Source organism: Hemicordylus capensis, chromosome 2, assembly GCF_027244095.1.
Source record: "Hemicordylus capensis ecotype Gifberg chromosome 2, rHemCap1.1.pri, whole genome shotgun sequence".
Classification (NCBI taxonomy): domain Eukaryota; kingdom Metazoa; phylum Chordata; class Lepidosauria; order Squamata; family Cordylidae; genus Hemicordylus; species Hemicordylus capensis.
The window spans coordinates 155,389,674-155,512,562 of NC_069658.1; the positions used below are offsets into that span (position 1 = coordinate 155,389,674).

Here is a 122,889-nt window from a genome sequence, read left to right on the forward strand (position 1 = left end):
TCTACCTTTCAACATGCAAGCTCCTCTCCTGTGCACCATGTGTGCAGAGATGCAGAATCCATCTTCATCCAGCTAGATAGATAGATCAGAGATCCTAACTCCTCACTTTCCTATCTAGAATGGAGTTCCTTAATAAATGCCTTATATATTGATTTGAAACTATGAACTGGCTCCAAGTTACTTTACTCTCAGCATACACGCATGCCTAACTAAATTCCACTGTGTTGTGCATCTGTGCACTCTGCTATAATGAAAAAGGGTTTCTCTTACCAGAGAGAATTCCCAACAAGGAGAGGTCCATCTACATTTACCACCGGCTAGTCTGGTGGCATACACAGGGACGGGCCTTCTCTGTTGCCACCCCAAGACTCTGGAATGCGCTCCCTAATGAAATAAGAGCCTCCACATCTCTGACAATTTTTTTAAAGTGTTTAAAGACACATCTGTTCACCCAGGCTTTTAACTAATATTGTTTTGATTCTTTTAATGTTGTTTTTAGAATATTGTTTTAAAAAAAATTAAATTGTGTTTTAAATTTCTTGTTTTGTTATTAACTAATGTTTTACCTTTGTTTTTATCTTGTAAACCACCCAGAGACGTAAGTTTTGGGCGGTACAAAAATATGTCAAATAAATAAATAAATAAATAAATAAACACCACATAGCTCTGTAGTCGCCAGGAGTCAACACTGACTCGATGGCACTCCTTTCTTTTCAATTGCATTGGTTGCCTGTTTGTTTGCAAGCCAATTCAAGGTGCCAGTCATTACTTTCAAAGCCTTAAACATCTGAGGACCAATATACTTAGAGGATCATCCATATGTCCATGTATCTCAGCGCCTAGAGATACAAATACTCCGCATTCAGATACCTCTATCAGGCAGTATATATAAATAGGATAGTTAGGATAAAAGTCTCCCTGCCCCTTAGATCTTCTAGAGATACCCCTCCTGTGTGGCCCTTGCTTCCTGAGGCTCATTCAGTGGAGACGCATGAGAGGGCTCACTCTGTTGCAACATCCACCAGCAGGCTTTACCACAGGGCTTTATTGCGAGTTCGAAGTCCCCCCCCCCCCGCCCAAAACAAAACAGATGCAAAAAGTGGATTTTTTTTAACCCCAGATATAAATCGGGCTACACTCCAACGAGCGATGAAAAACCCAAATTGTGTGTGAAGTGCTCCCTGATAGCTCTCAGAGACTTCGGAGTAAATTTGGCTGGTATGTGAACGCAGACCTCCATTCTGGAGGAGATGTGAACTAAAAGCCCTGTGTGAAAGATGACCATGGGAGGTGAGATTGGCTGTTTCCCTGTTGATATTTTGGTTTGGCTGAAAACCCTTCCTCCTCACACAAATGTGCTTCCTCCTACAAGCCCCTCTATCATCATAAGGGCCTCTGGCAAGAAGCCTATCGGCCAGTGGGGAGAGGAAAGGTGGCAGAAGCACATGAGCCTCTCAGCTGAGAGATCCATACCACCACCACCTTCTCCTGGCACCCACCCACCCAATCCCCTGCAAAATGGGAACATCCCGCCAGAGGCCTTTGGGGGACATTCCCATTTGCATTTGGGGTGGGGGGTGGACAGAAGGCAGAAACAGCAGTATAGATTTCTCTGCTGCCTTCTCTTCGCATGTCCCTTAGGCGGTGATGGGATGATGGAAGGAAAATATACCGTATTTACCTGAACTAGCTTTTTTTCCAGGTTGCTTGATGTTAGAAACCAGGGGGATCATCATAAATTCAGAGTCCTCTTCTTGTCAGGTAAGTACAGGCATAACCTGTATTTCATCTGCATTTTTAAGAGGGTTGTCTTCAACTTCAGACTGAGTCATCTTCTGTTTGTGTAAATACCGTAAACTGAGGGTGGTTACAGGGGACCCAAAAGCCACAGGGATAGGTGGAGGGGCACACAGGCTGCGACAACCAGGACTACAAGATTCAGCATGCAAGGAAAGCATCATGAGAAAAGTTGCCCCTCCTTAGATAAAGTGCTATGTAATTGGCTGCTACTGTTCTATGATGAAAACTGTGAGTCAGCTGGTTTTAATGCCACTTCCCCTCCAACTGGCTTCGGAATCTGATTTTTCTAACTGCCTGTATTCTGTCCCACTGTTATCTTCCTTACCAATGAGACTGGGAATTAATGTTTTCTGAGAACTAAACTTGCTAGATCAAAAGGCATCTCTGCAAGCTAATTAAAACAAAGCCTTGCAAACTGGCATGGACAGAATGGCTTGCAAAACATTAACTATTTTGCCGACAAGCCAGGCAAGACAAAGTCGATCAGACTGTATAAACCAAGGAGAACAGTAAAGTCTGTATATTTCAGGGACTGCCATTCAGATTTTAAAAATGACTGTTTCCTTGGTTGCAATTTGGCCTATTCATATGCAGAAGCTGAAGTCTAAAGTCTCAATGGTTTACTTAGCATAGAATGGAAAAGCAAAGTCCCCAAAATGGAGTTACCCTGAACATCTCCTTAACCTTCTCCATCGCACTGCTGTCCAGACCAGGGGCAGCTCAAGATTTCTGTGTGCCTGAGGCAGGATGCCAAATGGCACCCTCTTGCATGCACCCCCTTAAGTGGGGGGAGGGGCATCTTGCCACCTCACTGGCACCTCAGTAAGCTGCTGCCTGAGGTGACTGCCTCACTTGGCCTCATAGAAGGGTTGCCTAAACATCCCTGGCAAGCAGCCCTTCCTCTGGGCAGTGCTGAAAGATCCCACCTGTGACGTGGAGATGCTGGTCACTTGGATGATACTGCCGTCACCTCCATAGCCCTTCAGTTGCTCCCCAGCGATTGCTGTGCTGTGCAGTTATGGAGTAAGCCTTACAAGGTCTGCTCAGTTAAACTGACAACCATCCTTGTTGTGTTGAATATTGTTGGTAAGCCTCAGATGGGGTGTGTGCTTCAACCACATTGGAATTGTCTCTCCTGATATTAATGCGTCGTTTCGTATGATGCATTCTTTCCTCTGACTAGGTTAATTAGAATAATAGAATCTCAGAGTTGGAAGGCACCTTGGAGGGTTTCTAGTCCAACTCCCTGTCAGTGCAGATATCTAACCATCTAGCTTGTTTGAAAACCTTTAGAGAAGAAGAGTCCACCACTGTGTGAGGCGGACTGGTGCACTGTCAAACAGACTTTTCAATTAGGAAATTCCCCCTAATGTCCAGCCAGCATCTGCTTCCTTGTTATTTCAAATAAAGACTTGACTCCTTGTAATTTCAACCCACAGGTTCTAATCCTGCCCGCAGGAGCAACAGAGAACAAGTCCGCTCCTCCTCAGCTCTTCGGATATCATCTCCCCGTAGTCATTTCTTCTGCAGGGCGCTTTCCAGATTACACGTTGTTCAGCAGTAGAATGCTTCGGCTTGCAGGATCAAATCAAATCAATCTTTATTATGGTCTCAGACCAGCATAAACAGCTTGGCAGGATCGTTTTGAAAACGAGCTTGCACAACCCACCTACAACAGGAAAATACAGCTGGGTTTGCGACACACATGCAACATTGTAGGACTAAAATGCAAGGATAAAATCCGAAAGGTGGCATCGGAAATATGAACGGCACCCTGCTGTCAGAGCAGGGACTGCGATGTCAAAACACAGGCAGTACAGAAGCAAACTTAATGGACAGGCAATGACACTGTTGTAGGGTGTAATCTGGAAAGGGCCCAAGCTAAACATACACAGCTCCTCCAACTGTTTCTCACAGGATTCAAATTCCAGATCTTTGTTGCCCTCCTCTGAACCAACATCCTTCTTAAAATGTGGGGTGCAGAATTGAATACAGTATTCTAAGTGAGGTCTGATCAGCACAGAATAGAATGGAACTATTACTCCTTGTGATGCGGACACGATGCTTCTGTTAATGAGGCTAGATTTGCAACTAATTTACAAACCTAAAAACTAGCATAGTTTAAGCATGCATCCATGATTCTATTGAACATGTGTAAAGGACAGAAATGTATGTTGCTCAGTTTATACAGGCATACATCAGTATGGAAGCACTACACCGAAGGGTGGATGATAACCAACTTTTGGGGAACTGGCTGGCTAGGCCCAGTACAGATGCAGTATGGTTACTAGTGCGGCATAGCTTTAAATCAGTGCACTTGTATAGTGTTACTTATGTATAATTTATTTGTAACATTAGCCATGCTGAAAGATCTCAGAGCAGACATTTTGCCGAACGACGAGGTGGATCTTATCTCCATAGAACAAGATTGTCAGATCTGGCTGGATATGTTCATGGAAGTTTCACTGCATGATGTAATGGTTTTAGATTTCATGCATTCCTGGAGAATCTGTAGTCTCACTGGCTTTAGAAGGGCAGATATAAAGAGAATTAACAAGGAGCCAACAACACCAGTGATTCATTTTTCACTGGTGGAACCATTCTCTGTGATGTTTCTTTCCAGTGCAAATATATCCTGGAAATATTTCTACAATTCTTGCTAATTTTAAGACTGGTTTGGGGATTTAGCAGCCCTACAGAATCAGTGGGAATGGGATTATAGACAATTTATTGGGGGTGGAGGGCATAGCCATGGTTACTAGGCCACATTAGTCCCCACAGTACAATGTGCACTTAATTGATCTTCCCTGCATTTAGTCCCCACTTGCCCAAGTGGTAGGAAGTTACAGTTTCATTGTGAGGATGGAGTTCTGGAAACTTATGGCATTTTTGTAATATCTGTTTATTTACACATATACAAACTGAACCCTGAGGAGCAAGAAGATGGTCTTTAAAGCACCACCCATAACCCCCAAGGCATACAACATGTGCTTTGGCATTCCAAAGTGATTCCTCCACCCCCATGAAAACCTGTGGATCTAGTACCTAGTAGCCACTTGTTGTCACAGGCCATTGAGCAAGCAACTCTTTGTCTCTAGCGGTTATTAAAGGAACACCTGCCTAGTTGCACAGACCAAGTTGGATGGTTCCTGGAGGAGAGGTCTATCAACGGCTACTACTCGGAGGGCTATAGGCCACCTCCAGCCTCAAAGGCAGGATGCCTCTGAGTACCAGTTGCAGAGGAGTAACAGCAGGAGCGAGTGCACGCCCTCAACTCCTACCTGTGGCTTCCAGCGGCATCTGGTGGGTCACTGTGCAAAACAGTATGCTGGACTAGATGGGCCTTGGGCCTGATCCAGCAGGGCTGTTCTTATGTTCTAATGGGACTGTGTACTAGGCATAAGAGTGGAGTTTGGAGTTAACACATTTTTGAAAATCAGTCTTTGCTCTCATCTACAGCAAGGGCTAAATTTACCCAATAAGGTAAACAGGATGGTGCCTAAACTGGCCATTCTTCTATCCTTTCGTCCCCACACATTTGCGAGCTGAGAGTGTAGGCGAACGTAGATATGATGGGGCAACCACGTTAATGTGTCTGCCCAATTTCATTATTTAAACCCTGCCCCTCCAGTATACTACTGCTTGAAGAAGCTCACATTAGTAAAATAGATACAACAGTAAAAATAAATTGATAGAAGTTAAAAGACGAGGCTAAAACTACATTTAAAAGTTACATTTTAAAAAAAGTTTCGAATTAAAAGTAAAAGCTGAAAAACTAAGAAACCTACCAGATATGTAAGGGGTGGATATAACATTTAAATGCCTCTCTAAAAAGATATGGTTTTAGTCATTTAAAAATTTTTAAAACACTGTGGGAAGGAGCATGACAAAGTTCTTCCAGGAGGTTGTTCCAAAGTTGAGGGGCCACAACTGAAAAGGCCTTGCCCCTGCCAACTGGATCTCTGTCAGTGGTGGAGCCATGAGCAAGGCCTCAGGTGCCCAACAGAGGTCCCTGACAAGTTCATCTGGGTGAATGTTATCCAACAGGTAACCAGCCCCAAACTGTGTAGGGCTTTAAAGGTCAAGCCCAGCACTTTGAATCTAGCCTGGAAGTGGACTGGTAACCAGTGAAGCTGCCACAGGACATGTATAACACTTGTGATGCAACTTGTACCCATGAGTGTCCTTGCAACAGCATTCTGGACCAGCTGAAGCTTGCAAACCTGTCTTCATGGGCAACCCCACACAGAGCACATTGCAGTAGTCCAATCTGGATGTCACCAATGCATGTGCAACTGAGGCCAAGTCCAACTTCTCAAAGTAGGGGCGCAATGTATACCAGCTATAGCTGGTAAAAGGCACTTCTACACACTGCTGCCACTTGCACCTCCAAAGACAGCATTGGGTTCAGAAGCACACCACCAAGCTGCATACTGTGTCTTTATACATGTGCTTTGTATGATGCATGTATAAAGTGAGGCATGGGGGAGTGTGATTTTAATATCAGAAGGAGCATATGAACTAGGGTGTCCTTTCTCATCCTCTGCTTTGCCTTCCTTCACCACCCAAACTTATTTTCCCCAGCCAGTCCAATTCTGATATTAGAAATGGGAAGCTCTGGACAAAAAATCTCCAAACTAACAGCGTACAGTGAGTTGGAAAGATTGTGGTGGTTTGCCTCCCTTCACCCGTGTGCCCCTTTTTGTGTAAAACTCACTTTATATGTGAAGAAAGCAGATACATGGTTAAACAAACATGGCGGCCCTTATCACATCTAGTTTGACTTGGAAGCCTTGAGCAGAACAGCCCACTGTGTTGCCTGCGTCACTGGCCATGGGTATTGATCATACCCTCTTGTAGCTGTTTTGATGCCTACGTGTATGTATGAGGCACTTGGACCTCATATTTTATCCACTTTGCAACCTTTTTGCCTCAGGATAAGATCAGGGCCTTGTACTGTGTTTTTGATAGGAAGAAACACTTGTAAACGTCCTATATCAGCATAATTGTAAACAAATCCTTGAGGCACACAGTGATTCTGACAAAGAAGTACATAGAGCAGGATCCAAACCTTTTCTTCTATTCACCATTCAGAAAAGAACCTTCAGCATCACTAATCTCAGAGCTGTTCTGTATCTGGGTCCTTAGACTCTCCCTATCCAACCCGAGCACAGCAGTGTTGTTCCTGCTGTCTGCCTTATTTTTTGTTTTCGACTGTGAGCCTTTTGGCGACAGGAGGACTTCCGGTCGAAGCTTCCGGGAGTACAAGCGTTTTTCTTCGCTCTCCTGAATTTTGATTTTAATGGCCCATAAATTTTTCCTTCAGACCGTTTGTTTAGTTCCCCCCCCCCTTTACTCTGGGTTCTACTGGGGCCAAGGGCATTGCTAGATCTATTTGGGCTATTTCACCATTTGGGCTATCTGGACTATTGGAACGTGAACGCAGGGGAGTGCAGTGAATGATGGGTCTTTAGCTCCAAAAAAGAACTGTTTCTAAATCTAAGACTCTCCATAAACCTAAAAGAGCAGGGAAGAAATGTTGCCCTTCAGCAAATACCTCTTCAGTGATCGAGGAAAGAGTGCTGCAGTCTGAAGGAGCGGAGTATTTTCCTTCTAGGCGTTTTCCCTTATCTTCCCAGCTGTCCTCCCCTGTGCAATTAAGCTGTAATTCAAAGGATAACATGGAGGAGGGCAATTTTCTTTCACCTAGCCACACTTCTGAGCCTACTGTTTGTTGTTGTATGTACAGGTGAAACTTGGAAAATTAGAATATTGTGCAAAAGTCCATTAATTTCAGTAATGCAAATTAAAAGGTGAAACTGATATATGAGACAGACGCATTACATGCAAAGCGAGATAAGTCAAGCCTTAATTTGTTATAATTGTGATGATCATGGCGTACAGCTCATGAAAACCCCAAATCCACAATCCCAGAAAATTAGAATATTACATGGAACCAAGAAGACAAGGATTGTAGAATAGAACAATATCGGACCTCCGAAAAGTATACAGTGTACTGTGCTTGATTGGCCAGCAAACTCGCCTGACCTGACCCCATAGAGAATCTATGGGGCATTGCCAAGAGAAGGATGAGAGACATGAGACCAAACAATGCAGAAGAGCTGAAGGCCGCTAATGAAGCATCCTGGTCTTCCATAACACCTCATCAGTGCCACAGGCTGATAGCATCCATGCCACACTGCATTGAGGCAGTAATTGCTGCAAAAAGGGCCCAAACCAAGTACTGAATACATATGCATGCTTATACTTTTCAGAGGTCCGATATTGTTCTATTCTACAATCCTTGTCTTCTTGGTTCCATGTAATATTCTAATTTTCTGGGATTGTGGATTTGGGGTTTTCATGAGCTGTACACCATGATCATCACAATTATAACAAATTAAGGCTTGACTTATCTCGCTTTGCATGTAATGCGTCTGTCTCATATATCAATTTCACCTTTTAATTTGCATTACTGAAATTAATGGACTTTTGCACGATATTCTAATTTTCCGAGTTTCACCTGTACTCTTCTGCATGCTGTGGGGCCCACAAGAATTCCTTAACTTTGCCTGCTGCCCAGATGGAGAGTGGAGTTGAGGAACCATCTTATTTTTTCATGTAAACTGCTTTTGTCGAAAAGCGGTATATAAATATGTGTAGTAGTAATAAAGGCTATTCCCACAATCACCTCCCCAGTATCCTCCACTTAAAACCCTTGGGTTTTTTGCTCATGTGTCGCCTTGGCACGTGGTGACACACAAGAACCCTGTAGATCCCTGACTGGGAGCCTCCCAGACTTGGGGGTCTCTCCAGGATGCCCAGAACTTCTGGGGGCGACGCAGCCCCTGATCCCTGCAGCCCCTGTGATGGAGCCAGCAGCCGTATGGGCGGCTGATCTAGCCACCCAGCTATGAGCGGCTGCTTGTCTGCAGGGAGAAAGGACTAAGCCCGCTCTTCCCACAGAACCCCATCAGGCACTTCACACGTATTGTGTGAAGCGCCTCATAGTATACAATCATGTGTCAAAAGTGTGCAACTATGCTCTTTTACCATGCGGAGTTGTAATGAAAACCCCTGCATGCAACAGATTCCAAACTTATGTAGATGCATCAGAACAGACACTCCTGCAATGGGAGAGACCTCCTGCATTGAGTGTATACTAGTACACCTTTCAATCAGGTTGCAGGCCTGGTTTCAGGATGGAAACAACCTTTGTTGCTCTGGTACATAATCTACTCCAAGATCTGGACTGGAGGAGTGCATGGTTTTGCTGGACAGTAGCTTTCAATATTATCAATAACAGTATCCTTCTGGACCACCTCACCAGGATGGGATTGAGAGCACTGTTCTGCCCTCAGCTCCTTGACAGGCAGATTCCAGGTGGTTGTCCTGAAGAACAACTGTTTCACACTGTGGCCCTCTTGCCTTCTATGCTATCTATCTACCTGTCCGTCTGTCTAAATAAAAAACTGCTGAGAGAAGTCATCCAGGGTTTATGTGCTCTCTCACCTGTATTCTGATGACACCCAGCTTTATCTCTCACTACCATCTCCAGCAGGAGAGGCTATGAATGTCCGGAATCGGTGTCTAGAATCGATGAAGGGCTGGATGGAAGTAAACAAACTGAAATCAAATCCAGGCTCGATATAGGCTCTTTTGGTCAGGCGATCCATGGATCCAGTCAATGAGTACAATATGTGAGGAGAAAATTGACAGAGACATTTTTTCCTTGTCCTATACGAGAATCTGACGTCACCTAAAAAAACCCAACTGATCTGCAGATTAAAGACAGACAAAATAAATAATTTCCCCCCACAACACTTGAATCAATGTATGGAATTCACTGCCACAGAATGTGATGCTCACTGGCTTAGCCTAGGTTATTTTAAAAGGAAAATAGATGGAGGTCCAGTCAGTCAATGGCTACTAATCATGACGACCAAATCTTACCTTCAGGTTTAGAAGAAGTGTGCCTGTGAATACCAGTTGTCGAGGAGCAATACCATTTGCCAACATGCAGGGACACTAACTTTGGGGGTGGCAGGCCCAACCACCCCAATCTTCCATGGGGAGCAATGTCCCCGAGCTACCAGGTAGTATCAGTAGGCGTCCCACATGATGGGCTGGGCTTAGCCTGTCTCTGCTTCATCCTAGCTTGAGCAGTAGAATAACCAGGATTTCTGGGGGGAACAGCATTATTTCATTAAATGAAGCAATTATGGCAGGTGATGCTTTTCAAACACTTTTGCCTGACAAGATGTACCTACCTGCTAAGATGTACCTAAGATGTACCTACCTGCTTGACTTCACACACACCTCTCTCCCACAGAACTAGCAAAGCAAAATGGCTGCTAGTGTGCATTTGGTTAAATGCCATCACTGTGCAGTGTAAAACTACTAAAAGGGAGGAGTTTGTGGGGAGGAGTGGGTTCCAAGTTGTTGTCTATATAAAAGTGCAAAGTCACAGGCCATGGTCAATTCATCCCCAAAGTCAGACAAAGGCCAGGAAGATGTCAGGACACCTGGTCAGCAGGAAGGTCACGAAAAGGTCAGAAGGATACCTACTGAAAATGCCAGAATAGAGACAGAGAGGGGACCTAAAAGTGCATTGTGGGACAGAAGCTCTATAGCCTGGGATAGGTAGGCTACTTTTCAGAAGGTAGTAAGGATCTTTTTCCTAACATGGGAGAGGCTGAGAGAAGATGAGAGAAGAGTAGTAACCCAAACTAATGTGAGCGAAGGCAACCAGTTGTTCTTGGACGCTTTCCAGAGTAGCTGCTCATCATCAGCAAAATGTCTCCATTTAGGCAAGTGGCATTTGGAACATAAGCAGCAGGGGGAGCCATCTCACAGCAACTAACAACCCCCCAAACCAGCAACTTTTACATGCTGGATATACGGCGTCCTAGCTCTATATCCCAACGATTAAATTTGAGACAAGGCATTGGCAGTGTGAACGGCACCCTGCTGTCCGCGTAGAGACTGCAGTGTCACGACACAGGAAGTGTAGAAGCACCCTTCTGAGATACGCCCTGATCCCGGTTGTAGTCTGGAAAGCACCCTGGAGGAGTATTTAGGCATCTATGCACAGGCAGATTTAAATACTATTAATATATAACTAAATGAGGGTGGTAGCCCCACTTTCTCTATTAGCAACACCTTATGGAGGGACATTGTGGAACCTGAATTTCTGTGCAATGGGGATGGATGACTGGAGACAATACCAGACCCCAAAACAGCATGAGTGTGAGAGCACCTCAGTTCCTTATCCAAGGCCAAAAAGGACTACTCCTGGGTACTGTATTCGAACAAACAATATTTTATTTTTTGCTAATTAGAAGTTTGTCCCAGTGGGGATCCTATAGAGTGTGGTGGGTGGGGTTAGAAAGGAAAGGAGGAGGGGAAAAACTGTGTTTGAGTCAAGCTCAGTTAAACTACATAAGATTGTTTTGTGTTTAAGAGGGAAGCAGCTATAAAACACTAGGATCCTGTAGAGGGCTACACTTCAAGGAAGAAGGTAAGAGGAAAGCCTGTCCCAAGTCAGAATGGGAGCAGCAAGCAGGAGCTACCTCACCTCAGAATTTTGCTCCCTTTCCTCCCTCCATATTATCTGACCACTGGTTCTTCCCCTTCCCCCTCTAGGATTTCTACATCATGGAGGCCTCTTGGAGAGGCAGCCTGATGGAGAAGATGAGTCTGTAGTCCAAGCTGGACCCAAGCTGCCTGGTGTATCTGTTCATAGCTCAAACAGAACAAAACCCACACATGCTTCTCCTGGTCTAAGTGTCCAAAGTTTATCTAATTTGCCAAGAACAGGTCACACCATCCCTCATCAAATTTCTATAGTGAGTGTATGAGAATTCCAATCTTTTCATACATAAAGGGTATCTATTTGCCCCTCCTCCATAAAATTAAAGAGAAGTTAATGTGTTTTCCTTGGTGAATCCCGATATTTTCGGTTTCGGGGCCAGGCCACCATCATGGAAATGTCAGTGCGGGTGAAAATACATGTAATACTTCATATGCCAATGAAAACTTGATTGTGGGGTGGGTGGGTTTGCTGTTGTTCACCAAATAAAATGCATGCCCTGCTTGTGAAAACCCCAAGCCAAAGATGTATATGAAGCTTTTGTTCACATTGGCTCTTCAAAAGAGCACTTGAAGGATTTCATGGCAGTCAAAATCCTAGCTTGCACCATTCAGCTGTCTAAACTACAGCTGCTGTTGAATGTACATGGTAGTTCAGAAGGGATGAACAATGCATACTGGGATCTCTACATGAGACACATGAGAAGCAATACACTCCCCCCTATATAATAAAGAATGTATAACAAACACTGTTGATATGGGTGTCCTTTATGTTGACACAAGACACACTCAACTTCTAATAGAACCAAAATTCAACCCAAGATAATACTTCATAAAGATACTTGTGAGGATAATACAATGAAATCCATAGTATAAAAGTCAATACAACCGATATCATACAAATCCATAATCGTGACCCCCATTTCATTGTTAAACTTTGTCAAGTGGATGATAATGTTAGAGAAATTTAAAAAGCTTCAATGCAACTTGACAAGACTGCTGTTATTGATTTACATGTTCCACTGATATGTAGAATCACCTCTGTTGCCTCAAGAAGATATATTAGAACAACCAGCTTGCAGTCTTAGAAGAAATTCTATAAGCTTGATAATGCTGGTAGTATTGGTCTGTATGCTCCAGACTACACTCTTCCAAGAAATAATAAAAACTCAGTTATGTTCTAGTTAATAAATCATATGCATATAAGTGCATTAGATCTCAGAAAATTCACAATATACCTTGCTTCAAGTGACATTATAGAAATGTTAAACAAAAAGTGTATAAAAGTCACAGTAAATTGAATCATCTGACTGATATATTGAAAGCCTACTTACTGTAACAAGTTAAGATAGAAAATTATTCAAGCAACATCTTCTAAAGGTAAAGTGTGCCATTGAGTCACACTTATACTGAACTGGTGACCACAGAGCCTTGTGGTTGTCTTTGGTAGAATACAGGAGTTTAACACTGCCTCCTCCTGTGCAGTATGAGATGGTGCCTTTTAGCATTTCCCTATATCGTTGTTGCCCAATATAGGTGTTTCCCATAGTCTGGGAAATGTACCAGTGGGAATTCCAACCAGCAACCTCTGGCTTGCTAGTCAAGTCATTTCCCGCTGCACCATTAGGTGGCTCAGAACATCTTCTACAAACCCTTAATAAATACTTGATATGAAAAAAGCCTCAAAAACTCAATATGAAAGACACCTTATATCAAGTAACATATTGTAAGATAGAACAAAATTCAGCAAAAGGGTTGTACAGAACTCACAATACATAGAATCATCTTTATTTCTTCAAGAAGATATGCTAAAGCACCAGCTTGCTATACCATTCCAGCAAGAAAGAAAACTACTCAAGCCCCATCTTAAACAAACACAATTTATATAACTGTTGGAAGTCAACTGTATCACTGTAACTGAAGATTTAATGGTATACTACCCAACGATAGATACCAGTTCTAAAAAGACTTACAATATATGTATTCGATAAACCTATCAAATGGGGACTCAAGTTTGAGAATCTCTGCTTTAATCGCATGAGGGGGTGTTCATCTGAATCACCTCTGTACACATGCTCCAGACTCCGCAGAGTTTTAATCACGTGATTAGAGGACACCTCAACAGTACGTTGGGACATCCTCCAGTAACCATAAGGCAGACATGCTCTTAGTGTGGTCCTGCTTGTCTGTTGCAGCCAGGGCTCATTCAGATGGGTTGTTGTCTGTGCTCAGTTGATTTAATCCCACGTTGCTGTGCCTTTGGTTCCTGCTCAAATTCGGCTGCGGTTAGGTTTCCCCTTATTCTCTTTCTTTTTGCATGGTAATATAGACTATTAACTTATCTGAACTTTGTAAAACATTTTTAAAAGCTCCGTTTCTGGCCCTTGCCTGCTTTGTCTCTTTTCCCCTCTCCCTGGACACAAACTGAAACTTCTCCATCCTGCCTACATATCCTGCTTCTGGGCTTCCTAGAAGCATCGGGTTAGACGCTGCAGAAATAGTATACTGAACTGGATGGACCTTTGTTTTGATCCAGGAGGGTCCTTCTTACAGGTGAAACTCGGAAAATTAGAATATCGTGCAAAAGTCCATTAATTTCAGTAATGCAAATTAAACGGTGAAACTGATATATGAGACAGACGCATTACATGCAAAGCGAGATAAGTCAAGCCTTAATTTGTTATAATTGTGATGATCATGGCGTACAGCTCATGAAAACCCCAAATCCACAATCCCAGAAAATTAGAATATTACATGGAACCAAGAAGACAAGGATTGTAGAATAGAACAATATTGGACCTCCGAAAAGTATAAGCATGCATATGTATTCAGTACTTGGTTTGGGCCCTTTTTGCAGCAATTACTGCCTCAGTGCGGCGTGGCATGGATGCTATCAGCCTGTGGCACTGATGAGGTGTTATGGAAGACCAGGATGCTTCATTAGCGGCCTTCAGCAATTCTGCATTGTTTGGTCTCATGTCTCTCATCCTTCTCTTGGCAATGCCCCATAGATTCTCTATGGGGTCAGGTCAGGCGAGTTTGCTGGCCAATCAAGCACAGTACACTGTATACTTTTCAGAGGTCCGATATTGTTCTATTCTACAATCCTTGTCTTCTTGGTTCCATGTAATATTCTAATTTTCTGGGATTGTGGATTTGGGGTTTTCATGAGCTGTACGCCATGATCATCACAATTATAACAAATTAAGGCTTGACTTATCTCGCTTTGCATGTAATGCGTCTGTCTCATATATCAGTTTCACCGTTTAATTTGCATTACTGAAATTAATGGACTTTTGCACGATATTCTAATTTTTCGAGTTTCACCTGTATATAGAATGGTAATATCTGAAGTAGGCCACACAACTGAAAAAAACCTGCCCTTCTCTAACTATAAAGTTCAAGAAGAGATTGAATTGAACTGCAAACCCCAACACACTCCACACTATTCTAAAATGACCAAAGATTGTGAAACTCCCACATAGAAAGCTAGCATGAGGTGGCGGCTAGGCCAGAATCAGCTCTCTTGATTTGTTAGTTTTCTATGTGCAGGGAGTATATTTTTTATGGAGGGGCATTCAGTTGTGTGAGCTCCTACCTGAAGGCTGAAGTAATATAGCCCAGACACAGGTTTATCACCTCAGTAAGAATTAAGTTTGGAAAACATCAGTGTGACAATGACACAGAACAAATGTTGGGGTTATACAGATAAAGCAGGCTTGCCTTTCGGAGGCTCCCACTGAGAGCTATACATGAGAAAAATAAACACGGTCTTACATGATAGCAAGACCATCATAGGGGAACTCGTCTCCTATCCCAGACACTGAAGTCACTAGAGAAAGATGTAGCCCTTACCTCAATTATATTGCTGGCCAATGACCAAAATAAGGATAACTATCTGTCTATCTATCATGTCTTTTGCTGCACTTGTAACAGAGCAAAATCTACACTCTGTCCCTGGGTGGCCTGGCTCCATTGTCAGGTACTCTGTGGAGGATGGAGCTATGCTATGTCCATGTACCAGGTGCCCAGAGATAAAGTGTATCCCCCACCCTCAAGAAGTCCCAGCAACACAAGGGCTATCCACCTGCTTATTACAGACAGGCCTATTCTTAGTGGAAAATTGTGGCTCTCCTCTAGGTCTGGGGAGGAACTGCAACCCCGGTTGAGAATGTGGCAATCCAGGCCTCCTGAAAGTATGAGGCACACTATAATGCACATATGGATAGAAAAGGGGCTCTGGCCGGTGAATACTCCAGAGGGAGCAGGTGGGCAAGTGCCCCCCAGAAAAGTGGCTTGACCCTACCGCCCCCATTTCTGTTTCAGAAATCCAACATGTGGACACAGCTTGCTAATGCAACTTCATCCCTTTTGTGCTCCTGCCCCCCCTTTTTTTCTGGTGACACAGCACTGGAATGCTTTTGCCACAAAACATGTCTTTTAGATGCCTCTAAATGCTGCTAACACAGCTGCCCCCTGACATCTGTAAACACGAGGGAGCAGAGTCTTCCATAAGAACACAGGAAACTGCCTTATACTGAGTCAGACCCTTGGTTCTTCTAGCTCAGTATTGTCTACACAGCCTGGCAGCAGCATCTCCAAGGTTGCAGGCAGGAGTCTCTCTCAGCCCTATCTGGAGATGCCCCGGAGGGAGCTCGTTGGAACCTTCTGCATGCAAGCAGGCAGGTGCTCTCCCCAGCAGGTGCCCCATCCCCTAAGGGGAAGATCAGTGCTCACGCATGTAGTGGCTTGGCAGGTGGCGAGCTTGGTCTTCCTTCTGCCCGGCGCCACCAACGCGCCGTCTATGTCGGGCCAGAGCAAAGGGCGCTGCCTGGAAGAGCGAGCTTCCCTGGGGTAGCCGGCTGGAGATGGCGAGTGTGTGTGTGTGTGTTTCCCCCAGCTTAGAACTGCAGCTACTGAGCTCCGCGTCTTGGCACGCTCCTCACCGGCCTGCTTCTCTCTCTCTCTCTCGCGTCCGTCCATCTCCGGCTGCTGCCCTCTTCCAGTCGTTTTACATCTCTGTGTTGCGTGTTCTCTGGACCCGAATTGGGCTGGATTCCCCGGTACTCTCCTTTGCCCTCGGCGGCGCCCCCTACCTTCCCGCTCTGTGTCTGGCAAGACCCTCTTCACTCACGCACGCTCGCAGAAGACAATACAGCGCAATGCAATGCGGTTGTTGTGCCTCTTCTTCTCCCTCGCCCCCTCCCTCCCTCCGCCGGCTGGCTTGGCAGGAGCAGAGCACTCGGAGGCGCTGCTGCAGTGTCCAACGGCAAACTCAAGGCGGCTCCGCGGCGCACGGGGTTTCTCCTGGGTCAGAGGCAAGGAGCGACGTCCAGCCGGCACCACCGCCCGCCTGGCGGGAAGGGCCGCAGAAGCAAGCAGAAAGGGGCTTTGCTTTCTGGGTGCTTTTGCCTTCCCGCCACCTCTCAGGCAACGACTTGGAGCGAACCTCTCGCCGTCCGCTGCCCTCCCTCCCACCCACCCGTAGATCGCGGGGTTTGTCGTCGCGATTCTTCTTCTCTCTTTTTTTAAAAAAAGCTTCCTTTTCTGGCTGCCAGGCTATGCATACTTACCTGAGATTAAGTCCCACTGAGTTCAGTGGAAGCAATTCTCTTTCTCCATTGCAGTTGACCGGATGACGACCTTTATGTCGAAGTACCCCGCCCACTCCTTTAACCCTTGCACACTGAATGGTGGTTCCATCTCTCTCCCCCCCCCCCCACGCCCCCTCTGCACCCAAAATGGCCCCTAGAAAGAGAGGGAGATCTGCTCTGCGCCGCTTTCCGGTGTGAATGCAAATAATACTCCACTTTGCAGTACTGCTCTCTTCCGCCCCTCCCCCTGGCCTGCCTGGGCGGGTGGGCGTGTGCCTGCCTGGCTGGTTGGTTGCTTGGAGCATCCCAGCGGCGTGCGAGCTCCTTGCTGACTTGCGCTCCTCGCCCGCTGCCTCCTTCCTCCAGCCGCGGCTCCGGCTCAGCCAATGGCAGCGCCGCGCCGGGCTCTGGAGCTGTTTACCCAATCTCGGTCCTCCTCCCCCTCCCTTGTGAGCCCCGGGAGCATCTTCCACCGAGCCGGGCACAGGGAGACGGCGGCAGGCAAGCAGGAGGCGGGTCTGGCTGCTCGGCAGGGAAGCGTCTGGCGTCCCTCCCTCCCTCTGGGCGTCGCGGCGCGGCGCCTGCAGCAGAAGCAGCAGCAGCACCACCACCAGCTCGGAGTCGCGCGCTCCCTCGCACCTGAGCGAAGTGATGAACAGCTCCCTCCGGCCCCTGGCGGGCCGCCCTGGGGACTCGCCGTGACAGGAACTCCGCTCCGCAGCGCGGCCACGCTCCTGTCTCCCGCCTCAGCGGCTGCAGCTGTCCTGCTCGCCTCGTCGTCCTCGTCCGCCTCGCCCTCCTAGTGGAGGGAGCCCCGCCGGCCGGAGGAATGGGCTGCATTGGTTCCAGGACTGTAGGTAAGGAAGGGCGGGGAGGAAGGCTCGCGCTGGGCTGATGGAGGCTGCAGCAACTCCTGCTGCTTCCTCCTCTCCGTGGCGGCCGCCGCCGCCGCCGCGTCAGTTCTGTTGGGAAGGCGAGCAGGAGGGCCTTGCGCATGCAGGGGCTGCGGAAGGCACAACACGATGCTGCTTTATTGTCGAAGCCAAGCGGGGTTCAGCCTGGCCGGTAGCCGGCTGGCAACCCAGCTCCGTCCTCGCCAAGTCAGCTAGTCTGAAGGGTGGCCACAAAAGGCACCACCAGGACCGCTACTCTGGCTCGCGCGGCGCCCCTTGCGTGTGACCGTGTGTGGAGCGGGCAGAGATGCTGCTGCTGCGCCTCCTTCTCCTGTGTCAGCGCCTTCTCCTCGCTCATTGCAGCGCCATTGAGCGAGCATGAGCTTTTAACTCTCTCTCTCTCTCTCTCTGGCTGGCGCCTCTTTGTATGATCCTGGACGGGTCTGCCTGGCCTCCAGGATGAGATCCCCGAGGAGCAGGGGACTGGGTGTTTGGGAGACATAGAGGGTAAGAGGTGTGCTTCTTCTGCGGGACGGTTGTCTGTGTGTGCATGCATGCCTGTGCGTGTGCGCCTCCCCCTTTTCTGTCCCAGGATTGTGTTTTGCTCAGCAGCCTGTGTGCCACTGGCACTGGGGTGGTGGAGATGGGGGGATGGCACCTCGTCCTCTGCCGTATGCCTGCCGATAAGGATCCTGCAGGGGAGTGATCTCTCATCTCTGAGAGAGGCGTGAGTGGGTTTTGGACTAGTGCCCTGTACCAGCCAACACACACACACAGACACCCCATTCGTGGTTATTATAAGATTCTTCATATCACTGCAGTGACGGCTGCACATCTCTTTCTCCTTGTGGCTGCCCACGCCTCAGCAGGGAACAGCCACTGGGTCCCTCCCACAAAACATCAGCTGTGCCAAGGGCAGCCCCCCCCCTTCTTCTACTCAGTGCCTTCTCTGGAGCCTGATGATACCTCCCTTTTTCCTAATCCCAGTCTGGACTCCACATCTCATATTTGCAGAGAGTTACAAAAATGGGAAAGAACCCTTCCTTGCATGATTCTTTCCACTTAATGGCTCTCACAGAGGTGGCCCTCTCAAGAGGCATGTTGAAGTGAGTGAATGTGAGGTGCCATTAAAGGGTCAGAGTATAGAAGGAGGCAGGCAGATCTTGGCCCCTGTGCTACAGTCCACCTGGAAGTTCTCCTGCTTACACCCCAGTGTAATGCATGAGATATGCCAAGTCCCATTTAAAGAGGCTTGTTCAGGAGACATTCCGGGTGGACTGTGCTCCACTTAGTTGTGGTGAGGTGTTGCCATTTGGATTTTCCACTTTTGGCCCCAAAGTGCTTGGAGCCAAGTCTCTCGCCTTCCGCTGCTCTGTTCGTCAGATAAAGTTACTCTTGTACTTGTCTGTCATCTTGCATGTCTGTCCTGTCGGATCCCAGGGGCTCATGGTGCATTACAGTATATCCTAACATCTCATTGTATCTTTACTACACAAGGCTATATTCGAAATAGGAATGACTAGGAAATAAGTCCCAGTGGGCACCATGTTACTTCCTCCAAGTGTGTAAGGCTAAGCTCAGGATAGCACTGCAAGAGCTAGTGATTTGACCACTGTCCTCGACCCAAGCACCTTTCCTACCAGGCAGGGATTTCATCCTGATTATTCTGTGTCTTGACTCACTATCTCTCTTCCTCTACCTCTGTAAATGATAATGCTTACCACTTGCATAGCACTTCTTGAGTGTTCAAAACATTTCACGTTAACTATTTTGTTATCCTTAAAACAACCCTGTAGAGGGGAAATAAATACTGTTCTCCCCAACTGCAGCTGAGGCTTGCCTAGCAAGTTCATGTCAGAGGTGAGAGTCAAACTGGTGAAGTCCTGATTCATTGGTCAGTCTCTCAGTTGCCACACCATACCAGCTCATGAAGGCACAGCAGCAAGTAATTATTTCCCTCAATCAATGGGAAACTGTATGAAGGAGGGATTTGTTTGGATTTTAAGGAAGCCAAGCTTCCTTTGACTTATACTACCAGTTTAATAGGTATCTGTTTGCGAGCCATGTTTTCTTTAGGGGGGAAACTAAATGTGATTTGGGAGACCTGTGAACATTCTTGTGAGGTTTTGTTTTGGTTTTTAACTGAAATGTTGCAACAGGCAAAGAGGTTATGAATGGGGCAGGGATTGCTTAAACTCTCCCTGTAGGATATTTTTCCCTGTGGGGAAAATATACTGTATATTTTTTTGTTGATGGTGGGACAGTGGGAAATTGGGAGAAAGGGTTAAGCAGCCCCTTCCCCTGCGACTGATCTGTTCAAATTCACAGTCATAAACAGGTCCATTTCTGTTTTCTGGGTTTCTTACATTAGATTTCATTTTGCATTGTGTTGCAAAACACAATGGATGCAGTCCAAAGGCACTGAGATCAGTGGAAGTTTTGCCACAGAATTCAGTGAAATATGGGTTGTAAGCGTCCTACGTTTGTTATGCTGCTACATTTGTTGTCCACCTGTGCTTGCTTGGCTGCGTCAATACTCCACATCCTTCTCTGAAGATGAGACCATGTAAATTTGCTAGTGTATAATAAAGTAGAAAATCTTGGTCAGAGGTGGCCCTAACCATGATACAGCTTGCCTTAGGTCAGATCTGTCTGTTCCTACTCTGCCACCAATAGGGCACTCATCCTTCGGATATTTTCCTTTGTAAGCCCCATTGAAATGACTGGGAGTTGTTCAAGAACACAATAATGCTTTTGCACAGTTTTCCGTTGATTTATAAATATTTATTTATTTATAAACCTTCCTGTGGTCGATTGTGCTCTATATTGATTAAGAGCACAGGGATATCCTTTGTATTTTCTTTCTCGGCTTCTCAAATGGCTTGAGAAGACCCTGTTCCTAGAACTTTGAAATTCCAAGAACTCCTAGACTCCTATTGAGTAATTTAGTCAGGGATGACAGCCCTAGAATATTAGAAAATGAGACTATGGCATTAAATGTAGAGATCTGACATCTAAATAATGAAATGCAGGAATTCTGTATTTGGGAGTTAATTTTAAGACATGACGCCATATTGGAAGGCTCTCTCATATTTGACTTATTCATTAGCGCATTATGGTTCCCTTTATCAGTTGCCCATGCATCCAGCACAGCAAGCTCTTGCCTGTGAAAGCTGATAGTACAAAATCTGTGTTAATCTTTAAGGTATCATAGAACTATTTTTGTTGCTTTGGGTACAATGTACTAAGGGCCAAATGTCTTAAAACCGTTTTGGTTGCTGCTTCTAGTCCAAAGTACAGATTCCTCCCTAAGCATTTGGGGAGCTCCCACTTCATTTTACCGAGCTCCCTCCAAAACGTAATAACCCATATCTCAACACACACACACCCCAGTGTCTTTCCTCTCCCCACAAAAAAATTCAGTCAATCATTCAATCTTTGTTATGGTCTTTAACCAGCATAAAGTAGATTACATAAGCAAAAAAATTAAATGAGGAGTTGCTTCTCAAACTTCCCCTTTGTCTGCATCCCTGTGGTGCATTGGAAGGGGCCAATTTGTAGTGGAGAAGCATTAAGGAATGCTTATCATTTTCTCCTACCCACCACATTCCCCTTGCAAAGACAGGCACATGTATGGAAAGCAGCTGGAGGAGTTTCTGCAGAAAAGTGCTATGTGGGAAAGGTAAAGCACCCTTGCTATGAGCACCCCTTTCAAAATGACTTTGACTAGAAGTAGCAGCCATCTGAATTTTAATTCATACATTTGCAAGTCAAAAGGAATAAATGAACAAAAAGGCACCTTTTAAAGCCATGGCTCTCTGATATTACATGGGAACATAGGAAGCTGCCATATACTGAGTCAGACCATTGGTCCATCTTGCTCAGTATTGTCTTCACAGACTGGCAGAGGCTTCTCCAAGGTTGCAGGCAGGAATCTCTCTCAGCTCTATCTTGGGGATGCTGCCATGGAGGGAACTTGGAACCTTCTGCTCTTCCCAGAGCGGCTCCATCCCCTGAGGGGAATATCTTACAGTGCTCACACTTCTAGTCTCCCATTCATATGCAACCAGGGTAGACCCTGCTTAGGTTATTTAGCAGGGAAAGAGCAACCATCTCAGCATAATGTTCCTCCCAATGACTGTTGCTGCTTTGTTTCTTTGTAGATTGCGAGCCGTTGGGGGTCAGGGGGTCACTTTCTCATTCTTTTTCTTATTACTTTTTCTGTGTAAACCGCTTTTGTTGAAAAGCAGTATATATGTCTTCTTATATCTACGTATATAAACAATAGTAACAAGTAACAATAATAATTTTTCTTCTTCTGGAATATTTTTCTTTACTCAGCGTACAACAATTGAACTTCTTTTCTCCTGTTAAATGTTGGAAAGGACATTCCCCTCCTCTGTTCATTTCCCCAGTCTTAGATTTATATTGCTAAGTGAGGACCATGTTCCCAGAATATATAAAGAGCAACAAATGCAATTGTAATGCAGTGAGCTGCTGCTGCTACCAGTAATCTCCATTACTGATCTTATCCCCAAAAAATGTTCATAGAAGAGACTTCCTGTGTGTATACATTCATTCTGCTAGAAAATGTCAATAACTTCTCCAACAGAAATCATTTCTTTCAGACCATCTCTTCAAATGTTGTTCATACTGTACAGACCTGTGCCATTATTGTCCTTGTTCAAAACTGGTTTGTTGGATTTCTTATAGTACCTCAGAATTCTTAGATCAGACCTTAAGCCATGACATTTTTCAACCAGCACATATTTATTCATTCATTTATTTATTAATTAAAATGTTCTTATCTACTGCCTCCTCCAAAGACTCTAGGTGGTGAACAACAACACCAATACCAATTAATTAAAATAATAATAATAATAAGGCAAACGTCTGGCATAACAGGTGGGTCTTAAGAAGGGTCTTAAAAGCAGCTTGAGAGGGGGCTGAGCAAATCTGGGGGGAAGAGTGTTCCAGAGAAGAGGGGCGGCCACAGAGAAGGCCCTGCTACAGGCCCAGACGCCATACTGATGGAATATCTTATTATTTTAAAAGTATCTGTCACATTCAAATGTTTTAAGCGGAACATAACAACATATGTATGGGAAATATATATAGTATAACCTATTTAACTTGGGGGACTGTGAAACAAAAGAACAAGTGTGTGCACCAGAAGCAACGATGGTTCTGCAATTCCCAGAATGTACCCAGAATGTTGGGGGCAATATGCTAAATCATTGTAAACCGCTTAGAGAGCTCCGGCTATAAAGCGGTATATAAATGCTATTGCTATTGCTATTGCTAATTCCTGTAAGGACAGAAAAAGACTAGAGTAACACAGTATAAATTTAAGATAAATGCTGGAAGCTGACATTGGCCATGGTTTCCTATGGATACACAGTATTATTGCTGTATCCATTACCATTTATGTGATGAAAATCCTCTGTACTTTATGCTGGGAGTAGGAAAGTTCAATTTCAGACTCAAAGTGTCAATCTGAATTGTGATGGTGTGTTACTCCCATCTTTTTCTATATCTGTGGTTGGTTCTCTAAATACTACCCGTGTTTGGCTCTAGCCTAAGATACTTTCTGCCTGCTGAGAAGGACTCAGATCCTTTCCTTATAGCGTTTCAGAACATACTCGAAGAAAGCTTTGTTTCGAAGATATTATCTGCTAATCTAATTGAATCCAACCTGTTTTTCCACAACATACTCCACTTCTTCCTCTTTTATGTGGATTCACAGTATCTGATCATCTTCCCTTCCATGTCACCCACGCACTATCCTAAAATAACAAATACCATCCCCAGTGACACCCACTCCTAGTTGGCCAGGATTCCACTGAACTGCTCATCATTATTCACTCAGGCAGTTTAAATACAAACTAGGACCAAATGCCTGAAACAAAAAGTATTGTAAGAATTAAGCCATTCCCCATAAGGGACCTGCTGTTGCACTTATGGACAGGAATGCATCAGTGATGCTTAGTGATGGTACCACTGCTAAGTAGCTAAGGGAATGAGTAGGAACTCCCCAATTAAAATTTCACCTCTGCCATGAACTAATCCCCAACCTACAGCCTACATCTACAACTTGAAGATAATAATAGTGGTTACCTCCCAGGTCATAGCCCCAAATGTTTTTGGCAAATACATTTGTTTTCTATGGACTTCTTTGTGCTGTAAGTGTTGTAATGCATTTTTGCCTTGCTCATGTCCCCTAACCTACCTGAGAAACATTCTCTGCTGCTCTGTAGGAATAGGATAGTTCTATCCATTCGTGCTTTAAAAAAAAAATACTCAACCAGTTAAAGGCCTTTGAGCAAAGTAAAGGCATTGCTGTGAATATGTCACCCAGTAAGATGGGTTTGATTCAGACCTTACTGTGAATGTGAGATTCTTCTTGTCATTGGAATCTCCAGGTTTTATCAACTTGGAAACACAGAGTCTGTGAAGTGTGAAAAGGATGATAGCATTGATAATTGTCAGTTTCCCAGGAAAAAGTAGTTTTAAGATAAGGTACTGCCTGACACTACAATCTTATACATGTTTTCTCAAAAGTAAGCCCCACTGTGTTCAATGAGGCTTCATCCTAGATAAGTATGCATAGAATTCCAGTCTTAATCAAGTTTTGGTTTTATCAGAAATATTATGTATGTAGCACATAACAAACATCACATAAATACAACATAACAAGCAAAATAAAATATGAAAAAAATCAAACAATTAGCATAGATTCAAACAGTTGAGGTCATTTTTAGAAACTGGGAAGACACTTGATAAATAATGGCCAACAGATCTCTTCAAGCACTTAATTTTGCTAATTTCACCAAGGCTGCAATCATAGGCACACTTACTTGGGAGCAAGGCCTATAGGATACTGTACAGTAAACATGCATAGGACTGGGCTGCATGTTAGAGCTGCCAAACTTCTGTCAATTCTTTCATTGCCTTAGGCTTTGTTGTGCTTTTCAAGGCTATACCCTTATGTCAGCAGATCCTGCTACCCAAGTAGAAGGGACAGCCACTTACTCACACAGGAGCAGGGGATTTACTGATTTATTCTTGCTCCCCTACACCCAGCCACCTTAAGTGGTGCAGCAGGGAAATACTTGACTAACAAGCAGAAGGTTGCTGGTTTGAATCCCCACTGGTACTATATTGGGCAGCAGCGATATAGGAAGATGTTGAAAGGCATAATCTCATACTGCATGGGAGGAAGCAATTGTAAACCCCTCCCGTATTCTACCAAAAGAAAACCACAGAAATCTATGGGCACCAAGAGTCGAAATTGACTTGACGGCACACTTTACCTTTACCCCTACACCCATTCATTCAGAGGACTCCTCTGACATGTCCCCTGCTCCTCTGGAGGCAATGTTGGGGATGAGTGCGGTCACGCGATCAGTGAGCACCCTGAACCAACAGAAGTGCCTTCAGCTCTCTTGTATTAGGTTCATTGGCTCCAAACCATTGTACTTTTGCTTTTGAGCTGTTCTACATATTTGTAAGTATTGTTGAGGGGGTGACTCTCATGCTCATAGTATCAGAGATTTGATCATAAGATAAAACTCTGTAATTAGCAAACAGATTTTTATAACCGTCTAATCTTTTTAATTGCCATAACCCAAAATTACCTAAATGACAATCCAGATAGAGAAGTTCATTATTAATTATGGGAGCAATGGGAAATACAGATACGGAAATTTTCTTCTTGTATCAAACTTCCAACGAAGTAGTAATAGTAAAATTAATCTTTGAATATATTTGTTTCTTAGATTTGTTCATTTATATTAGATCTCTTAATTGTAATATTGAACTGGTTTGTTCTTCAGGGGGGAAAGATCTCTCATTATTTTCCTTCAACCATTGCAACAACTAGAATAGTCTATCGCTGTCGCAAGAATATATTGTATTTCAAATACCTAATCCTCCCTTTTCCCAGTAATTCTGTGCAGCTTTGTAATTAACTCCTAATCTTTTTTTTTTAATTGCAGGCAAAAGTGTATATAATATTTTGCCCATCTCATAATGTTTTGTCAGATATGTGAACAGGACATCTTTTTGGGAAAACTAACTTATGAAAAAATGTTCATTAAAAAAAAAAAAAACATTAGATTTTCCAAGAAGAAGAAATTTTATATAGAGAGGGAGTGGGGGGGGGGAGGCCATAGCTTCCTGACTTCCTGGATCTCTCTCTTTCTTTTTCTTTTGGGGTACAATTATCTTTAAATCCTTTTAGAAAATAACAACCAAATATATTTAGGTATCATACAGGGCTTTTTAGTGCGCGTTCAGTTTTTTAAAAGACAAAAACAGAGACCCCAAATGTTTATTTAGAAGTAACTTTGCAGAGGGTTTAGTGAGCCTCTGGTGTGCTACCATATATGTCTAGTGGGCTCTGTTTAGCCTGGTGAGTCACAAGTGGTACAGACTTCCATTGCATTAAAGATTCAGGACTCATGACACACAATTTATTTCCCATACACAGAGGGAGGGAGGGAGGGGGAGGGGGATGCAGGCTAAATTCTTGCTATGGGGCAAAAATGTACATGGCATTGCTTGGAGTAATGAATGACCAGATACAATGAGTGTCTGCTATTTGGTTTTTGGCAGTCTGCATATTGTTGCTCATTCTATCCCTTGCTTCCAAGAAATAGTGAATGGTTCCAGTTTCAAGTGTGAAATCCTCCTATTCTATTTCCCAGCTACTGAGTCTGCTGGGCCAGACTCTCCATTGACCATGTGCAGTTTGATGACAGGGAAAATAACAATTTCTCTTGTGCTGCACCACAGATGGTCTGGGCTCTATATCAGCATTGGAAGCCTGTCTGCTTTCCTGAAATGTGAGATCAATTATAAGGATGAAACAAACATCAGATGCTGAATTCATGAACTGCAGATTCATTATAACCTGGCAAAATGTCTGGCTCTGCAATGGGCAGTACTTACATCAGGCACATAATTAGTCTTATAATGAAGGGGTACTGTGGTGTGTGTGTGTAGAGGCAATGCATCTCTGCTCAGAGGATTGTCTCACCCTGCAGGATCTCTGTCCCACTGAGTTTCAGATGTATGCACATCCTACGGGAGAGGTGAGTGCATTGCACTAGAAGCCCTGAATGACAAAGGGACAAATTGGCTTATAAATCTTATTTCTATTTCCAAAAGAGCTGGAAATGTTATGATCTTTATAGGTGCATAACTGGAGCACCTGTGGGTGAGAAGAGCTATCAGCAGACTTGGGATAACCCACAGATACATCAGTCTTCACACAAATGTGAAGAAAAGAAAACCGAAGAGGGCCCCAAAAATCCAAATTTGCCCCAATGCAATGGAGCAGAATGTTCACAGAACCAGAGGCACTTAACAGACAACTAGGTGGGTGGAGCTAATGGAACTCAATGGTGAGGAGAAGGGAAGAAGGGCTCAGCTTGAAGAATTCTCCCTCAAGACAGTCTCAACCCCTGTTTCTGAGGGGGAAAGGTATCTGTAACTCTTTAGTTTTTTCATGAACATTAAATTGACTTCTCAACAGTCATTGACTCTTGAAACTTTTGGGCTGAATGAAAAAGGGCTAAGACTGAGCACCATTGTTTCCCCTGCTCACCAAAACAGCCCAGAAAACAGAAAAAATAAAATTTGCATATGAAGTAAGATACAGGTTAGAGTAGGGCCTCCTGTCTTTGTTGCTGGCATTTGTTTTTTCACCATGCTTAGCCACAGGCTCAAGTAACAGATGCACACTAGGGATTTACTGCAACATTTTGTTGCAGGTTACACAATTTGATCTGAGTCTAGCGATGACATTTCAAACTCAAATGCAGTATTCCAGTACTGCAGATTTTCAAAAATCAGTTTCTTAATTTCCAACATTTATTTTAAACAATGACAACACTTCCAAATGGAATAACATGTTCATTCTGAAACCAAATTGTAATTTGAGTTTGAAGTTTATATCATGGATTGTGTATCAGATATGAGTATTTGCTGTTGATGAAAAATGTTGTAGTTGTCTCTCTTGCACAGGTCTAGGAGCTCTGCTCTGCCTGGCCCCTCTTTCCTCCTGGCTCCATGGTTAAAATGGCCTCCGGCAGCCCGGGAACAGCTTTAAAAAGTGCATCTGCATTGATGACCGAAGAAGATAGGATGGGCTTCCACTTCACTTTTAACCTGGGTAGTGAATCTGGGCTACCCCAGGTTTGGCACGGCTGGGTTGGGAGGGCTCATGTTGCCCGGCCTAAACGATCCAAGATTCCTGGGTTAGCCCTCTCCTGCCCAGGAATCTCTGGTTGTGAGAACAGCTCCAGTGTCTGTTTTAGTACTCCCTCCCCTCAATAGGTAGGGAAAGTGGGAAATGTGTTTGATGGATGGGGCAGCTCAGTTTCTGTGCCTGTGGCCTTTTCAGGCTTTCAGTTACCCCCAAGCCATTCAACCCTTCTAGCTGAGGGGGGATGTAGGGATAAGGAACAAGGAGAAAAGCAGATAGAAGCATGGTGCTTGACAGGCGAAAGGGCCAGTTCACCACGACCACTGGGTGCATGGTAGGGTCTTTTTTTTGGTGGTATTATTTTTAAATTAATTATAGATGAAAATGAAGAGACGAAAGTCTCACAGTGGACTTTTTACAGCACCGTGGCACTCTTCATTTTCATCTCTATCTGGTGCTTCTCGTTTTTCTTCATCAATTTAAACGAATTATAGCCTGCTTTTTCAGCATGTGTTTGAAGTGGCTTACAACAAGAGAGGGAAATTAAAAAATCGCAATCCAGTAAATTAATCAAATTCGAATTTAAGGAATCGTAATAAATAACAAGAAAATGGACCTACCAGTCAGAAGAGCATTTTGGGGGGAGGGAGGTGGATTCCTAAGGCCTAGTGGAAAATCAAGGTTTTACAGCCCTTCCAAAATGAAAGGAAAGAGGAACAACTCCGTTCTGTTGGGAAGTCATTCCACAGCTGCAGAGGCTCTGCTTCTAGTGGCAGATATTTATAGTGCAGGAATAAATGGTAACTGAAGCAGGCCCTGATTTGATGTACCGAGATGGTAGGTGGCTTGGTACAGAAAAAGGCAGTCTTGAAGTTATTTTTGTCTCAGATCCTAGGAGGGAGGGAAAAACAGCACCTTGAAACCACTGTTCCCTTTAAGGCATGTGCACGTGCACGCGTTTACAAGTTTTCTGATGCCTGCTCAGTAAATTTTAGATCCCGCTCAGGTTGAATCAGGAAGGCATGTGAATGCATGTGCGCGGGCAGGGCCTTGATACTGCTGCCCAGAACAAAAGTCATTCCGCACAGAGATGAAAAAAACAGAGGGACTCCTGCTGGAGACAGCACCAGAAGAAACCGGCAACCAGCACAATGGACAACCCAAAGGCTGCACATGCTCATCTTCTGACATTTAACAGGAGAAATGCCCTGAAAGTTTCAGTTTGCACTGGCTCCCTGCTAGAGAGGTAAAATTTCTGGAAATGTTGAAGCTAAGAGAAAAAGCATTCCCCTCCCCCCCCCCAATCCAGAAATTTTGGGGGAAATGGAAAGAGATACAATACTTAGTTTTGTGTAATATTTAAATTGGCTTCACTGTTCTAAAGATACACAATCAGCTTAGTTTGCACATATGTCCCCCCCCCCCCGCTTTTTTTACAAACTACATATTTTTGAAATGTCATAAGTATACAAAATAATAGTTGCAAATAAAAGTACTGCTAAAGGTTGAAGGGAAATGCGTGACTAACAAGCAGAAGGTTGCCGGTTCGAATCCCCGCTAGTACTATATTGGGCAGCAGCGATATACAGGTGAAACTCGGAAAATTAGAATATCGTGCAAAAGTCCATTAATTTCAGTAATGCAAATTAAAAGGTGAAACTGATATATGAGACAGACGCATTACATGCAAAGCGAGATAAGTCAAGCCTTAATTTGTTATAATTGTGATGATCATGGTGTACAGCTCATGAAAACCCCAAATCGACAATCCCAGAAAATTAGAATATTACATGGAACCAAGAAGACAAGGATTGTAGAATAGAACAATATCGGACCTCTGAAAAGTATAAGCATGCATATGTATTCAGTACTTGGTTTGGGCCCCTTTTGCAGCAATTACTGCCTCAGTGCGGCGTGGCATGGATGCTATCAGCCTGTGGCACTGATGAGGTGTTATGGAAGACCAGGATGCTTCATTAGCGGCCTTCAGCTCTTCTGCATTGTTTGGTCTCATGTCTCTCATCCTTCTCTTGGCAATGCCCCATAGATTCTCTATGGGGTCAGGTCAGGTGAGTTTGCTGGCCAATCAAGCACAGTACACTGTATACTTTTCAGAGGTCCGATATTGTTCTATTCTACAATCCTTGTCTTCTTGGTTCCATGTAATATTCTAATTTTCTGGGATTGTGGATTTGGGGTTTTCATGAGCTGTACGCCATGATCATCACAATTATAACAAATTAAGGCTTGACTTATCTCGCTTTGCATGTAATGCGTCTGTCTCATATATCAGTTTCACCTTTTAATTTGCATTACTGAAATTAATGGACTTTTGCACGATATTCTAATTTTTCGAGTTTCTCCTGTAGGAAGATGCTGAAAGGCATCATCTCATACTGCGTGGGAGGAAGCAATTGTAAACTCCTCCTGTATTCTACCAAAAGAAAACCACAGAGATCTGTGGGCACGAAGAGTCAAAATTGACTTGATGGCACACTTTACCTTTAAAGGTTGAAGTGCAAGCTAAAGAAACCTGATATTTTCCCAACTGAAAATTAGAGAAGAGGAGTGAAAATAAGTATAATAAGAATCAACACTGTAGTAAATAAAAGGTAACTTTTATCATCAGAATTGGAATATCTTCCTGCAGTCAGCATTATCTCTAGACTAGAAACAGAAGAAACATTATTTTCTAAGCCATATCCCCGTTATTAAGAATCGTTAACAATACTATTATTCATACTGCTTTATTACTAACCCTAATATCTCTGTATAGTAAACAACATTTTGGTGGGCTGTTTTCCCCTTTCTGATTGGTTTTCTGGCACTGGCTTCTGACTGGCTTACAATTCCCTTGCTTCTTGGTTGGCGTGTTAGCATCCAAATCAAGTGTAGTCATGGGCAACTGTGCCCCCATTGGCCGGGAGGAGGGAGGGGGGACACTTTTGGAGGGAATTTCAAAATGTATTCATAGGGACTGGGAGGCAGAGTGAGAGAGCCCTTATGATTTTGAAGAGGATACATCAGGAAAGGAGGAAGGAAGGTTTGATTTTGTGATTTTATTTTCTCAGCATTGAGTATAATATGCTTTGTTATTGTTACTATAACTAACTTGTTTTGCTGGATCTCAGATTGACAAAGGCAAAACAGTCTGCCTTCTTTCCTTGAGTTGTGGTTTGTTTTGTTTGTGAGACAGTGTTGCAGCGAGAAATTGACTCTATGTGTGTGTAATATTTCTTGGTGATTGCTGTGATGAGCTCCATGTCTTACTTCAGACTAACGTATTTATTTATTTATTAAATTTATATCCCGCCCAAGCATATGTCTCTGGGCGCCTACTTGTACCTCACTCACTGCTCTGGTCCATTCTGCAATCTGAATTGCAATGTGTACTGTATTCCATCAAAATGTGGCCAAAGTTTCTCTAGTTGAGCTCATGTCTATGCTTGCTGCTAAGGGTGCTGCTATGGCAGCTGCTGCATACGGAGTCATGATTGTGCCAATGATGTTACTGCAGTACAGGCACTGTGGATGGCAGTGGATTCTGGGTCAGTGATTCTTTTTTGGCTATTTTTGGATTGTGTTTGAAATGTATGTTCTGTGTTAGGAGAGACAGATTCCCTTTTACAGTGTGCTTCTGCTGTGTTTTCCAAGGCAGGGTTGCAAAATGTGTTCACTCTGCTTGTTCTAGCCATAGGGAACAATGGGGAACTCAAAACACCCCATTGTTCCCTATGGGTAGCTCCTAGGGATACCAAAGTGGGTTGGATGGTAGGGCATGGTGGGTGCTACCTACCACCCAATCTACAAAAGAAATGGGCAAGTGGGTGATCTTAAATAATGTTTAATCCTTCCCTGTCAGATCCTATGGGGATCCTTTTGGGGAAAGGTTAAAAGAAATTAAATATCGCCCACTTGCCCATTTCTTTTGTGGGTTGGGTGGTAGATAGCACTCATCATGCTCTACCACACCCATCATGTCCATCTATCACACAACCTACTTTGTGAAGGTAGGTTCCCAGTTGAAGGCCTGGGAAAACAGGGTCCTTCAGGGTCCTCCTAAAAACAAACAGAGAAGGTGATGTTCTTTTTTCAGCAGGGAGCGCGTTCCAAAGCTCTGGGGCAGCCATAGAAAAGACCCGGTTCTGAGTTGCCACCAAACGAGATTGTGGCACCCATAGTCGGACCTCTCCAGATCTTAATAGGCAACAGGGTTCACGACAGAGAAGGCGCTCTCCTAAATACCCTGGACCTAAGTCGTTAAGGGCCTTATAGGTAATAACTAGCACTTTGTATTTTGTTCGGAAACCTATCGGCAGCCAGTGCAGTTCTTTTAGAATCGGTGTTATATGGTCCCTTCAGGTAAACCCAGAGACCAGTCTGGCTGCCACATTCTGTACCAATTGTAGTTTCCGAACTACATATAAAGGCAGCCCAACGTAGAGTGCGTTACAATAGTCAAGCCTAGAGGTTACTAGCATATGTACCACCATTTTAAGGTCACTAATCTCCAAGAATAGACGTATCTGGCATATCAGCCAAAGCTGATAAAAAGCACTCCTGGCCCAGCTTCAATCTGAGAGACCAGGGAGAGTTTGGGATCCAAGTGCACTCCAAGACTATGAACCTGATCTTTTAGGAGGAGTGTAACCCCATCCGAAACAGGCAGATCTAAGCCATCTCTTGGATCCCGACCCCATACATACAGTATCTCCGTCTTGCTTGGATTTAACTTCAGTCTGTTATTCCCTCATCCAGCCCAATATTGCCTCCAGGCAGGCACTTAGCGGGGATCATGCCATTTCATGATGAAGTTGGTATGGAGAAATAGATCTGGGTGTCATCAGCATATTGATAGCACCCCAGACCAAACTTGCTGACGATCTCTCCCAGCGATTTCATGTAGATGTCGATGTTAAAAAGCATTGGAGTCAGTATGGAGCCTTGTGGAACCCCACACTTCAGCTCTTGTTTTTCAGAGCAATAGTCTCCAACATGGAAGGGCATAACATGCAACATTATGTGAGATTTTATGTTATGTGCAACAAGAGTTTGTACAGCAGTTAGCTAATGCATTAGTGGCTGTACAACATTTTTCTGCTAGTACACGAATGAATAGAGGTTATTTTCTTCATGCTTCTTCCTTGTGTTCCACCTTTATGCTAGCACAATAGCATTACATGAGCACTACACTAGTCTGGATGTTGCCCAGTAGGTTGCATCAAGCATTATCATGCAGAAACAGAAGAAATCTGTATTTTATAGAAAAGCTCAGAAAATAAACATAATGTAATTAAGGAGTTTAAGTACATTTAGATATTTGTATATCATTATACACAGTAGGGCTGCAGTCTTTTTCAGACTTAATTGATAGGGAACCCCACTGAAGTCAGTGGGACTTGCCTCTGAGTAATTAATAGGAGTAGGCTAGTCAGTAAATGTACAGAAAATTCACTATCCCAAACCCGTATTTATTTATTTAGTTAGTTCTATTTCTGTCTTGCTCCATCCTGTAAATAATATATCCTTGAAAATACTAGCATAACTCAAGTTCATTTCTTTAATCTAGTTCAGATGTTAAATTGTAACCCTAGTTCCATGTACTGTGCATGTACTCTATAGGCATGGTTTGATCCTGGTTAGATATCCTGGCTTGTTAACTATTTGTGGTTTGAACAAACCACAATTCCCTATAGTCAGACCAAAAAATAGGAAAGTGCAGTTTGTTCCGAATCGCTTTAAATCTCCTCCCCTCACATATTAAAGGGGAGAGGAGAGGAGGGGAGGAGCACACAAGCTTGAGGTGCATGCCTGCTTGTGTACATTATGCTAACCATGCTTTTATATTATAGCTGGACTGCAGGATCCATAATTTCTGATTCTGAACTTTCACTTTGAGTCTCATGGGCTTCAGAAAATGGAAGAGTTTGCATGAAATGAAATAAACTTTTAAACTTGTTTGTTGATTGTGTATGTGTATTTTCAAACATTTATCAGTTTATTTCATTTAATATAAAAGATGGTGGAATCCAGTCGCATTCAGACATCACACGAAACTGGAGTTAGAGGTTGCCTGCAAACCTGTAACTCCAGTTTCGTGTGATGTCTGAATGCATGCAACCGCGGCTTCGCAACCAAACCACAGGGTCCAGTATACTTTCCAAACTGGAATTTGGACCTGGGATTATTCCTCAGTTCCACCACTCTAAACCCTCTGTTAGAAGGGGTCATCGTGTTGTCTGCATGCATCCGCTGCTATAACTGTGGTTACAGGTTTAAGCAGTGGCTGCGACCAATAAGAGGCCAGCTCAGAGCTGCAGCACCAGCAGTTACGCTCTAGGGCTTACCCAACACTCCATGGTGTGTTCCCTGACTGAATGCCACGCCCCTCCCTACCCACTTCCTCTGCCTGCCAACAGGCACGCCAGGCCCTGCTGCTCTTATAATTAAAGGACCAGCAGCACTACCAGGGGAGCTCTGCTTGAAGTCTGTAATCACACCCTCTCCAAGCTCCTGGCCAATTGCTCACAATTGCCTGGAGCTGTGAAGCCATGCCCACAGCCTGGCGACAACATGGCTATACAAGTGGGCGGAATCAAGCTCAAAGGTCTAGAAAGAGGGAGGGGAAACTAACCTGCCCTTGGAGTTTCCCAAACTGGAGATGGAGGATTGTCTGCGATGCAACTCCCAGTTTAGAATTTTAACTGCAAACTGCAGTCCTAAGCCAGTTCCTGCTGTGTCTGAATGTGTTGTACAAAGGCCTTGCCACTGTGTTGCATGAGCAATGTGCTTGGCAGGCTTCTAGTGTTGGACTAAGAGTTGGTTCTATCGCAATCCAAGCAAATGCAGTAGCAATTATTTGATCACTGCCATTACCATCTTTAACTTGGATGTAGGAGTTTTGTAGCTGTATAATGGATTGTAACAATATTATTTTGAAACACTACTTTTAAACGTGTTTTCACTCAGTATTCTGAAACAAAATATTGCACAACAGGTTTAAAAAAATATTGTCCTACATTTTTTATTTTGCTTCTGGAAATATTGGAGAGAGAAAACACCCCCTCTTTCCTGATGTCATCCCGCCACCCTCGCATCCATTTTTTGGCAGGGGGGCGTTTGCGGGGGGTGAGTTTTTTTCAGGCTTTCACATCTCTACTGTCTCATATGTCCCTTTAGTGTCGGGTATCCTAGTAACAAGTCAGCCTATGGCTAGGTTTCTACTGTGTGGGTTTTAATACACATTTGGTACAGCAGATCATACCATGTTTAATAACACTATATAGCATTTATATAGCACCCTTTCAGTGTTTAAATCCCTTTGCATATATTATCTCAGCAATCCTTGCAATAACTCTGCAAACTAGGCCAGTACTATTATCGACGAATTACAAAGAAGGGCTGAAGTTGAGAGATAATGGCTTGTGTAAGGCTATCTAATTGAGGTAAGAACTGGAAACACCCAGACTCATAATTCACATGCTTTCCCACTATATTACACCACCTCTTCTGGTCTATTCAATATCAGTTCTGGTTGTCGGTGTAGTTAGTATTATCCTATCAGATCATCTAAAAAAAAGTTTTTCAAATATTCAACCCTCGGGGAACCTTTCCACATTGATATGTCTGCTACGCTATCCTTGCATATCTGCCATGGACATCAGTGTGTTGCAAAAGATTTGAGGGTATGTTCTAGAGCAGCAGCAGGCATTAGGTATCTCGGAAATTACTTGTAGCTCTAGGGTCATTTGAAATAGCTCTCCAGCCATGTAGGTTTGCTTCTTCCTACCCTTCCAGCCAATACTCCAAATCTGATTAGCTGGCTGAGTGAAGGCATGGCCATTCCATTTTAAAACTTATTTTTTGAGTGCTAAGGGTTGCTTTTACTCCCCTCTTCCATTAATTTTGCTCCAGTTTCTTCCCCCACAAAGCAGTTTCTCATGCTCCCTTCCTATGCTGCAACAAATTCCTCCTGGAGTTTAGAAGCCTTGTCCCTTATTCTGTTGATGTAAATGTTTTTACAAGCTGCCATTTTGCAACTGGTTCCGCCTTTCCAAGCCAACATTTTATGACTGGCTCTGCTTCCCCAAGATGCTCGTGGGGTGGGGGAGTATCTTCCAGAAGCCTTAAGTCTGCTCATTCCTGTTCTAGGGTACATAGAGAGATTACCTAGAACACACCCAACAGTCTCCTGCAGCTGCACGTTCCTGGGGAAGATCAATATTGGTAAACAAGCAGTATTTCATAAAAGGATTACTAAGATAAAGCATGAAAAGCACACTGAACACTCAGAAAGTGCTATAGAAATGCAGTTAGTTAGCTATGTAATGATTAATAATAATAACTACCATAGTCATCAAGATATTGAATCAGATAGTTCTCTGGTACTTGCTCAGGAGAGCTTCCCTGTTTTCAGGGGATGAGCAGACACAGCCGAGACTGTTGCAGGCATTTGATGAGAGTGTATTTTAGGAGTCTAATGGGCAGATAGTAAGGTGTGTGAAGGACAGCAAGGCAAGAAGGATGAAGCTTTTTTAAAGGAAAATGAGAGTTATAATGAAGTCTGACATTATTAAGAGAGCAGAGTCCATAGTTCCATAATGGATTAAAACAGATAGAAGAGGCAATGGGCCTTCAAGCAAGGGGGGATGAGAGGGAGTGGAAGTGGATGCAGAAGGACCTATTGTAAAAGACTAGCAGTCTCAGTCTGTCATGGCATGAAGTGCTGAGGCACGTTAGAATATAACTAAATTAACCTTGGCATGAGTCTTTTTTTTCCTTTTTCTTTTTCCCTTTACAGCAGCCGCCTACTTCAGCAGATTTTTGAACAGAGAGCAAATCTTGAGAGAAGTAGGTGGTGATGATTACCAGCATTTTCGAGGGGTGGACACAAAATTGGCTTATTTATCCTGTAGGAAATATGTGCAAATCATTTGTAAATTGCCATATGGGATAGCTGCCCATTTCAGTTTTGCTCTATGCGCATTTATTGAGAAGTCATGAGTATTTATACCATCCTGGTTATGTATCTGTATACCACATGTACACTCCACAAAACAGGTCTTTGTGTGATTGCTGTATGTGATCATCACAGGTGCATGCACCTGCACAGAAGAATGTTTTTGTGTTGGAATCCCATGATGTTTGAAGCAGCCTTGCAAAAGAGAAGTGTTGCTTGTCTGCAGAGAGAAGGCAAGCGGGGGTGGTGAAAGTGTAAGCAAATATCAAACAACTCAAGCAGCACCAAGTGCTCATTAGCTTGTGAATCCTGAAGTCACCAGTCACCTAGAATTACTAGCCTAATCTAGAACTGGGGCAGAGTCGTGCATTGCCACAGTGACTTGGAAACCACTTCCCCTTGACATCTTCATAAGAAGCTGTCCTGCCCGGCTTGTCCTCAAGGCGAGGCAAAACAAAGCGAATGCATACAAGGCAGGTCTGCAGAACCTTGGAGAGGTCTAAGGCAGCAAGTTGTCTTGGAAGCAGACTCCTTGGTTTTATAACTTCTTCCCTCATATATACAGAGTAATCTTATGTTTGTTTAACTAAGACTTTAAACAACTCCATTTTCCTCCTCCTTTCCCTCCCATTTATCTATGATCCCCCCCCCCCCCCGCCCTGCTTTACAGGATCCCCACTAGGACAAACTTGTAATCAACAAAAACGTAAATGATAGAATACAACACTTGGGCTCAAGGCTCAGACCGCTTCCAACACTGCTTGGCAGCAGATTGAGCCCCCTAAATACTCTTGAGTCCTCCGCCTCAAGAGTTGAAGCCTTAAAGAGGCAGTCCTCTGGAGTCTGGCACGCCACCTCTACTCTACCTGCTCCTGTTGAGTTTGCTATTGGCCCTGCTGTGCAGGCATCAGGAGATGTGATGGTGTAGAAGAGGATGGCTTTGTAGTGGGCTCATATTGCAGGAGTGCTGCTCCAGGAAGCCTCCAGGCTTCGCTGGGCTCCAGTTCCGTGTCATGGTGCAGCACTGGGACCCATGCAGGTCCTGCCTCTTGAGATTCCGGCCTTGGAGCACCATGATCCAGGACTAGGGCCAGGGCTGGTCCTCCCTCCTCAGTGTCTGGCTCACATTCACTGTTGTGCACAAAGGTTGTGATGAGCTGGGCCACAACACCAGCTCTGATAATGGGAGAGATGGTGACATTCATACGGGAAGCAACTGTGTCATCTGCTCCACCCATGCAGTTTCGAAGTCAAACGTTACCAGAGTGGCATGGGGGAAAGGCACTTGGAAGCAGCTCCCACAGTACTGATATATAAATGCGACTTTAGTGGCAGTTCAGCAGTCTTATTTCAATAGGAGAGCTAAGCATGTGAAATCAATAGGGCTTGGCCACCTGATCCAATGCATTTACTCAAGAGGATAAAATGGGCTAATCTCACCTATGCCATGCTGAGCTCCCTGGTGCAAGGGTGGGATCCAAATGTGATTATTATTTAAAAAACAACACACAACTTCTTGTTAAATGAGATTGCTTTCAAGTATGTGTGCATGGGACTGCAGCCCTAGAAGTGCTTACCTGTGGCTGGATTATACATTTCCATTCTAATGGCCTGTTGTGCTCTTGAGATGCCTATTTGTGCATTCCAGTTGTTTCACTCTATGCCACTTTACTATTTGCTCATTCCTTCTCAAAGTTCCTGTATGCTGCGGAAGTACTGTCAATCACAACATATTTTGTTTATCTCTTCACTCCCCCAACTCATGCAAAAATGATTCAAAACATTGCTATTCACATGCTCCCCGCCAGGGCAAGGGGCGTGGTGGTGGTGGTGATGAGGCAAGGTTTCATTTACCTTTTCTCCAGACGTATCTTCTGCTGTATCTTTGGCACGCCACCATGTGTGTCTTGCGAGAACTCTTCATGCTCTTTCTCACACATCAGGAAAAGCAAGGGTGTGAGGTATGACTTTCTATCACCTGACCCAGTAAAAAGCTGGGTCAGGTGGGTGGGCAGCGCTGGAATCCACACGGATCCTGGCCATTCATACGCACAGCCTATCTCAGGCTGGGCTACCCTAGCCTGGATTAGGCTACATGTGTGAATACCCTTACTGAATAGTCTCTTATCTGTTCCCAGATCCTGTAAACTCGTCACCTCTAATTTTTCTAGAATTTACTGTATTCAGCCCATTGACCAAATAATGCTATCTGGTTTGCATAAATCAGTTTTGGCCCCGGTCACACCATTCCAGTGATGACACATGAAGAGAGATTACCATTACTATGTGTAATGTTAATAGAATTATGTTATTTTTCAGCTCTCTTACTAACTGTATGTATGTATATCAGGCTGTATATAAATATTATGTATGTATGTATGTATATCAGGCTGTATATAAATACATAAATAAACTCTTCTCTGTGTGTATGGTTCTACAGAAGAAAAGTAAGAAAAAGTTATTTTTCAGTATTGTAAGCAATTAGACTTCCAGAGGTGCCCAAGCAGGGGCATAGTGACTACTGAGCAAAAGCGTCCCCAGGCCCCAAGGGTCTGCCCCCCTGCAAGGCTTCCCCTCACCCTCGGCTAGGGCACCTCCTTGCTCCCTCCTGCACCCAGCTGGTGAGCAAAGCGCTCACTAGCTGGGGGTGCAAGGCATACCTCTCTCCTCTCCAGCCAGCTTTTCACACTGGCTAGGGAGGGAGGGATTCTCCTCTCCCGCTGGGCATTGGCCCCTCCCCTGTATCTGATGTCAGATGCCAAGGGGCGGGGCCAGTGCAGAGAACGGGGCTGTCACAGTCCCGGCAGAGTTCCATTTCCCCTGTCAGTGGTTGATGGAATCGCTGAAAGGGAACGTCATGCCAGGGCTGTGACAGCCCCATTCTCAGACGCAAGGGGGTCACATGCTGTGCATGTGCAAAACAACATCCAGGAGGCAGGGGAGACTTTGTTCCCCGGCCCGCGCAAAGCTTGCTATGCCCCTGTGCCCAAGGGTTAAATTAGCATGCTAGTTGTTACTACTGTAACATGTGAATCCCAAATACTCTTTGTGTGTGGAAGTAAACTCCATTGAAATCGATAGGACATTTTCATTTGCAGCTGCAGTCTATTGAATGAGTACACTAACAACATCTGGGGCTTTCTCCACGCTGGCCAGGAAACATCTTGTATTCATAGTTTCTCACCTTCCACAGCTGACAGTGGGCTCTGGTGGCGAATGCAGCGAACTCTTCTTGGTTGTCTCCTATTGATAAGATTTGTCTCCTACTCATAAGATTTTGGGCTGTCTTGCTTATATTGCATTTGCTTTTTGGTCCATGCGCCTTCCTGTCCTTCCACAGCCACAGCACATTTTCTTATTCCCATGTCAGCATGTATTGGATTATGTTTTGTTAACTGGTGCATGAATGGATTATACTTGTCGGTCCCCTTTTAGGACTACCTCTTTTAAAAAAAGAAAAGAAATAGTCTTACACAAGGTTTTGGGTCACAGATCGTGTGTTGGTATGCACTCTTTTTAGTCAAAAATGAGGGCACAAGGGCACAATTTGTACTACCCACCTAGGACAATTGTGGTTGCTAAACTCTGGGTTAACTCTATAGATGTTTGTGTTCTAGTATCATCAGAGCCTTCTTCAGTTGTTTTTTAAAAGGATAAATAGCACTATTTCAATTGCTAGCTGAGAATTGCACAGATTATGGAATCCAGTTTGTGTGAGGCTGGTATTAATTCAAGGCAAATGTGTAATGGGGAGACAGTGCAGAACTGTGAAGTAGAGTACATTAAAATGGAACAAAGTTGTGCATATCACCCCTGTTGGCCCACCACAATAGAGTGAGTTGCTTTGGGGAATATGTTGAAAACAAGAGGTGTCATTTTCCCACATCCACTTTGCAGAGTACAACAGTACTGTTAATAACCCAGTTGAGGAGCTGAAAGCAGGCTAAACCCTGCCTGGAATATTTTATCTACTTATGGTTACTATATAAAAGGATACGTGATTGAGAGGATTTAGACAAGAGAAGCAAAGAAGAGAATTAGATTGGTATACAAAGCTAGTCCCCAGGATCCTGTCACACTCTGTCACAACACCAAGGGCTCACAAATTTACTTGCCATGGTGAGTGTGTCTCTCTCCTCTGATGACCATGTCAAGCTCCAGCTGGCCTCCTTGCACCTGGGGAGGATTGTCTCCCTCACCCTTAAAGCATCTCCAAAGCACAGTGCCTACTGTGCGGACAATCTCCCATCTCACTTCCCAGTCTCAGCCACTGTTCCGTGCGCACATGTGCGCGTTCACACATTTTCTGATGTCTGCTCAGTTCATTTTAGATCCCGCTCAGGTTGAATCAGTAAGGCCCCACTCTGAATGCACATGAGCACACACTGCCTTGATACTGCCGCCCAGAACAAAACTCATTCCGCACAGAGATGAAAAAAATTAGAGGGACCACTGGTCTCAACCTTAGGAAGGGGGTTGGAACCTGAACATGTTGTGCTGCGCTTTGGAAGAACTCTGTGCACCACAGAAGGGCAGCATGACTCAAGCACACTGCTCTAGTCCTCCCCCTGAGCTTGGAGCTGGGGAGAGGGCAAGGATTGTTCCTGACCTTGCACTGCACTACAGAAGCACACTGAGTACCTCCAAGGTCAGCAGACCTAAGAGAGAGGATCACCTCTGCATTGGGAGAGGCATAGACTCTTGGCAAACACAGTTTTGGGCTGGCTACCAAAATTTGTGAGTCACTGCTCATACTCAGGAATTAAAGCTAGATAGGGATATGCAGATGAAGGAGTGGAGCTATGCAAAGAGGAAGTGAGATAGTTCTCGTGGGCCCCATTAAGTTTTATGGGCAAACTAAATGGGCAGCTTGGGAATTTTTTTGCCAAAGTTTACATTGCAAAATTTTAATCTTGAATGAGTACACCTCTGCAAAATGCTTGATTTTCCAGAAATTTGTTTTCCTTCCCCCAAAATTTGTGGGAATTGGTATAATGGGTTTTAATCAAAATAATAGATTTTCAACTTTTCAAAACATGATGGGGCAGGATAATTCTTCCTCAAAAATGCCAAATATACTTCTCTCCTGTGGAAAGTAGGGAGATTGCTACTATGATATAAAAAGAAAAGCTGAAGAAAGCAGACTATTTTTCTTAAAGAAAATAAAATAAGGAACACGTTGGCATTTTTGCTCTCTGAAAGGTTACCATTAAAAAAGAGAGAAAAAGAGAGCAGTTCCCCAGAGCCACCAAGGGAAGCACAAGAATTATGGGCTCATATTGCAGCAAACCAGATTTAGGGTAGATAACCGGGGTTGCTTTATAACTGTAAGAACAGTTGGACAATGGAACAAGAAGAAGCATAGGAAACTTGTAGCATTTCCTTCACTGATGATTCTAAAAGGGAAGCTGAATGAGCTTATGTCTGGAATAGTTGCATCCAACAAACACGGTAATTAAGGCTTCCTGTTCTATGTCGGTCATTTCAGGGAGATGATGGGTACATGGAGAGTGCTTACCTGTGGAGGGATTTATGTGGCCTGGCATTACATTTAAAGAGTATTTCACCCATGCAGGAATTAGGGTACAAAATAGGTTTATTCAAAACTCTCTATGGCATTCTAGCTCATGAAGCTTTAGAAAAGAGATATCCATAAAGAGATTTGCCAGCTCTGGGACAAAGCGGCATCCCATCGCCACCCCTGATACTTGCCAATAAAAACAGTCTAAGAATTGGAAAAAGTTACATTGAAGTGCTATTGTAACTAAATCCTTAAGAAATGTGGTAGGAGGAACAAGAATCAATCTTTTATCTAGCACAGTTTCTATAGTTTGGAATGCCTCATTCTGCAGTATATTGGCGTACAAAGAAACCATATCAACAGTGACCAAAAGACAGTGAGGTGAGGGTAGCTTATATCATCCAAGATGATTGAGAAAATCCATAGTGTCTCTAAGATAAGTTGGTATATTGCTAACAAATGATTGACAGAGTGATTCTGGGTATATTATATAAATCATCATCATCATCCCCCAGTGAGGCACTACCTTGGCGTGGTTGTGGGGCTTGCGTGCTCTGAGGAAGGTGAGAGCTATGCCAGAGGTCCAACCATACTGGACAGGTCTCACCAGAGGAGCCAAACAAAGAGTGCCTCTCCCATCAACAATATGGTGAGACGTAACTTTAATAAATCTATACCGGATCGGTCGTCGCCCGGGTCAACAAGGACGGCGCCAGGTGCTGGAGTCCCTGGACATCTGGTGGCAAGTGGGCTACAGGACTCAGGATATTCAGTTGAGCAACCAGGGCTGGAGACTGCAGGGTTACTGAGAGAAACATTGCTTAACCGGGGAAAAAATACAAAAAATGCCAACAAGGAAATAATGATCTGCTATTACAAGTCTAGTCCAACTAGAAGAGGTTGTTTAAAAAGAATGTACCAAATTTGGAAAGAGAAGCATCCAGATACAGAAATAACAGAACAAAGGCTAGCAGACCAGAGAAGATTCATAATAAGAAATAAAGTATTCACAGAAGCTGAGTTGGAAGAACTGCAAAGAGCAACATAGGCTCAAGATATGGAAGAAGAATTACCACCAACTGAAGAAGTTGCTCAGGTGCAGGTGGAGGAGGTGTTGGGAATCGAGGATGCCACTGTTGCTAAACTGTTTCAAAATCAAAACCAGGCAACCTCCCTTTTGCCTTCACCTCAAAAACCCAAATGCCGTTTAACAGAAAAGCAACAAGAACTAAAGCAAAAAATAACTGAGCACATGAACCAAACAACCAGAGACGTATCTAGGGAAAATAGTGCCTAGGGCAAGCACTGAAATTGCGCCCCCTGTCCAAACATCTGACACCCATCTGATTCTCTGTACATAGTGCCAAACTGAATATGTGTACAGTAACTTATATTATATTAATTTTTAAAAAAAATTAAAAAAAATTACCTGTAGCTCCTTCGGGGGGCTTCCTAAAGTCTGTGGGGGTGGGTCTGCAATGGTTTCCCCTCCCCTCTCTGGCCACTAGGGCCTCACAGGGACCATTTCAGCATGTGCGGTGGCCATTTTTTTTTAAAAAAAATATTTTTTAAATGGCCACTGAAAACAAATGGTGACTATGCATGCTCAAATGGCCTCTACGAGGCCTGTAGCCATTTTGTTTTCAGCAGCCATTTTAATTTTTTTTTATTTTTAGAAAAATGGCGCCCCCCTTCAAGTGGCGCCCGGGGCAGTTGCCAAAAAACAACTTGCTCAGCCATTAAAAGATGTCAATGCTGCACTTGCAGAAATAACAACCAATAATCTGCAAGAAACAAACCAACTAATGTACAATGCAGCAACAATGACAACACAGGAGCTCGGATATAAGATCAGTGGACCTGTAAAAAAAGAAAGTAGTACATCACCTAAATGGAAGATTAGATTAGAAAATAAAATCTCCAGGCTTAGATCAGATGCTAATAAATTGAAAGATATGAAAGACAAGAAGCTGAAGAATGAAAACACCAAACAGAATCTGATCCAAAAATACCACCTAGATTCAAGGAAAATTAGAGAAGTCCTGGAAATAATAAAGCAGCAAATAACAGCAATGTCAAAAAAGATTAGCAGATACGAAGCCAGAACTACACAACACAGGCAGAATCTCCAATTCCAGTTGAATCAGAGGCATTTCTACCAAAGCATAGAAGGAGAAACTGCAAGAAACGTAGAAACATCAAGTAAAGAAGAAACAGTGCAATTCTGGGGGAAATTATGGGACAATCCAATAGATTATAATAAAAAAAACAGGCTGGATGAAAGAGGTCAAAAAATGTAACCAACAAATGCAAGATCTAATAATAACACCAGTTATTAAACACCTAACAAGCCTTCATAAACAACTATCAAAACAGTTCAGTCACATTTTGCAAGGAGGTGTTATTGAACAATGGCTAACAACTGGGAAAACTCATCTCATCATGAAAGACCCAGCAAAAGGTGCAGTTCCAAGTAATTATAGACTGATAACCTGCCTGCCAACCATGTTCAAATTATTAACTGGAATCATAGCAGATGAGGTGATGCAACACTTATTAACTAACAAACAGCTTCCAGTTGAACAGAAAGGAAATTGCCCGAACACCAGAGGCACAAAAGACCAACTGCTGATTGACAAAATGATTTTAGAAAACTGTAAGAGAAGAAAAACAAATCTAAGTGTTGCATGGATTGACTACAAGAAAGCCTTCGACTCATTGCCTCAAACATGGATACTAAAATGTTTAGAAACAACTGGTGTCAGCAAAAACATTCAGATATTTATTTAAAAAAGCAATGAGCATGTGGAGTACACAGTTAACAATCAATGGTGAGACACTTGGACAAGTTAGCATTAGAAGAGGTATTTTCCAAGGGGACTCACTATCCCCTCTGTTGTTTGTAATCGCCATGACTCCACTTTCACAAATACTAAATAAAACAGGCCTCAGATACCAAACATCTACAGGTGAAACTCGGAAAATTAGAATATCGTGCAAAAGTCCATTAATTTCAGTAATGCAAATTAAAAGGTGAAACTGATATATGAGACAGACGCATTACATGCAAAGCGAGATAAGTCAAGCCTTAATTTGTTATAATTGTGATGATCATGGCGTACAGCTCATGAAAACCCCAAATCCACAATCTCAGAAAATTAGAATATTACATGGAACCAAGAAGACAAGGATTGTAGAATAGAACAATATCGGACCTCTGAAAAGTATACAGTGTACTGTGCTTGACTGGCCAGCAAACTCGCCTGACCTGACCCCATAGAGAATCTATGGGGCATTGCCAAGAGAAGGATGAGAGACATGAGACCAAACAATGCAGAATTGCTGAAGGCCTCTAATGAAGCATCCTGATCTTCCATAATACTTCATCAGTGTCACAGGCTGATAGCATCCATGCCACGCCGCATTGAGGCAGTAATTGCTGCAGAAGGGGCCCAAACCAAGTACTGAATACATATGCATGCTTATACTTTTCAGAGGTCCGATACTGTTCTATTCTACAATCCTTGTCTTCTTGGTTCCATGTAATATTCTAATTTTCTGGGATTGTGGATTTGGGGTTTTCATGAGCTATACGCCATGATCATCACAATTATAACAAATTAAGGCTTGACTTATCTCGCTTTGCATGTAATGCGTCTGTCTCATATATCAGTTTCACTTTTTAATTTGCATTACTGAAATTAATGGACTTTTGCACGATATCTAATTTTCCGAGTTTCACCTGTAAAACATCAAGTCAAATAAACCATCTGCTGTACATGGACAATCTGAAGTTGTATGGAAAGTCCAGCCAGAAATCGAATCACTGCTAAACACTGTCCATATATTCAGTAGCTATGTAGCAGTGGAGTTTGGACTAGACAAGTGTGCTGCATTAATAATGAACAGAGGAAAAATAAGAAAAACAGAAGGAATAGAACTGCCCAATGGAAGCAACATCAAGAACCTGGAAGAGAAAGAACATTACAAATACTTGGGCATACTCCAGGCTGATAACATTGCACACACTGAAGTTAAAAGAAAAATTGGAAGTGAATACATCAGGAGAGTTAGAAAAATCCTAAAGTCCAAACTCAATGGCGGGAACACCATACAAGCCATAAACACCTGGGCTATACCTGTTATCAGATACGCTGCAGGAATAATAGACTGGACCCAGGCAGAGCTAGAGATGCTAGATCGTAAGACCAGGAAAATCATAACCATCAATCATGCTCTGCACCCCCGCAGTGATGTTGATAGGCTATACCTCCCTCGCAGCTCAGGTGGAAGAGGAATGTTGCAAGTCCATCAAACAGTAGAGGAGGAGAAAAAAGGCCTTGAAGAATATATAAAGGACAGTGAAGAAGATGCACTTCAAATGGTCAATAATGCGAAACTATTCAACACCAATGAAAAAAAAACAGGCCTACAAGAAAGAACAAGTCAAGAACCGAGCAGAAAAATGGAAAAATAAGCCCCTGCATGGTCAATATTTACACAATATAACTGGAAAATCAGACATCACCAAGACCTGGCAATGGCTTAAGAATGGCAACTTGAAGAAAAAAACAGAGGGTTTAATACTGGCTGCACAAGAACAGGCACTAAGAACAAATGCAATGAGAGCAAAAGTCGAAAAATCCACAACAAACAGCAAGTGCCACCTTTGTAAAGAAGCAGATGAAACAGTGGACCACCTAATCAGCTGTTGTGAAAAGATCGCACAGACTGACTACAAACAAAGGCATGACAAGGTAGCAGAGATGATACACTGGAACATCTGCCAAAAATACAAGCTACCTGTAGCCAAACATTGGTGGGACCATAACATTGAAAAAGTTGAAGAAAATGAAGATGTAAAAATATTATGGGACTTCCGACTACAAACAGACAAACATCTGCCACACAATACACCAGATATAACTGTAGTCGAGAAGAAAGAAAAACAAGTGAAAATAATCGACATAGCAATACCAGGGGATAGCAGAATAGAAGAAAAAGAAATAGAAAAAAATCACAAAATACAAAGATCTAAAAATTGAAATTGAAAGGCTGTTGCATAAGAAGACCAAAATAATCCCAGTGGTAACTGGCATCCTAGGTGCAATTCCAAAACACCTTGAAGAGCACCTCAACACCATAGGGACCACAGAAATCACCATCAGCCAATTACAAAAAGCAACTTTACTGGGAACAGCCTATATTCTGCGACGATATCTATAATAACAGCAACAACATTGTACTGAGCTCGGAGGAAGAGTGGGATATAAGTATAAAAATACATAAATAAATAATGTAATCATCTCTATTGAGAATCACAATGGCTCCTCCTTTATCTGCAGGTTTTATAAGTCTATCCTGTTTTTGAAGATTGTATAGAGCCTGATGCTCTTTTCTAGTTAAATTGTGCCCAAGTATCCAGATGTTCTTTCCCTGGTTACTAGTTCCTGAAAAGGCTTAATATAAGGGTTACTAGAGGGGGGATTGAAAGTGGATTTAGGTTTGAAAATATGTTCCTGAGTGGAAATGGGATGTATAGTCCTTAAAGAAATCAGCCAGTCTGATCTTACAAAACATGGCCTGCAATTCCACCATCGTATTAAAAGAGTTATAGCTACTTAGCTAGGTGTAGGGACAAATGAAAACCCCCTCTCTAGGATGATACTCTCAGCTTGAGATAGCTGGTACTTAGATTGGCTATCATAGACACCTAGAGGTGCACTTAGGTAATTTTGGAGCCTGGCCCTAAAGGCCTTTGGAGGCCCCCCTGCTGCAGGTTAAGCATTATTTTTAAACACGTAGGTTCTTGAGGGCACAAACCACACCACTCAGGACAGACAAAAGACGATTTGGGGGTCCCTAGGACATGTGGAGGCCCTGGACTTCGGCCCCAAAGTCCAGGGGTAAGAGTGCCTCTGTAGATGCCAGTGGTCTTTTGTTTGTAAGTTTTTCTGAATTCTGTTAACCTGCTATGTCTGCCCCATCCTCTGATATTGGAATGCCCTTAAAAAAGGCCTAGATAGATTATCTCTCCCTCTTGGGTTAGATTCTTTATCCACATTGTGGAAGGTAGAGGTTGGTGAGCCATATTGCTCCTAGGTTCATCCATCTCATTACTCGTATCTGGGGTTAGATCAAAGGAAACTGATTTTGATCTAGCTCTGTTGTTCTTATAGCCCCTCCATGAATAGACCTTATTCATCTCATAATCTTTCAGATCTCTTAAAAATTTGCAAAGTTTACCCTCTTGTAACTCCTTATTTAAAGCCTCCAAGTCTTTATCCAAACTGGCCATATTCTCATTAATCATTCTATCACCCAGTATCTTCTTTGATTCTTCCAATAATATAGTACTTTCCTCCTTAAGCTGTCAAATTTCTGTTTGAGCCGTCTCAGTCAATAGCACCATCAGATCCATTTATTCAGAACATCAAACCATTTGTTTTTGAATTCCTCATTATGAGAGAACATGCCAGGGTCTTTGAGGACTCTTAAACCCCTTGGGATTCTCTGCACTTTGCAATACTCCCCTAAGGTGCCTGCATGTATTTCCAATTTTGTAACCTTAGTGCAAAGTTTGGAATATTTGTCCAATGGGTGTGTGTACTTGTCTCACCTTCATTATTCTGGAAAGGGGAAGGACTTAAAATGCTTTATATATTATATAAATATATATATATTTATATATTCTGATGAATAGCTAAAAACATCAAATCACTCTGCCATTGTGCTCCCAAGTCCAACAAGAGAGACTAAAAGGCTGAAGAGGACCTGGGTTGGTTGAACCTGACGTACGAATGGACCCAAAAGGAACACACCGCCATACAATAACCTAAAAAACAAGTTTTAAATGTATGCATGGAACTTTTAAAAACTATCAATCATAAATGGTGAAAGTATGCAATATCTCCAAATACCATGGAATGAAAAGATAGCATAAAGATTAAAAAAAATTAATAAACAATCTCATTTGACACACGTGAACAATGTATATAAAAAGGTAAAAACATCTAACAATAAAGAACATAAGTATAGAATAATAGATTTGTAAAATGAAGATTTACGATCAATCTTGCTGCTGAGATCCTCAAAGTGAATATTTAATATATTTATATATATGTACCACACACACACACACGACTTGCAGGTCAGCCCTCCGTAAGTTGACCTTCTAAGTATCTAAAAGTCCAATACTTTATTTTATTTATTTATTTATTTAATACATTTATATACTACTCAAAATGCAAGTTCTCTTGCGTATGAATTGAATTGAAGGAGAATCCAGTTGTCCTTGAATTGGGTAAAAATGTGAATTTCGTATCTTATGGGGTGTTGACACCAATTGCAAATCACATAAAGGGTATGTCCTTCCCTTTCTACTATAGCCAGATGTCTTTCGGCCTATAATGGGCCTTCTTCAGTGGTATTATTATAAAGATGTTTCCCAGGTAGCAGCTATGCTCTCATGTGGAGCCAAGGTTTGTATATCCTGCTAGCATGGCTCTTTGCTTGTGTCCTCTAGTTTCAATAAGGTGCTTACCTGTGCGGGGATTTGTGTGGCCTGGAGGCTTTACACACAGGGCTTCTACTCCGAATCTCCTTCAGAAGAGAGTGTGTGTGTTCACACACCAGCCAAACCTACCCCGAAGTCCCTTCAAGATTCTTGGACTCACTCCACACACAAATCGGGCTTTGTGATGCGAATTCTAGCTTATTTCAAGGTATTTCCAGGTTTTAAAAAAATGCTGGTTTTAAGCTACTTTTTCTGAAAACTTCGGAACAAATAGGAAGAGGGACTGACGTAGAATCATTAGCATGATAAGAGGGATGCTCTCTTTAGAAAGCTCCCCCCTCCCCCGCCGCCCATTGGCTAGAAGGAAAACACAGACTCCTGCCATGTGAACTTGTTTCAAAACAAAACCCGAGAGCAGAGGGGAGAGGCTGCTTCCCTCAATGCCACAAGTGTAGTTCAAAATGGCTTCGCTCAACATTTACCCCAAAGCATGAAGTCATGTGCGAATAACTCCCTGGCATTACACTTAAACCCATGCAGGAATTAGGGTGCAAAATAGATTTATTCAAAATCCCATGGCATTCTAGCTCATGAAGCTTTAGAAAAGAGACTAAACTATGACTTCTAGAACAATATAAAATGGAGAGAGGTCATAAACTGAGAGAATCTGAAGAGGACAGGGGTTTTATCTATATTCATTCATAAATGGACAAACATGTACTTTATTGCTTTATTACCCCTTTAACAGTAGAACTGAGCTGTGAGTTCAGAACTGATGTAGCTTTAGCAACATGGAGCCGTTTGCAGCATTGACCAACACCCTGCATGCATGCTCGATGCAGGAAGAAATGCATGTGCTACAGAAGGCTTCCTGACTACCACAGCACCAGCACTTGTGTTCCTGACTACCACAGTACCAGCCAATCTCCCCTTCCCCCCAGAAGTGCCCTGCACCACCCACAAATATGCCTCTGAGGACTGCGCAAACACACATACAGTAATTCACACAAAAACATGTACATGTGTACAGATACTTGGGTGCATGTACAATGTAATAAGCCTATAGAAAGAAGCAAGTCTGGTTTTTAAACCAATAGGGGCATGCCAGTAAGGGGTAGAGCACCCTTCCATACTCACAGCGTATATCCCTGCTGCCGCTTTCTCCAACCAGTGTTCAGAATCCCAGCTACGATTCTGAGAGCAGGAGTTCAGAGCCTCTCACTGTTTTTGCTTTTAATATCTGCCCATCTGTGCATCTCATCTAAACATACAGAACTCCTGTCATGCCTAGTTTGGCCTTGATTCGAAGACTTGAAGTAGTACACAACAAATAAGCTGTCTTTTGTTAATTTACCATAGTCAGTTAGGAACATTACAGCAAAGGGAATGTATTTAAACCCATATGATTGACTAGTGAATATCAAAGCAATTCCCATTTTTAATCTTCCAAAGTAGAACACTCTCTTTCTAGTCTTGTGTGTGTATGTACACTTTGCCCATTAAAAACAGTAGATCCCATAAGTTGTAGTGCACACCTTTACTGATGCACATAACTTTATTTAATTCTCTGTTCTCTCCACTATGTGAATCCTTCTGAAACTTGCTTTAATTAGTGAAGCAGTATCTACCTGCTGTTAGCCCTCAAAATATATCATGATGAGTCCCCTTAGGATATTCTAATTAGTTATTGTGGGACGTCAGCTACCTGAATTGATTTATTTGGAATTTTTGCAGGAGCAGAATAATTAAACATGATTGACAGTCTGGTGTCCACAAAGAATTAAATTCAAAAGTGGATGTGAAACTTTTTCTGTGCTAGCTGATCCATAACACATTTTTATGTCAAGTAAGCACAATATGTCGGCGGTATTACATTTTTTGTCTTTCCATTACCCACCACACAAGGGTATGTCAACCCAGTAGCATTGTGTGAACACAAGATGCGCAAACACAAAATGTGCACGAATGGTATTACACAAGATAAAGCATATTTGGGCTTTATTTGCATTGGGGCTTTCATTTATGCATTTTTTTGCATGTGTGCAATTTGCATAACTTGCACAACTTGCACGCATTCAACATTACTGGGCTGACATACCCTTGTGTGGTATTTCAGCCAGTATTTTCCTGATCAACAACACAAAGTTTGTGGTGCATGAACAAAAGTGCTGCTTCATACCTTCATCACATTTAACTCCTAACTATGTTTACATCCTGGAATAAGGTTAAAAGAATTATTTTCCAAAATAGGCTTCATTTTCACTGAGGCTGTAGAAAAGTGGGATATTAAAAACTGAATTTTAGCCTTTTTAAACAGGCCTTCTATGCTCTTTTAATGGTTATTCAACCCGAGCCTGTGTTATGCTGAACTATAAACTGAAAAAAATAATACTGGGCACAATCTAATGAAAGTATTTCTAAGAATATAATCCTATTCACTCTTACTTAAGAATAAAGTGCCACTGAATGCAGCAGGATTTATTTCAGAATAAATATGCAGCATAAGTTTTTGCTGCATGTTCTGCTGATTTAAATGAGATTTATGGGGCTGTTTTATACCTGATGATAATAAAAGCAGATAAGTGTTTGCAATCCTGCATTAAAGATACCTGCAACTGGCAATAACTAGTGCCAAGAAGTATAAAACAGGAGGAAACCTCTCTTTGCTGAACCTTTTGAAGGACATCAGGCTTGCAGAATTCAATTCATTTTAGCTCTGGATTTTGAAGGAAAAGCTGTATGTGGTTTGGAAAATTTGCAAAATAGTTTAAACAATTAAAGCAGGTCAGATATCTTCTCCAGCTCTGTGTTAACAATGATGGAAGTTGAGCAAGTAAAATAGATGAGTGGAACATTTGCTGCAACTGAGTTGACTTCTACACTAGGGTCCTTTAGCTCTGCTGAAGTATCACGTTTTGCAGTTAGTTGGAAGTGGAATTAAAACAAAGGTTCCACTCAGCATTTAATAGAAATGTCATCTTATCCATTAACATCCTTTCCATGGCTAAGATCCTTCGACAAGGATCTATAAGATCCATCCTTCTTACTCATAAGTAAGTTCAGCAAAAGGCCTTCCAAATACTAATTGCAAACCCCTTGTTTGCAAGTTCAGCCTATTTCCCAGTGCAGTGCAGTTCAGGTATTATTGCTGAACTGCTCCTTATTTAGTCAGTGGTTTTCCCCCATAGAGTGTCTGTTACATTTCTGTTTATTTTCTCCCTCCCCCCTCCTCCTTTAAAACTATGTCATCATAAAAGAAAAAGAGAGAGAATATAACAAAAAGAAACAAGAAATTTCACACAGTCTGGGCAGTACAAAAGCTTCTTAATTGAGGGGTAATTCACAGCCAAATGGAATTGTTGCTTAAATTGTAAGTTTCCTGTTTGCAGGTTCATCAAGTTTCAAAGCAGGGGTGGGGGAGACCACAAATTAGGTTTGAAAAAACATAGGATGATGCAAAATGCTAGAATGCAGTTATCTGATAATGATGACATATGGATTTCTTGTAAAATATGAATGAACTAAGAATGACAATTCCAGAGAAAAGTGCTAGTGTGGAAACATGACTGGTTTGTCAATATATTGAATCCACTGTGGGAGCCCTATCTTTTACTGGTTGAGTTTAAAATGCAAAAGCCAGTAGGCCTCCAATGGTATATTTACTGTTGCACCCTGGGGTAGAACTGTGTTGTAGTTTCTCCATAGCCTACTTTGGTATTAAATTGTAGCAGTTTGGCACACTTAACCCATATGCTATTTCCACATCTTTAATAAATAATAATAATTTTAAAAGGAAGGTAGGAGGGAAAGAGAGCTTTCAAAATGACCAAGAAGCCACATGCAAGGTCTGGAACAATACATCATAAAACAATAGATCATGAAAGTATATTAGAGCACAGCCCTTTCCCATGCAGAGGGATTACCACAAGACTTGATAAGGCCCTATCTCTCCCTCCACCCCTTCCTCAGCATGAGAGCCAGGGCAGTTCCACAAATGCACATTTACTATACTGCCCTCTCTTCCATGCATCTGAATTTCAAGAGAGGAAGCAAAGATAAGACAACCTGAGAGTCACTCTAAACACAGTATCAGAAACTCAGATCAGAAAAAATTAAAATATAAAATTTAAAAGTTCAAACCACAACTGACTCAGAAAAATAATGACGGGATTTTTTAAAAAAGACTCAAAATTTAATACTATTCCCTTAAAAACAAAGAAGAGGATTCCTTATTTAAGACGACCCCCTGATTTCTAATATTTCCATATTAGATGTAAACTGCCCTGAGCCATTTTTGGAAGAGCAGTATATAAATCAAATCAATCAATCAATAATATCAAAGAACTTGGAAAAAAGTTAGTCTTTGGATTAAGGTAAATATGGCACATCATAAAGGAAATGAACAACTTTGTTTCTTGCACAATGCAAAAATCCACAAATAAGAAAGAAATTAGCAATGTAATTCTATGTGTCTATACAGAACAGTGGGACAAGAACATTCAGTGGAATAGCAGTTTTGGAATGAAAGGAGAAAAGAGAATGGAAATAACTATGTATATTTTCCAAAACCAAGCACCATCTGTAACATTTCTACACTCGCCTCCCAGACCTCCCCCTCTTGTGATGCAACCTGACCAGAGGGAATGAATAAAGTATGTACACTCCCTCTGTTTTAACTTTCTGAATGTTCCTCCACCTTGCCATTTTGCCATTGTGATTGTAGTTTCTAAATCTCAAGAAGTGTGTGGGAATGTGTTGCAATATGACCAGCCAGTAGGTGGTACTTCCTTCTTCCCGCCTGTACTTCTTGTTGAACTGTGTCTCTTCCTGTTACATAATAAAGTTGTTTTAGCCTATCATGGCTACGTTCCTCTGAGCTCTCATGACATAGTGTCAGAAGTCTGAGTCTGAACTCACAAACTTTTGAAATGACTCACTTTCCTGCCCCAGAAGCTTTCAGTTTTGACAATCCTGCCACTTGGCCAGAATGGAAAGAAAGATTTGCTTGCTTCAGACTAGCTACAAAGTAGGGGTGTGCAATTCAGATTTTCGGTGATTCGGTTTGGGACCCGAACCGAATAACCCCTGTTCTGTTTTGTGCCCGAATATGGGCCACCCGAATCACCCTTGATTCTGTTCGGATTCGGATTGAATCCGAATCCAAATCAATTCGGGGGGAAAGGGCCCAGGGGCAAAATTTTGGGGTGGGGTGGTAGTGCCCAATGGGTGGAAGCTACCACCCCAATTTCAGGGGGATTGGACAAAGGGCTGATTTTTGGGGAATATTTGAAGTTTTAGTGACTTTGGGGCAGTTCGGGGGCATAGAATGGGATCTGGGCAAAAAGAGTGGGGTGGGGTGGTAGTGCCTAATGGGTGCAGGCTACCACCCCAATTTCAGGGGGATTGGGCAAAGGGGTGATTTTGGGGAAATTTCTGAACTTTTCATGTCTTTGGGGCAGATTGGGGCAGAAAGTGGGGCCTGGGGCAGAAGAGTGGTGTGGGGTGGTAGTGCCTAATGGGTGGAAGCTACCACCCCAATTTAAGGGGGATTGGACAAAGGGGTGATTTTTTGGGGAATTTTTGAAGTTTTTGTGTCTTTGGGGCAGTTTGGGGGCAGAAAGTGTATCTGCCCCAAAAGGGTGGGGTGGAGTGGTAGTGCCTAATGGGTGGAGGCTAACACCCCAATTTCAGGGGTGTTAACCTCAGAAAATAAGGGAATAACATCCCTTCAGAAAAACTTCTGAGGTGTGAATTCTCATTCAATGATAGCAAATGAGATTTTTTTTCAATTAAAGAACTCTCATGACCCCACTTTCACTTTTTTTCACACTCTCATTTACTATGAATATGATGAATGAATCAAAGCACTTTATGAAGAAAAACCTCAGAAATTCACCAAAATCCAGCCCTCTGGCCAATGACTCTGAAATTGGGGATGGGTGGTAGCCCCCACCCATTAGGCACTATCTACCAGCCCACCCCACTCTTTTGGGGCAGTTCCACTTTCTGCCCCCAATCTGCCCCAAAGACACCAAAACTTCAAAAATTCCCAAAAAATCAGCCCGCTGCCCAATCCCCCTGAAATTGGGGTGTTAGCCTCCACCCATTAAGAACTACCACCCCACCCCACTCTTCTGCCCCAGGCCCCACTTTCTGCCCCAAACTGCTCCAAAGACACGAAAATTTCAGAAATTCCCCAAAAATCACCCCTTTGCCCAATCCCCCTGAAATTGGGATGGTAGCCTGCACCCATTAGGCACTACCACCCCATCCCACTCTTTTTGCCCAGATCCCATTCTATGCCCCCGAACTGCCCCAAAGTCACTAAAACTTCAAAAAATCCCCCCAAATCGGCCATGAGCCGAATCACCCGAATTTTTCGGCCCTGAAATTCGGGTGATTCGGCTCGGCCCCGAAAAATATCGGGGGACATCGGGGGTGATTCGGTTCGGCCCCGAATCACCCGAAATTGCTCATTTCGGGCACAGATCGATCTGTGCCCAAAATCTTTTGCACATCCCTACTACAAAGCTCCACAAAGAAGAACGCATTGCACAAGTAAGTTCCCTTCTTTATGCCATGGGAAAGGAAGCAAACTGCATCTATAAATCCTTTACATTTACTGAAGAGGGTCAAAAGAATGGCTATGAGACTGTCTTGGCTAAATTTGATGCCCATTTCATTCCAAAATGGAATGTGCTCTATGAGAGGGTTTGCTTTTATCAAAGGACACAGAAATCTGGAGAAAATATTGAATTATTTGTTAGAGGGCTGTATGAACTCTCTCAGCACTGTGACTTTGCATACAGGAAGGAAGAATATTTCAGAAACAGGCTTGTCCTTGGAATTCTTGATAAAGGGCTCTCAGAGCAAATGCAACACACAGAGAATCTAACTATTCATAAAGCCGTTGAAATGGCAAGGCAATAAGAGTTAATAAAAGCATAGACCAGGGAGCGGAGGAAACCTGAAGCCAGTTTGGAAGATATAGCCTTTACTCCACCAAGCACTAACAGCAGAACAAGCAGATCCTTTGCAAATGCAAAATTTAAGCCTGTGGCTGTAAAGCAGCCCAGCCATTTCAAAAGCACACCACAGAAAAAAAGCATGCATCTCCAGTCTGCATGTACAAGATGTGGAAGGATGCATAACATTCGAGGAATTTGTCCTGCTAGAGGAGCTAAGTACAAGGAACGTTTTAAAATAGGACACTTTGCAATTGTATGTTACACACAGATGGTACAACATGTTACCACAGAAGTGGAGGATCAGTTTTTCTTAGACTCCATTTTTTTGCTAAGACTCTGAACCTGCATCGAGGATTGATTGAATGATAAATGGCAAGACTTTCAATTTCAAAGTAGATTCAGAGGGGGATGTCTGTTATCTCAGAGGAGACCTATGCTAGCTTCCCGAATCCTGCCCCACTACACAAAGCAGAGACTGTTCTACGCAGCCTAGGAGGTCCCTTAGAATATATTGGATACTTTATAACACAAACCAGCAGGGGTGTAGCTAGGGGAGAGGGGGCCCATGCTCATCCCTCTCTCTGGTGGCCCCCCAGACTGAGGGAAATCATGAAGAAAATAAGGAGGGGTGGACCCGGAGGGCCCTCAGGAGCTGGGGGCCCGTGTTCTTTGAACCCTTTTGCTCAATTATAGCTACGCCCCTGCAAACCAGTCATAAAGGCAACCAATAATGAGTTTTCTGTGTATGTGATTAGAGCCCATGGTCTAGACCAGTGTTTCTCAATATTTTTGGAGTCAAGGACCAGAACATTCTTGGTGCGCAGTTTCCTGGACCAGCAGTTAGCAAAGGGGTTTCAAGTTTAGGTTTGTTTGTTTATTTAACAGATTTCTATACCACCCAAAACTTGCATCTCTGGGCGGTTTACACTTAAAATCATATAAGCATTAAAATCATTAACGTTAAAACAATTTAATGATTTTAAACATTAGATCATTTAAAAGCAAACATTAAGTATTAAAACTTTAAACCTAATTACAAGCCTGGGTGCAACTGATATTGTGAGGTTTCCAGGCTGGTGCGTGAGCCCCAATGTCTTTCCTTATACCCATTAATGATGGACAGTAACTGCATCGGAGGGCAAACATTTTATTTTTCATACTTAAAAGCAGTCCTGGTATCTTTGGTGTTACCCATGCCAAAGCAATTAGCTTTGGCCTAGAAAGCAGGCTCGGGGCTGGGTCGTCTTCACCACAGCCGGTATGTGTGTATGTGTGTGTGTGTAAATCTGCAGTGCAAGACACATGCCAGGGCAAGCAAAGTTAACCAAGAGGCATTGTTGTCCAATGCCTCCAGCCTTGGTTGTGGCTAGAGTCCGCTGAGGCTGGGTTTTGTAGAAACTGCCGCCGAGGCTGTTGCCTCCTTGCTCCCCTTCCCCTCCTGCCTTGCAGTCTCATGCAAGGAGCGAGCAGTGTTTGAATCAGTGGGCCACATTTTTGACCACGCGGAGGAGGAAGGAAGATGCCCAGCAGCAACCACCTCCAGCCTGGCGTTCCTCGCCTCCTTGGACTGCTGCACCGCTTCTTCCCTAGCAGGAGTCACGTGGAGGGCTGGCTTCAGCTCAGCAGCAATATTCAGGGAGAGCCCAGCTGGGATCCGAAGCATTGCAGTGTAAAGGCAAATCCTTTCTCCGCCTCTTTCTTTGCCAGGGAGTTCCTCAAACTCTGGGATCAGCATCAGTTTCAAATCTCTGTGCATCAGGCAAAAGTTGCACCCTTGACTATGTGTGAGTGTGTGTGTGTGTGTGTGTGTGTGTGTGTGTGTGTGTGTGTGTATGAAGCAGCTCATACACCTTTCCGCCTTTTGCATTCTTAAGGCTGCCTTCAGTTGATGGAATTCCTAGCATGAAACAGTATGTGTAGGGCTGCCCTTAAATAGAAGCTACTTCCTGCAAGTATGCTTGCTGCCTGACAGACGTGGCTGCAGCATTAGTTAGTTGCCTTCTTAAATGAAACTCCGGGGGTGAGGGGGGGGCGGAGATTCCTGCAAGCTCAAGGCATTTCTTTTGGCACACCAGGTTTGCAGCCAAGCCTCCCAGACTTGGCCAAGAAATTGATAAAGATTGCAAAGGGGGCAGGGCACAGGATTCATGGAGCCCGGTCACGCCCTCTGAAGCTCATTTCTAGACAGATAGCCCTTGCTGCAGGGATTACATTCATTTCAAGGAAGCGAAATGGACGTTATCCCAGCAGCGAGAGCTGCTTTCCTAGAAATGAGCTCCAGAGAGCTCCTGGCGGTGGCCCCCACTGGCTCGAAATTGGGTTTTTGGGGGTATGTGTGTTAATTCGCATAAACCGGCGCTCAACTCCTCATGGACTGGCAGCCAAGAAACACCATTCTAGACAATCTCTTCAGTCGTGGAATAGCCACCAGAATGGGACTGATGAAAGCAGTGGGAGAAACAGAAGGAGTATTTGGGGACATTGGCCTACACAGGGGAGAGCCTGTGGACATTGTCTTAAGCCAAGATGCTAAGCCATATAGGCTCAGGGCAGGGGTGGGTGCAGGGCAGCGGCTCTGGGAAGGCCCCCCAGAACATTTGAGGGGCCATGGATTTGATCCCCAAGGTTTGTGGCTAAGTGCGCCTCTGCCTGCAAATCACACTAACTCTCTACTCCTTGAGCCCGTAGAACGAACTGTGCAGCCAGGCAACAAACATTTTACTTGGCCAGAATCCTAGTGTGTTCCAAATGGGTGCCATTAAGCCTGGGTCTTGGAGCACAAGTCCAAGGCCCTGGTTGCCCCACTCCCTTTGAGGGCCTATGCAGCATGCCTGCCAGCACATGGAATCTCCTCCCCACACAGCAGTGCGTGTGGGCTCCATGATGTCTCCTCCATGTCACTTAGCATCAGGCAGGCTGGTGCTGGCCATGGGAGACTCTCTCCCTGCTTGGAGGAAGGCTGCTGTGGCTCCCCCCACCCAACAATCAGCTGTTTGGTGGGTGGGCAGGGCTTGCGCAGAGTCCTCTGCCTGCCTCGTTCTCCAACAGTGCAGGCTGTAATGCTGCCCAGCAGCAGAGGGCTGGTCTTGGGAGGCAGGGGCCAACACAAGTTGCCCCCAGACTTGTGCAAGCCCTCTGCCCTGCCTCTCCCACCACTGTCTCCTTGTATGCTGTGCCTGCCTTGTCCTTGGAGCCATACAGGTGGTGCATGCGTGGGACTATATATGGGGCTTGGGTGAGTTATCCTCCCATGTATATTTCTGGTAATGACTTGGCCTGGGGTTTTGATGTCAGGCACAGACATAGGGCGGGATAGGAGGGCTCTGTATATTTAATTTGAAACAGATTGGTCAGTCCATTGATTCCTAATGAATTTGCTGGGGGGGGGATTTAACTTCAAGAAAGATCTATAGATGGCAGAAAACTACAAAAACCTCTGGACTTGAAGAAAGCACACACACACACACACACACACACACCAAAACCATCATTCCACCCCCATGTGGAAGAATCTGGCCTTGCTTTCATTAAAAAAAGGGTAAAGCACTCCACCTTTCTGCCCAACTCTTTAGATTGCCTGGAATGGCTTGGCCTAGGGTTTTGATACCAAGCACAAATGTAGGGCAGGATGGGAGGGCTTTGTATACTTAATCTGAAGCAGATTGGTCAACTTCTTGATTTTAAATAATTTTTTGATAAAAAAAAAACTTTTAAAAAGTCCTGAGTGGCTTGTTTATGGCAAAAAAATTTACAAAAATATATGGAACTGAAGCCCATCCACCAGACCATCATTCTACCCCCATTTTTACTACTGTAGTAAAGCTGCCAGAAAGAATTATCTCTGTCCACAGAGTACTTCACACCTACTGAAAGTGGAACTAACGGTTAACATCCAAACAACAATATTTTTTAAATAAATGCACTGTTCTCAAGGTGGTATGTAATACAGAACGTCTGCTTGAGAACTGTGTTGTGGTTTTAATTTTTTCTGTTATAAATGCACTATTTGTCCAAGCTGGTTTGTGATGCAGGTGTGTATGTATGTGAACTGTGTCATGTCCCATTTGGTTTATGAATGGTCATGCATGCACAAGATCATGTATGGCAAGTGGGAAAGTGGGAAACTCAGCTTGGGCTGCCAACTTTTCAAGAGACTCCTGTAGCTATGCTTTTGACAGCAGCTTGATCTGCAGCAGAGGCATTGCTTTCCAGCCAGGCAACAAACATTTTACTTGGCCAGAATCCTAGTGTGTTCCAAATGGGTGCCATTAAGCCTTGGTCTTGGAGCACAAGTCCAAGACAGCAGCTTGATCTGCAGCAGAGGCATTGCTAGGTAATTAAAAGATCTGAGATCCAAGACCACAGGGATATAGCTGCTCAGGCACATAGCCTCCCCACCCCATTATTACATATTTTTATGCTTTCTAAAACCATCTCTCTCTCTCTTCCAGTTTTTGAAGCCATCATTCACCAATGCATCCTTGTTTTATTTGGTGTGTTTGGGCCCAACATTTTTGCATGCATAACAGCAACAAATTGCATGTTGTTGTTTTTTAATTGATGCATTTTCAAGAAAGGAGGAACAGTTTTAGCAAACATACATTCAGACAAAAAGAAATCCCCTCAGTTATATATAGTATATAAATGTTTATCACATTCCTCAAAATCCTCTCCCTTTTAAATCAATATTTTTTAAAAGAACAATACAAAAATTGATCCAGGGCATTATCAGATTGCTACCTGTGCTTTTCAAATCCGTGATACTGAAAGAAGCACTTTTTAAAATGCAAATTACTCGTAAGGATACTGTGCTAACCTTGGCTACACTGGTTATTCTCAATAAGGCTGGGTTGGGCTGTTCGTGTGGAGTACTGGGATTGAACCTGATCCTGGTGGTGTGTAGCCCAACGTTTTACCCTGGCTTTTAGCCAGGGTAGTGTGTGTGCTCAGGCTGCATGTAGCTTGGGCGCACACAGAGTCGGGCACCTTGAGTGCCTGACTCACAGGGGATTCCCCCAAATCACCATGCTCGACAGACAGTGCATCTGGAGATGGGGATGCATTGTCCCAGCCTCTGGAGATTTGCGCTGCTCGGAGCAGTGCAGATCGAGCGTGCATGTGAACTGCATGTCCAACGAATACTGATCGGAGGTGGGAGGTGGGTTCGTCCCTGCCTTCCCCACCACCCTGGGATCAGTCGTGAGAACAGCCTTAATATCTCCTAAATCAGAAGCCTCACAAGCTGCTCTGAAATCTACCTGGCTGTCACTTGATTCCTCAGCTTTCTTAGTTTTCTTTATACTGACTGATCACCCTGATTAGCTTACATGGATTCCCTGTTTCTTCTCACTGACTTTGCTGTGATGCACTTTTAGTGGTCACACACACACACACACACACACACACACACACACACACACACACACACACTCCATACCTTTGGAGGACAAACATTGCTTGTATGGTACTCACTGTGCACGCCTATTCAATTCAGTTTATTATGATCAACAATCAGCACGCCTACTTGGAAGTAAGCCCCATTGTGGTGAGTGGGACTTACACCAAGGTGAGTATACGACTGCAGCCTCCATTAACAAGACACTGAAATGAACAAGATGAAACACACATTGGCAGATTGCAAACCCACCTCACCGGATGTCACTGCGCCCAGGAACCCAAACAGGCTCACAAGCAAACAGATGATACTTCTACTGTCTTTTAAAGGAGCTAGGTACTCACTCAGCCGGCCTCCACAAAGGTTTACTGCACAGGAAGGAGGCTGCTGCCCACGGTCATTGCACCATAAAGGGCGGTGGGGGTGTGTGTGTTCCTGCAGAGAATGCAGATGCCACACAGTGTGCGTGGTAGAGGGCTGGTAGGAGTGATGCTGCCACTACTAAGGCTGTTGAAGTAACAGTGTGACTGGCTTATCAGGCAGTGTGGAGGACACCCAGGGTGCACCAAATAATTGATCCAGGGTATGTGCCCAGGTGGCCCAGTGCTGCCAGTACCCCTGATCTGCAGGAATTAGCAGGGGATCATGTTTATCTCACTGTTGCGGAGTGGGTGGGTGAATCTTTATCTATCTATCTATCTATCTATCATATTGTTATACTGCCCAAAACTTACGTCTCTGGGCGGTTTACAACAAGATACAAACAACAGTAAAACATAAGTTAAAAACAGAAAACAAGAAATTGAAAACTTCTTTTAAATTTAAAGAATCGTGTGCTGATTCTTGCAGATCAAGCTGCTGATACAAAGTAACAAATGATTTGATTTCACGATGCCACTGGGTTGTATGAGACGAAATCAGGAAAATTTTGGAAGCCCGTGAGGAGTTGCCTGGTGGCTTAGCCTTCCTTCCTGCGCCACCAAAGTAAGTATCGAGGAGTAGAAAAAGTTGAGGGAGGGGGCATGGAAAGAGGGCGAGGGTAACCTTCCGGCTTGAGCTGTGCCGTGCAGGGAAGACGATTAACAGCAAAGGAGAGGAGATTTTAAACTATTCTCCACCACTGTATTGTCACTCTTGAATCTGACCGCTGTGGTACTATAGAGGCGAGTGGGGAGGAACAGTCTGGGGTGAGCTTTGTTTCAAGCTGGTTAGTCAGCCCCAACTTGAGTGATAGGCTAGACAGACAGCCCTGACCCTGAATGCAATAGCAGCACAGACAGTGGTGGCGGGAGAGTCTGGTGCAATCAATCTGTGCAACCAGCAGCCAACCTGAGAACAGTAGTGTGCAGTAAAAGGAGGGATTGCCCCCTTCTCCCCACACTATCTCCGACACTTCCTTTTTTCCTTGTTGAAGGGGGTGGCCTCTAAGCTCCAAGACCAATCTGCCACCCCATGCTTTCAGCACTGTCAGGACTTCTAACGGTTTCCAGTGTTTTGTTGTGAGGGATATGCAAAGGCGGCGCCCTCGACAGAAGGAGGTTATTCTGTTTCCTTAACAAAACTATATTTTTCTGCATTCCTGGGGACTCTTGAGTATGCACAAGAACAGCACTGCTGAATCAGGCCCAAGGCCCATCTAGTCCAGTATCCTGTTTCACACAGTGGCCCACCAGATGCTGCTGGGAGCCTACAGGCAAGAGTTGAGGGCATGCCCTCTCTCCTGCTGTTACTCCCCTGCAACTGGTATTGAGAGGCATCCTGCCTCTTTAGCTGGAGGTGGCCTATAGCCCTCAGACTAGTAGTCGTTGATAGACCTCTCCTCCCTGAAGTTATCCAAACCCCGCTTAAAGCCATCCAGGTTGTTGGCCTTCACCACATCTTGTGGAAGAGAATTCCACAAGTTGATTATGCGTTGTGTGGGAAAGTACTTCATTTTGTTGGTCCTAAATTACCTGGCAATCAATTTCATGGGATGACCCCTTGTTCTAGTGTTCTCCATGCATTCTGGAGAAACATTTCTCTCTATCAACTTCCTCCACACCATGCAGGATTTTATAGACTTCTACCATGTCTCCCCGCAATCATCTTTTTTTCTGAACTAAAAAGCCCCAGGTGTTCTGGCCTTGCCTCATAAGGAAGTTGCTCTAGGCCCCTGATCATTTTGGTTGCCCTTTTCTGCACTTTTGGGTCTACAGTGTCCTTCTTCAGGTGTACACAGTTCTCATGATGCCTCTCAAGTGTGGCTGCACCATAGTTTTGTATAAGGGCAGTTCTCAAGTGTGGCCGCACCATAGTTTTGTATAAGGGCATTATAATATTAGCAGTTTTATTTTCAATCCCCTTCCTCATGATCCCTAGCATGTAATCGGCCTTTTTCACAGCTGCCGCACATTGAGTCGATACTATCAGCGAGCTGTCCACCGCGACCCCAAGATTCCTCTCCTGGTCAGTCACCGAGAGCTCAGATCCCATCAGCACATATGTGAAGTTGGGGTTTTTCGCCCCAATATGCATCACTTTATACTTGCCAAAATTGAACTGAATTTGCCATGTTGTCGTCTACTGCCCCAGTTTGGAAAGATACTTTTGGAGCTCCTCACAATCTGTTTTGGATTTCACTACCCTAAATAGTTTGGTGTCATCTGCAAATTTGGCCACCTCGCTGCTTACCCCTACTTCTAGATCATTTATGAATGAATTAAAAGGCACCAGTCCCAGTACAGATCCCTGGGAGACCCCCACTTCTTACTTCCCTCCATTGTGAAAACTTTCCATGTATACCTACCCTCTGTTTCCTGTCTTTTACCAGTTAGCAATCCACACATGTACTTGTCCCCTTATCCCATGACTGCTAAGTTTTTTCAAGAGTCTTTGATGAATAACTTTGCGGAAAGCTTTTTGGAAGTCCAGGTATGCTATGTCAACCAGGTCACCTTTATCCACACACCAGTTGACACTCTCAGAGAATTCAAAAAGGTTAGTGAGGCAAGATTTACCTTTGCAGAAGCCATGCTGGTTCTCTCCCAGGAGGGCCTGTTCTTCTATGTGCTTACCAATTTTATCCGTAAGGATGCTTTCCATCAGTTTGCCTGGAACAGACGTTATGCTAACCAGTCTGTAATTTCCCAGATCACCCCTGGATCCCTTTTTGAAAATCAGTGTTACATTGACTACTTTCCAGTCCTTTGGTACAGAGCCTGATTGTAGGGATAAGTTATATATTTTAGCAAGGAGGTCGGCAGTTTCACACTTTTCTTTAAGGACTCTTTGATGGATGCTGTCTGGCCCTGGTTATTTGCTAGTTTTTAATTTTTCCAGACAGTTTAGAACATCATCTATTGTCACCTCTGTCTGACACAGTTCTTTAGCCTTCACCCCTGAGAAGCCTGGTTCCAGAACAGGTATATGCTGTTCAGGAACAGGTATATGGAACAGTATATTCTGCCGTGAAGACGGATACATAACTGCCCTGAGCAATTTTTTGAAGGGTGACATATCAATCAATCAATCAATCAATCAATCAATCAAAAAAATAAATAAGCAAGCTTCTCTGCAACCTCCATATCCTCCTTAATAATCCCTTTCACTCCCTCATTGTCTAATGGCCCATCTGCCTCCCTGGCAGGTTTCAAGCTTCTGATGTATTTAAAGAAGTTTTTGTTATCCCCTTGATGCTTTTAGCTAAATGTTCCTCAAACTCTCTTTTTCGCCTCCCTTATTGTCACCTTGCATTTCTTTTGCCAGAGTTTGTGTTCCTTTCTGTTCTTTTCATTTGGACAGGACTTCCAAGGAAGTCTTCTTCCCCTTTATAGCTTCCTTGACTTTACCTGTTAGCCATGCTGGCATCCTCCTTGTCTTGGTGGTACCTTTCCTCCTTTTTTGTATACATTCTAACTGGGCTTCTAGTATTGTGATTTTAAGTAAATGCTACACATTTTGTAGCTAAGTGACTCTCCTGATTTTCCCTTTGAGTTTTATTGTCACCAAACCAAACGCCTCATTTTAGAGAAGTTTCCTCTTCTGACATTCAAAGTGTCTGTGTTAGACTTGCTTGGTGATTCTCCCTCCACATGTATGCTAAATTTGATCACACTATGGGCACTGTTCCCTAAAGGGTCAATGACACTGACATCATGCACCAGGTCCTGGGTGCCACTCAGAATTAAGTCCAAGGTTGCCTTCTCTCTGGTTGGTTCCATAACAAACTGTTCTAGGGCACAGTCATTCAGTGTATCTAGAACAGGGGCGCACAACTCAGATGCCCCTGTGGGCCAAAACCAACCACGATTTGGCTTGCAGGGGCCGAGGTCAATTTTCAGTGCATTATGACATTAAAATTATTAAAAACATTAATGGAAGCAACTATTAGTTACTTATGGATCTTCCCCCTTGTCAAAGGACCCACAATTTTAACCAAGGAGAGTGCCCATAACATAGGCCCTATCCCTGCTCAGTCAGGGGGGCACCTGGAGTGCATGCCAGCCCCAAATATCAAGTCATCTCCTCCTCTTCCTCCATCACAGTTTTATTTTGAGCTCCAATTCTAGGCCTGCAGTCCTTGAGCTCTTCATGGATCCTGCTGTTCATGGTTCCTACTGCAGGATACTCCTACCTTGGGGCCAGCAAAAAGGTTCCTGCGGGCCACATCTGGCCCCCGGGCCTTATGTTATGCAGGCCTGATCTAGAAATTTTACCTCTGTCATTCCCTGACTGTGAATTTACCCAGCTTATGTGTGGGTAATTGACATCACCCATTATTACTGCCCTGCCTCTCTTTGATGCCTCCCTGATTTCCTGCTGCAACTCCCAGTCACTGTCAGCATTTTGATCTGGAGGGCGATAGCATGTTTCCTTTCAGGCCTTGTATTTGTCACCCACAGGGTTTCTGTGGAGGACTCTGATCCTCCTAAGTTTTCTAGCTTGTTAAGATTCCACCCCTTCTTTAACATACAGTGCTACTCCACCTCCAAGGTGGCCCTCCCTGTCCTTTCTAAAGAGTTTGTATCCAGGAATAACAGTGTCCCACTAGGTCTCACTGTTTCACCAGGTTTCTGTTATGCCCACTATATCTATTTCTTTGCACTCCAGCTTGTCCATCGGAGGCTTCTGGCATTGGCATGTAGAAACCTGCTCCTTTGTCAGTGGGTGGTCCTTGATTCTCTGCCCTGTTGGTTGGCCTGGGGCCACCAAAACAGTGCTTGGAGGAGATGATGAGCAGACACTCCCACCTAAGTAGTGAGGCTTTTCTCCACTCCCTCCATTAATTACACTTGTACAGTTGTACATCTCCATTACAGGTATACAATTATTAGTGCTGACCTGGGATAGTGCTGTGGTAGAATTGTGGGCGCACAATTCTAGCCTGTGATGGTGGTGGTGGTGGCAGCAACATAATTACCAGTGGGTGCTGTTGGTGGTAGTGCTAGGGTGCATGTAAAGAGCACAATTTCCTCCTTGTGGCTTTTCCTTGAGCATTCTGTTGTTGTAATTTGAGGATGGTCTAGTTGCACCTGCAAAGAAAAGCAGCAGAAGACTCTCTCATGAGCAAATACTCTAGCCCTATGAAGTATACTGAGTGGGCTAGTGCCCATCTGCTCCTTGAGGCAGAACCCATTCCATTGGGCAGATCCATTTCAGCTTTTCTCCCCATGAGTGTTCTTAATGATGAGTAGCCCCATTGTCAAGGGTGGGGCTTCAGTCTGCCACTTAAAGCAGATCTGTCGATTGAGAAAGACTCTTGTCTCATAAATGGCTGCAGCTGACCTCCCAGAGCTGGGTTCTTGTTTCCAGCAACACGTGAGAGTCCTTCCCAGCCAGAAAATCTGGTGAGCCCATGATGTTCAGTTCTAGGGCTGTCACTTGATTTAGAAAATGTAATGGATTAATTAGTCCATTTGCATATGGCTACAACAGTTGTTCTGCAGAAATGACTATATGTTTAGATGATGCATGCATGTGTCACAGCAAGCACCAGTTTCCAAGAGGCTTTCCCTCCTGTGAGTGAGAGAACAGGGAATGTCTCCTCTAAGACGGCACATACCACCTGTGATTTTTTAAAAACATAACTTGTATTAAAGATAATTAACAGTGTTTAACTGCTGCCTGATTAATTTAGGATTCAATTTTTTTAGTTGATTGGGACTCAATCAATGATTTTTTTAAAATTGGGACTCAATTTTTAATTGATCAAAGGGTTTTTAATAAATAAAATAAATAATGGACTAAACATTGCAGCCATAGTCTGTTTAGATTTCATAAGGAACATTGCAGGAAATTCTGTGCCTCTTTAAAAAGGAATATTTTCTCCTTGCTATTATACCTGAAAGTGGGGACCTGTTCAGTGATTCTACCCAGGATCTGGTGCAAATAACCATCTTTTCATGATGCATGTCCTGATGGAAAGCTGATGTGAATGCACACTCTGTCTCTGTGTCATATTGCATACTGGGTTTTAAATTTTCCATTATCATTGGAAGCCTAATTGAAGTAGCTGCTTTCCTGTGTGACTTTTAAAATGTCAATAATACTCCTCAATTTTCCAATTTCTTCCAGCTTCTCTAATGGCTGATGCACTTAATGACTCAGAAGCGTTCGCCTAATCAGTGCCATCTATGTACAATGGCAACTCACACTGCTTGCTTCTACTTGCTTCTATTCATGACCAGCCTGAAAATTATCTGAAGTATTGTAATTGCTTTTTCCCCCACATAAAAAAATAACTAATCTACTTCAGCATTGTGGGGACCTGTTCAGTGATTCCATTGGCATTGTGGGGACCTGTTCAGTGATTCCATTGGCAGGATACAGATGTATGTTGACTTTGCTATCCAGTTCCTTTTGTAATCTGATCATGAATAGCTTCATCCTATATTTGGCAAATAGCCACCTAATGGCGCAGCAGAGAAGCAACCTGCCTAGAGAACAGGAGGCTGTTGGTTCGAATCCCCGCTGGTGTGTTTCACAGAATATGAGGAACTCCTATATTGGGCAGGCAGTGATACAGGAAGGTGCTGAAAGGCATCATCTCATACTGCGCAGGAGGAGGCAATGGTAAACCACTCCTGTATTCTACAAAGAAAACCACATGGCTCTGTGGTTGCCGGAGTCAACCCCGACTCCAACAAACTAGAAAACCTAGGTGGACCAGAGTCCTCCACAGAAACATCAGTGACAATATGAGGAAATGTGTTATTAGGGACATGCTATCGCCCCCCAGATCAAAACGCTGAGAGTGATCTGGAGTTGGAGAAGCAAATCAGAGAAGCACCAAAGAGAGGCAGAGCTGTAATAATGGGTGACTTCAATCATCCTCACATATTCTGAGTGACAAATTCATGCATTGGCCAAGAGGCCAAATTTCTAGACATGCTAAATGACAATGCTTTAGAACAGTTGGTCGCAGAACCAACCAGAGAAAAGGTGACCTGGGATTTAATCCTGAGTGGTTCATAGGACTTGGTGTGAGATGTCATAGTTGTAGAACCATTGGGGGAAAGTAACTATATTGTGATTCAATTCAGCTTATATGTGAGTGGAGCATTGCCAAGGAAGTCCAACACAGATGTGTGGGACTTCAGAAAAGGAATCTTTTCAAAAATGAGGGGATTGGTAAAAAGGAAGCTGAAAGGGAAAGTCAGGAGGATCAAATCACTCCAGAAAGCATGGAACTTATCTAAAACTACAATAATAGAAGCTCAGTTGGAATGTATACCAAGAAGAAGAACCACCCAGTTCAGGAGGGTACCAGTGTGACTAACAAGTAGAGTCACTCAGGGAAGCTATAAAAGGGAAGAAGATTTCTTTCAGAAAACCTCCCTGGACCCTGAGGTCCTTGACAACTATAGGCCGATCTCTAACCTCCCTTTTGTAGCAAAGGTGTTAGAGAGGGTTGTATGTGCCCAGCTTGAGAGGGTCTTGGAGGAAACTAGTTATCTTAATTCTTATAAGTCGGGTTTCAGGCCTCAGCATAGCGCAGAGACAGCATTGCTCGCTCTGGTAGATGACCTTTTTCGGGACCTTGATGAGGGTAGTGTCCCTTTCTTGGTCCTTTTAAATCTCTCAGCGGCTTTTGACACTATCGATCATGCTATCCTCCTTGACCGTCTGCGTGGGTTGGGCATCGGGGGCACTGTCTTACAGTGGTTTCATTCTTTCCTTAGCGGGCATGTCCAGTCGGTCTGCATTGAGGACAGATGCTCTGACCCATGGCCACTCCTTTATGGAGTTCTTCTTGCCCCGTCCTCTTTAACATCTATATGGAGCCGCTGGGTCAGGTCATTTCCCAGTCTGGGGTGAGATTTCATCAATACGCTGATGATACTCAGCTGTATATTGCCATCCCAGACCATTCTGGAGATGCTGTTTCTGTGCTTACTCAATGCCTGGAAGCTGTTAAGGTCTGGATGAATCAAAATAAGCTCAGACTGAATCCCACCAAGACTGAACTACTCTTACTCAGCCCTCATACCGGCCAACAGCTGGATGTGGACCTTGTTTTAGATGGGGTGGCGCTGCCCCCGAAGGAGTTTGTACATGATTTGGGGGTCCTTTTGGACTCGCACCTCCTGCTTGAACAGCAGGTGGAGGCTGCAGCCAGAAGTGCCTTTGCCCAGCTCAATCTGATTCGTCAATTACGCCCTTACCTTGATCGGCAAGCATTACTGACAGTGACCCATGCCCTTGTTATCTCCCGCCTAGATTATTGTAACGCCCTCTATCTAGGGTTACCTTTGACAACGATCGGAAAGCTACAACGGGTCCAGAATGCAGCGGCTCGTTTACTTATGGGTGCCAGAAAATATGACAGGGTAACACCTCTCCTGCAGTCATTGCACTGGTTGCCTATTTGCTACTGAGTTCAATTTAAGGTCCTGGTTTTGACCTTCAAAGCCTTGTGGGGTTTGGCACCTGTCTACCTACAGACCCGCCTCTCCCATCCAGTTACATCCTGTCTGGTCAGATCTGCTCAGATGGCCCTTTTGTCGGTCCCCAATTTCTGAGAGGTTCGGGGTGCTAGGACCCATGAAAGGGCCTTCTCGGTTGCTGCCCCACTTCTCTGGAATTCCCTTCCCCTGCAGATTTGTTTAGCTCCTTCCTTGTTGATTTTTAAATCTTTATTGAAGACTTTTCTTTTTCTCCAGGCTTTTACCCTGTAGTTTACCTATTTGGGTTGCCCCCCCCCCTTTTTCTTTTTTGTTAGTTACTTTAGTTTTATTTAGAATGTAATTTTAATGCTGTCTTGTTTTGCATGTTTTTGTACACTGCCCAGAGTCTTCAGAGTTGGCGGTATATAAATGTTTCTAATAAATAATAAATAAATAAAAGTGGAAGTCCTATGCAAATGATGAGAAGAGAAAGGAACATAAAACCTGGCAAAATAAATGCAAGGAGGAAATAAAGTATGCAAAAGGAGAATTTGAGGAGCGTATAGCTAGAAGTGTCAAGCAGGGGCGTAGCAAGGTTGGAATGGGCCCAGAGGCAAGATTTTAAAATGGGCCCCCCCTCACTGAAACTCAGCTCATGAAGTAAATAAATCTTAAGTGAGGCTGATTAGTGGTAACAAAAAGCATACACACACACATATACATACACCTATGTGCCACAATAGAACATCATCCTAAATTATTTTTAAACAGGTTTTGTAAATTGTGGACGATGCAAGTCATTTAATGGTACTAGAGAAAGACAGGCTGTTCTGGTAGCTCCAGGTCTTAACACTCACATCAATTTCAGAGGATGAATACAGCTGAAAGAAGTCCGCTCGGGTGCGCAGCTGGGGGAGTCAGTCAGGTGACTTGCCTCTGGGGGCCCCCCAAGGCAGTGGGCCCCCAGACAACTGTCTCCCCTTGCCCTATTATAGTTACGCCCCTGGTGTCAAGGGGAAAAACAAAAACATCTTGAAATATTTCAGAAGCAGAAAAACTGCCAGGGAGGCGGTTGGACACTTAAATGATGTGAGTGTGAAATGGATTATTAAGGAGGATAAGGAGATTTCAGAGAAGCTGAATGAGTTCTTTGCATCTGTCTTCATGGTGGAAGATACTGACTATATACCCACTCCAGAACTGAGCTGCTCAGGCTTGGAGGCAGAACTGGGCCAATCTGAGGTGACGAGAGGATATTCTAAACTGTCTTGAGAAACTAAAAATGAACAAATCACCAGGGCCAGATGGCATCCACCCAAGGGTTCTGAAGGAACTCAAATGTGAAATTGCTGATCTCCTAGCAAAACTATGTATCTTGTCCCTACAGTCAGGCTATGTATCAGAGGAGTGGAAAGTAGTTAATATAACTCTGATTTTCAAAAAGCGATCCAGGGGGATCCGGGAAACTACAGGCAGCAGAAACATAGGGAGGCTGGTGGCGGCCCGTGTGTGGCCGCCGCTGCGGCCCCCCGGCCCTCCCCACATCTGATGCCAGACGCCGGGGGCTGGCTAGCCACACTCTGCATCTGATGGCAGACGCGGGGGTGTGGTCTCCCTCCCAAACGGGGCAGCACAGCCCCTTTGGAAGGGAAATCAACACACACTACGTTGGGCAGTGCAGGCCAATTTCAGTCTGAAACGGGGCCGCGCAGCCCCATTTGGGACCGAAATAATGCTCCCCCCACGTCTGACATCAGGCGCGGGGGGCGTATCTGGGGCCACACGGCACCTGATAGGTGGTGGCCTGGGGTCTTTGACGGAACTTCACATATACACTGATGGGGTCTGAGCTGTCAGTGACTAACCAGGAGAGAGATCTTGGAGTCGTTGAAAGTGTTGGCTCATTGCACGGCAGCTGTGAAAAAGGCAAATTCCAGCTAGGGATCACATTTGGAGTTTGGCATACAGCTCTGGTCACCATATCTTAAGAAGGTCATTGTAGAACTGAAAAGGTGCAGAAGAGGGCAACCAAGATGATCAGGGGCTTGGAGCACCTTCCTTATGAGGCCAGGCTACAGCATCTAGGGCTTTTTAGATTGGAAAAGGAGCAACTATGGGAAGGCATGACAGAGGTGTATAGAATTATGCATAGAGCAGAGAGAGTGGATAGAGAGACATTTTGATCCCTCTCTCACAGCACTAGAAACAGGGGTCATCCCATGAAACTGATGGCCCGGAAATTTAGGGCCAACAAAAGGAAATGCAGTACTTTTCCTCACAGTGCACAATTCATCTATGGAATTCTTTGTCAAGCGATGTGGTGATGACCACTAGCTTGGATGGCTTTAATAGGGGCTTTGACATATTAATGGAGGACAGGTCTATCAGTGGCTACTAGTCTGATGGCTATAGGCCACCTCCAGCCTCAGAAGCAAGATGCCTCTCAATACCAGTTGCAGAGGAGCAACAGCAGGATAGCGGGCATGCCCTTACCTCTTGCCTGCGGACTTCCCAGAGGCATCTGAGGGCCACTGTGTGAAACAGGCTGCTGGACTAGATAGGCCTTGGGCCTGATCCAGTAGGACTCTTCTTATGTTCTTATCCCTCATCAAAATTACTGTGTGACGCACTGAGCACCCCCGGAGTCGCTGAGGTGCTTGGAAGAGGCTGTGATTCATTCATTATGTGCTTTGCACAGTGAAATGTGTTTGCTGAAGAAATGCATTCATGGTAGAAAATGAGAAAGTAGCAGATGCCATATCACTACCTTTTCCAGAGTGACTGGCTCCAAGCCAGACACAAGGGGAACCATGTTCAGCAGCAGGTGACATGCACTTAAAAGCCAAGATTATCACAGTATCTGTAGAGACCTCATGCTCTTGTCTTGACTGTTCCCTGCTGAATGCTCTCTATGCAAATTCTGTGTTGCCAATAGGTGAGACAACTATGTCAATCCTCCCTTCAGCATGCTGCAGTTGTGCTTGCAGGAGCACAATATGGGAATCATAGATGAAACAGAGGCTTTGTAAACATCTCCAAGAACACTGAGCAGTTTCCAAACAGAGTTACTCAACAGTACCAAAGAGTTAAACTAAAGAACTATGAAATGTCAATAAGACTATACAGAACTAATTTAGTTCAGATATTGCTCATTGTAGTTCCAGTATATTGTACTGGAAATTTTTACCAGAGTAGAAGTCAAAATGTTACTGTTCCAGAATATTGTTCAAACTTTTCAAGAATTTTACAAATCTGGTAAAAGGGGCTCCTTGCCCATTCTGTTTTTTTGTAGTTAACCCCCACCCCCAAAGTATATTAAACAAAGCCAACTCAAAAAAAGATACTTCTACTTAAAAACAATTATTTAATAATGGTGCAATAATGCAATATCGCAAATGATATTTTAAATTAAATAATAGAATGTTTAAAACAGTGATCTAAAGAGAAAGACATATAATCAGCAAATATCACTGGTAGTTTGTGGAACTTGTGGGGGGAAAAAGACCCCTCCAAAACTAATGAAGATATTTTATTGTTTAAGTATTAACTATATTATGGAGCAATATTAATACATGTCCCTGTGCCCTTGCACTCATGGAAACCTGTTTCAAAACTAAGATGTTATGACCCGGTGTCATTCAAATATTTCACATTGCAATTTCTATCTATCTATCTATCTATCTATCTATCTATCTATCTATCTATCTATCTATCTATCTATCTATCCATCCATCCACAGGTAGCAGTGATATCGGCAACAGCTGTGATGAACACTGTCTGATATGTGCAACACCAGCATTTCTGACCCCCGCCCCCACCAGGGCTGCTGTGCATGTGAAAGCTAGGCACGGCAGTGTTGCACAAGAGCACAGTTGCACGGGCTCTTGTGCAGTGCTATGTCATTGCTTCCAATGAAAGCAGTACAGCACAAGTGCCTGCACACTGTTTTAAGTAGTTGCACAACACTGCCACAGCTAATTCTCTTGTGCCAGCAGCCCCAGCAGAACACTGTTGTGCAACATGGTGGCTTCTGTCTGGAATACATGTGTATATTTTGCCCTAGCATGCGGTATCGTCCCAGAGCAGTGTGATTTTTAAAAATGGCAGCCATCAGTGTGGGCCATTCATTCCGACAGCAAGTACGCACTCGCTGGTCTGCTTACACAGATGAATTGGTGACCCTTGTGCGTCTCCAGTCACAATTGCCAACACTTCTGTTCAGGTTCAGTGGATAATCATCAGTACTTTGGAAGCACGTACAAGGGGAGAACCTTTCTTCAACAATGCAGTCTCTGTTCCTGTCGAACTAAGAGGGTTACTGGTTCTTTCATACTGTAGAGCTTTAACACAGGTTCTTTTGTGAGTGACTGCGTCAGCCGTTTGTATGCTATCGGACACATCTTACTCAAAAGCTGCCTTTATGGTAGTGATGCTGTTGTTATGCTTATATGAAACTTTGCTACAAAACTTACCATTCCTAAAATTCTTTTTATATCAGTCTTGGTCTTTGGACTGAGTTTTTCAACCATTCCCACTACTGTTACTGTTGTTGCCTTAGGTTTTAATCATTTGAGATGGCAAACTTCCATCTCCTTTGTTCAGTTCCTTCCACTCACTTTGGCTTTTCATCATGTTCTGGTATGATATTTCTCCAGACAAGGACATACTCTACAAAGGGTGTAGCACTGCCAGTGCCCTCAAAAGTCTGTTGAATTGCCCTTTGGTACGCTTCCAGAACTGAAGAGATTCCAAGAACTAGTCTTGGGAAAATGTACTTAGTAAATGGTGTGTCGCATGCACACAGCCTGGAACACTTGATATCCTGTTGAATTTGCTGAAATCCACTACTACAACAAGGTCTTGTAAAGAGTTCTATTCATATTAATTTATTAAGCTTCTGCTACAGGCAACTGAAAGCATTCTCTTGAAATTGTTTTTCTCACACGTTTTGGATACAAATATATTCTAATCTGATCTCTGCCAAATATGTCTGCAACTTCTGTTAGACTGACCCATTTTGTAGGTTTCTGCCGTTATTATTGTATTCAGTTGTTCCATACAGTTTGATTGACTGATTGATTAATCAGTCAATCAGTTGGCCTGCAATTGGTGGCTACTCGGGAAAAGGTCTTCTCTGTTGCTGCCCCTGGACTTTGAAATGGGCTCCCTGTTGAAATAAGAGCTTCTCTATCTCTGGCAACTTTTTAAAAAGTGTTGAAGACCCATTTATTCACCCAGGCTTTTAATTAGATTTATGGTTTAAATTTTTAATGCTGGCTTTAAATGATTTTAATATTGATGTTTTTAATACTTAAATGATTTTAATTGTTTAATTGATTTAGTTTTGATTTTAACTGTTACTTGATTTTGATTTTAACTGTTACTTGATTTTAATTGTTTTTATTTTTTGTAAACCACCCTGAGCCATTTTTGGAGGGGGGCGATATATAAATCAAATAAATAAATAAATATTGTTTGCTTGCTAAATAAATAAATATTGTTTGCTTGCTTCTGTGAATGCTACTGGAATATTTTTGGATGCATTACTTACAGGTCATGCCCATTGATTTGTTTGTATGAAATATTGTTCTGGTAAGTGATCTAGGCCTTTAAATACACATTGTTGTTGTTGTTGTTATTTCTTGTTTACACAGTCAGACAGGTGTTATTGACTGGTTTGTTTTATCCAGACATCGAGTCCTTCCCAAATTATTATTAATTTGGTTGTTGTTGTTGTTATTTTATTAAGATTGTGAGCCCTTTGGGGACCGGGATCCATCTTATTTATTTATTATTTCTCTGTGTAAACCGCCCTGAGCCATTTTTGGATGGGCGGTATAGAAATCAAATAAATAAATAAATAAATAAAGCATCCCAGCTGTATTCTGATTCCACCCCACCCCCCTTACTCATTTATATCAGATGTAAATTAGTCTATCCATAGATTCAGTATAAAAATCTACTACTTGGGATTTGATATTATAGATACAGCCATTTGCACATTGTTTGAGCAGTCAGACCATTGTGGAAGTACACTTACATTAAGGGATTCCTCTTTGCTGGGCGCTTTTTACACCTGGTTTTATGGACATGTCCATACACCCAGGAGGGGTGAAGGAGAAAGGCACGTGCACCCTTCTACTTCACTTTTAGCCCAGGTAAAAAACCCGGGCAACCCAGTCAAAGAGTGCTGGGATCAGAACTGATCCCGGCACACTACACAACCAGACCTACCCAGATAGGACTGGTCGTGTGACCAACCTTACTATCTAATATAGGACGTGCTATTTTATATATTCTTTGTTAGCTGCTATTCAGTAGGACTGTGAGAAACTTCAGCTTGCTATTTGATTCAGCTGAGATTTGGGCCGAAAAGGGCACTGAATAACTCAGTCCAAAGTGAATACCTAGACCTCGTCTCTCCATATCAAATCAGTGATATCTAAATCAGTTTTGAAAGATTAATATGTTTAGCAGCTTTTTTTCTTGCTCTGTTTCAATAGCAAACATTTTAACTTGTTGAAACTGACAAAAGGGAGAAACAGAGATTATTTTCCATATATGGAAAATGCATAGGGGAAGAAAGACATCTCTGTTGCCATGCTAATCCATCAGCAAATTTTAATTAATTAGATAATTAAGGATGGGATCAAATATCAATGTATAGTAACTGGTTAACATAATGGTTTGTTTGCTATTATGGTGCATGGTTTGTGGAGTATTATGTATTATGTATGATGCATACTGTGTTGATAACAAATAAATAAATAAAATGGGCAACGGCCATAATAAAGGGATTGATGATTGATTGACATCTCAAGCTGGCCAGCGATTTTGCTCAGCCTCTCTGTTCCCTTCCAATCACAGTAGTTTTGGGGGTGAGGGGATGTAGAAATAATATATCAAGCTCCGTTTGCTCAGCCCATGTGCCTTCTGCAAGTTGCTGGGTCTCTGAATAAATGCCCTCAAAGGTACTAGCAATTCCCTGGTATTCTCATCTCATTGTCGAATAACAAAAATGAATTATAAGGCTTTTTTCCTCCAAAACTTTAAAGTTGGTTTGCTTAGAAAACACTGGCACCTATTTACTTGAAATGCTTCAGTCTTCAAATAGTCTTCAGATGTTTGTGATTTAAACTGCTTTGAGAACTTTTTATTGAAAAGTGAAAACCTTTTAGTTAGTTGGTGTTTTTATGGATTTTTAGAATCTGATTCTTCTATGTTTTAACTGTCAAATTCTTGGTTTGTATTATGCTGTAAAATGCCTAGAGACTTTGGTAGTGAGTGGTATACAAATTTAATAAATAAATAAATAATTTAAATAAAAATAATATTTTTGTGCCTCTATAGGAAACGAAGTGATTGCTGTGGACTGGAAAGGACTGAAAGATGTGGACCAGATCAATATGGACAGCACCAGCTCGCTGCATGGCAGCAGCATCCACCGGCCCTCCAGTGAGGTGAGCGTCTGACCCATGTCCGCAGAGAAGAGAAACAGAGCGAACTTGCTGGGTATCGGGATGGGGCCAGTATGCACTACAGTCTTATTGGCATCAGAGATGCTGAGTCCCAAATGTTAAATAGTGATTTGACTGCTATAACCCCTATTTTGGGTTCCAACAGACTACTTAGAATCCAAGGGATGGGAGGAGAGCTGGTCTTTTGGTAGCAAGCATGACTTATCCCCATAGCTAATCAGGGTCTGCCCTGGTTGCATATGAATGGGAGACTGTAAAATCCATGTGAGCACTGTAAGATATTTCCCTTAGGGGATGGAGCCGCTCTGGGAAGAGCATCTAGGTTTCAAGTTCCCTCCCTGACATCTCCAAGATAGGGCTGAAAGAAATTCCTGCCTGCAACCTTGCAGAAGCCGCTGCTAGTCTGGGGAGACAATACTGAGCGAGATGAACCAATGTTCTGACTCAGTATATGGCAGCTTCCTATGTCCTTATGTTCCAAGGTGTCAAAAAAGAATCAATTGGAAAACTGAAGTAAATTGAAGAGGGCAGTACCACATAACAAAAACAGAAGCAAAATCCAGTGGATGCAGGAGGCAAATGTATTAGGAAAGATCAAATAACAGTTGCAATACATTCTGAGCATATGTTATTCAACAGGGATAGAGAACATTGGTTCACATATATAGTGTCTCTTTCAGTCATTCTTGTGGGAGATTGTGGCTCCTTTTGGAGTTAGTTCTGCAAGTCCAAAAACCCCTCCTTGGGAGTATGCCCCATTGAATGCAATGGGTATTTGCTCACTACAGGGTGGGGCAACTGCCCCCCCACCCCGCCCGACACCCATGAAATACACCACATGATTTTTTTACTGAAGCTCCTTCAATTTTACACAGCGCAGAATGCAAACAGGGTTGGATTCCCATTTGTGGGATGCTGGTTGGTGTCAATTGAGCACCTCAAGATGCCATCTAGATTGGCTGGAGCAGTGACCCAACTGGCTCAGTCTTGCTGTACTGCTGTGCCTCCCAGTGGCATCATGCTGGCGACTGCTGGACTAAAAGGACTCTTAGTCTGATCCCTGGCAGGCCAATGGTCCATCTAGATGAGTCCTGTCTGCCCTCCCGGACAGCAGCTCTCGGACAGCCCAAAGTCTTTCCCAGACCTGCTGCCAGAGTTCCTTTAAACCCGATGGGCCAGAGGCTAAGAACCTGAGACCTACCTGCAAAGCCATTGATACATGCCTCTTCTCCAGGTTAAATGAGGCTAGTTCTTTAATAATACTTTAATGTTTATCAAGTGTCTACAACGGCACAGCACAGTATATAGAGCAAATAACTAGATGCCCTCTCCACCTAAGGAGATCTGCATGTGTAAACTGGCTTATACACCTGCGTCACCTTCTGGACTGGGATGAACCAGATGTACATCTGAGCAAGGATCCAGTCCTCTCTGGGTTGCTTTGAATAGGATGCACATTCAGATATGCTTTCAAATCTGCATCTCCACTGCCATTATCACACAAGTAATCACATATTAACAGTTTGTTTACTTGTGATACAACTGAAGCCTGCAGGCTTGCAATCAAAAGTAGACACAGTAGGCAGAAGGATAATGAAAATTGAAAATATGAAGGGCTGCGCAGCAATGAAGAGGGAAGAGAAATAGTAGAATTTTTAAAAAGGCTGTAAGGGTGCATATAGATGAAGCAAAGCAGATATTGAGAGGAAAAGCAGTCTGTAAGAAAGATGCTACAATAACGGAGGGAAGACAAGGTTCAGTAAGAAGATTAGATCAAGCAGAACCAAGGGAGCAGGTGGGGATGTAGAAAGACAGAAGAGAAGCATCTACTAGCGCCGAGCCATAGAAAACTTTGTATCCTATAAATCTTAATGCACTTAATTGTCGAACTGTTATGAGTCAGCTTGTAGTCTGAGGCATTCATCCCCTCTGAATATACCTGACGGTATCAGAGATTCAGTATTCAACTACAAAACATAAAAAGAATTTGAACATCATGGGGTTCCTGTCCCAGAAAAATATATATATATATATTCTCCATGTCTGTTTCTCTTTTCTCCTTCTTTGTGCTGTGTGTCTTTATGAAATAAACCATCCATGACTGCACACATAGAGACCCTGTGGTCATGAGGAGGCAGCTGAATTGGGACGTGCTGTGTCAAAAACACATTACCTCAACTAAAGGAGCAACCTCTTTACATGTGAGCAAATATTAACTAGGCCCAATACAGCACTTAGCCTTATTTTTAAACCTTCAGACTAACTCTATAAGGCTCCACACACGATCCATGTGTAGAGCTGAAAGGGGATTTGCTTGACCCGCTCTTCCCGCAGATGAGCAGGGAGCCAGTTGGGGCAGCAGGGTTCAGGGGCATCCTGGCCCCTGGGAGTCCCACAATGCACTGTGCAAGTGCGCGATGCCTTTTGGGGAGCCTCCCGACGTTGGGAGGCTTGGTGTAGCCTCCCAGTCGGGAGGCTACTTGTAAGTCATTGCGACACAGAGTCATGCCGTTGGCAGCACAAGATCATTCGACCCACTTTTTGGGCACTCCTGCACCCAAAACCCGGGTTAAGTGGCAGGGCACTTAAGAGGGCTTGCCTCTGCCGGGAGCCGCACGATTCCTGGCGGTCCTCACATGCAGTGAAAACCGGGCTGGTTACCCTTAGCCCAGTTTCCACTGTCCGTGAGAATAGACTCTATAGCTCTCTACAACTTTATCCATCTAGAATTCAGTCCTATGGCAGTTTTTACAATCCTGCAGGTTTTACCTCTGCAGCTTTAAGTAATTTTTATACAGTAGTTTTAACCTCCTTTAACTATAAAACCTTTTAGTATCCTGTAGCTTATTCCTATAGTCCTCAGTAACTATTATAGTTTTAATTTCCTTTAACTAAAAAAAAACCTTTTTTGTTTTACACTGTAATTGCTGTTTTATAGTGCTTACAGCTTTTGTGTTCTGGTTGCCTTATGCTGGTCAAAGACCAAAATAAAGATTGATTTGATCTGATTTACATGTGAGTACGTAGCAGTCCTCTTAAAGTAACCACTAGACCCAGCTGCTAGAGAAGAGATACATGCATATCGTGTACATCATGTGTGATGCTAATATGATGTCTTCTATCTCCATAGCAAACACGGACAGATTTTTCCTGGGACGGCATTAACGTGAGTACCACCACCATCTCTTAAGGCATTCTTCCACAGGCTTTATGTGCCTGTCTGTAAGGGAGCCTCACAGGGGCATAGCAAGGTTGGAGGGGGCCCAGAGACAAGATTTTAAAATGGGGCCCCCATTGATACACACATACACATTTCACAGTATATAGTGCACTCACACTCACATCCCCATTATGAATATGGTGAATATCTAGTTCACATTGACTCTAGTTTTTTTACTCTCTCCTCCTGCCGATCTCCAAGAGACTCAATATAATTCATAGGAGGTGCAACATGGGCGGGTGGGGAGTCATGTGATGTGCCTCTGGGGGGCCCCTTGAGGCATTGGGTCCCCAAGACGACTGCCTCCCCTTGCCTAATGGTAGTTACGCCCCTGGAGCCTCACCTTGATGGGCTGTTCAAGCTGTTGAAGGGTCTTGAAGTGACCATCCAGGGTTCATCTTGCTGCTTGTGGACTTTGGATTACATGAAAGGATGGGGCACGCTCCTGAGCCAATTCACAGTTCATCTGGGGAAATGGACTGATTACTTGAACACCCTTGAACATCCAAAAATTTAATCCAGTTTCTCCAGATTAATTACAAATTGGTCTAAACTGTCACTGGGACATGAATGGACCTACACGTCTCACTGCAACTCTCCTAGTGTGGATTAGGCCCTCTTAGCCACTCGTCCCCTGCTTTGCACCAGTTACTGGCAGACAGGGAAACAGTGAGCTGTATCTGTGTGTGTTTTTCTGAGGTTTGAAGATAATGAATGGATCTGTGCTCACTTTTAAATTAGGTGGATTTTGCTATTTTTGTTTTATTATTATTATTATTATTATTAATTCGATTTCTATACCGCCCTTCCAAAAATGGCTCAGGGCAGTTTACAAAGAGAAATAAAGCAAATAAGATGGCTCCCTGTCCCCAAAGGGCTCACATTCTAAAAAGAAACATAGGACACACACCAGCAACAGTCACTGGAAGTACTGTGCTGGGGGTGGATAGGGCCAGTTACTCTCCCCCTGCTAAATAAAGAGAATCACCACATTAAAAAGGTGCCTCTTTGCCCAGTTAGCAGGGGCAGCTTTCTCAGGTTTAAGGATGTCACATTAAATTTTGAGGGCATTTCTGTACGGCAGCTTAATCTGAACACTTTCCTCAGTTGTAATGGAGCCAGTAACAGAATAACAGATTGACCTACAAATTTTAGGTAATTCTTCATATTTCATTTCAGCTCTACCCAGATTCCGGAGGTACCTCCACTTTATTTATATATTTATTTTGCAATTTGCCAGCTGACACAGTAGCTCAATTCAGACATCATGCTAAACCAGGATTACACTAACCATAGTTTAGGACCCAGACATCGTTTGAGCTTTCACAAATACAAACCATGATTCAGGCCTGCTCAGCTTAGGTCCCCCAGCTGTTTTTAGACTACAACTCCCATAATCCCCAGCCACAGTGGCCAATAGCCAGGGATTATGGGAGTTGTAGGCCAACATCTGCAGGAGGGCCAAAGTTGAGCAGCCCTGATTTAGAACTTGCTTCCGCCCACCCCCAGTCACTCCGCAGTTAGCTTAATCAGTGCCTTACTGTTTTCATGATGGAGCAGCCTCTGGAATCAGAGCCATGCCTGAAATTCTTGTTTGTTAATTTAAGACATTGCACGAAACCATAGCTGGCACAGGTCATGGTTCACAAACCCACTCCAAACCATGTTTTCTGATTCTGTTTTGCTGCTTGATCACAAATAATTTCTCCTGTTTTTGAGGTCCTTAGATGATAAAGTGCCATTAAGCCCCCACTTTGGTCTGCTGCTTTGGTACCACCACCTTTTGCTCTTCCTTATTCCTTTCGCTCCACTTCCTCTCATTTATATTAAAGACATTTATATACCTTTAAAATAAAACAAGCCTTGTCCAAAATCATTCCAATATACCTTTCAGAATGGCAAGAAGCAATATTTAGACAGTGCTGTAAAAACAGAGCATCAAACTCTGCTTTGGAACCTTTCCACAGAAGCAACAAAACTGAGTTGCCACTAAATGACATATTCCAGTAGCCTCTAGTGTTAAACAATGATTAAGAAAAATATGGCCAGACTACAAAATATCCAGACTGCAGGGTGCAAAAGCCCTCTAGGTGGCGTTCTAAAAGACTCTTAATTGGGTACTACTCACTCAAGATCAAACAAGCCAAATGAATTACTTCCTGACCTTAGTGCATCACACTTAGACAAGCACACATGTCAGATAAAGACCATAAGCATTGCCTTGGCAATACAATACCAGCTGCACGCCATCTAGAAAGAATATCTCCACCACCAATTTGATCTCAAGTTAGCCAGGACAAGAGAGAGAGAGAGAGAGATCACACCAAGCGAAGAAGAAATTAAGAGATGTTGCACCAAATTGTACCACAATACATGCATCAATAAAAATAATACATATTTATTTCTATCCCATCTCTTCCTCCAAGGAGAGTTCAGAATGGCATATATGGAGTTACCCTGCTTAATCATCGCAGCAAACCTGTGATGGAGAATTAGGCCAAGCAAGCAATAGTGATTTGACCAAAGTCACACTGAACTCTAGACCACAACTTATTGTTCTGCCTAGACCAACTGCTTATACCAACAAAACTGGTATTGCCCTTTGTGGATGAAATAGATATGTGGCACCTGTTTTATTTTCTCTACAAAACAAAGAGGAAATATTGAAAACAAAACATTATTGGGAGACAGCCTGGTGTGTTGTTAAAAAAATGGAACATGACACTTTTTTCTTTTTTTCTTTTTGCCCATCCTCTCTGCATTTGCTGGATCAAATTTAAACTGCAGTCATGCTATGGTTTCATCCTGCTTGCTGCTCTGGAGCCAAAATCCATTGCCCTTGACCTTGTGAGGAGTTAGTGGCATGTTTAATCAACATACAGAGCCAATGTATAAAAACTGTTTAGAAATTAAGATTATTTTCTATTACATGACAAATCTTTTTTCTACTACATGCACATACACTTCTGTGACTCCTTCCAGAAACTAGTTTATTTTCTACCACCAATATCACTTAGGGTAAGGCTGGAAACAGATTAGTTTTTTTCAGAGAGCTGAAGATGACTTGAAAGGGGATTGTCCTTGTGGTATGTACCATTACATTTCTTTCTTTCTTTCTTTCTTTCTTTCTTTCTTTCTTTCTTTCTTTCTTTCTTTCTTTCTTTCTTTCTTTCTTTCAATGTCTGTATATCTTTTCCACCATCAAGCCCAAAGCAGTGTACAGACTGTAAAACCCTACTGTTAAAAATACAATTAAAATTACTAAGGTTAATAAAGCACACCCTAACAGCAACAGATTGGAAGAAAAGGGCAGAGAGGATGGCTGCTCTGGCAGTGCCTGCCATACAGTGGCACAGCTGCCTTGATGGCACTTAGGATCCTCACAAGAGGGAGCTCGACAGCATTGCCCTCCTCCCTCACCAGTGACTGTGGTGGCTAGACTTTTGCCTCTAGTAAACAGGTTTGGCAAGTTTTCGTATTCTTCCAAAATCCTGCTTGATCTGAGACAACAGTGGATCAAAACAAATATATATGTGTGTGTGTATACAACCTGGGAAGCAAAGCCTTACTCAAGAAACTGTCAGTTCTCTTAAAAACATTTCTCTGTTTCCACCTACAGCCTGCACCAGCTCATTTTCAGACAATTCACTTCAGAAAATTGTGTGAGGAGGAGCTGGTTCAGTCTGCATTTCATGTCACTAATTGTTCCTGACGCATATTCCACTTCCCTCTTTTCATCACAAAAACGTTCTTCATTTAAGAGGCCTTAATTAACCACCTCACAATTATACACTAATTCACCAGGTACACAGCGCTAAAGTTCTTTAGCTATTTAGGATGAGGGCAGGAAAAGAAAAGATTATTTTTGACTTTCTCATAGGGACATTTTAGGAGCCCTGTCCACACATTATTGTCAACACAAGAACAGTCTGGTACAGTGTACATGTGTACAGAGCTGAACACACGTTCAGTTATTCACATTGCATGTTCATTGCATGTATAGTAGTGCAATTCCTATTTGTACCTTTGAGAGGACCTGTACCCAAGTTCACTCAATATGGACACATGTACAGTCACTCACACAAAAACATGTTCATGAGTATAGACAACATGCATGTACAATGGAATGAGCCCTTTCTTAGGAGCAGTGAGAAAGGGCTACCCGGTTTGCAGGAAGGAAGCCTGAAAGCACTTACTTCCCTGCAGACAATCTTTCTGCTGTTCCTGGGCAGGCGGATTGCTTGCCCAGATGAGTACCGGCTGCTGCCAACAACTCCGAGGGCCGGGGTGCTGGGACACACTGCCACGGGTCACGCCGCCCCTGGAACTCTGACAATGCACTGCGCAAGTGCATGGTGCATTATGCGGATCCCCCTCCTCCCCGCTCCCTGAGTCAAGCAGCCGTGGCTGACACACGATCACGAGAACGGGGTTAGGAGAGCGGTTCATCTCCAAAGCCCATTTTCAAGGGTGGCTGCACAAGTGGGTTTGCCGCCATGGTGCCACTCAGGCCCAATCCCAGTGATTCACATGCATGTGCAAAACTAGGCTGGGCTCCCTCAGCCCGGTACGGCACATGTTTGTGAATAGCCTCTCTGTCTGAATAGGGCTAAACTAAACTCCTGACGCATATTGTGAAAGAGAAACGCAAGTATGCAGTACACCGCTCTGGGCTCCTTGGAGGAAGAGGACGAATGGGATATAAATGTTAATAATAATTATTATTATAATATAATATTGGTATTAATAATATGGTGGGGGGAGGGTGTAATTTTAAGTTGATATCACACTCTTCTACAAGCAAGCCACTAGAACAGCTTCTCAACAAATAAATCAAAATTTTTTTTAAACCAACAAAATCTAAATACAAACTGGCAGCATGAAGAGAACTAAAAACAACAGGCATTAAATGGTGGAGCAGCAACAAGTCAGAAGGGAAAACAACGAATCTCACTCAGTAGTAAAAGAAAATGGTCACCCCACATATAGCACTTTAAGTTGTTCGAAGCATATTACAAATATAATGTAATTTCAAAAAGGAGTCGATAAATGCAACCCCACAATTTCCAGAAGAAGAAACGTGAATGCATGGGAAACATGTGAAAATGAGGGTGCAACTGAATGTTACAAAAAGAAAGAAACTGCTGCTTGAAACAACCACTCTTCTTCAGAATCCCCTTCTCTCTTTGTGATATGTGGCACTCCTTCTCTCATATCCTACAGTGATTATGCCAAGGATTTCCATTTCAGCAGAAGCCAGTGATAACAGAGCGGGGTCAAGAAAGCACAGAGCACAATGCTGTCAGGGTACTATGTAGGTTGTATCACAAATTCCCAGGGAAGGGCAAGAGGAGGAGAACTTGATCTGGAGCGGGCTGTTTGTCCTAGTGTTTGCCCCTGTGAGGTTCTTCTGCCTTTAGTCCTGGAATAACATGGGTCAAAATGAAATGGGGGGAAATGCACAGGGACACTGGTCTGGAACTTTCTTAGCTTTACATTTACAGATATCTTTCTGACTGCATTCTCTATTTCCTCAGTGATATCTACATCCAGACAATATTCATCTTGTATTCACATTCCTCTTCTTTCACTTGCATTCTAACACTTAATATGCAGAACAATTTCAACCTTCTTTTTTTTTTCTTTCTTTCTCATAATAATTTTATTTTAACAAATTACTGGCAAAAAGCATAGCAACCAGTAAATGTAGCTCCTCACACCAAGGCTGGCCCAAGATACAGAAGGCAGAAAATCCCAAGGGTATTACCCATCCCCACAATAATTCCCTATTATGGGCACTTCCTTCCCTGCTCTTCAGTTCTGCCTACACACCATACAGGCTTTCAGCCCAGTTATCAGTTTTCTATCTTTATTTGTTCGTTCTCCTTCTGTTTTCTTCTGCTTCCCATTTTCTTCTAAGAAGTTCAGTCTGGTTTTTCCCCGTTTCCTCCCTTTTCTTACTTTCCTTCACCTCATCTTTCATTCCTTTATATGATCTTTCTTTTCAGCTCTCCATGGAAGATACCACCTCCATCCTTCCCAAGTTGAAACGAAACTCCAATGCCTATGGGATCGGAGCTCTTGCTAAGTCATCTTTCTCTGGTGAGGATCTCAAATCTTTGGACTGTTCATCTCACTGCTTGCTAATCTTGGCTTTATTGCTCTTCTTCTGCCCCAAACCCCAAATTTGCTTTTCCCTAAATGTTCCTTTAACCTGAAATGACCTCACTACCCAGTCAGAGTCTGGAGTTGAGTGCCACATGCTCACAGTCACTGTTCATTATGCCCGTCAAGCTTTGGAGCTGCTTCATACATTATCCCACCCCCATTCCCTATTAATGTGCATACTGGAAAGATAAGTGTGTGAAAGACAGAACAGGTGTCCATTTCTCCCTTCAGAAACACAGGGGAAGTGAACATGTCACGAGGCAAACAATATACTTACGTCATCTTTCACACTTTATATGGTACATGCTTCTGCCAATACTGGTCCCTGTCCCCCCCGCCTTGCTGTGAGTGTGATAGGTTCTCGCTTCTTTTAATGTCTGGCCAGAAAAGGGATCCTCCTGTCAGTCTTTCTATTCCACCTCTTAGAAATGTTGTTTCCTAAAGGTTTTCGGCAGCTTTGCCCAGGGAGTGGAATAACAAAGATTTAACAAAGAAAAATCTGAGTGTCAGATTCATCAGTATTGTTAAGCCCTGATTCAGTTCTGGTTCAGATTAACACTGCACTAGTGCAATGGACAAAGATGCACAATCGCAACATGAAGGTTTCATAGCTGGATAGACTACGTCATCTCTTGCAGCCTTTGTTGGCTTGAGCAGGTGTTGTGCAACAAGGATAACAGATAGCTTTGCATCATTCCCTGCAACATCTATGGACTGAGGAAAAGATTTCACAGCAGGAGGTGCTCCACAGTCGCATAAATGCAACTTCTGGCACCAGTGAGTGCAATACTAGTCTGGAACGCAAGCTGCCGACTTAGCGGAACTAACTAGTGCAATGCCCTTGCACTGATGAAACATGTTTGCACTAGTATGGCGTTAGTCCAGATGCCAGCCAGTATCTTTGAAAAAACTAAAAAGCAGTTCAGTAACCATTGCAGACCCCTTGAACCAGCTCTGAATCAGTTCAAAAACATTTCACAGAATAATATCAAACTCCTGTGCCTGCAGTGCATCTCTATAAAAGGAATACAGTGACCTGGTTCAGACATTAAATGGCGCTAGGATTGAATCCTGGTGACATGCCTTAGCCTTGGGCACTTGCACTCCCCCCTTATCTTTGCTCGGAGGAAGGATTCTACTCCCAATCCTGGCTTAGAAAAACTCAGGATCTCATGTTATCTGAAATTAGGAAATCCTGGCTTATTTTAGCCAGAGTTTCAAAATAAATTCTGGAATTGTATCTTGGCTTCAGATCCTAGTCTATTCTCGAACTCTGTCTAGAATAAGCTGGGGATCACCCAGTGGGCATGTAATGAGAGTTTCTAGCTTGCTTGGAACCAAGATTGGAAATAGAATTCTTCCTCCTCTTGTGTGCAAAGGAGAAGAGCGAGCACATGTGCTGGAGGCTCTGTGTGACATCTGAATGAGAGCTATTTATTGTGAGAAAAATATCTATTGGTTGACACGAGGGAAATTACTTAAAGTAGTCCCATTGAGTTTCTTAACTTGCCCTTTTAACGTCAATGAGATATCAATTGAGTAATTTTCCTCATTATGTAGACTATTATTTCTAATTGGGGTTTTTTGATATTTTAATAGTACTTTATTAATGAAATATATACAGAAGGGTTTAAAAAAACTTTAAATAAAATATGAATCATACAGTTGGAGACCAAGTGCCTGATTACTGAACCATTTATTTTGAAGTCATTATTTTTTGTGTTTAGGCACTTGGTTCTGGCTCAGATTCAAGACAACCAAAAGATATTTAATTTTGGTTAAGTCTGGGTTCTCTGGAGAGGAACCTCTGTGGACTAGTTTTTGGGTTTGGGTTGACTCCCTTTCATTTCTACCCAACCTGTCACACAGTGCAATTCCAGCTAGGGTGCATGTGTGGAAATGGAGGAATTCATAGAGGGGGATTCATAGAGCTAAGGCTTAGGAAGGAAAACGAGTGGCATAATGAACTATCAGTAAAGTGATTAGTGAGTCCCTCTCACTTAAGCTTTAGGGCAGGAAAAGCTCTGGCACTAAACAGTCCTGCACTTTATTGGTGAGTGATAGATTAACATGTTTAGCCTGTACAATACATGGCGGTATATGAAATAATTTGACACTGGACTGTTGTCCCATTCGTAATTGTTATGAACTGTTCATGTTTCATGAGCTCTGATTATAAGAAGTAGAAAATGTATTATGGACAACGTTTGTTGATGCATTCTGTGAAAACAGAATGAAATGTGCCTGAGCAAATTGCAATTAATCTTGTCTTCAATTCAAAAATCTTTTTGTGGGGGTGCTTTTAGAGGCAGCCAAGATCTTCTGCTTTTGAAAGAATGTATGAAAGCGATCTTGTTTCTGTAGGAATATGAAAACGCTTAGAATTAGTCTGTGTGTAGTTTATTAGGGGACTAGAAAGACTATGAGATATTAGTGGCCTATTTTCCAAAGTTCTAATCAATAATTAAAGCAATGTGACCAAATACCTGCAGTTATACTGTGGCCCCAGTGTGTTCCTTGATATCCAGTTCATTTAGCCCCTTTGATGTGATGGTTTCATAGTCCATAGCTTGTTGGGTTTAAAAAGATGTTAACCCTGTGCAATTGTGAGGTCCCATGCTATATGTATGCTGACCCTTTCCCCACGAGTAGGACAACCCATGTAAAGGCAGGACTTGGAGCATCCTATGCCAAATCAACAAGCAAGGTCTGCATAATAGCCATGGATTTTGCTGAAATTTTCCAGAGTTGTCATGCATGTAACTATAGTCAGGATAAAAATAACGTAAGGCCACACTCCTCCAAAATGTATCCAAGGGCATATTTCCCATAAAACATGTGCTAATTCTTTTTGCCATAGAATGAGATGAACTCTGCCTATAGCAGTAATTAAAGGCTTGTTTTGAAGCTCAAAATCTCCTTTAAAAACTTAGAGTGGTGTGTGCCAAAACTAGTAGAAATACATCAGTAATTGACAACCACGCATTTAGGACATTTCCAAATTTTCAGAAATTTCTGCACCCATTCTCTCCTGTGTGCAAGGGCAGTAATGCTTTGTTTATGTTTATTCACCTGCTAGTGATCAGTTCACCCAGTTACATTTGGTCAAAGACTGTAATAAAGGATTTGCCTAGCACATTTCATTATAATATACTCATGTACGCATTGGGGTGATTCATACGATTGTCCTGGGTGGGCTGGGAGGGCATGGCAGGAAGGCTGCACTTAACCTACCTTCCCCGCAGCTGACCGAACTTTCCTTTCTCAGCATGTCCCACACGCCCACACAGACAGCCCTGCTCTGTGCAGCTCCATAAAGCACAGAGCAGGGTGGAGCGATCCGGGGCTGGAACTTGTTCCAGCCTCCAGGCATCCCTCAATGCAACGTGCAGCACATGTGTTTCACTGGGAATTTCCCCATCAGATAGGCACTCTATGCACCCATCTCTATGACTCCTCGGGCTACACAAAGCCCAAGGAATCACACAGTACCCGGTAGCTGGGGTGAGGGTATGAGAGCACTATATTAACCTCAGCTAAAAGCCAGGTTTGTTAAGGGGGTTAAGTGGGCGGGGAGCAGAGGGATCCGCGAGATTCCCGCCACTTCTCACAACCAGCCCAGGCAGGCTTAGGCTGGTTGTGAGAACAGCCTCATCATGTTTTCGGCTGCAGAAAATTTTGAAAAATACAAAAATCCCTTGTCCTTCCATATTAGCTTGTGTGCCAAGTACTATCATGTTCAAAATGCACTTATCTGGTAGTTCAGCATGTATTTAAAGGTAAAGTTGTGCCACCAAGTCGGTGTCGACTCCTGGCGACCACAGAGCCCTGTGGTGGTCTTTGGCAGTTTCCCATGGCCTCCTCCCGCGTAGTATGAGATGATGCCTTTCAGCATCTTCCTATATCGCTGCTGCCGGATAGATGCATTTAGCAACTGCAAAAAGCAGTCTTGATATTACAGTCCACTGGGTTGTATCCTAAGAAATGAATGGGGCTGAAGTTAGTCATCCATGGGAGAAGTCAATCATGACTAACTTAAGTGCCATTAATTTTCAGAGGGTGTGGCCTCCAGTGGTAGAATTTTATTTGGGGTGGGGTGAGGGGAGGCTGTAGATACATTTCAACATATATAAGGTCTCTGAAAATGTTCAACAAAATCAGTGACTGTGATGAAACGCTTGTATGCCAAATTTTGCTGATTTAGCATGGAATGATTTGTTTGTGTGAAAAGGGTAGGGATGGGGAGAAGTGGGTAAAAGCAGGCCCGTCCAAGGATGATCTGACAAATGGCTCCGGAACTGTATTATAGCCCCTTTTTGTTTTCTAATGTCTGGCGCCTTAGGGATATCCCGCAGCATGAAGGATCACGTCACCAAGCCCACTGCTATGGGCCAGGGCCGTGTTGCGCACATGATTGAGTGGCAGGGCTGGGGCCAAGGCACCAGCCAGCAGCAGCATACTCACGAAACTGTGCGCAAGGATGCCGATGCTTACTCAGACCTGAGCGATGGGGAGAAAGAGGCCCGATTCCTTGCAGGTATGTCACTACTCTTTTGTAATCCATCAGTGTCTGGTTCCTGGAGGAGGAGGGAGGAGGAAGTGGGAACGAGGACCAGGACCATGCGGCTTAGCTTGAGTCACCTGGAGCATTTTGCTCTGAATGCACTTTCTCTTTATTTCTGGTCTGGTCTGGGTTGTGTAAATAGATCTTGGGAGCATGGGACTGATAAGAACATGCCATGCTGGATCAGGCCCAAGGCCTATCTAGTCCAGCATCCTGTTTCACACAGTGGCCCACCAGATGCCTCTGAGAAGCCCACAGGCAAGAGGTATGTGCATGCCCTCTCTCTTGCTGTTGCTCCCCTGCAACTGGTATTTAGAGGTAGCTTGCCTCTGAGGCTGGAGGTAGCCTATAGCCACCAGACTAGTGGCCATCGATAGGCCTGTCTTCCATGAATTTGTCCAAGCTCCTTTCAAAGCCATCCAAGTTACTAGCCATCATCAAATCCCATGGCAGAGAATTCCATAGATGAATTATGTACTATGTGGAAAAAGTACTTCCTTTTGTCAATCCTAAATTTCCTGGCCTTCAGTTTCATGGGATGACTCCTGATTCTAGTGCTGTGAGAAAGGGAGATACACTTCTCTCTGTCCACTCTCTGTACTCCATGCATAATTTTATACACCTCTATCATGTCTCCCCATAGTCACCTTTTTTCCAAACTAAAAAGCCACAGATACTGTAGCCTTGCCTCATAAAGAGGGTGCTCCAGGCCCCTGATCATCTTGGTTGCCCTCTTCTGTACCTTTTACAGTTCTACAATGTCCTTCTTAGGATAAGGTGACCAGAACTGTACATAGTACTCCAAATGTGACTGCACCATCGTTTTGTATAAGGGCATTATAATAGCAGTTTTAAAAAAAAATTTATTTATTTTTACATGTTCTATCCCGCTCTTCCTCCAAGGAGCCCAGAGCGGTGTACTACATACTTAGGTTTCTCCTCACAACAACAACCCCATGAAGTAGATTAGGCTAAGAGAGAGTGACTGGCCCAGAGTCACCCAGCTAGTTTCATGGCTGAATGGGGATTTGAACTTGGGTCTCCCCGGTCCTAGTCTGGCACTCTAGCCACTACACTACGCTGGCTCTCTTTATTTTCAATCCCCTTCCCAATAATTCCTAGTATGGAATTGGCCTTTTTCACAGCTGCCACACAATTAGCTTTTTCACAGGTTTTTCAATGAGCTGTCCACCATGACCCCAAGATCTCTCTCAGGGTAATTCACTGACAGCTCAGACCCCATCAGTGTATATGGGAAGTTGGGTTTTTTCGCTCCAATAGAAATCACTTTACACTTGCTTACATTGAACCGCATTTGCCATTTTGTCACCCACTCCCCCTCTTTGGAGAGATCCTTTGGAGTTCCTTACAATTCGTTGTGGATTTCACTACCCTAAATAATTTATTGCCATCTGCAAATTTGGCCACTTTGCTGCTTACCCCAACTTCTAGATCACATATGAACAAGTTAATGGGCACTGGTCCCAGTACAGATCCCTGGGGGACCACACTTCTTTCTTCCCTCCATTGCGAAATCTGTCCATTTATGTCAGTCACTGACAGCTCAGACCCCATCAGTGTATACGTGAAGTTGCAGGGTTTTGCCCCAATATGCATCTCTTTACATTTGCTTACATTGTGCCACATTTACAATTTTGTTGCCCGCTCACCCAGTTTGGTGAGATCTTTTTGGAGCTTCTCACAATTTGTTTTGGATTTGGTTTTAGTACCCTAAATAGTTTATTGTCATCTGCAAATTTGGCCACTTTGCTGGTTACCCCAACTTCCACATCATTTATGAATAAGTTAAAGAGCATATGGTCCTAATACAGATTCCTGGGGGACCCCACTTCTTACTTCCCTCCATTGTGAAAACTGTCCATTTATTCCTACCCTCTGTTTCCTGTCCTTCAACCAGTTACCAATCCACACATGAACCTGTCCCCTTATGCCATAGCTAAGTTTACTCAAGAGCCTTTGGTGGAGAACTTTGTCAAATGTTTTTTGGAAGTCCAAGAATACTGAGTCAACCAGATCACCTTTATCCACATGCCTATTGACACTTTCAAAGAACTCCAAAAGGTTAGTGAGGGAAGACTTGCCCTTGTAGAAGCCATGCTGGTTCTCCTTTAGCAAGGCCCGTTTTTCTATATGATTGACAATTCTTCAGTATGCTTTCCATCAATTTACCACAGAAGTTAAGCTAACCAGCCTGTAGTTTCCCGGATCCCCCCTGGATCCCTTTTTGAAAATCGGAGTTACATGAGCTACTTTCCTGTCCTTTGGCACAGAGCCTGATTGTAGGGACAAGTAACGCATTTTTCCTAGGAGATCAGCAATTTCACATTTGAGTTCCTTCAGAACTCTTGGCTAGATGCCATCTGGCTTTGCAATTAGTTGATTTTTTGTTTTTCAAGACAATTTAGAATATTCTCTCTTGTCACCGCAAATTAGCCCAGTTCTTCAGCCTCTAAGCCTGAGAAGCTCAGTTCCAGAGTGGGTATATGGTCAGCATCTTCCGCTGTGAAAATAGATGCAAAGAACACATTCAGTTTCTCTGCAATCTCCTTAATAATCCCTTTCACACCCTCATCACCTAAGGGTCCAACCGCCACCCTGCTTCTGGTATATTTAAATAAGTTTTTGTTATTCCCCTTGACACTTCTAGCTATATGCTCCTCACTCTCTTTTTGCATCCCTTATTGTCTCCTTGCATTTCTTTTGCCAGAGTTTTATGTCCCTTTCTGTTCTCTTCATTTGGTCAGTACTTCCATATTCCAAAGGAAGTCTCCTTCCCTTTTATAGCTTCCCTGACTCTACTTGTTGGCCACGCTGGGCCTGAACCTAGTGGCTCATTATTGTGGTTTTAAATAAGTTCTATGCTTTCTGGAGTGATTTGACCCTCCCTGATGTTCCCTTTCAGCTTCCTTTTTAACAGTCCCCTCATTTTTGAAAAGATTCATCTTCTGAAGTCCAAAGTTTCTGTGTTGGACTTCCTTGGCAATACCCTACTTGCATACAAGCTGAATTGGATCACACTATGGTCACTGCTCTGCAAGAGTTCTCCAACTCTGACATCTCACACCAGGTCCTGGGCACCATTCAGGATTGAGTCCAAGTTCACCTTATCTCTGGTTGGTTCTGCAACCAACTGTTCTAAGGCACAGTCATTTAGCATGTCTAGAAATCTGGCCTATCTGTCAATACCTGCATGTGAATTTGCTCAATCTATGTGGTGGTAATTGAATTCACCCATTATTACAGCTCTGCCTTTTTTGATACCTCTCTGATTTGCTTCCCCAACTCCAGCTTACTCTTAGCATTTTGATCTGGAGGGTGATACCACGTCCCTAGTGACACATTTCCTTTCAGTCCTCATATTGTCACCCATAATGAAGCTGCGGAGGACTCCCGTCCTCCACAGGATTATTATTTATTATTATTATTATTTTACATTTATATCCCGCTCTTCCTCCAAGGAGCCCAGAGCGGTGTACTGCATACTTGCGTTTCTCTTTCACAACAACCCTGTGAAGTAGGTTAGGCTGAGAGAGAAGTGACTGGCCCAGAGTCACCCAGCTAGTTTCATGGCTGAATGGGGATTTGAACTCGGGTCTCCCCGGTCCTAGTCCAGCACTCTAGCCACTACACCACGCTGGCTCTTAGATGGTGATGGCCCTGCCATTTCGGGGAGACCATTAACTTTTATTCTTTCCAGCTTTCTGATTCCAAAACAGAGTGAAAATGCCTTGAGTTGAGAGGCATTTCAGAGAAGGCATGAGACAGGAAGATATCCATGCTGAAGAATGGACTCTGAGTACATTATCAAGATTGCTCAGAACAATCTACTACCCCCAACATCTCCATGTTGAGTTTCCCTGCATAACATGTAGTAGAATGTACCTGATTCTGTACCCCCTGCTCCACATCACTGGTTGTCACTGGTGGGAGTGAGGACATTTACAGTCTAATAGCACTGGAAATAGCACAGTCTAATAGCACTGGCTAAGTTATATTACCAGGTTGTTCTCATGAGCACCCAAGCCAGGGCTTGGCTGCCCGTGAGAACCTCCAGAAACTAAGCAGATCTCAGTGGTGCCAAACCTAGTGCCGAAGCCCGGCTCTTATCCGAGGCTAAGGGCTCAATCATGCCCTTGACCCAGCTGCCAGGATCGTATGTCAGTGCAAGACATCCCCCAGTGCACTGCATTTGGGGTGAGGTGCACTGCAGGATACTCAGAGGCCAGGATAACAAGTTCTAGCCTCTGTTGCTCTGCACTGCTCCTGGCAGCTCAGGTCATGTGGGTGCATGGCTTCTTAGCAGAGCTAAGAGCGTTGTCTGGGGGAAGGTAGGTTGTAGCCTGCCTCCACCCACCCACACGGTCTTGTGAATTGCCCCTATATGTTATGGAACAGGAATGACTTCATACAACATTGTCCTTTTCTCTGGCTCTCTGTAATTGCAGGGGTAATGCAGCAGTTTGCTATCTCAGAAGCCACGCTCATGGCATGGTCTTCCATGGATGGCGAGGATATGAGTGTCAACTCCAACCAGGAGAACCAAGCTGGCAATTACAGTGAGAACTACCAGGAAATGATGGAGAACCAGGGTGAGTACTGGCCTTCTAGATGGTGGGGGTGGAGAGTTCTCTGCTCTACCCTTTTTTTCAATATGAGGATAATAATACTGGTCTAGATTGTTGCCCCAGGACTCAAAATTGACTTGACGGCACACTTCACCTTTCGATTGTTGCTGCTGCTTTAATCACCTCTATCTTGAGGTGATTAACCATAGAACCTGAGTGGGAACTATGGTTCTCACACCTGTCCCCAAAGGGAACAGGCATATTGCTCACTGAAGTGACAAAACTGTGTCTGGGTTGTACCACTTCTGTACAAGGTGGGGGCCCACATAATGGAATATGCCCCCATAAACAAACAAAAACATCCCTTCATGTTAAAAACAACAACAACAACACCTAGATGATCCAGAGAAAGGTTCTAGTCTTTTTTCCTGGCATGCTAGTTTTCCACATTTTTTGTCTTGTGAGTCCCCACCTGCAGCGTGAGTAAAATAGTCCAGACCATAGGTTTACCACCTTGGTGAAAATAAGTTCATGGTGACCACTATTCACTGAGCCTAGCAGACAGGCTGCAAATTCCCTAACCGATCACGACATGATTGAACAAAAGGGGGTTCCTCTCCTGCCCCACTATGAAGGCTTTTTGTTTAACCTCATCTGCTCTGCTCTTCATTTTGGCCTTCTCTGACTCTCTTTCCTTTTCCTGCCTCCCTCCTTTTCATGCTTGTCCTTTCTCTCCCCTCCGCTCTCTGCAGATCACCTGGCCCAGGCACAGTATGACAGCTGGCCTCACTCCTATGTCTCACAGGGCATGTACTGCCTGGGTTCATCTGATGCCTGGGAGACCAGTGACCAGTCCCTCATTGCTTCCCCAGCTACTGGCTCCTATCAGGGCCAGAACTTTGAAGAGTCCCAGCCCAACCTGCAAGAGAGTGTTCTGATCCAAAACAACCTCATCCAGCAACACCAACTGTTGCAGCTGCAGCAGCAGCAACTGCAGCAGCAGCAGCAACAACAACAACAACTGCAACAAGCTCTGCTCCCAAATACTGGCCTTGTGGATGTATGGCCTGTTCAGACAGTTCCTAGTGGAGGAAGCGGCGGTGGCAGTGGCAGTGGCAGTGGCGGCGGCAGTGCTGAATCCAGCACATTTGTGGGTGTTCACACAGAGGAGGAAGGCAATCCCTTGCTGGAAAAAGCCCCACTATTGAACAAGAAGCCCTCGCCAGAGGAGGACGATGTTGTATGCCGGGACCTAGAGTCTCTCTCGCCCCGGGAGGAGCCAGAGCCTGCTGCGCTCAGCCGCAAAGTCTCTGATGTCACCTCATCTGGGGTACAGTCTTTTGATGAGGAGGAAGGTGAAGCCAACAACTGACGCTGCCATTGAGGAACCGTTTGCCATTATGCATGGGAAACACGGGTGGGGGAAACTGATAGGGAAACCCCTCTCCAGCTCCTCGAATTCCCGGGCACATGAGCACACTTGTTTGTTTGGGTTTTGTTTTGGTTTGTGTTAGTCTTATGGAAAGAACTGAAAGTGCTGGGGCAATGCCAAGTCCCCTTTTCCTTCTGCACATGTTGGGCTGAAACCTCAAGACCCACTGCCTTGGACACACAGGCACAGGGACCTCAGGGAATGTAAGATGGCGCATCACGTGAACATCACTGACTGGATACCGGTTGTGCTGGCAGAAGGGATGTGGCTTTTCAGGTGCAGATTCCAGCTTAACAGAGTGACCAAGAGATGCTGCCGCTGTCTGCTTTGGCTGTTAGGATCTAAGGCCCTGCAGATACAGATAAGAATTTTGGACTGCAGGTGAGGAAGTGCTGTGGAATGGGAATTGTGAGGATGTGTGGCTTTGTGATCACATTTATGACAAAAAGGCCAGCCCCAGGCCTAGTCATCGAGTCTGCTTATTAAATGAGGTACTATCTGGAGAGAGAAGCTCTGCATTAAAGGCCCTGAGTTCTGTGGTGTGGAAAGAGTTACTCTGTGGATCCAAAGCACGCACCAGAACCAGAGGTGAGGCTCTGTGGGTACTGACTCTCCTATGATGTGGACAGAGTTGCTCTGAGTCCAGTCCAAAGCTCATTCTCCAGTACATGTGTGTCAATCTCCGTTGAAATCCTCCTTATGTGCCCTCTGTCATCGCTGCCTGCCTGGGAGCTGGAGAGGGGTTTTCCCCCTTATTTAATATTGTGCACTGCATGCAGGGTTGGGAAAGGGGCGGGGGGGTCATCTGCCATTTGTATATTTTATGCAGACCCGGAGTCCTTTCCTTTTTCTAGCTGTATGCAGGGAACACAAGGATGAGAGATCAGGGAGGGAAAGCAGGCACATTCAAGCTTCAAAAATCACAGTTTTCCAGTTTACATTAGGATGTCTGTTGCTTTCCCCCTACATTTTTATATTTCCAGGTTATAGTTGTTTAAGTAGAGGCTAGCAGAGGGAACAGCCTGGGTGCTACCTGGCGTGAGGTAATGCTCCTTTCCTAGTATTACCAGCCCTCTGTGGTGCCAAAATGTCGATGAAGCAGAGTCTGAGAAGAGAGCAGTTCACTCTGTCCACTCATTTATCTCTCCTTCTTTCTCTTCTAGTTCATTTATTCTGTTGACAGTGTAAATATTTCTCAGGCCTCATCTCCATTAGGAATGAGGAAAGCAAATACAATTTTGGCAGAGGGAGGCGTTATCCTCATTTTTAAAGGTCTGGTTTGGTTTTTGTGAATGACAAGTCAGTTTGCGGGCAATACACTTTTGTCTAAAGTTGTTCCTGCTTCTCAGCTGCATCTTTGGCACTGCAAGCAAAGAGGGCTTATAACTAAATATTTAAAACCACATTTTTATCCTCTCTGCATCTCCAGGCTTTTGTGGAGAATAAAAGGTGGGAGAAAATAAAGATGTGGAACAATTTTTTTAATTTGCTATAATCAACCAAAAGCATGTGGTCATTATTGAAGTGGCAGAAGCTTATGTCAAACAATCTCTAGCCAAATGTGACTTTAGGACTAGCTGGTGAAGGGGATCCTTCTGGACATGGCCCTGTCTCTGCCTCTCTGGAAGTATTTCTCCAAGCTGGATTTGTTCTTTTCACCCAATATTCAAGAGTGGCTTGTCACTAAACTATTTTCCGTGAAGCTGCTTGCTACAGGTTTGAGGAGTGAACCACTACAGTGCTGTGCTTACCCGGATTTGGGACCCGCCATTTAGAGGAAGATCGTGGGACCAGAAGGTAACCACTGGTTTGCATCCAGACGTCATCAGGAATGGGGGAGATGAATGGGACACTTCTGTCCGTGCACTTTTGATGAAGAATAGAGGGAGTTCTTCAGTTCATATGTTTCAAAAGCCAAGAGGCTGAGTCTTCCCTCTCCACTGCACTTTCCTTGGAAATGCTGTCGTGACAATGGACAAGTGTTCAGGCAGGAGCAATCACAGCAAATGCATGAAAGAAAAGCCTTTGGGCAATCCTTCTCGTCCCTGTCCCCATTTCCTTAGCTCTTCCTGGCTCCTCGAGTGGGAAGACCGCTCAGCTTCTGAGCACGAGGGAGGCCATCTTTCTCTCTTCTTTAAAAAAATAAAATGTTTACATGCAATGGTGCCAACCTCTGAAGGCTAAGAGGGTTGGATACAGCACTGCTCTGAATATGAGGGCGAAACCTCATGTTCCTGCATTTATCTTAATTGCTGCGTTCTGGCTATCAGTCAGTAGGGGGGAAATCTGACAGCAATGATGACGTGGAAACAAGGATGTGCAGAGGGATTCTTCTCTGCAGATGAAAGAATGAATCAGATTCCAGTTACCCCAACATTTTGGAGCCTTCAGAATAACCAGAAAGCATTGGGATGTTCCCAGTATTGTGAGGGGAGGGGGAGATTCAGGCAGCCTGCTTCTTCTTTCCTCCAAACCATTCTGCTCCACGTGCCTATCCAGGACCAGGACTAAACCTGGATGTTTACGGTAATTCTATTTCAGTGTAAATGTATCCTGCTGTCATCTTGGCATTCACTGGACTTGAGACAAGTGGCTCATCTTGTTTAGCTCTGTTATTTTATTGTCTTCTTTAAAAAAATGCAAGCAACTTGTGCACTTGATAATCTCATGTGACAAATGTTTGGGAGATGTATATTTTTCTCTGTCTGAAAGGTGATATAGAGGGACACATTACATGGGAAATTGTAAGAAACAACAGGAGAGAGAGGTAGACTACTTTGGGGAGGAGAGGAGGAATCCTACAGAGCATTTTGGTAGAGTGGAACAGAGACTCAGACTGTAGAGTTCTGCCGTCCACTTCTAGGAAGTCCTTTTGGAGAGATCACATTCATATCCTGGGAGAGATGTCTATAAAAACATCATCATTTCAGGACAATTAAACTCCGTTTAACTTTTTTCCAAAAGGATATGGCCTTTTTATAAACCTAAAAACTTTCCCATTTATTTATTTATTTATTTATTTATAATTTGATTTATATGTTGCCTGCTGCATTTAGGGTGGTGGCACTGGGGAAGGCTCAGCTCTGTCCTTATACCATTACCAAATGTTTCCCTGGATACAGAAGGACCTCCCTCAGTTAGACTTGGCCTCAGAATAGAATCATTCCTCAGCGGCAGCCGTCTCCTGGAGCTGCACTCCAGGCCCTCAAGGGCAATGGGCTCACTTCTTTGGGACAAACTCCAGAGGAGCTAGCTGCATCCATCTGTTCCAACAGAAACAATAAAGAGTCTTGTGGCACCTTAAAGACTGATACGTGTATCGTGGCACACGTTTTCATTCTGGAAGTTGTCCTCAATTAGTCTCCCACTGAACTGAATGGGAGTAGTGTAAAAGCATATTCTGAATGATTCTACCTAATGTCATGAACAGCAGATGAACTGAAGATATAAAAGTTGTTAAGACAAGGTGTAATGACATATGACAACAGCAGTTGACCAATGTCTTTGAACATGGGTTGCTATCAGAAGTAAAGCCATGGGTGGTTGTGGTGGGGGCAGCCCCCCCCCCCAGCAGAGCAGCAATGGGCAGGAGGAAGTACTGAACCCACCCAACTCTTCCACTCCCCCGTAGCCCCTCCCCCCAGGCCATAAACTGGGTAGGAAATAAGTCTTATCCAGTTTTGGGAGTTGGACATGCTCCTGTTTTGTGATCCTGTTAGATAAAAAAATAAGGTTGGAGACAGGGAGCTTAATTGTCCATCAAGCCCCAGCTTAGTAGGATGAGCACACCCTACACAGCTGTTCTCTCTCTTTCTGAAAAAGGTAGGCAGAAAAATCATTTTTATCCAGCTGGGGCTTGACAAATGATCAAGATCCCCACTTCTGACCGTGTTTTCATCTAAGACATGATAGCAAATTGGGAGTGTGCTCAGCTCCCAACTTACGGTAGGAAGCATCTCCTACCCTAGTAATCAGCATGTGAACTGCCCTCCCGTGTCCAAAGCCACTGTTCTGCTGCAGTCGTGTCAAAAGCTCAGAAATGGAGATATGCCTTGAAGCTGTACTTGGTTGGAAAAGCAACCATTTAGGTCAGTGGGTGCCACATTTATTGACTCTCAGGGATCCCAAATTATTGTGTGCCTGTGCAGTGGAGTGACTGTATTTTTAGTTGTGAAAGACTTTCCTTCCCATTTTTGAAGGCTAATGCCTCCCTGCAGTGACCCACATTCAACCCATATCACCCCAAAATCACCAGGACCCCTTCAAACAAAAATGTTTCTGCACTGCTGTGGTAGCCATGTACAGAATACACACATCACGTTTAAACTGGAAGCATTTGTATTTGTAAGGGTTTGGTCTCATTAAAGTTCATGCAAGTAGTGCAAAGACAAGAACTGGATCCCCAATACCCAGCTGCTGACCTGATGTGCAGCGTTACGGCTCTTCAACCCTTTCCCCCAGGGCTGCTGCAGACTTCCAAGGCAGCCCTGATGCTCTTCTGAAGCAGCGGCGGTGGCAGAAGCAGAGTTTCTGAAGGTTTCCCCATTGTTGCAGAAAAGCAGCTTCAGAACAGCATCAAGGCAGCCTTGGAAGTCTGCAGGAGCCCTGGGGAGCAGCATGAATGGAGCCATAATGCTGCATATCATGTCACCCACTGAAAATATATGTGCACACAGTTCAAATATGACATGCAGTGAATATGTTTAGTAATTCTGCAGTGTTTCTCTACATCCATATTCAGAGGGCTTCTAACAAGTGCATGTTGAACTAAGTGGTCTGGATCGTAGAGTCATATGAACAGAATTAGCAGTTGCTTGTATATGTATGAGACCTTATTTTGGGGTGCCTGAAGGCAGTGCACAAATCACTGTACTGTGTATATGCCCATTGCCTGCAGAGGGCCATCCCTGCAATCATTGACAGTATCCTAAGTTTTATTTTGTGAATGAAGTGAAATCTGGCTCTGCATTTTGATAACACTCCTATTTTGGGTTCGACCTATTAGAGGCCCCCTCCCTTTTTCTGAACACTCCACAGTCTTCACATGAATTCAGCAATACTGTTGGACAGGGCTTAGTGGGCAAAGAGCATGACTAGGTTAAACACCCTGATCTAATAAGACATATTTTGTTAGCTAGCTTTATCTCTGTCTACTGTGTTTCAATTCTGGTGGTTCGGTTTTATAAAAATTCATTTGGAACAGGAAATAAAAGCATTGCCCAAGTGTCCTGGTGGGACAGATCTATAAAGTCTGACATGAAAGATGAGGCTGACCCCAGGCTTTCTGGGCCCCCAGGCAAGAGATCTACATTGTTCCTTTCCCCAACAAAAGCATGCTGCTCACTCACTTCTATGATGCATAATCTACCCTCTTTACTGGTCTCTCAAGTGCTGGAAGACCAGTGAAGGGCATGGATTACAGATCACACTGAATTTCAGCTCAGTGGGCTCTTCAGTTGCCTGCAGACCTCAAGCAGCTGGTATGAAGGAAGAAGAAAGATGAGGCAGAATTAACCCTAAAGGAAGGGAAGAAATTTATGTCCTTGAAACTTCAGAGTCAAACTAAAGGTAACTTAAAGAACACACAAAAGCTTTTAATTATCATTTTTATGCAGTCATGGAGGCTCCAAATTTGATCAGAGTGGGGAGGGATGCAGAGATAAGAGGAAGAGACATTTCTAATACCTTTCTTGTGGGTCATTTTTCGGGGGGGGGGGGAATCAACTCATTCAGCTGCTTTCCCACCTGCAGGGGAAAAGATAACAAATCCTACAATATGTATCTTTTCTCTGTGGGGAGAAAAGCAGCTGGGATTGCAATTTTTCACAGACAAACACCCCAAGAGGAAAAGATTAAGCTCACACTCCAGCTGCTCTAATTAAATAAGCCTTCCACCATCACATTCACATTTTAAAAAACACTTCATATTTCTCTCACATCATGTCTGACTGACCCTGTGTCAACTGCATCCACTGTTCAAAGTTTTCCATTTCTCAGCTGTTACGTAGCACTGCCACCTCTCTTTTCTTCCAGAGAAAGGCATGTTCTTAAACTGGGGGACTGTAGCTAATATAGAGAAAATTCAGATTTCTTTTTTAATACTGGACTTCAGTTTCAATATATTTGGCAGGATAACCTTAATCAAACAGACTTCCAAGTGTCGGTGCTCCTTTGCTGTATCAGTAAATGCCAGAGGTGATAGGTGCTATGCATGTGGTTCCTCCCCTGATCCAGCTACCAAGACTGCATGCACTTAGCATGCAATTGCTCATAGAAATTGGGCTAGAAAATTTTATGGAGGAAAAACAAAGTAAGAAAATGGGATAAATTGTGTCTGTTGCAAACTCTGCATAGCAGACACTCCTGTAGGTTTTGCCACATATTAACAAGGAGACTTCAAGGCTATTCACACTATGATCCCAGGATGGGGAGATCAGGCGCAAGGGAACGCAGGGTCTAACTCACCTTCTGCCCCCAGACAATTGCTGGCTTTTCTTTGTGTGCATCACCACACACCCACACAATCTACACTGTTCCCAGCAGCGCAGATCTCCAGAGGCCAGGACAATGTGTGCATTCAGCACAATGAGTGTGTTGCTTTGGGGGATACCCCTGTGAGATGGGTGCTCTAGGTGTATGCAAACAGCCCAAGCACACACACAATCCCAGGGCCAGGGTTAAGGGCATGCTTGCTCCTCTAACCTCAGCTAAAGGCCAGGCTTCAAAGTGGGGTGAGGAGGCTCGTAGCCGCTGCACGCAAGCAGCATAACCCAGGCTGTGCTCCCCTCGCCTGGGTTAGGCTGCTTGGAAGCACATCCTTTTTGTCTATAACTACTCCTAAAATGGCAAGAGATGATACAGTCGTTGCATCCACCCTGGTCCTCTTGTCCACCTGTCTTGTAGCAAGTGGGACATTAATATTGCTAGTTGGTAATAGCTCAAACTATTACCCTTAGCCTACCTGCCCCCACCCACACAACGAACTGTATGCACTGAATGGCAATTCCTCCTTTTAAGGTTTTCTCTATTGCAACCTCCTGTTCCTATTTCATACAACTAAACTGAGCAAAAGGAAGGGGCTGAAATTGGGAAAATACTGTGTTGGGACAATCACATACTGTATTTACCTGAATCCAAGACTAGGGTTTTCCCCAAGTTCTCTGATGTTAGGAATCAGAGGATCATCTTAAATTTCAAGTCATCTTATATTTGGGTAAATATGGTATCTACCCATGCACCAGGCCTTTGATACAGAAGGATCTGGGGCAGGAAAAGAATTTTGTTTCCTATGTGAAGATGTTTCCCATGGCAGTGGCAGCGCACTGCTCCATACAAGTGAGTGGGCATTTTGCTCCACCCATTTATGTAAAAACTAGCAAAACTGCCAAGTCCTAGACTGAGGTGGTGGGGGCAGGGGCAGGGGGAGAGCCAGTTTCTCACTGACTTAAATTTGTAGTCTCAGTGCTCATTAATTAGCTCCCCCTGTACAAATAATCAGTGGTGTTTATATGATATATTCCCCCCCCCCCGCTGTGTGTATTCTGGGGCTGGTTCACACTTCCATGTACATTGCTAGATTTCTCATTTTTTATATAACTCAGTACACAGTACACTCAGTACTTCATGCACTGAAGGTCCAAACGGACTCCACTGAAATGCATAAAGTTATTTAGAAGCATTATGAAATTCCTGTGTGATGGTGGTTGGCTCTGTGATAATTCAGTCATACAAAGAAGTCAACACTTCATGCTGCAATTATCAGGAAAGCAACATGCGTGTGTGATAATGCCCAAGTTAATATGTGATTCAAGGGTACAGAACTAGGTGGCGGTGGTAATGGTAGCTATTCTGAATTAATCTGTATTTAAATGCTGTAATCTTGCTATGTGCTCCAATGATACTCTGTACAAACTTTTTCCTTGTCCCTCCCCTGGACACGAAAATAGTGCAGGAGATGGGTACTTACTCACGAGCAGCCCCTTGCACAAGCAATTAATTACGTTAAAATTGTTTATGTGAATACAGCATAAAGAACTAGGGAAAAGGTTTGTTGAGACTATTCAAGAACAGAACTTAGCGATAGAAAACTTTGCTTTCTAACCTGCAGGAGCTATCTACATATGATGGCAGCAGCACACGCATATGATACGTTGGCGCACAGGTCGTGCCCAATTCATAGAAAGCTGGGGTGGCGGGGGGAGAAATTCAGCAAGCAACCAGCAGGCTAGAGGGAATGTTTCTACGACCTGTGCTCTCCACCCCTGCCAAAACCGGTTCTCCTTACTTCTAGTCTTAAATACCCACTGGGAGAAAAATGGCAAGGGAAGCAGGTTTGGGAGGAAAATAGGGTGAGAGATACATATCTTCTTCCTATATGCCACTTCATTGCTTCACCCCCACCCTGACTTATTATATGAATTTGGTGGCAGCCCACTTTCTCTCGATGGGGCTATTGCTCTCAAGTGTACCCCTCAGGCCTACTTCTCACTGGGTGGCAAACATGTATCTGGGCTGTACTACTTCAGATTCTGGGTGACGGTGGGGTGGCCGTGGGCCTTCAAATGAAAAATGTTCCCCCAAACAAAACAATTCCCTGCACCTAGAACACTGGGTGTGAGGGTGAAGAGATTCCCCTGACATAATAGGAGGAAGCAGAACCATTAAAATGTGGGTTCCATTTCAGTTCAGATTCAACAGCATTTTAAAACTTTCTCATTCTGGCACGAATGTAAAAAGTGATTGGGAACCCAGTTTGGACCCTTTGAACTGGTTTAGGTTACATTTCATGTAGCAGAATAGCAAACCTACGTTGCTTGCAATGTAAATCTACAAAATGAGTTTAATAATAGCTATTATCCTGAGAAAAAGGTTGCTGTCTATCTGTTTATACATGTATATTCCACTCTTTGTCAAAGGACCCCAGAGTGGTCTACGGCATGGTTATGGTTATCCCCACCACAACCCTGTGAGGTAGTTTAGGCTTAGAGGTAAGTGACTGGCCCAGAGTCACCCAGTGAGTTTCATGGCCAAATGGGGATTTGAACTTGACTCTCCCTAGTCCTAGTCCCACACTCTAACCCCTACACTACGCTGGCTCTCTTCTTGAACATTGTTCAATGTTTAAATGATTTTTAATACAAACAAAAAAGGTAATAGGATACATCTGTAAGAAAATAATTTAAATTAATGTTGTTTTTATGCCCCTATACCCTCACGCTACTGCAGTGTAACATGATAAATGTTCTGTGAGCAATTAGGAACTGTGACTCTTCCTTAGGCCTTGTTTTTTTATAACCTTCCTTTTTCAAAACAACTTAATCTTACTTTGCCTTCAAGCGTACATTTAAATGAACAAGCAATATGCAATGATTTTCTATATTTCTAGGAAGAAAGGCTCTGTGAGTCTAAGTGGCCAGAGAAGAAAAAGCTTTAGGCCCAGCCTAAAAGGAAGGCCCACTTAGAGAAGGCCTCAAGTAGTAAAATAATCCACCTCCCCTCCTCCAAATTCATTGGGACTCTATCCTAACATAACAAAAAGGAAAACTTTAACTTACTCAACATAAGAAGAATGGTAAGCAAATAATACAAGTTCGCTTGCAGACAGTTGTGGCCTCTGAGTCTAATGAGGCGTTGTTGCTGCTGAACAAGCGTCTGGGTGGGAATTTTCTATTTGAACACTAGAGTACCAGTCCTTGGGTTCTTGGTTTTTTTACCATGCTCTATGGCTGTTCCTCTGATTTTCAGGTGGCTCACTGAAAAATATAATTTCCTTCATATCTAGCTGGTACATAGAGGAGTCCTTACCGCTCCTTGAAAAAGAACAGTGACCAATTATCAAACCACTTATTCTGAATAGGTTGCCACTTTTTGGTGGCTCAGTTCTGGTTCAGGTTCAAGTCAACCTAGAGATTTTAGGTTCAAGTTTAGTTCCAGTTCACTGCAAAAACCAAAACAAAACAACCACTCTGAACTGGAGTTGGGTATTGCTTCGTCTCCCTGCATACTCGTTTTCTGTGTGCAAGAGAATCTTTTTGTCCAGAGAAGCATTCAATCATGTGAGCCTCACCTTCATTCTGAATGGATACCACCCAAATACAGCTTCATTACTCAGGAATCGGACCTCTAAGAGTTCATTCTAGGTATTCTCTGAAATCAGTTTCCCTCCTTTTCACATAATCTAGGCCACGCTTACCTATTCCCTGTTTCTTTTGCCATCTGATACTTTCCAAGAAGCACTACCCAGTTCTTTCCCCCTAAAAGTTACAGTTAGGAACATAGAAAGCTGCCATATACCGAGGCAGACCATCTGTCCAGTCAATCTAGCTCAGTATTGACTACACAGACTAGCAGTGGCTTCTCCAAGGTTGCAGGCAGGAGTCTCTAAGGTTGTATCTCCCTATCTTGGAGATGCCAGGGACAGACCATGGAACCTACTCATGTCTGGGTTTTGTCCCAAAGACCATTTAGGCAATCACAGAGCCCTGGGTATTAATTTACTCTCTTTCCTTCTGTTGTTTCCAAAAAACCATGTTATGTGTGAGAGGTGGAAACTGTTTTGTGAATATCAACTACTTTTCCTTTTCTCTGATTTAGTCAGTGCTGTGCATGAAGTGGGGAATCACTGAAGTGTCCCCGGGGTCCTCCAAGCTACAAAATTAGCCTCAAAAATAATTTTGCAATTATCTTTTTTTAAAACTCTTTTCAGGGGTGGGTGGGTCTGAGGGTAGAAAGTGGGGTATAAGAAGCTGGGGGTTGGTATATTAAAGCATGTTTGAAAGTAACCAAAGGACTGGAATTTAGGTTTTCTTTTTTGTTTTTTAATTCTTAATATATGAAACTGCTTTTGCATCAGAGAGATTACCAGGAAGAGCCAGTCTTAAGACCTTCTTTTCCTGCTCTTAGTTTCTGAACAAAGGATGGAACATAAGATTTTTTTCCCCATCCTTTAAGGGTGGCATTTATTGAGGTCTGTGACTTTTCAGGGAGACAGGTGGGAGTGGAGAAAGAGCTGGATAAGAAATGGGTCTACCATGGTAACCCTCTCATACCCCATCTGTCCTGGGGCAAGTCCCCAACGGACGGAAACAAAACAGATTTGCCTTTGGTCTTCCAGCTCCAAAACGTCTGTGCTTGAAACTTTTTTGCTGGTTATTCTGCGCATGTTTTGATAATGTGACTTATGAGAATATATCTTCTATAAATATATATATATATATATATATATATATATATATATATATATGCAACTACACATATAGATATTTAAAAATTATATGGCTTTTCATAACTGGTCGTGGCAACAATCACTAAGGAAGAGGGAGCATTGCCTGAAAGGGCATGTAAGGACCTCATGAAGTTATCATTGTTATTAAACACCACGTGGTTTTGCCATTGTAGTTGGTGGAATTGTGTTTTATTTCTGTGGGGAACTTTTACCAGATGCATTGTATGCGCTCTGAAAAGCAGGAGATCAAAGAGTAAGATGGACTGGTGAATTAGAGGGGAAAATGTGGATAGGACTGAAAAACCCAAAATATATAACTCTCTCTCTCTACAAAATGTCTCATTCTGGGAAGACAAGGCACCATTCTCCTCCCCCAGATTAGAACAGGCATTGTGGTGCATGCAGTCTTCATAGTTAGTTTCTGGTACATAGTACTACTTCTTGTTAAAAGCACAACTGCCACATAAAATGGTGGTTACACTCTAGATTTCCCTTTCCCCTCTGTAATATTTAGCAGAACTCACTTCAGGTCGTGATGGCCACATTCCTCTGCCAGCACAGCAGCCGCCAATTCTGTGGCGTGAATACAATGAGGTAAGTTCGAATGGGTTTATGTAGGGGAGGCTGGGAAATTGACTCATGGTCACTATGTCTGGTAGGAACCCCACATTTACAGTACTATTCTAGCTTGGGCCTTAGCTTATACTACACTTCAGCATAACATAACCGTTTAAAAGCTGGAAGATATATGGATAACATGGTGCCCAATCCAATATCAGCATTAAGGACCCTCCAGGGCTGTTGTACATGTGAAAAGTGGTGTTGTGGAGGCGGGAAGCTGTGCAATGCCATAGCACAGCCTGTAAGCACTTCCGCAGTGCTACTTCCATTGAAAACAATGGGAGTAGCACAACGCAAGTGCCCACATCACTGTTCCCTCTAAGGCGTGTGCATGCTCACAAGTTTTTGGATGCCCACTCAGTACAATTTAGATCCCGCTCAAGTTGAATCAGGAAGGCCCCATTCTGAATGCATATGCGCACACACTAACTTGATACTGCCGCCCAGAACAAAACTCATTCCTCACAGACATGACAAAAATCAGAGGGGCGATTGGCCCACATGCAGTTTTAGGTCATTGTACAACTGCCCACCTCCACACCACTGCGGCTGCCTCTCATGTGCATAGCAGCCCTGGCGGGTCCCTAACACCAGTGTTCTACAGTGTGGATTGTTATCCAGTGTCAGTAGCCAGATGATTCTGTGTGTGTGTTTGAATAAGAGGAAAGTTAGATTTTTTTGTTATTTTTTAAATTTTAAATGCACTGCTGACATTTTAAGGGGGGGCAATGGCTCTTCCCCAGCACACCCTCACCATTTCCCTCAATGAGGATGATGCTTAGACACTACCCGATACTATGTGGAAAGTATGTGTGAAAGAAAAAAGTCCTTTGAAGGTGAGGTGTTTTGGCCTTGGGGCAACCAACGGTATATAGTCCTTTTTTCTTAAAATGAAGTGCTAGTAAAGCCACATGAAAAAGGTAATGGGATGGGGGAAAGATGTCTTTGAAAGAAATGGAACATTCCAGAAGAGACCACAGCTCTGAGAAAAAGTCTATGGGTCAAGGGTCTAAAAATGGGTTGACTGGTACATTTTGAGTGAAGAAATGGGGTAGGGTGTTTTTTTTATTATTATTGCTTATGGCCCTGGGTGGAATTATTAGCCATGATGGCCTTTGATTATGTGTAGCTTTCACCCCCTAAAGCCAGCTTACTGCGTAAAAAATATCTTTAAAATGTATAATAAGCAACAGTGATTGTATGGTGGCCAAACAACTGTACTTAACATTTTCTATCTGAAGTAACAGATTGACAGCAAAAAATAAAAAACAAACTTTCCCCTTGGCAATATTTATTATTTTATTAGTATTTTGAAGGCATTAATCTATTTATTTATTTTAATTTTATTTTATTTAACAAATTTCTGTACCACCCAAAACTTCTATCTCTGGACGGTTTACAATAAAACCTCAATTAAAACAAAACTTAAACATTAAAAAAAATCAAAACTTAAAAGAAGTCAAAAGTATGAAAGCAGCAAAGCTAATTAAAAGCCTGCGAAAACAGATGTGTTTAAAAGTTGTCAGAGATGGGGAAGCTCTTATTTCAACAGGGAGCGCATTTCAAAGCCTTGGGGCAGAAACTGAGAAGGCCCGTCCCCGAATAGCTACCAGATGAGCTGGTGGGAGCTGTAGACAAAAAAGACGTTCTCTTAAAAAAGTTCTCTTACCAAAAACTCTCAAAAATCACAATATTTCTGTAGAGATTCATAGGAAACTGCAGTTTTCAAGTAAAGTTCTTTTAGCTAATCATAATAGTCATTGGCATCATCTGCCTATTTCAAAGTCATCCTCATCTTCATCACAGCTTCATTGTCACGTTGCTCTACATGGCATATTGCCATGCACGTCAAACTTTTCTTCATACAAATAATGTGAGTAGATCATAAGTCCATGTGTGCATCTGCAGGACAACAGTCCAAGAATTGAATTAGGAAGTGGTTTCCTAACCATGCACTTAATAGTAAGTACCTCTTACTATTCTTCCACCCATAGCTGTTTGGACTGAGGATTTCTGGGAAATGGATCCAGCAGTTTTTCCAAATAAACCTTGGCAATTAACACGGGAATGTGCTGTTGCGTGGAATTACGAAAAGATGGTAGTTGACAGGAACATAACCTGTAGGATGGGACCCTATATCTGGCCCTGGGTATTTAAGAGAACATCTTCTTCGTCATCAACCCCACCATCCATTGAGAGCATCAGTAGAGGTCCGTCTGCAGTTGCCATTGGCTTGTCTAGTAGCTACTTGGTGGTGGGCCTTCTCTGCTACTGCCCTGAAGCATTGGAACGTGCTCCCTGCTGAAATAAGAGCCTCCCCATCTCTGACAGCTTTTAAAAAGTCTTTAAAGATGCATCTGTTCATCCAGGCGTTTAATTAGATATTGTTTTAATAGTTTTAACACTGTAGTAAAATATTGTTTTTTAAAAATTAAATTGTTGTAATGTTTTAACTTTTTCTGTTATTTATTTTGTTTTAACCAATGTTTTAACTTTCTCTGTAGTTGTTTTTGCTTCGTTGTAAACCACCCAGAGACGTAAGTTTTGGGCGGAGTAAAAATATGTCAAATAAATAAATAAATAAATAAATAAATTTGAAGGAATCACAGAACTTCTATCAAATTATGAGGCAGCAAACACAAGATCGTTGCTACATGCCCAACATGTGGCCAAGGAAGGCTTCAAGGCAATAATTATTGTTTGTGAGGACACAGGAGTGATGGTCCTAAGTGTTGCTCAGTGTCACGTACATGCACATATGTTTCAGAAGCATGGATTCAAGTGGTCAAGATACACTGGCATTAGAGAAATATGCTTGTGCTATAGGACATGGTGTATGTTATGCCCTTCCTGGTTACATGCCTTCCCTGGCTGTGACATGATCCGTCCCCTTGCTGGGTGTGGCAAATTTTCTACACAGGCTAGCACAGAATTTCAGATGGCATCTGCACAACTTGGAGAGACAGTAGATGTACCATCAGAACTCTTTCAATGTCTTGAACATTTCAGATGTCGTTTGTATGGCTCCAAGAACACCCCCGACATAAGTGAATTAAGTTCTGTAGACTTCTGTGCAAAAAAAAAGGGGTGTAGTACAGAGGTAGGCAGTCTTGGCTCTCCAGCTGTTGTTCAACAGCCACATCATCCTCAGCCACAACAGTTGCACAACAGCTAGAGAGCCAAGATTGCCTACCCCGGTGTAGGAGAATCACATCAACTGTCATCTTTTCGCAACAGCACATTCCCTGTATTAATTTCCAAGGTTTATATGGGAAAACTGCCGGATCCACTTTCCAGAAATCCTCAGTCCAAACAGCTATGGGTGGAAGAATAGTAAGAGGGACTTCCTATTCAGTGGATGGCTAAGAGACCAGCTCCTGGTTCAGTTCTTGAACTGTTGTCCTGCAGATGCACACAGTATTGTGTGATACTCACATGTATTAGTATGAAGAATGGTTTCACACGCACAGCAATATAACATGTAGAGCAACGTGATAACGAAGCTGTGATGAAGGTGACTTTGAAACAGGCAGTTGACGACAATGACTTTTATGGGTGAATGATTTTCAGCCTGTTCTAGATGGGAACCTGAAGGACCACGTTCCCTGTCTGGGAGTGTTCATCGATCCAGCACTGTAGCTAGAGACTCAGGTGGCGTCTGTGGCTTGGAGTGCCTTTTATCAGCTTTGGCTGATACACCAACTGCAACCTTACCTGGATAAAGATAGTTTGGCCACAGTTACTCATGCTCTGGTAACCACTCACTTATGCATTGTACGTGTGGCTGCCTTTGAAAACAGTCCAGAAACTGCAGCTGGTACAAAATTGGGCGGCAAGGTTATTAACTGGGAAGGGGCATTTTGATCATTTCATGTCAGTACTTCACCAGCTGCACTGCTCCCAATTCTGGGCCCAATTCAAAGTGCTGGTTTTAACCTTTAAAGCCCCAAATGGCTTGGGAGTGGGTTACCTGAGAGAACACCTTGCTCCATATGTCCCGACATGGACCTTAAGATCTTTCTCCGAGGCTCTGCTCCAAGTGCCCCTGCCAAATGAGATGAGGTGGGTGGCTACTAGGGAGAGGGCCTTTTCAGTGGCTGAACCCCATTTATGGAGCAGCTTCCCCAGTGAGGTTTGCCTGGCATCACCATTTTGTTCTTTTAGACACCAGGTAAGAATCTTTCTGTTCACTCAGGCCTTTTAAATTTGATTTTTAATACTGACTTTTAAAAAGTTTTAAAATTGTTTTGTACTGTATTTTGTACTTTAAAAAAATGTTTTGTGATTTCATGTGCTTTGTGTGTTTTTATTCAATGTTTTAATGCTGTGTTGTGAGCCGCATAGAGAAAAATTAGTTATGAGGCAGGAAACAAAGTTGTTCCCCCCAAAGTCCTGCTATGCTGCCTCATCATGGCAGAGGGTGTGTATGTTCCTGGGAGGGATGAGCGGAGTACGCTGGAAGGTATACTTCCAGTAGGGTCACCCAAGGTGCAAAGGTCATCCCAGCTGCTCAGCTAAAGCAAGCAGGCAGGGACCTATATTGGGCAGCAGCGATATAGGAAGGACAGTCATTTAGTGACAACAACAAAGGCATCATTTCATACTGCCCGGGAGAAGGCAATGGTAAACCATTCCTATATTTTACCAAGAAAACCACATGGATAGACAAGATAGAATGATTGTCAATGTAGTGCCAGATGATGGATCCCTCAAGTAAGATGATACTCAAAATGCTACTAAGTAAAAGCAGAGGCTCTCTCAAAGTACCGATGGTGTTTATGATGCGGTTGGGCTAAAGCCTTTTGTATGTCTAGTAGCTGATGTTGCCATGTGGGGAAAGGAAATCCAAAGCTGCAAAGATAGAATTACAATGGGAACTGGGAACGTAAGAAGCATGAATATGGGAAGCTCGACACAGTGAAAGATGAAATGAATTGACTATAAATTGACATCTTGGGCAGCAGTGAATTAAAATGGCCTGGAATGTGACACTTTCAGTCAGAAAATCATACTATTTACTACTCAGGAAACAAAAAACAAAGAAGGAATGGTTTTGCTTTCATAGTCAGGAAGGATATAGCAATGACAGTACTTGGGTACAATGCGGTCAGTGACTAACTAATATCAATTAGATTTAGTTGACAACCCTTTAACATGACAGTTTTCCAAGTCTATGCCCCAATGACTGATACAGAAGAAGAGGAAATTGATGAGCTTTATGCTCATGTTCAGTCTGAAATTGTCAGAATATGCACGCAAGATGTGCCAGTGGTGGTTAGAGACTGGAATACCATAGTTGGAAATTGTAAGGAGGAAAACACGGTCAGATTATATGGTTTAGGAAACGAAAAAGAATCAGGAGAACGACTTATTAATTTCTGCCAATCCAATGATCTCTTCATTGCTAACACATTCTTCAAGCAACCAAAATGGCACCTATACACATGAACATCACCAGATGGAGTACACAGAAATCAAATTGATTACATTTTTGATGCAGGAAGAGCACAGTTATAACAGCGAAGACATGGCCGGGGGCCGATTGTGGAACAGATCACAAACTGCTTATGTGCAAGTTCCAAGTAAAGCTAAAGCGGAAAAGCAAAGCTATCCAGCTCCCACAATGTGATCTTGAGAATGTACCCACAGTTTTCAAGGAAAACTTCAGGAACCACTTTGAAGTTCTGAACCTCATTGATAGGGAACCAGAGGAACTGTGGAATGAAATCAAAGAAGTTGTTAAGGGCAAATGTAAAAAAGAAAGAAAGAAAAGACTGCCAAAGACCAAGAAACAGAAGAAAGCAAAATGGATGTCAGAACAGATGGTGGAAATTGCCAAGAAGAGGAGAGAAGCCAAAGTCAAGAAAGATAAAGACCTCAGGAAGAAATTTAATAGGGAATTTCAGAAAGCTGTTAGAAGACACAAGGAGCAGTACTACAATGACATCTGTAAAGACCTTGAGGATGGAAATAGCCATGGAAAAACAAGGAAGCTTTTCCAAAAGATCTCTGAACTCAGAAGGAGGTTCCAACCTTGAACTGGTATGTTAAGGGATGCCAAAGGACAGATAGTAACTGATTCAGAAAAGATCAAACAGAGATGGAAGGAGTATTCTGAAAATCTATACAGCAGGGATATCAACATCCAAGACACTCTACAAGATATTCCCTACTTGCAAGAACCTCTAGTACGGGAAGATGAGGTTTGATCAGCACTCTGGTCATTACCAAGTTGGAAGGCTACAGGAATTGGTGCAATAGCTACAGAACTATGGCAGGCAACAGAAGAAGAATCAATCAAGGCTCTAACCAAATGATGCCAGCAAATTTAGAGAATGACACAGTGGCCAACAGATTGGAAGAGATCAATCTACACAACCATACCAATGAAAGCAGACTTAACAGATTGCACAAACCATCGCATGATATCCTTAATTTAACATGCTAGCAAAATAATCCTCAGGATCATCTAATGCAGATTATCACTCTATGTAGAAAGGGAAATGCCAGATGTTCAAGCTGGTTTCAGAAAAGGCCAAGGAACAAGAGACATCATTGCTGATGGACACTGGATAATTGAGAAAGCCAAATATTACCAAAAAGAAGTCAATATGTGCTTTATTGACTACATACAAGGCTTCAAAATGCATCAACCATGTCAAGTTGTGGAATATTCTTAGGAAAATGGGCATCCCAGAACATCTCATTGTTCTCATGAGAAACCTATACACAGGACAGGAAGCCACAGTCCAGATGGAACATGGTAAAACAGACTGGTTCCAGATCAGCAAAGGAGTAAGACAAGGCTGTATACTTTCTCCCTCTTTTTTCAATTTATATGCCAAACATATACTGAGAGAAACTGGATTGGAAAAAGATGAGCGTGGCTTTAAAGTTGGAGGAAGAAACATCAATAACCTGCGCAACACTGATGACACCACTCTGATAGCTGAGAATGCAGATGATCTACAAGCTCTAGTAATGAAAGTCAAGGAGCACAGTGAAAAATGGGACTATGACTAAATGTAAAGAAGACTAAACTAATGACAGCAGGTACAGTAACAAGCCTCAGAATTGATAATGAAGACACTGAAGAGGTAGATGGCTTCTGCCTTTTAGGATCGACCATCAGCAGTAAAGGATCCAGCAGTTAAGAAATACGCCGCAGACTAGCAATCAGTAGGGTTGCAATGAAGGCCTGGAAAGGATATTTAGATGCTGTGACGTGTCTACACCTACAAAGATTAGAATTGTTTGGACAATGTTTTTCCCCATGACACTCTATGGATGCGAAAGCTGGACTTTGAAGAAGTAAAATAGAAAAAGTATTGAGGCTTTTGAACTTTGGTGCTGGAGAAGAGTTTTGAGAATACCATGGATAGCTAGGAAAACAAACAAATGGATCCTAGAACAGATCCAAATCCAGAATGTTCACTCAAGGCACAAATGACTAGGCTCAAACTATCATACTTCGGACACATTATGCGAAAATCCAGATCCCTTGAGAAGTCCATAATGCTGGGAAAAGTTGAAGGAAAGAGAAGAAGAGGATGACCAGCAGCAAGGTGGATTGACTCAATTATGACAGCAATGAATTCACCACTGGGAGTCCTCAAAGGCCAAGTGGAAGACAGATCATCCTGGAGAGAATCTATGTGGTTGCTAGGAGTTGACACCAACGTGATGGAACTTAATCAATCAATCAAAAAAGTTCTTTATTTCTTATTATTAGCTAAAATAACTTTATTTGAAATCTTTGTAGTTTCCTACGAATTTCTAGAAATACTGTGATTTTGAGTGTTTTCTGTAGATTAATGCCTTCTAAATACTAAATAATAAATATTGCCATTGAAAAACTTTCTTTTTTATTGTTCGCTGTCAATCTTTTACTTCAGATAGACAATTTTGCATTAGTACAATTGTTTGGCCACCATATGGTCACTGTTGCTTTTTGTAAACTCAATAAGCTAGTTGGGGTGTGTGAAAGCTACTCATTATCAAAGGTAATCATGGCTAATAATTCTACTAGGGCCATAAGCAATCCAAAAAACATGACTCTTTTTATTCATTCAGAATGTACTCATTAACTCTTCTGGCCCATAGACTAGAAATGGTGATGAAACTGAGCAAGATAGTTGGGACTAGCAAGTTCCAAGGAACATCCTGCATCCTAACTTAGACCACTGAAGACATTGAAGTATCTTGTTCACATGTACTGTGGAAAGTATCAGAAGAATTTATCTCACTCTCTCCCTAAAGAATACATTGGCAAATACTGGACATTTTATGCACCTCATGGTACAATTTAAGCAACATCGCTTGTTGAAATTGTTGGCCTAGAAACAAACAAGATGAACACTAGCCACACACAAAATGTATTTCCCTCCCCTATACCAAGCTAGGGTAAAACATTGAAAATATTTATTAATATATACAATGCACAAGCAATATGAATAACCACAGACCCAGTGCTCTTATAAATTTCTTAAAACCTACTGAGGTCATTCACACAATCAAAAACTGTGTTCTACCTGGGTTTGGGAACTGTGCGTGCTCCAATTTCCGTTTGTGTGAAAGCAAGATAATGGAGAAACCCGAGTAGAAGTGATTGTGTAGAAGCAAGATAGGAGGGAAACCTGCATAACTTTCCCTCCTACCTTGCTTCCACACAATCAAAAACTAGGAGCACACACAGCTCTCAAACCCGAGAAGAACACAATGAAGCTGTTCACATGACCAAGAGAAATCAGGCTAAGGGTTTGGTTGCTCATGTGCTGCTGCGGCGCAGCTCTGCACCAGCACACAAGGAGACCCCCTGAAAGCAGCCTCCCAGGGTCTTTCCAGGATGCCCCGCGCAGCCATGTGGGTGGCCGATTTGGCCGCCCAGCTACGAGCGGCTGCTCGTCTGCAGGGAGAGCTGGCAAAGTGAGATTAAGAGACGAGCTTCAATTTCTGATTGTGTGAATGACCTAGTTGTTGCATAATCATAACCTGTCTGTACTGTACCACTTCATATTTCAGATAGATCCTCATACAATTATCTATACAAACAATGCCTTCACATAGTCAAGAAGACTGATTCTACCCTACCTTACTTCCTGGTATTTTCCTGTTTTCACATAGTTTTTCTATGTGGAGAGATTTTCTTTCTTTCTTTCTTTTTTTGAGGACCCATCATGTAAACCCCTCCTGTGGCCTGAACTGGCATGATCCAGATATGAGTTTACCACCATTGTGAGAATTAAACAATTGCCTCCATAGTCTGTCTATATTTAAAGCGTATTCACCAAACATATTTCTTACATTGTATATATTAATGTTTCTACATATAACCATAGCTTAGATATTTTGATAATCGTTGGCCTTGCCCAAACTGCACTAGAGAAAAGAAGGAAAGAGAAGGCCACGTGGGGGTAGGTATGTACAACAGCTTGGGAGCTTGTCTTTATTTCCAACATACCTACCTGATGAACTGCAAACATTCTCAGAATTCCCCGAGGACCTAACGTTTAGCCACCTTCTCACAGAGATGACAATCCTAGGGCTGGGCTGTACCATTGCAGACCTCAAGTGGGGTCCACAGACTAGAATGCTCCTCCTTATAAATGTTTTCCTTCACAAAGAAAGCTGACATGTCAGAGAGCAAGCTAGGCCAGGACGCTTTTTTGCTAACATGCTAGTTTTTGTGTGTGCAGGGAGTTCTTTTCTTTTGGTACATTTTTCTTTCTGCATTCTCAGAAAGAATGCAGTCATGTGACCCCCCCATCCCCCTGAACTGGTACAGCCCAGAGACATGTGCTTACTGCCTCAATGAGAACTTGCCCTCTAAGGGGTCAGGGTCATAGACGGTAGAGTAACAGCCACCCAGGGCACAGCTTCAAGAACGGGGTGGATAGGGGAGACACCAGAAGTAGGGGAAGAAAAGCTGTGCTTTGTGCTTTGAATGAAGGAAACTGACCATGCCTTGCTTACTGCTTGGCATGAACCAGGCACCGCCTGCCTTCCCACCTCCATATACGAAATAAGAATATATGCTGGATCAGACCAAGAAGCCATCAGGTTCCGTTGCCCAATGCTTTTCAGAATATTGAAGTTCATACGTGTCACAGAACCACAATAATGTATTCTAATCTGCACCAGCAGACATGTCACTTTGACTCCAAAATTAAAAGAGTGGGTTGACACAGATTTTGAAGTCTACCTAGGAGGAAGAAATTAATCATGACCCTTACCCAGAATAAAATATTGTAAACAAGTGAATTTTGGCCCGTTGAATAACGGGCGCTAGTAACGGCACTCCTGGCCCCCCGCCGCCATTCCCCCTCCCTCCGCCGTTCCCCCCCCCCCCACCTTTAAGGGCCAAATCGGCCCAGGCACTTGCCCCCGCCAGGCCGGGGAGACGGAGACCGGGGGCGGAGCGGAGGCCATGTAACTCTTTAAAAAAAATTTACTCCCGCGGCCGACGCCGCCGACCGCCCACCCTCCCTCCCAGCTGCCGAGTCCCCCTTACCCTGTGCGTACACAGCCCTCAATTTAAGAGGCAGAGAGGAGCTCGCAAGCAGAGCTCCTCTCTGTGCAAAGCCTCTTGCCGAACTGCCGCTTTGGGCGCAAGGGACGCAAGCGCCCAAAGCGGCAGTTCAGCAAGAGGCTTTGCACAGAGAGGAGCTCTGCTTGCGAGCTCCTCTCGGCCTCTTAAATTGAGGGCTGTGTACGGCCGACAGCAGTCGGCCAGGGTAAGGGGGACTCGGCAGCTGGGAGGGAGGGTGGGCGGTCGGCGGCTTCGGCCGCGGGAGTAAATTTTTTTTTAAGGTTACATGGCCTCCGCTCTGCCCCCGGCCTCCATCTATTTTGGCCGAGGCGGCGGCTCCGCCGCCACCTCGGTCACTTTCCCGCCACCTCCTCTCCGGCTTCTTCGGGGTGGCCGCTTCTGGCCGCCCAAGATGGCTGCCGGGTGCCGGCGAGCGTGTCTCCCTTGCCCTGTTCTGGGCCTGCGCTTCGCGCAGGCGCAGAACAGGGCAGGGAGGCACGGACACACGCTTGGTGTCCGTCCATGGACGGACACCAAGCGTTTTATTAGAGAGGATATCCAAGTAAAGGAATTCTGAAAAACTGTTGATGTTTGGTTCTCTACTGCCAAGTATTAATATAGATCAGAACCCCCAGTCCATGAGTGCACCTTTTAACAACACTGTAGATGTCAACAAAAGGGTGATTATACCATGTTATAAAGCAACTGTTCTGCCATCAGTATATAAGGACATGGCTACTTATGTTTTTTGTCTGGCATTCACTGTAGTGATACGGTGCCTTTAGCTACCACAGGCCTTCTGGGAACCATTGTGATGTTCATACAACAGAACGGGAGAACTGCAGGGAGAATGAGGATGGCTATGCAAAATAACAACAGCAGCAACAACAAAAACCCCAACTTTGGTATGATTCCTCTTGGGATTGGGGGAGATATGCTTCTCACACATCTGGTAGAGTTAAAGTACAAGATCCAGCACAGACAGGATTTCCCCGCTTTCCTCAAAGTTCATAACAGCTGCACAACAGACAGATATTTAGCTGATAAAGTTCCCCCCGCCTCCCTGACATAAGAATGTAGTGATGAAGAAATTTTTGCCTGTCATGTAGCTGTATGTATAGGTGCCCTGCCAAATCCTTATATATAAACGATCCTACTTCTGCACTGGATTTTTTTTTTCATCTTTCATGTAATTTCATCCTTATTTTCCCTGTAAAATACAAAAGAGCTGGAGAATTTTGCAGAACCTAAGTGCTGCATTTTACTAATTTCATCAGGGGATAGTTGTCAGGGCTGACAGGCTAGGGTCTTTGCTTCTTTAGGTGGCATTTAGCTGCATGAGCGAAAAAAATCAACATAAGCTCTCTTCTGCACTTAACTGGGCAAAATTGTTCAGGAGCTGCTTAAGATGTTTGAGTTGTGTGTTCTTAGTTGTTTTGTTGAGTGTAACTGAAAGATTTGGTGAAGCTGTGTGGAAACTATCACCTGGTTCACACAATTGTTCAAATCTAGATTTAATGTGGATTATTGACAGTGGGATTGTGCAAAGATGGTTTATGACCCAAGGTGAAACTGAGATTCCCACCTTGGCATGGGTTCACACTATCATACTAATATTGCTTAATCCACATTAAATCTAGATTCGAATGATTGTGTGAATCAGGTCATTAGGGCTGGAGTAGCAAAGGGGCTAGAGTGCATGCTTGCAAGATACTGAGTAGCTCAAACGAGTTGCAAGGGATAGTTAAAAGTCAGGA

The 122,889-nt window shown here is 43.5% G+C and overlaps 1 protein-coding gene and 1 long non-coding RNA gene across 9 annotated transcripts; one reads left to right on the forward strand and one right to left on the reverse strand.

The window, feature by feature from the left end:
• Positions 1–4,051: 4,051 nt before the first annotated feature.
• Positions 4,052–14,501, reverse strand: LOC128346851 (uncharacterized). The gene is made up of 4 exons (XR_008317239.1): positions 9,754–14,501; positions 9,313–9,407; positions 7,358–7,462; positions 4,052–4,324 (listed from the first exon to the last, which is right to left on the reverse strand). It is a non-coding gene; the product is annotated as an uncharacterized LOC128346851 (long non-coding RNA).
• A 2,693-nt stretch (positions 14,502–17,194) lies between these two features.
• On the forward strand, positions 17,195–119,864 carry FAM131B (family with sequence similarity 131 member B). 8 transcript variants are annotated; one of them, XR_008317236.1, is made up of 8 exons: positions 78,662–78,771; positions 81,920–81,955; positions 88,018–88,107; positions 92,507–92,714; positions 97,208–97,351; positions 98,080–108,330; positions 110,498–110,577; positions 119,626–119,864. XR_008317236.1 is itself a non-coding variant. In XM_053300585.1 (7 exons), the coding sequence occupies exons 1-7, from the start codon at positions 17,815–17,817 to the stop codon at positions 98,697–98,699; spliced, it is 1,236 nt and encodes a 411-aa protein (XP_053156560.1). In that variant the 5' UTR covers positions 17,195–17,814; the 3' UTR covers positions 98,700–110,155. The 8 variants fall into 8 exon arrangements, 5 of the variants coding, with proteins under 5 accessions (XP_053156560.1, XP_053156563.1, XP_053156562.1 ...); XR_008317237.1 differs by having other exon boundaries at positions 98,080–101,285; XR_008317238.1 differs by having other exon boundaries at positions 98,080–101,285; positions 110,501–110,577.
• The last annotated feature ends 3,025 nt before the right edge of the window (positions 119,865–122,889 follow it).

Excerpts from the sequence above, each read along its gene's own strand:
- FAM131B (XM_053300584.1), top strand. The coding sequence starts at position 78,701 with ATGTGGACCAGATCAATATGGACAGCACCAGCTCGCTGCATGGCAGCA. Across the intron at positions 81,956-88,017 it reads TTTCCTGGGACGGCATTAAC|CTCTCCATGGAAGATACCAC; the intron begins GTGAGTACCACC and ends CTTTCTTTTCAG. Across the intron at positions 97,352-98,079 it reads GGAAATGATGGAGAACCAGG|ATCACCTGGCCCAGGCACAG; the intron begins GTGAGTACTGGC and ends CGCTCTCTGCAG.